Source organism: Sphaerodactylus townsendi, linkage group LG01, assembly GCF_021028975.2.
Source record: "Sphaerodactylus townsendi isolate TG3544 linkage group LG01, MPM_Stown_v2.3, whole genome shotgun sequence".
Classification (NCBI taxonomy): domain Eukaryota; kingdom Metazoa; phylum Chordata; class Lepidosauria; order Squamata; family Sphaerodactylidae; genus Sphaerodactylus; species Sphaerodactylus townsendi.
Window position 1 is genome coordinate 139,187,568 of NC_059425.1, and position 133,376 is coordinate 139,320,943.

General features: G+C 41.6%; 1 long non-coding RNA gene across 1 annotated transcript; it reads left to right on the plus strand.

The window, feature by feature from the left end:
- Positions 1 to 5,298: 5,298 nt before the first annotated feature.
- Positions 5,299 to 85,766, plus strand: LOC125439424. Its single transcript, XR_007245532.1, has 5 exons — positions 5,299 to 5,463; positions 44,105 to 44,182; positions 44,562 to 44,701; positions 49,937 to 50,037; positions 85,745 to 85,766. It is a non-coding gene; the product is annotated as an uncharacterized LOC125439424 (long non-coding RNA).
- The last annotated feature ends 47,610 nt before the right edge of the window (positions 85,767 to 133,376 follow it).

The window sequence follows — 133,376 nt, forward strand, 5'->3', positions numbered from 1 at the left end:
ATGACCCTGGACTTCTTTGATACTCTCCTATCAAAAAAGGCCAATCCTGCTTAGCTTCTGAGATCTGACAAGATCAGGAGAACCTAGACCATCCAGGTCAGGGCATAAATATAAAACAGTACATGATTCTTGTTCAGTACTCACTACCCCTTTCTTTACTTGTGGGAAGAGGAAGTACCTGCCTCTGTCTGGATGGCAATCACTACCACCAACAAAACTGTAAGGGTACATTACTGCTTCTGCCACAAAATTTCACTGTGAGACACATTTGTATAAATTCCCTCAGCTTGGTTTCCCTTCTTACTAACCCCCCCCCCCCACACACACATAACTTCTTTTTTCTCTTTAAATGTCCTGAGTGAAATGGGCATGTGACAAAAAAGCACAAAATCCACCCCCACCCCACCCCAGTCTATTGTATGGTTTAATTTTGAACAGGGGTAAATGGATGCCTTAAAGACACAAACACACTGACTTTGAAAATTTTGTCACATTATGACATTTCTCCATTTGCATGAGGTCAAGGAGTTACTTCCTTCTTCCCTTCCTGCAAAAGATGGATGGGCCTGGGAGAGCCGTCTTGTCTTAGTAGGGATTTTTGATTTGATTTGATTTGATATTTAATTTGTATACCACCCTCCCCCGGTGGGCTCAAGGCGGTGAACAACATTGTAAAAAACAATAACATAGGAATACAGAACCAGCAATTCAGTATAAACAATAATATCAGGTTAACAACTAATCACAACTAATCAACTAAAATAACAGCATCACCAACAATTAATACAACAGCTCATAACAACAACATAGTAATTACAAGTTAACAATATAACATTTATGATAAGATAACAAAACAATAATAATTACAGTGATATAGCATAACAGTATCCCAATAACAGGGAGACACTTTCTTACAGTGGTTAAGTAAAAAAAAAAAAGAGAGAAGCCAGACTTTGCTGACAGCTTGCCACCCCCTGGACTGTCTGGTAAGGATAGTTAGGAGACAGGCAGGTGGGGTTGAGGGCAGCCTAGGTTGGTGGGGCAGTGCCCCATTTGCCCTAATGGATTAGAACCCACTCAACGATCATCAAGCTACTTGCTTTTATGCACTTACCAGGATTTTGTAAATTATATTACAATTAAGTTAACAATAAAAAGAGCAATCAACATATTCCATTCATCCCTGATGAAATCAGGGATTCAAGTACTTTACAGAAGCAAATATGTTTGGGTAATAAAAGTAAGAAGGCTGCAATTATATACAAAACACAGGGTTTTTAAGCTATACAATTTCTCAATGCATGAGCTATCAAAGCCGGTAATTTGCCTCTGGCCTTTATGCTTGGAGTGACTAGAAATTGCTGTTAAGTGGAAAACTACACAGTACCATGGTAACTTCATATGTAACACACACTCTCTCTCTTTTATACAATTTCAAATGGTGACTAGCCTTTTCAGGTTCAGGAAGAAGAAGTCAGGAAGCACATGGCAGTGGGTGGCATGTCAGAGCCACAAAGACCCACAGGTGGTTTCCATCCCATTCTCTCAAGTATGGTGGCAGTAACAAAGGATGAGCAGTAGAGTCTCCACTACCACACTGTTAGGTCCTTACGGGTTAACCAAAGCAGTTGCCAGGACTGGAGCACAGTAATTATTTGCAACTAAATATTGGCAAGATAAACTAAAAGCCAGAGACTGCAGATCTGAAACTTCAAATCATAAATATAGCAGACAAAAATATAATTCTACTCGACTCATTTCCAGCCTTGGAAAAAAATCTCTCACCTATAAGAATCTAGTATTACTGAACAGCATGCAATTTTTTTATTTAATAACAGAAGAGGCCTTAAAGCTGATAGTGGCATGGAGAGGATAAACAGAAACAAAAGCTGGTTCTGGTGGGTTTTCCGGGCTGTGTGGCCGTGGTCTGGTGGATTTTGTTCCTAACGTCTTGCCTGCATCTTTGGCTGGCATCTTCAGAGGTGTATCACAGAGAAAAGTCTGTTTCACACTGTGTCTAAGTGAGAAGGGAGAGTTTAGTGTGGTATATTGTCCATATCCCAGGTTGGGGAACCAATCATTAAGTTTTTGGGTAGGAAAAAAAGCATCCTCCCGAACACCAGTTTCATTACCATCAGAAGTAGCTCTATTAAAAAAAATTATCTTGAGACTTTAAAAAATCTTTAAATTATTAACATGAGTTTTTTTTCCAATAAGCAACTCCCCCTTTCTTTTTTCACATCAGATAATGCCTAAACATATGAATCACTATCTCTCTATTAGCTTTTTACAAAGTATGACACAGAGGGCTGTATAAGAAATATCTGGCAATATTCTATAGAATTAGGTTTCATCATCACTCATAATATTTACCAATTCCCAGCTGTACAGTATGTCCCCACTGTATAGTATAAGGTAAACACATACTAAATTGGCCTGCCTACACTGTATAGTATAAGGTAAACACATACTCCTTTGGCCTGCCTATGCTGCATGGTGAGGCTTTACAGCTGGCCTCATCCGCCAAAAGCCTGGGGGTGATTCTGGACCCAGTACTATCAATGGAGGTCCAGGTCACCCGAACGGCTCAGTTGGCTTTTTTCCACCTGCGGCAGGCACGGCTATTGGCCCCGTACCTCTCCTGTCCTGATCTAGCCACTGTGATTCATGCAACAGTCACCTCTAGGTTAGACTACTGTAACTCGCTCTATGCAGGCTTGCCTTTAGCCTTGATCCGGAAATTGAAACTCGTACAGAACACGGCAGCCAGGCTTCTTATTGGAGCATCAAGCAGGGACTGGATTACTCTGGTCCTATGCCAGCTGGACTGGCTGCCGATCGAGTTCTGGGTCATGTTTAAAGTGTTGGTCTTGACCTTCAAAGCCATTCACGGCCTTGGACCCTGCATACCTACGAGACCGTCTCTCCCCGCTAGGCCCCTCCGTTCATCGGAGGAGGACCTCCTGGTGATCCCTGGCCCTAAAGCTATCAGGCTGGCCTCTACAAGGGCCAGGGCTTTTACAGCCCTGGCCCCTACCTGGTGGAACGGCTTCCAAGGGAGATCAGGGCCCTGCGGGACCTGCAGAGTTTCCGCAGGGCCTGTAAGATGGGCCTATTCTGCCAGGCATTTGGTCAGCCTGGTAAAAACATCGCTGCCATTTCATCTGGCCTCCCGTGGGCATAAAGGTAGGGAGGGGGGGAGGATGACGCCATCTGATGAGATATGGTTCCGGTTTTTATTCTTATTATTGCAAATCAGTTTTTATGGTATGTTTTTAAGTTGTTTTATCATTGTTGTTCACTGCCCTGAGCCCCTAGGCAGTGGTGGCGAACCTTTTGGACTCCAGATATTATGGACTACAATTCCCATCAGCCCCTGCCAGCATGGCCAATTGGCCATGATGGAAGGGGCTGATGGGAATTGTAGTCCATAACACCTGGTTCGCCACCACGGCCCTAGGGGGAGGGCAGTTTAGAAATCATTCAAGGTTCGCCACCACGGCCCTAGGGGGAGGGCAGTTTAGAAATCAATCAGTCAGTCAGTCAGTCAGTCAGTCAGTCAGTCAGTCAAATAAATAAATAAATAAATAAATAAATAAATAAATAAATAAAAGCAAAATTTTGGCTATGTAGAGTCACCAAGGCACAGAAGCAGGAGTGGAGGTAGCAGGGAAATAAGATGGAACAAAATCAAAGGCGGCAGAGAGGTGGCAGAAACAATTAAGGGTAGCTGAGAAGAAGTTATGGGAGAGTATGGGAGAGTATGGGAGAGAAAACTATACTTGTCCATATTTGGGCCATTGGGGCAACAAGGCTGATATGACTGACATATACAAATACATCACGTGCTCATTGATTATTGTGATGGGCATGCCACTCCGTTTTCTTTACACAAGCCAACAAAGAAGACAAAAGGAATTGTAATCCAAAGAAATACTGGAGCATCACTTGTCCCCGATTAAAAACCCATAAATACCAAATAAATAAAACAGTTAAGTCTATAACCTGCAAAACGTTATGGTGCCTGATTTTTGTTATGGTATTTTTGGCACTGCAGTAACAGCTGAAACACTATTCCATGCTGAAAGGTATCCCACAAAATGATTGCTGCTTTGGCATTAGTTTAGCAACTTTACAGAGCAACACAAAGAACACTTTCCTGAGAGCAAGGCCCATTGAATAGATCCAAGCAGACATGCTTAGGATTGATCTCTTATGCTGCCAAGTTCCAACAAGTATCTTCCTAATAGCTGGTAGTGAACATTTCTGTGTAACTCAGAAGCTTGCATCCTCCTCAATAAAACAAAAATGATATCCCATTTTTGAGAAAAGTGTTTTCCACATATAATTCCTCCAACAGCAGCTATTTAACAGACAGAATACTAATTTCCTTATTGTGTGTACGATTCATATATTGCAGTGTTTTTTTTAAATGTGACGATTCATGTTGTGGTGTTTTTAAAAAATGATAGTACTCCAGCAACTGATGTGCAGACACCCCCCAGAAGAAAACTAATCAGAAATGGCATTCCCCAGAAGTACAGCTATCCCACAGAAAGTGGAATGTTTCTTTGGTTGTATTCTAATTTGAGGAACAAATCTTTTGCAGATATCTAATTTCATAGGAAATATACCAGAAACTTGACACCTTCAGATTCTTTCCCAAATGCCCTGACATGAAGTCCCAGCTAATCAGAATTTTCTGAGCAATTTGGTTCCTCAACCTACAATCTTACCTACAACCTGACTAGAGCACAATTGAACACCCTCCATGCCATTCTCCAAGCTCCGCCCACTGGAAATTATGAGGCGGCTTTAAAGCAGGGCAATTTAGGAAGGAAACTCTGCCCTCTGCAGGGCCCCAGGCGAGACGCAGCTGAGACAAATCACCGGGGTGAGGCGGGAGGGAATGCATTCAGGCCAGCTAAGACTAAATATCCGCAAGAAGACCAGTATTCTTTAAAGGAAACGCACGTAAATGTAAATATATATGGCTGTCATCAGTGAAGTCTTTGCAGAGGCTGCAGCAAAAACTTTCTCGACAAATGACCACTCAGCTCTTCTTTGCATCACACGGGCAAATCCTAATCGTCAGTGTACTGCCTTAGCCAGTAGTTTAGTTGATAGCAACCGCTGTGGTCACTGACCAGTTCCAGCACTGATATCTCGGGAAACCCTTGCATGCAAAACCTAAGACCGGGGTTAATAATAATAAAAAAACCTGTCATGTATTACAGCTACTTCGTGGTACTGATCAAAGCAGTAAATTTAAAATGAGGACGACGGCAAGTGCACAAGAAGGGGTGAAACCCCCCCCCCCCCGGGTGGTGGAATCTGTGAGGTATTCATCAGCCCCCTTAGGGTTCACGTAGCCAAGACGAAGGAAAGCATCCATGATATAGTAAAGTGGACTATACCATTCCTGACCGCTTCTGGAAAATCGGTTTGTTTGTTTTTTACAATGTAAGTAGTAGAAAACTAGAAAAAATGACGGAAAGCTTTTCTCACAGATGTGTTTGATATCTGCTATGTTAAGGGACGATCTGGAAAAAAAAAACTTAAGGCATTACATTCCAACGCAGTCAGACCCCGTTTCAGTCTGCTGCCATTCATTCCAGATTGTCTCTTCTAAAAGTTGGGCGGGGGGGGGAGGGAGGGGGGGAGTTTCCCTACTATCCTTTCCTTCTGGAAGTTGTAATAGAAACGGAGAAATCCTAATAAGAGCCAGGATACGATTTGTCTCTGCAAAAAGAGGGGCAAACGCGCAGGTAATTCTGCAAAATGATCGCACACCCCTCTGTACTGAAGAAGTGGTGTAGACCGCTCCACCTTTTTCCATGGGTTGACGGAGAAATACTTTCTCGCTGACTCTTAATTATTAAATTAGGCGGCTAATGAGGCATGAATGCCTCAGAGGGGAGGTTTTTCCCTCTAGACTCTAGAGAAAGAGCAGAAAAGGCTGTTAAGTTATATGAAGCTGTTGCCTCCGGGGACTTTGTGATCTCACCAAGTGAAACAATAGTTACAAGGTTGAGTTAAAGGAATACAAGCAGTTAGGCTTGTAAAGACTGCCTGCTTTAAGATTTAATGAAAAACTAAATGGCGTCTTACTACTCCCATCCCCACGATAATTCAGTAGAACTCTGAAGTGTTGAGTTTTGATACATACTTTTCAAATTCTATTTGTATTTAAAATACTTTTTTTCCTGCGTACTTCTCTTTTTTATGGACGTGCCTGTTCTAGGCTGCCAAGGCCCTGGGAAAGCTATATTTTTGCATCTTGGAGTAAGCATCCATTCATTTTAGTAGAGGCCACATCTGCTCACTTCTTTGGTTGATAAATCCACTCCCTTAATCGGTTAATTTGGACCGGATAGGAGAGTGCTGGTAGAAAAAGGACTCCTTCACAATCACAGAACAGGTTCTTAATCATTAAATTGTCCAGCATGCTATTTAAAGGAGTTTGGAAAGGTTCCTTTTTAATTCTGATGTTTTCTCTATGTATTTTGTGTTAAAGTAAAGGCAAGGCACTGGTAAAGCCACCTGGCAATCACACAAGAGATGTATAATGATGTATAACGCAAGAGATGTACGAACACTCAATGCTTATAATGACAGAAGAACTCTGGTTTACATTATACCAAATAGGTAGTGCTTTAATTGACCCATTAATAGGTCTTTATTGACCAATGTGTCTCAAGTCTCCATAATGCGTATAAATTTTGTTACAGAAAATGCTGACAAGCCTATTTCTATGTTGTGTCACAATTTCACAGACCACTTTTATCATAGCCAGCAATGATCCAAGGGCATTAAAATAAATTGAAATTTTGTCATTAATATCTGAATATTTTTAAGGTCACAGATAAGACTTATCTTGGAGAGTTTGCAAGGAAGCGAAATGTTTTCTCTAGATTGGTAACAGATTTTTCTCTGAGCGATTTGCCAGAGGATAAAAGGACAAAGGATAACACATTCTTATGCCAGCTCTTTGCGCTTTATTGTTCATGTGACAAAGAAAGCTTTTTAAGCTACAAAATGATAGATACTTTTGAGTTACGGGATGGAAAATTCACTATTCTGCTTTTCATTTCACTGTGAAACTGGTTCTTTGATGAATAAGCAAGCAGGAAGTAGGGGGAGATTGTTCCAGAACAAATCATTCAGTTGTACAAAATTATATGTTGTCACTCGTTTGGGGGAAATGATTTTTTTAAAAAATTCAAAATAATCTGCAAAAACTTTTTAAAAAGCTCTTCCACAGATTACATTTAAATAGGCTACCTATAGAGGGTTTTTTATAACAAGGAAAGTCAGCAAACAGTATTAAATGGAGCTCTAAAATGGTATTTTTATTTCTGAATCCGGAGTATTAATTCACTAATATGCAGGATTTACAATGAGGCACTGCATGAATAAGACAGGTGCTGTCCTAGTTAGACAGCAGGATTATATGCTCTGCTGAAGGCTATTTGTAGAGCATGGGGAAGAATGCATATTGAATTCTGCAGCAAGAAACTATATCTTGTCCTCTGGTGGTTGGAGGAAAAGTACACATCATGGGACAAGACTCAGGGATACTTTTGTTCAGGACAGATGATGGACAGTGTAGAGGACATTCATGCTAATAAAGCTCTATCTAGTTGATGGGAAGAGGCAGGGGTGGCATTTAGAGGATTTGGAGAAGCAAAAATGGAATAAGTGTACATTGCTGATTTTACACATTAATATCACTGTGGAATAATTCCAGAATTTTAGATTTAAAAAAAGTACTCATGAGACGGAATAGGACCATCTTTTATATATTATTTTGCTTGTTGAAATTACTGCTGTCTTTTTATGAATGATAAGCATTTTGATTAAGTGTTCTTCAGTAAATACAGCGCAACAGATTATAATAAATTTGTAATTGTCAGTGCTTTATTATTGCAGAAATACAGTTCAAATATACACAAGCCCTTTTGATCTCAATTTGCAATTGTAAATGAATGTGCTGATCCAGAATGCTTAGGGAATAATGAAATGTCTTTCTTTTCAGAATATTTAGGTAAGACTAGAGTTCTTCAGTCAGTTGTTCACCTGTTAAAATAGCTAAGAGTATGTGGGATTCAGTACTCAATGCACCTGTTGTTTGGCGGTGGGGCACAGTGCTATGGAACAGCCAACCATCCACTGTAGGCAGGAACACTTGTTAAAGGCACAGGTACACATAGTAACGCACACAAAGAACCAATGTAAAACACATCTACTCAGAAGGCCAATCATGACTATGTAAGGGATCCAACTCACAGGAAGGTGGCAAGGGAGGGAGAGTGCTCCCAAGAGCCAGTGACCACAATGACATTCTCCACCATATATATCTGAAGATGATAGCCGTGTCTCATTTAATAAATAAACTTTGTTAGTTTTTAAGATGCCACTGGATCTCTGCTCCGTTTAGACATACTCATAGCTGGGAAAATATCCAGCAGCCAAAGCACAGAGTACCCTAACCTGGGCATGGCACACATCCAGGACACTCCTTGCTAGACCTGCAATAGGATCCCTGCCCACCTTCACTGGCAAGGGCTTTGCCCTCTGGCCACCACATGCTCCCAAAACACAGGATAGAAAAATCTAATCAGCTGAGCTGTGACTTTTAGAAATATGGGAGAGAGATGTTTTAATCAGCTTAAATACGTTTAACATACTTAACAATTTGGGACACACTCACATTTTTTAATATATAGTACTTCAAATTTTCCATTATCTAAGCACAAAAAATCTTTCAACTTTTGTTGTTGAGTGCCCAAAGAATGCCATTGTGGAAAACAGTTCCTGATAGAGAAATTAAACGCACCTTCCATTAGCAATTTTAACAAAAGCCCAAGCTTAAATAAGATAGTTGCTTTTCCTCATTAATATAGTGCATACCTTTGCATATTTGAACTTCCAGCTCCTTTCCTTGGTGCCTTCTGTTAAGGAGTCACTGGTGGAAACTGTGGAATATTGGAAACTGTGGCTAGATTTTATTTATTTACTTCATTTATACCGTTTCTTTCCAACTAGGACTCAAAGTGGCTTACATCATTCTCTCCACTAACTTATCCTCAACATCAGCCCTGTGAGGAAGGTTGAGCTAAGTGCGAGACTGGCCCAAGGTCACCTTGAGAGTTTTCATGGCAGAATGGGGATTTGAATGTGGATCTCCCACATCCTAGTCCAATGCTTTAACCACTACATAATACTACCTATGTAATACAACAAAGATATCAGGCCAAATCTAATACAATATTTACTACTGGAGTTAAAATCATCCAGGGGACATGGAATTCACAGCCTCTAAGGTTTTCAGATGTTGCTGTTATTATGCTGTAGTCTTGATAAAAAGTGACATCAGTTTAACCTAATGCCATAGTTATCTAAAGTTTAAACCCAAGTTTCATTTTGCTTAGTGCAAGAAAGGTTGGAAAGGACACATAGATGAATAAGGCCTAAGATCTGATTTGTGGAGAAATTCTGGGAAGTAATAACACTTCTGCGACTTAACAGGAACAAATATCTAAATGGCTACTGAGGTTTACCTGAAAATTTGCTTTAAAAATGAGAACTCATATATTTTCTCTTCATTATTAATGCTCATGCGCTTTCTTGCACTGTGATAATTGTATCCACAGTAATTCATTTGATGAGGTACTTCCTTGGAGGCTAAGAGGCTGTTCAATCTGGTTCTTTTAAAATTGCATACAATATGTCACGTTTCAAGGCTTCAGTTTTACATATATTCTGTCACTTAGAAGGATTCATGAGAAGTGAATTCAAAGAAGCTAAAAAAAATCTTTTGCATAATGAACAAGTTAGGAACTTGAAACAATAATCTCCATTATTTCTCACAATTAGATACAGTATTTCAGTTAAGCTTCTGATAAGCTACCTACACACATTTTCAGATCTTGTCAATTTCCTTCTAACAAAGTTTGACATTACATAGTTTATATTTTCCATAGTGCACAAAGGTTAGCTCAGTAGCACATGTGATAATTCTAGGCTGTTCTAGCCTATCTGATCCTTAAATGTATTTTCTTAATTATTACTAATATTTTTGTGTCTATAATAATAAAGAGGTATAAAAACAAAGTATTACTCCTGCCCCCGCCTTGCTCCCTTCCTGAGCTAGAAAGAGACATACTGCTGATCTCCCACATGTCCAATTAAAAAGTAAACGCCATTAATTTCAATGTGACTTAGAGTCTAGTTACTTATTCACCTTACCCAGTGGTGAGAGTCTTACATGCACCAAGCTCTTTCACGTGTGGGTTTAAATTGTTTTTCTTCTTTTCCCATACTTTCATTACTACTGTTAACCAGTTTAAAGAAGTCTGTACTACCACGGTGGTGGAGAGAACCAGGACTCAACACAATTTCTGCTAGGTAAAGAATATATCATTGAAAAAAACCAGGGCCTTTCCCCACACTCTTTAATCCCCCCTATGCTGCGCGCTGCTCTCAGCAGGTGGCATCCCAGGCGCGCCCCCAGGCGTCCCCACGACCCCGCGCGCCCATGCCTTGCCCCACTTACCTTAAGCCCCGTGCTACTTGAGGAGAGTAGCGCGGGGTCCCCTGGCACTTCTCACGACAGGGGCGGCGACAGTGCAGCCGCCCCGACGCTGCCGCTGTTGCGCCCCCTCAGTGCGCTGCATCCCAGGCACTCTTCTTAACGGCGCCTTTTCATGACCCCTGTCTGCCCTGGGGAGGGCAGACAGGCCTGCACACAGAACTGGGTGCTGACATCAGCGCGGGGGGGCGGGGTCACAGAGGGAGCCCAGGAACTTCCTGGAGTGGAATTATCTGGACTATCTAACTGATGTAGTCCTTCGCCTTTGGGGGTTGGGTCTGTTGCATTGTCACCACAGGCCTAGACCCCTGTGGCCTCCATATTGGAATGGTTACCCTCCTGCACTGGTCACCCTCCAGCTTTTTTTGGTGCTTCAGCTAATTTTGATGGCTGAATCAGCCACCGCAGCAGCCACTGCAGTCTCTGAAGTCTCATAGCATCTGATGCACCTAAATCCCATTAAGAGTTCTGACCACCATAACCAGGTGTGGCACATTTGAGAACTAGTAGCTTACTCCTGGAAGGGCATCACTTGCATCTCCACATCCAGTAAAAGAATATAAGGCCGCAGTCTACCTTCAGCCTTTACTGGAACAATACTTGTGATATAGGGCTGTTGGTGGCAGCTTCTCCACGTTGAGAAGAACTTAGTAGTGTACACTGTCTCTTCATCTTAAGTTTTGCATGACATATTTGTCTCGTTCTTCCAGACAATAAATCCCCCCTGCCCCCCACCATCAATACTTTGCCACAACTCAATTAGGCTAGGTTCTTAGGTAATTACTCAGGATCACCCATAAGTGTTGTGTTACGCTTTTGTAATTGTCTGCTTCATTCAGATAAACAAGAGTTAACTGTTGAAGTCGCATGACTAGAATCACATGAGCTTCTGGAAAGATCTCTGTTTCTTCTTCCAGCAACGGAAGAAAGAGAAACACATCATCACATATAGACTGCAGATACCCAAACTGAGCACTTGCAGAGAGTTTGCTGTTTCTATATTTAGTGTTACTTAATTTTGTTATCGAGTAAAGTTCTACAGAACAATTCCCTCGTGTCTCTGTCCTATTATTTAGTCTGCTAATTTATTGCAATACAACATTTTGTCACTGAGCAGAGGTTTGAATCTGAGTGTGACCAAAACTGTAAAGTTTCTTCAGTACACTCTGTTTCCTCATTTTCCAGTTTCATCCCTCTTTCTCAAACTCCCTTCCATCAGGTTCTTGTTTCTTAATCCCCAGTCTGCTATCTCCTTTCAACTTCCTTGTTATTCTTGTTCTTGTTTTTTAAGCTTTCTGAAGATTATATGTAATGTCTTAATTACTGATACACTGATTACTTCGTCCTTCCTCAGTGAAATTGGATTGTAAAACTCTTTGTCCTGTCAGCAACTGAATATTCCAAGTCACCACTCCATGACCAATTGTGCAGGGAATGCTTACCTTGGAACTCTTCTCTGCTTAGTGTGCTTGCAGAGGGTTCTGCTCATGTTTCTCTGTTTATGCTTGAGGAGGAAGCCCAGTGCTTGCCATGCAGCTGCTTCCAGAAGTGTCAACCCTCTCCTTTTGCTGCTTCTCTCAACACCACCCCTCAACAGTCTTAAGGGAACAGATCTTGCTGATATTTTCTTCCTCTCCCTTCCCCTACACGCACACAGTCACTCACTCCCTCTCCCTCTCTCACTGCCGCCGCTGCTGCTGCAAGAGAGAGGCTTGTTTTTAAAGGAGACTCTTGTGTGAAAGAAAGTTTTGAAAAGGTCCTCCCAAGTATTGAGGAGGGCAGAAGTAGAGCAGGGGAGGTGGGGTGGAAAGAGACACTGCTTAATATCAATGTATCAATACAAGCATTTACAAAAACAGGAAGGAGGGTGAGGAGAAAGCATGCAAAGCAGCACAAGGGAGTGGGGGGGGGGAGACTAGGCATGCTGGCAGTGGATGGAGGGCAGAGGTCTAAGGCAAAGCTGTGCACAGTGGCAACTCTGCCCCTGCGAAGCAAAATTAAATTTGAGCTAGAAGTGGCCTCACATGCTGTGGGGAGAATAGAAAGTGAAAATGGGGCTTGAGGAAATACGTCCATCCAATTAATCTTGTGGCAATGTACATTCGCCGCCATCACACTGCATATGCCTTGTGTGTAATTGGCCCATCTCAACCAGTCAGTGCCAGACATTTCACTGCCACAAATGTGATATGATATAGATACTAAAACAATTGAAAGTTAAATTATGCTGTCTCCACTGCAGAGAGATTATTTAATTAACAACAGTTTGAACAAGGCTCTTTGAGCCATTATCCATTTGTGTAACATTCCCTGCAGTCTTCATTAAAATTTTGATGAGCTAATGATTTGATAATACACTTTCCAGTTTGTGTCTGTATTGCATGAATTTATTGGACTTGATTGAAACATGTTTCGGTTTAAGTTTGTTTAATACAGTACGACTTGTATGGTTTGAAAATCTTGCATGTATTATTTTCGACAGGTGTTGAGATGGATTCAGACAGACTTTTCACTCCATGTCTCTCAATTGCTATGCTTCTTCCAGCCTTCATCCTGTGTGGCTTTTGTATTAGCAGGTTCCATGACCTCCAGCAAAACATTTGGGTTGGTTGCTCCAAATAGACCATTCCTTCCTTTTTACCTGCAAAACATTTGATTGGATCCAACTCATTGCGTTACTAAGTAATATTTTTAAAACTTACATGTATTCCACACTTGTTTTGACACATGTATTCCACACTTGTTTTGTCACAGATTTTGAAAGATTTGCAGTGCAATTTTGAAAGATTTACAGTGCAATTTTAAAAAGAGTTCTTCCAGTCAAAGCCCATTCCTTTCAGTGGGTGTAGGCAGGAGTAACTCTGCACAGGATTGTATCATTCGTTCTTTATTGAGCTGTCTGACCTTTATGTGTTATTGCTTTTTAAATATATGGATAACGTAGTCCAGCAACAAGAATACACCCTGATATGCACAAAGAACTCTTTTACTCTGGGGAAGAAAACTATACTGCTTCAACTTATATTCCCCCTTCCCCTGAAAATGCAGAACAGATTTCCAGTTATTTTGTTCACTTTCCTATTGTTGTATGTCCATTCATTGCAGGAACTATACTATTTTCCACGTCTTCCAATTAGAGTTTTTACAGAGATAAGCAGTATGCATGATAATTCATAAATTTTAAATATTCAGATAACATAATAATTGGATTCCCTATCAGAATTTACTGTATCTTAATTGCTTGAACAGCTTTCCTAAAAAGTTATGACAGGCAACACTCCACACAAACATGTTGTACCATGCTGTTCCCCCTTCATTCAGTGATTATCTATTTGATATCTATAGAGGTTTATTTTACAGATATTACTAGCACCTAGATAAAGGTGATATATAACTATGAAGGGGGGGATTCATGGGGGTGAGAATATTTCCCCACCCCCATTGCTGAGCTGGTGTGTGTCCAGGTTCAATTGGTCACCTTGGAGCCCAGCAGCCATTGTGTTACTGTCTGAGAGCTGCTGCAGGCCCGGAGTAGCTTCTGATGCCTGTAGTTGCTTCAGTCAGACCCAGAGTGGCCACTGCTGTGGCTAAATCTGGAGTGACTAAGCATGCGCCACTGCTGCAGCTGGGCCTGAACCAGAGTAGATTCTGCTACGGCAGGCCCTAGAGTGACTCCTGGCATCTCCTGCTGCCAGGCTCCTGGGCTCCACTGCAGCTGCCTCTAGGCTTTGCCACAGTTCCCAATTGTCCATGCTTTTTATTTTTTGTAATTAGGGGGAAATTGAAACATCTCAGTTTTTTCTGTAAGTCTGAGCAGTCCGCTAAGTTTGTAGAAAAGTTTGTTTTGTTTCTGTGTGGCCCCAATCCATTGATTTAGATATCTACAGATGGAGAGGGAGCACAAGTCTCTATTACGTATATAGATGTCTAGTTTATGTTGTCATCTTCAATTTGTTAATAAATTAAGAAAGTTAAGGAACAAGGAAGCCAGAGTGTAGAAAGGCTGGCTAAGGATAGTAGTAGAGAACATAGGAGACCACCCAAGACTATCTAAGAGACTAGCATGGTAGTAAGTGACATTGACTCTAGGTTTACCTGGCTCACATCCCTTAGAACAGTGGTTCTCAACCTGGGGGTCGGGACCCCTTTGGAGGTCAAACGACCCTTTCACAGGGGTCACCTAAGACTCTCTGCATCAGTGTTACAGTGTTCTCTGTAAAATGGATAAATGTTAGGGTTGGGGGTCACCACAACATGAGGAACTGATTTAAAGGGTCACGGCATTAGGAAGGTTGAGAACCACTGCCTTAGAAGCAGAAGCAACCTACTTTTCAGGAAGACATTATTTCTGCCACCATGCATTAGCTGAGATGAAGAAGATTGATCTAAGTCTTATCACATTTTTGTTCCCTGTCTCAAGGCTATAGCCTTCAAAAGTGCTACAACAGCAGCCTTATTACCTGAGCAATTTTTAAAATTTACTTTATTAATATATTTTTCTGGGAGCATATGCTAATGCATAGCTTATTACTTCCACTGGTACTGTGGCATAGCCTGGAATTGCCTTAAAATGACTGAGAAATTATGGACTTCTAAGCCACAGTAATTTATGTGATTATGTGCTATTAATTCTTGACGAGCTAGAGAACCTGTGAAATTGTATTTTAGGAATCTCTTCCCGGCCTTGCAAGCGTGACTTCAAATGTCACTGGGGACATTTCAAGGTATTTTGTCACACCAAGCAAGTTACGCACACCAAGTTAATTCCTAAAGTTCCCAAGTTATTATTCCCATAATGCATGTGGAAGGGTGAGAGGCAACAGGTTGCCTTTTTCCCCGGGGGCTGGGAGTTCTGAATTAGGGTCTTCCCAAATCCCAAAGTCAACATAGCAGATGAGCTTGCTTGATCTCCACTGCTCACGTTTTCTTCTGCAAGAGAACATAGGATATAAACTAGCTACATTAGGACCATATCAGCGTTGACAATATGCTGACACCCAGGGTTTAGGGCAGAGATGCTCATCTAGGAGATTAACAATAACATAGCAATATTCAAGTAAAAGGCAATAGAGTAGAACTAACCTAAGTATGTTACCTATGCTGCAGATGGTTCCTCAGATCATGTGGTAACGAGAATTCAAAAGAGTTCTGAAGCCTTCCCAAGACACAATTTCCACTGAAAACAAAACAAAATCCCAAATGTACATATATTTCTAATAAATAGATTTGGACCTAAATCAACTTCTTATCTAAGAATAAGTAGATTTCTCCAATCCCATGCAAATCTCTATATCAGATGTCTATTTTTTTTATCAATCAGAGCCATATATAGTATAATCCCACCTCCATCAAACACCTGGTAATTTCTCTGGACTTCCATGACAAATAAATGGCCTGGTCTGAACTGGATTGTCCTTGTTTCAGGATGGATTAAGAACCGAATCAACTTCCCTGGGGTAACCAGGGTGGTGCTGTTCCTGCGCTGCTGCACAACCTCCAGAAGGCTTCTAGTCAGTATGGGGAGGAAGCTAGAAGGAAAAAAAACAGGTCCGCCACCCAGAAACCCTCCATAGGGCTTAATAGAGCTACATACTCAAAAGGGTGGCATAACTCAAAGCCCCAGACCGTGAAGGTCATTCCCTAAATCCCAGGTGGAAGCTGACTCCCCCCCAACACCAGTGTCTGAGTGGACTCCAACATTGCTCTGCAGACTTCCAGATTTCACTGCTGTGGAGCTGAGGGGCAGCTGGGTGCTGGCAGCTCTGCCCAGTCCACCAGCAAGAGTGCCCCTTGACCCAGCAAAGGAAGCAAACACATTGGTGCAGCCCTCTGCCAATTCCTGTGAGTGTACAGTGCCTACATCATCTGTGTTGGACTCTAAGTCTGTCAGGAGGACAGAAGTGAACATAATGGAATACAGGGCTCCAGACTCTCCAGGTGACATTCTTGAGCTTTGGCAAGTTTAGGATTTGTCACAGCTTGTTGCATGCATATATCAGAGAGGACCTTTTCCATGGAAGTGCCACAATTATGGAATGATCTCCCTAGGGAGGTGTGTCTGGTGCCTTCATTGTTGATCTTCAGGAGACGTCTGAAAACAGTTTCTTTTAGAACTACATTTTGATTGATTAATCTTTTATTATTGGCAGTCCTAATAGGAGTTTTTGAACTGTGACTTTTATGAGTTGTGTCAAAGTTGATTTTATTGTTTTTTAATTGTTTTATTTATATTGTAAACTGCCTTGAGTTCCGCAAGAGAGAAAGGTGGAAATTTTTAAAAATAAACAAATTATTAATACTGAAACAGATCTAGCACACAACCATTTTCTAATGTTTATTTCATCTGTCCAATCATAGGCTATGTTGTTGGTGTAATTAAAGAACCTTGTACTAACTGCACACTTGTACAATGTTTATCTTGCAAAAGAATAAGATTGCTCTTGTTATATTCAGTAATTGCTTTACTTTTTGCTTGGCGTTGCAACCATGAGGCATCAGTTTTGGCAAACTGTTTTAGTTTATATTAAGTCATATAAACTTTATAAAAAGTGTAAATACCACATATTTCATGCAGAATGTCTTGCAGGCATATCAGTTCGCAATGAAGTTAATTAGCTGTCCATGCTATATAACTTTTTAATATGCTGACCTATTAATATTTAATAGTCCTTTTTATTTTTGTTTTTACTCTAGGCTGCCAGCTGTATGCTTGGAAATAAATGTAATGAATATATTCTTAATTTCCCATATGCTAACAATGTAATCCTACGCAGAGTTACTTCAGTTTAAACCCATTGAAATCAAAGGACTTAGCCTGTAGTCTTTGTGCATGGAATTGCACCACTAAACACTGAAATTTGGTTAGTCTCTTTTGGGAAACCACAATTTTCTGCATTTTAAAACATTTGCCATTTTGATGTTACCAGAAGGTACAGATTCATGGAGGATAGGTCTATAACTGACTGTTAGCTATGATAATGAAAGAGATCTTCCATATTCAGAGGTAGTGAACCTCTGAATACTACCATTAGGTGGAAACATGTGGAGAAGGCTTTAGCACATAGCCCCTATGCATTGGCTGTCTGGCGGCTGGTTAGCTACTGTGTGAAATGGGATAATGGATGAGGGAGACCACTGGTCTGATCAAGTGGAGCATTTCTGGAAGCAATCTAGCCAAAATCCAGCATTTCATAACTCTGATTGATTCTCCCATTGACATAAACTTAGTCAATTAGATCCTCCCATGCTAAGTAGCATACTGGGCAACAAGTGCTCTCCAGCATTTCCGGTCTTGGGTGAATGTTCCAGCCCATGCAATATCCAGTGCCTTCAGGTCTTGCTCGAATGTTCTCCCCCAGGTGTTTCAGGGTCATCCTTGTTGTCTTTTGGCATCAGGAGGTATCCACCTCATTGCCATCTTTGGGAGCCAACCATTCTCCATGTGAAGGATATGGCCAGCCAGTCGAAGTCTTCTGTGTGCAATGATGGAGTTTGCACATGCTGCTCCTTCAGAGCACCTCTTCATTAGTGATGTGGTTGTAATATGAGATCTTCAGGATTCAGTGTAGGCACTTCTGTTGGAAGATGTCAAGCCTGTTATTGATACTTGTTGATGCCTTTCAGGTCTCGTTAGCATAAATGGCTGTCGGGATCGCAGTGGAGGTGAATAGACAGAGCTTGGTCTTCAGGGCAATGGTTGGTGAGCACCAGATCTTGTTCATTCTCTGAGAAACAGCTGCAGCCTTCCCAATGCGGCACCTGACACCTGCCATAGTGTATTTTGCCAGGATTATGCCCACAGTTTGTGTTTTCAGCAGACCCAAGCCACTGTAAGTCATAACTGTATGAATATCAATTGATTCACATTTACTTTTTAATCTAAAGGATTCAAAACTTGAATCATTGCTTTTATTATTTAAAAAATTGTATGCCTTATTTCAGGGTTTTTTTTAATCACTGTGACTGTTCTTGGTGCAGAACAAATTAATTGCAAAGATAATCATGAAAAAAACAGATTTCTTTAGAAGTACAAATAAGCTCCTCCACAGGAGGCCTGAAGGTCTTCTGGAATTACGGCTGATCTCCAGACTACAGAAATCAGCTGCCCTGGAAAAAAAATGCCTGCTTTGAATAGTGGACCTTCTGCTAAGGTCCCTTTCCTCCCCAAATCTTGCTCTTTTCAGGCTCCACCCCCCAATTTCCAGTGATTTTCCAACCAGGAATTGGCAACCCTAAGATTCTGGTTAAAAAGAACTGGAAATTTTAGGGAGTACTGAAAAAAACCTCCTCCAAAATATTTTCAAATGATCTCACAGACAAGATAGGCATTCTGTGTATTTAGCTCTTAATTCTAAAATCCACCTAGAAGGATATTGAATATTCATAAGGGAAACCTGCAGAACTTTCGTTGTTACTCAGCTGTTGCAAGCTTTCTGTTGTCCTTTAGACCTCATAACAAAAATTCCCGTGTGGTTTACCTTTTCATCTCTCCCTCAAACCACTGTGACATGTATACCAACAAACTAGTTAACAAGGAACTTATTACCATACCTCGCTGGACTGAAAAAAGATCAGAAGTAGATGGGGCAGAAATGGCACCAAAGCCTCAGAGGAAAACTCCAAAAGTTTAATTAGCTCCCTCTAATTGGTAGCCATAGAAGGAAGATCACAGCCTATAGCTGGAACTGCATTGAGCTTTGCACAAATTATCATTGAAAACTACAAATTAGAATTCATTGTGAATTCAATATTAAAATATACTTATAGTTTAATCACTGTAGTTTAATAATATGTTATTTTATATTATTTCCCACAAACCTTGTGTTTTCTGCCTAACCCCCCCCCCCCCCCCCCCCCCCACACACACTTTTCTCATAACAAAAATTAAAGGAACTGTACTAAGGAAGCATAAAGTAGATCAGTTTGCAGGTTTCAAATATTGGGTATATTTGCAATTTTGCTTGTAGAAAATTAACAGCGCAATCCAGAGGGGAGGAGGCTGTGGGGTGACTGGAAATGGTGCAGCAATGGTGCAGCTGAGTCACCTCCTAAGCTGCATCGTGGCCAGACCTGGAATGGGAAAATGGAGAAGGGGGGGCAACAGAGAAGAAAAGGGACTGCAGCACAGTAATGCTGGCATGGAGGGGCAGGACAAGTCCTGTGACCAATAGATCAGTTGACAGCCAACAGGGGGTCAAATAAATAGGGGAGGAGTGAGATACAGAAGCTGGAATGGGGAAGTAGGGTTGGGCCCTGGCAAAGGAGGGGCAAGGGAGGGAGAAAGGGTGGTGGGGCTCTATGGGCTGTGCCATTGTTAGGGGGACTAAGTGTCACCAGTGCTGGCCTTTGTGCCAAGACTGCACCTCCACAGCTACACCAGCACTCCCCAGTACTGGCATAAGTACCCCAGCACTGGTATGAATGCCCCTTATCCGGAGAAAGTGGCATTTGCACCAGTGCCAAGGTTGTACCACTTCCATCCCACTTTGGCCCTCTACCCTTTGTGGATTGTGCTGTTTGGCATTAATAACTTTTAAATTTAGTAAATGTCAAATATTGCAATTTTATATGCTTAGTAAGTCATAAATGATGGTTTTGAATGTGGTTAAGGCAGTAAAATTAGTTTAGATTTGACAGGAAACTTGTTCTTTTCCGGAAAAAAAAACAAGCAAACCCTTTTTTTTACTTTCAAAATTTTCAGAAATTTTAATCTCTATGCTTTAGACCACATCGGTGTCTTTGTTAACTCTGTGATTTCAAACTTGTACATTGGGTCAGACCCTTTGTAAAGAGTAGGTGTTTTAACTCGGTTTACTGTAGCAGCAGAATCAAGTTCAGGAGCAGCCCAAGCTGCACTCGTGTGTCTTCAGTGGAAGTATTATCAGTCCAAAACAGGCTCTATACCCAATTGAACTCTTCTCCCCAACATCATTTCTCTCTTGTCTGGCTCAATCACTGTTTGTTTGGGTGTTATAATGCTGTTTAACATGAAAAGGCTATAAAATGCCATAAACGAAACAAGCAGAACAGGAAAACTAGTGACATAAATCAATAGGATGAAAATGGTTATAATAAATACATCTGAAAATAAACGGGGAAAAATGGCATTATCTACACATTCCAAAATGAACCAGCAAGCCTTTTGCTAGAACCCAAGCATGCAAACAGGAACCACTTTGAAATGGTGCCTGTACCTCTTTATATGTGGAGATATAATTGTGTTCCTGATGTCTGCAACCATGCCAAGACATTTGCAATTCTATATAGATGTATTTGCAAAAGTTTTTATTTAGCACTGCTGTTGTTGGTCACACCACTATATTAATGTATATAAAAGTGACAGTGTGTAACTGAGACTTTGGCTATGAACCAACCATCTACCCATACCTGTGTATTTGCATTTAACACTCTGATTCTGTTAAAGCAGACATGACACACAGAGATTGGTTACAGTGAAACAGCTGAAACAGCCATTTATGTGTGCGCTACTTAACCCGCTGTTTTCTTTGCAGTGGCGGTTTCCCACAGTTTTTTGTTTGCACAGGAATTCTCCTCCTGTGTTGTGTCCCTAGCTGAACAGAACCACCATCCCCCCCCCCCACACACACACACTTCCTTGTTGCTTCTGTGCAACCTCCATTTGGAGAGGTTATCTACTGTCTTTTTCCTACTGCCTTTGGTCTAGCATTAGTTTGCTAGACCATGTCAATTTCTTGTAAATTTCACCAGAATAGATCTTCAGTGTAAACATTAAAAAGAAAAGAAAGCCCTTCTGGTCCTTCTGAAATGGTGGTCCAAAGAATGGGAGGAGCTGCTGTGGTGTGGGTGGGAGAAGGCACAGAGTTCTTTCCCTGCAAAGAGAATGGAAAACTAACCCTGTCGAAGATTTTGGAAACCATGGCGATTCTCTAATCTGAAAGTAATGTATGCTCAATGCAAAGTAAACCACAAGTGCATGAATGGCCAATGGCAGAATTTTCAGGAAAATAACATCTGCCATATAAGATGCACATAAATGCTAGAGAGTTTAAAAGAGAATCAAAGGCTTAGTAAGTTTATGTATTTTGCTCCAAGGTAAGGCCATGGTGTTCAGTCAGGGTACCCAAGAGCTTTGTTGTGATTCTAGCATTTCAGAATCAATGGTTTTTCTATTGTTTGGAAATGTGTTGTCCCTAAATTAAAAAAACAGGGAGGATATAGTTGTGAATTTTGAATTATGAAAGTAGTACAAAGATTTGTTGTCGTTGTATCCCAGCATCATATGGCATGCAGGGTATTTGCATTCCATAAATCTGTTGACATCTTGATTTACATCTTGATACTATGTTTAATGGAATAGTCTTAGCAGATGAATTCACAATGACAAGATACTGGATTTTTACAGGTTGTATAACTTTGGAGTGTGATGGAAAGAAATGAAAGGAAGCTTGCTGATGACTTGTTCAAGTACCATATTTACTCAAAAGGAAGATGACCCTGAATGTAAGAATACCCCCTTAAAAAGACAGAAAGTTATTGTTATGAATGGCCTGTAGTTCTGTCATCTAGGCAACACAGCAAATTCCTGTCTACGGGAAGAATGAATAGATATTAAGCAGCACAGTCAATAAGAGGCTGTTGAATCTTTTGGAGGGGGAGAAAAGTTACCGTATATACTCACATATAAGTCGAATTTTTCAGCACATTTTTTGTGCTGAAAAAGCCCCCCTCGACTTATACGCGAGTGAGGTGTATTTTTAAAAATATTTTAGGGTTTTTATTTTGTCAGCCGCTAGGGTGCACAGTTTTTAGGCTAGCAGCACCAAAATTTCAGGGTATCATCAAGTGACACTCCTGATGATACCAGCCAAGGTTGGTGAAGTTTGGTTCAGGGGGTCCAAAGTTATGGGCCCCCAAAGGGGGTGCCCCATCCCCCATTGTTTCCAATGGGAGCTAATAGTAGATGGGGCTACATTTGTGAGGAGTCCATAACTTTTGGACCCCTTGAACCAAACTTCCACTAAACTTTCAGGTGGTATCATCAGGGATAATCTCCTTGGCTGATACCAGCCAGAACTTCTGTGAACTTTGGTTCCAGGGGCATCCAAAGTTATGGACCCCAAAGAGTGCAGGTGCTCCCATCCCTCCATTGTTTTCCCTAAATGGAAGCTAACTAGTAGATAGTAGAAAGTAGAGCCCTTTTGAGGGTCCATATAATCTTTAGACCCCCCCTAGAACCAAATTCTCATCAAACCTGGATTTGGATGGTATCATCAGGAGGGGTCTTTCCCTAAAGATACTCTGGAGAATGTTGGTAAACTGCCCTAACATAAAACATTCCTCCCCTGACAGGCACCTCCTCAAATTTTCCCCAAGATTCTCCTCTTTAAATCACCCCTTCTGAGTGGGATTTAAAGGGGAGAATCAGGAAACTTACTGAAGCTAGGTTTACTGTTTTTCTTTGAAATAAATATTCAAAAACATTTAACCTACTGATGCCTCAATTAATGTAATTTTATTGGTATCTATTTTTATTTTTGAAATTTACCAGTAGCTGCTGCATTTCCTACCCTCGACGTATACACAAGTCAATAAGTTTTCCCAGTTTTTTGTGGTAAAATTAGGTGCCTCGACTTATATGCGGGTCGACTTATACACAAGTATATGTGGTAAGTGGAGGAAAAGTCTGTTATCACTTTATACAGGGCTTGGAGGAGCAACAGCAAAACAGGGGAAACTACTAGAACATTAGGTAGGTAGGTTTTGCCCAGTGAAGAAAAACAACAATAACACAGACATCTATGGTATAGGTATTGAGGGGCCGATAAAGAGGCAAGAAGTAAGCTGGTATCCTATGTTACCTTGGAGAAATAGTGGTTAGGGACTTGTGAGGCAATTGAAATATCCCATGAGACAAGCTAACTGTATTTCAATAGGCTGAAATTCTTGGACTTGAGGAGTTCCAAATGAAATCATTCTTTGTCTCTGGCAGAAATAGCCAGTCAGTTAAGTAAAACTATGGGTGTGTAAATTTGTATCTGTGTTCAAGGGGAGTTCTGCTGTCCCTTGTTGTACTGAAAATAACTTGTTACATTCCTTGTCTTTTGCACCAAATCACCAAGCACTGAACCTACTGAAGAGGAGGCAGTAAAGGTGTCAATGTGAATTACTGCAGGAGACAGGGAGAATGGGAGTAGTAAATATTACCTCAGATCCCCTGTTGTACCCCCAGCACAGTTATTTGTTAAGACTGCCTTATTGACCACTTGCAACCAACGCCATAAGTAAAATAAACTTGGTCACTTCTGCTGGAAGGACTGATATAATATATGGGGAAGAGGAGAGGATGAGAACACACCTGTTGTCACAGTTACAGATTTAAAGTAGATGACCTGGAATTTAAAATAACCTCTCTTTTAAAAGGTAGCAATACAAAATTTTATTGGATAGTAATCAATATATAATAAACAAGATACACTACGAACGACACTGATTGTCTCTCTTTGCATTGTAATTGTTAACAAATAGTATTTGATAATAATGTTTCAAATTTTAAAAGGCAAGAGACTGACTTAAAATCTCCCTTCCCCAAGAGTTGAACAGCTGGTGGTCCCTGGTCCAAAAGACATGCAGCTGCCTATTATGAGGGCCAGGGCCTTCATGGCCCTGGCCCCCACCTGGTAGAATAGGCTTCCCAGTGAGATCAGGGCCCTGCGGGATTTAAATTGTTTCAACAGGGCCTGCAAGATGGAGCTATTCCGCCAGGCTTTTACACCTGGGCAGCCAGGTTTGAACTGAATAATCTCATCACTATTGGCCCCCTATGGACACAGAAGGGGTGATGGGATGTTGCCATCTATTGCTATTTTTGGTTTTATGATGATTGATGATTTATAACTGTTGATGTTTTATTCTGTTTTTATATTGTTGTTGTTTGCTGCCCTGAGCCTTGTGGGGAAGGGTGAGATACAAAGAAAGAAAGAAAGAAAGAAAGAAAGAAAGAAAGAAAGAAAGAAAGAAAGAAAGAAAGAAAGAAAGAAAGAAAGAAAGAAAGAAAGAAAGAAAGAAAGAAAGAAAGAAAGAAAGAAAGAAAGAAAGCTCACAACTGGCAGTGCTATCTTGGGCAGAATTACATCCTTCTAAATCCATTGAAATCAATGAATATCTGGACATCCAAACAGCTCCACCTTATGTTCTGCTGGCCCATTCCTTATCCTTCACACCAGTCTATCCCCATTCGGATGGGCAGAGAAGTGAATGAGGCAGGGGGAAGAGAAAAGCAGGTGGTACCCCCTGAAACAGAGGTAAATAATAGTGAAAGAAGCCTGCATTGCCGAGATGCAGAAACACTAAAGCCCACCAGTATTGATAGCTTTTGGTTCCTGAAAGGGGGGAAATTTGGACATGGACTTAAAATATGGATGATTTTTGAGTGACTGTTCTCAAACAAACACTCAAGACACAGACCTCCATGGGAATGCTTGGGCTGGGAGTGGGGAATGGACAATGCAAACACTGCAATTGTGTAGAAGCTGTAGCTGTCTGTTTTTAGAATTACACCCAGTTTTTAAACAGGATCTCCTCCATTTTTCACCAAGTCTAGCAGAGAGGAGTGGGTGGCCAGGCTACTTCTCCCAGGGAAATTGAATGGTCATTCTCTCCCCACATCCATTTTTGCACTAGTTTCATTTTCATGACTCATGTCCTCTTTTGGATGCTGTTCTGGCTGATTTTCCCATTCTGTTTGACTACTGGCATACCAGAACCCCTTGCAGAACGCACAGAAATAAACTAGAGACCCTAACTCCTGAAAGAGCTCCTTCTTGAACTCCTCCCCATCTGTCAGTCCCAGCCTCAGGGAACTTAGGAATGCAGAGGCAGGAGAAATAAGATTAGCAACTCAAGGGAGCTTTTAAATGTCAGCTCCAAACGCTGCCTAATAAACCACAAAATTATTAATTGTCTCCGGTGGCCAAATTAGCACCCTCCATAGAACTGCCAGATATCTTTGGGTGTGCAGCAATTACATAGATAACAGGCAGAGCTGAATCTACATTTTTTGAAGGGGGCCTATGGAGAAATTGTTTGTACCACTTTAATTTTCTCCAACCTGTAGCTGCTTCAGCTAAAAGTTATACCCAGCTGTAGACTGTGTTCTTTGTAATTAGGACTTTAACAATTTTGTTAAGCATTTACACCTGTAAGCAACTACTATGACTTTTTGCCAAGCTGACTCTTAAAATTACTATCAGAGCATTATTTATCTGTTTGTACCACTTGACCAGTAGTTTGTATATAATTGCCTTTCAACACTCTCATTATTATCTATCTCTCTTTATCTTCGTCTTTACTTAACGGCTGTTACTCTGTTTTGATGTCCTGCTTGTTATCTTGAGTATTTTCAAATTGTTAAACTCTGCCACTTAGTTTTATCAGTTATATTTCTTGTTTTCCTTTGCTTGTATTTGTTGCAAGGAAAGCTATGCTACCGAATGTTTTCAACTGTTATTTTTGCCTTGCTTATGCATTTTCAGTTGTTTTGTTTATTGAGTAGGTGCGGCTCTCAATAAACATTAAATAATATTTTACTTAAAGTTTTGGTTTCTGAATTCTTGTGTGCATCAACAAAATCCCAACCCATGTTTATTAAGAAGGGGCAGTTAGCCTCTCTTTCGTTACAGGGCCAAAAGTAAAAAGTGATGCCTCCCATATATTATATCCATATTTTTGTTATTCATATGTATATAATCAGTGTACATAATCTGAGTCGTGTGTCCCTGATAAAGAACCAGAAAAAGTGAAGGACTCTGTGAGATGTAGTCCAGAGGGTGCCTAAGGAGAACTCTCCCCATCTTCACAGGCATTCTTTTTCTCCCCCTACTCTAGCCGCGTGGTGTAGTAGTTAAGTGCTTGCACTGCCACTCACACGGTCAGGAGTTTGAGCTCCCTGTGAGTCAGATATCCTGGCAGCTGGCTCATGGTCAACTCAGCCATCCATCCATTTCTTGGTCAGTAAATGAGTACCTAGCTCATCGCTAGGGGGTAAAGAATAGCTGGGGAAAGCAATGGCAAACTACCCCACAAAAGAGGCTTGCCTATAAAATCACTGCTCGCAGTGGTACCCCAGGATTGGAAACGACTGAAGGGGAAACTTTACCTTTACCCTAGTTTGCAATGCCGGATCCCTACAATAGAGACTTGGTGAAAAGGAAATCTTTGCCTAGATACTGCCCCCATATCTCCAGGAATTTCCCAAGCAATAGTTGGCAACCTTTCTTTGGAAGCCTGGTTCTGGGAGAAGGGTTCTTGCAGAGCATCCCCCCACTCTGCATGTGAAAATGCAGGCAAGTTTTTTTTTTTTTTTTTAAGAATTAGAGGAGCATGGGAAGGAATCCATTTCTGCAATGATCCAGGCTAGATCCAGGGCTACCTCTTTATCTGTTTTTATGAAAAGTTGGTTTGTGTGAGCAGTTTAGTGATAGGGCCAATTTCCAAAGGAGGCTAACGTGAATAAAGATTGGGAGACCCGGGTGTGGTTGCCACTTGTGATCTTTAGAAACATGAATGTTCTATGCATGCTGCTATGATGCTGTACATTAATTTGGGGCCATGGCTCAGTGGCAGAGCATCTGCTTGACATGCAGATGCTCCTGGGTTCAATTGCTGGAATCTTCAGATAAGGGATTTAGCAGCAGGTGATGGGAAAGATCTATGCCAGAGGCCCGGGATCCCGAGTAGACTGTACAGCCTTGGATAGACCAAATGTCTGAATCTTCATAAGGCTGCGTCATGTGTTCATATGTACTTTGTGCAGTGGTGATGTATGGGGGAAGTGAAGAAACCTATTTGTTCAGAAGGTTCTCTCTCTCTTTTTACACGCAGTAAATTTCCCTAATCTACTTTATTTCCTTTTATCTCCTCAAAAGCTTTGTTTTTGTTGTGGAGGCTTAATTAAATTTTAGTAACTTTATTAAATTTTGGGGTATGTGAGCAACTTACAAATACCCCATACTATAACTTGAGAGTTGCTAAGAGCCCAATCCAGATTGGGGGAGGATGTCCACAGGGAGTGGCAGAGAAGGCTCATGCCTTTTCCCCCTCTGCCAGCACAAGAGGCACCCATGCCGGCAGAGGGGCAAAGGCACTGGTGGGCAGCCACCCCTCAGCTCTGTGGCAGCAAAAGCTGGACACTGTGGAGCTATGCTGCCATCCCAATAAGATGCCACCATGCACGTTCCTAGGGATGGAGCTAATATTAGTTGGCTTCCACCTTGAGGTTAGGGCTAGTTGCTCCACAGACTTAACATCATCCTTTTGGGTGTCATAAATCTATCCAGTTCTATGGAGAGCTTTCCAGCAGCAGGGTGGGGTGGTGGTGGCTCTTTCTGCCTCCTCATGCTGCTGGAAAGCCTTCTCAAGGCAGAGGAGTAGTACTGCAGCAACACTATCTTTGGCTGCCTGGGGATCTGGATCTGGATTACCTAACTGCCAATCTAAGGTCGATCCCGCGCAATATAATAATACCGGGTTACATTCAGTATTTAAAAATCTCGGTCTATTTTATCCTGGTTTCTCCCTTTGCATGGGTGCCCATTTCTATGAAGGAATCAAGTTAAGACTGGGAGGAAATACTCCAATTTCTTTTGCACAAGCATGGCTTTTTTTGATTTACAACCCAGATGCAGCACACATGCTCAAACATCCCTGGTGTTCTGCATTCTGATTGACTCTTCCCCCCAATTGGTGTATCCACAGCAACCGCAGGAAAAACAAGCAGGCCACTCCACCCCCTTTTCTCTAGCTCTGGAAAGGAGACAGTGCAGTGAGCCACACAGCAAGCACATTGTGCTATACAAAGTAAAAACTTTAGACCAATACTGGCCAGAACACTATGTCCCATCCATATTTAAATGTGCACAAGAAACCACAGCACAAGACACTCACCTCCCCCGCCCCCCTATACCAAATAACATTTGAGTGGTCTTTGGGGCTATCACGGGATAACAGCATCCTCTCAGGCAGGCACTTCCCTGTCCCTCCCCCCCCCACCTGGGCTCGCTTGCCTGGCTCATGGAAGAGCTTGCCAGCCTCTCCCAGGATCCCACTGGGAACGTGAGCCTGGAGCTGCAGGACTGAGGTGGCTGGGCTGCGACTCGAGCAGCGCTTTGCGGGAGCAAGCGAGAACGGGGCGAGTGATTGTGGTTTCCCGCATGGCTCCTGGAACAGCATGAAAGGGCAGAAAACTTGCTTGAGGAATGTTTCGGAAAGGGCTGGCTGCCACTCAGCAGAAATGAAACTGACATGATGTAAGGTGAGGAGATCAGGTGGCGGGGTGAGAAAAATAAATTGGTTTTGCTCCCGTAGCATTCCCACGGAAGCAGATTCAACGCGGTATTTTGGAAAAAGATTGCGATTTTAGTGGGTTTTGAAAAGCCTGAGACGAGGGAAGTATTGCAGGACAAACCTTTTTTAGGACTGGGAACCGTGCAAACTTCTTGCTCAACCCTGTATATTTGGACCATGCGGAATTGACCCAATGCATGTTTACTGACAAGTTCACATTATTTAATAGCGTTTTCACCCTAGCATGTGTGCATACATATACCACTGCTTCAATTCACCTCTTGCCTTTGCCATAAAATGTGGTAGCAGCAAGACAGAAAACTTGAGAAAAAGCTAAATGAGACAATGTATACAAAATCAACATTTTACAATATCCAGGTGGCAGAGATATGGGATGGGGAAAATATCTCAGTTACTTATTCACCACACACAATTTCTTATATGTGTCAACATGTTGAATGCAACAGCAATGAAAACGCTCTTACTGGATTTTATGATTAGCAAAGTAAACTCCCATCTCCACAGTGTCCCTGACACCTTCCTTACTTTCTTGGATACAAATGGATATGTCTCATTCAGTGCTCACTGAGAGACATACATGTTTATGCTAACTTGCCCAAGCACCATGTGGGCCTATTCTCTCTGGTCTATTTTTGATCCCTCAGTAGGAATGATAGCTATCATGTCATTATCTATTCACCAAAATAGTTGGAGCCAATTGGAATTTACTGCCAAACCCACAAATTTCTGAGCATCCACACTACTACTTGCCATGGTAATGTAACTATAGCCAAAGCATTATTTATTTACAAATTTTATATTCCACCTTTCTGCCCCTACAAGAGCTGCCAAGTCATCTAACAATTTATAGGCACATGATAAAATACATTATAAAACCATTAAAACAACCCCTCTTCCCAAACATACCTCATTTTAAAAACTGTCTAAAAATTAAAAACAAAGTTAAATTACATACAAAACAGTTAAAATACATACAAAGCATTAAAACATTGGTCAGGAAGGAGGGATCATTCAGGCTCATTCCGCATAGCACATTTATAATGAGTTACAATTGGTATAAATGAACTTGTTTTCCCTTTTTATTAATGGATTGCAACTATTATGATTGCAACTTGTTATAAATCTGCTGTGCGGAATCCACTTCAGGGAAGGTCAAATGAAACCAAAAAGTTTTCACCTACTGGTAAAGATGACAACAAAAAGGGACAGATAAATTCCCTGGGGGAAAGGTTCCAGTGGTGCCATGATTTTGATAAGGCCCTCTCCATTTTTAAAACACTAAAAATCCAGGACAGCAAGGGATTGCTAAGAAAGCTCTGGGAAAGAATGGGGAAAAATGGCAACAAAGGCAAATGAAACTTGAATATTGAGGTTATCTGGAAAACTCCTTTGTTCATGTAGAAAGACTCTGAGGGGAAAGGCAATCTTTCTTGCCTATTAGAAAATGAAGAGGGATATTTTTCTAGGAACAAAAAGATTGAGAGAAAAGAAAAAATATGTTTTTAAATATATAACTTTTTATTGCACAGTGACAAATAATTGAAATTAAAAACAAGTCATGTTAAAACATTAATTTAGGTTTTAATGTGACTTGTGTTAAATGTTAGTTATTGGGCACTGTTCAATAAAAAGTATAATTGTTTTTAATCTTTTCTCTCAACCATTGGTTCCTAGAGAGAATTTTTGTAGCAGTTCTTGTTTCAATTCAGGTTTAAGTGTTCTAAGTAGTAAATGATTTTCAATGGAATAAAAAATAATCCCTTCATAGTAATTAAAATGATCATTACAGATGTCTTTTGTCTCTCATGAACAATTTTTGAAAAGGTTTAGTGATTTTGCTCCCTGTAAGAAAAAATTGCTTTTTTTCTGAATGCAGCCTATACATACCTAAGTTGCTGTAATATGCAGCAATGACAGCTAATTTTTCCCAACAGTGGTTATTTAGGAGCTAATTAAAAGTACAGAATATAAAATACAGACAGGTACAATTAGAATACATTAAAGTTTTCAATGAAATCCTGCTGTGTGACTCAGGTGGAAGCCAAAATGCCTTTATGTTTATTGAACAAACAGAGGAGGCCCAAGATTTAATCACACTCCTGTCTTTGAAAATGTCTTTTAAGCCAACTTTGTTTTGACTAGGTTTTCCATGCTAGTCAGAGGCACTTTTCTTTGTCCTCTCAGGAATTTCTTTCCTTTTTGATTCTGCTTTTCATTTTTTTCTCATTAAAAAGGACCTTTCCCCCCCATCAATACCATGTTTGTGTCCCTTCAAATATCAAGAACATTTTTCTTTTGCCCTTTAGTCTGCTACTTTATTTACTGTCTGTACATATATCTTGCCCTGTTTAGTTATGTCATTGCTTAAGGCAAGGGCATACATGCACACCTTGGTTGCTGAAGTCTCACTGGTGGAACCAATGCCTAAAGGCAAGGGCATATACATCTTAAAGGTTTGCTGAAGTCTGATTGGTGTGACCACTTTAGTGTAGGGAATTGGTGGGTTACTGCCTGGGCAAAGAGGCCACCAAGCCACTAGCAAAGCTGCTGTCACATTGCATAAGTGTGTGTCCATGTCATGAACTGGCACACCATGAGAAAACTTCAGTGGCATTTCCAGATCTCTGTTTTCATTTTCAGATTCTTCACCAATATTGCCCTGTGAGTATGTGTTGACTCCAAGAGTTGTTGAATATATAGATGATATTAAATACATATTGCTCTTTCAGTGTGCTTAGTTGTATGCTTCTTTTAAAAAGTTTTCATTTTGATGGAAATGGAAGAGAGCATAAGGCTTTGACTTCTGACTTCTGCCCCTCAAAGAAAAGTTTAAAAACAAATTTAAGAGGCCTCTTAGGCATTTCCAAGTAGAGGAAAAAGTTAAAAATGTAAAATTTGAGTTGTGTCAAACATAACTTAGTTCTTGCCTTAAGCAATGTATTCAGAATCAATTCTCTCTTCTCAACTGAGGCATTAATGTGGGTAATTATAATTTAAAATACTGTAAAGGTGAATAGTTCATATTAACAAGGGACTAATTTAAAAAATCCTTAATGGCATACTCAATTATGTCATTTCCTAGAAAACACAACTTTCAGGAAACATGGATACCATATTTTTGAAACACTGCAGAGATAAGCTGGTTGGTGGCCAAAGAACGGGCTTTTTCAGTGGTACTGTATTTTTTCAGTGATACCTTACTTTTGGAATGTCCTTTTCCTTTAGCCTTAGCTAGCGTCTATTTTCCTTTTTTTCAGGTACCTAGATGAATAGTGTTCCCTGTTTTGTTTTTGTTTTTCTGTTCCATTCAAAACCCTTTAAATTTTATCCTGAAGAAGCAAGCAATTGCCAACACATTGTCAGGTAGCATGGTGCCTCAAGGCACCAACTTGGGGATCGCTGGCCTGAAAAATTAGTTTGGACTGTAAAGCTAGCAATGTTTATATAAATTTAAGGAAACTATATAGCATGAATAGATACAGATTTGGTTATAGTTTGGTAACCATAACCTTTGTTTTTAATGGTTATATTTTGATAAATAGATTTTGAGCCATTCCCTAAATCCTGAACATTTACATCTGAAGGATATTGCTATATCAAAGAAGTTAAGGAGCACTGAGATGACAGTATTCCATTCACAAAGCTAAATGAAAAGTAAACATGATTGCTGATATGCAGAATTCTAAAACTGTCTGTTCTAGAGAAAGATTGTGGCTTGTGGCTGCTTTTGAAATCCCGGGCTTCTATCAGCAATGGACTGCTGTGGAACGTTTGAAAATTCATGTTCGTGTCATCCCCCTAATCTATCTGACTGCAATCACTTCCATGGCCTACTCTCTTATCAGCTCCCCTCACACCTGTCCCTATCATTCATTCATTCCCTGCAAAATAATTTTCTGGTCCATTGTTATCCTCATGCCATTCTTCTTTTCTCTTGGCTGATCCCACATCTCTTTCAGCATTTCTGTCAAGACCCTGTCAAGATTTCAGCTCTTTCCTGGCTCTTGCCATGAGAGTGTGGGGTGGGCCAGCAGGAGGTGGTACTGTGAGAGTCCTCCGCTTGTTATGCTGTTAACCTTATGCTTGCGTATTTTCGCTTTAGACTTGGAGTACCTTTTCTCTTCCTTCAAGGCAGCCAGCACCTGGCTCTTTCCTTTGTTTTCAACCTGGAGGTTTTGCACAGCCCCACAATGTTTCTAGTGATTTCACCATGCTGGGGTGCCAAGGGAGGAGGCTGGAGGGGTTTTGGAGAAGGGATATTAACCAGTGGTTGTGTAGTGGAACTCAGTTCCAGCAAGTCTTGCTTGAATTCTGTTCGTAGTGTTCCTGTCAATAAACCGATTTTTGAACTCAAGAGTCTGGCTACTGAGGAAGGCTAGCAGATCCTGACAATTCCTTTCACTTAGCTATCATTTGCATGTAATATCCATTGGCAATAGTTAGGTCACAGGCTTTCTCTGCAGTAGGTTTATTTCACTACAATGGCTTACAAGAGGACATGTGGAGGCAGCTTTCACATTCTTAATCCAGGAGGGCGTTGAGAGTATTTTATTCCAGAAGGCTTTTAGCCAAAGATAAACTGTTTTGGCAGATATTTTAGCTGTCTCTGTGAGCATGGTTTTTAAAAATTATTGTCAGCCCAATCCTAAATAGAGTTTTACCCTTCTAGGTTCTAAGCTTTTGCTGTTTTGCTAGCTGCTTGGAGTCTGCAGTGGAATATAAGTTTTAAAAATACATAAACTAAGTAAATTCTCATAACTCTGATTCTGGCTACCTGCCATTTCATACCATATGGTTCTCATATGGAGGCTGCAGGAAAATAATGTTTTCTGTGATGGAGAATCTATATGACAAGGTATAATCTTTCATAGAATCATAGGCCGTTTCTGCACAGCCACGATTGGGGTTGGGTTGGTGTATACAATGCCGACCCAACCCGCCTGGGACCGTTTGCACGAACGGTCCCAAAAACAGCCTGGAAGACGGCGCCGCAGAGCGCCGTCGCCCAGCCGACCTGCCGTGTCTGTGGCCGTCCGGCACGTCGCCAAGACCTGGGGACACCCCCCCCCTGCCCTGTGCGAGTGCTCCGGCATTGCAGGACAGGGGGGCGTATCCCCAGGCCTCGGCAATGCGCTGGACGCCCACAGACATGGTAGGTGGAGGGCAAAAGTGGGGGAGGGCACCCTCGAGCCGTTTTCCAAAAACCTCGCTGGGGAAGCGAGGTCGGAAAATGGTGGCTTCGCGCCGCTCAGGCGGCGCGGCTGTGAAGCAGCTGCGCCCCCTGTGCAAAAAGCTCCCTGGGGACAGCATTTTTGCTGTCCCCAGGGCGCCGTATATGGCCCGTGCGGAAAGGGCCATAGAGTTGGAAGAGACCGCAAGGGCCATCAAGTCTAACTCCCTCCCATGCAGGAATATATACTCAAAGTACTCTTGACAGATGGCAATCCAGCCTCTGTTTAAAAACCTTCAAAAAAGGAGTCTCCACCACACTCTGAGGCATTATTATATTCCACTGTCGAACAGTCCTTACCAACAGAAAGTTCTTTCTAATGTTTAGATGGAATCTCTTTTCCTGTACCTTGAATCAATTACTCCTTGTCCTAGTTTCTGGAGCAGCAGAAACAAGCTTGCTCCCTCTTCAACATGACATCCCTTCAAATATTTAAACATGGCTATCATGTCAACTCTTAATGTTCTCTTCTCCAGACTAAACATACCCAGCTCCCTACATCTCTCCACATAGGGCATGAATTCTAGACCTTTTAGCATTTCGGTCACCCTTTTCTGGACCTGTTCCAGCTTGTCAACATCCTTCTTGAATTGGGGTGCCCAGAACTGAATTCAGCAGTCCAGGTGAGATCTGACTAATGGAGAATAGAGAGATACTATTATGTCCCTCGATCTAGACATTGTATTCCTACTGATGTAGCCCAGAATTGCATTGGCTTTCTTGGCTGTCGTATCATACTGCTACTCATGTTCAGTTTCTGGTCTACTAAGACTCCCAGATCCCTTTCACATGAATGTTGTCCAGCCAGGTCCTTATATCTGTGCACTTCATTTTTTCTGCCTAAGTGTAGCATCTTACATATATCAATGATGAAACTCATTTTGTTAGTTTTAGCCCAGCTCTCTAATCTGTCCAGGTCATTTTGAATTCTGACCCTGTCCTCTGGGTATTAGCTACCCATCCAATTTGGTGTCATCTGCAAATTTGATCAGTATGCCTTCTATTCCATCATCCAAGTCATTGATAAAAATATTAAATAGCACCTGGTCCAGGAAAAAACCCTGTGACACCCCAATAATCACTTCTGTCCAGGATAAAGATGAGCCATTGGTGAGCACCTTGTGGGTTCGGTCAGTCAACCAATTACAAATCCATCTAACAGTAGCTTTGTTTAGCCCACATTTTACAGCTTGTTTGCAAGAATATAATTGAGCACCTTACTAAAGGTCTTACTAAAATCAAAACATGCTACATCCACAGCATTCCCTTCATCTACCAAGCTTGTCATTCTATAAAAAAGAGAGATAAGATTTGTCTGGCATAATTTGTTTTAGAGAAATGCATGTTGACTTTTAGTGATCACAGTATTCCCTTCTAAGTACTTACAGGCTATCTAATGATCTGCTCTAGAATCTAGAATTGATATCATGCTGACTGGTTGGTAACTGTTGGGTCCTCTTTTTTCCCTTTTTGAAGGTGGGGACAACATTAGCTGTCCTTCAGTCTACTGGAACTTCTCCTGTTCTCCAGGAGTTTTCAAGGATTACAGCAAGTGGTTATGAGTTTACCAGTTCTTTTAATGCCCTATGATGTAGTTCATCAGGCTCTGGAGATTTGAATTCATTAAAAGTAGTCAAGTATCCCTTGCCAGTAGTCCATCTTCATGAAACCACAGACCATGGTCCAAGAAGCCAAAACGTTCCGGGTGGCACTACCTGCAAAGCCAATTGTTCACCTCCACTGTTCCTCTTTCCCTCTCTGGGCCAACTAGGTGTAGAGATGAAATGACAACCTGAGCCTCAAAATTCCTTGATTCCCCAAAGTTACATCTTGCAATGTCCTTTGCTCCCTGATGGATCAAAAAGAAGGGATAATGGTCAGTAGGCTTGACAAGTCTTGTCAGCCTTTCTGTGACATTACAATGTTTGCCCCAGGAAGACAGCACACTTCTCAAGATATCTTGTCAGGCCTGCCAGAAGCCTTTTTCAGTACCTTTGATGGAAGGTAGAATGTAAGGCATCTCATATTGCAAACAGGAAACAATTCTGACCTAATGACCCAAAGTTTAGGGTTAAGGTATTTGAAATAGAATATGAATCGTGGCTGGTTCAAATCTCTTCTTAATTACAAACTGAGTAAATTGTCTTTGTTATGTCACTGTTCTCATGAGTGCACCTATCTGCAGTCTGATGATGATAGTACTGGCTTAAATTGCATGACTTTAGTAAAAGATGCAAAGATAATGCATGTCAGGTCCTTTATTTTGGATTCTTAAAATGCATTGTAATTATACATTTCTACATATTTTACAGAGTCTACAAAAATTTTGGTGACTATATTTTAACCGATGTCACCCAAATCAGTTCCTGTTCTAGGTCTACCACATGGAAAGCATGCCCTAAACATGAAGAATTCAAACATCAGTAGTGCAGTAAAACAAACTCTTTTGATCTGTGGCATACAAGGGCCCCAGTTGGCACAATAAATCTTTGAGAAGAGAAAGATGGGAGGCAAACCTTAACTTTGAAAGTTGAAAGGTGGGAGACAAACCTTCACACAACTATCTGAACTATTATACCACCTTCCTCAGGCATATATGCAAAGGATTTAAAATGCTTTAAATGGCAGAGGTGGTTTTTTGTTTGTTGAAATACCTGTTTAAATTCATCTTGCATTGGCCATAGGCTGTAACAAAAATGGTTCGTTAAGGTGACTTACAAGTGTAGAAGACAATTTTGCTCATGAATGTAAACTGATAATGGAATGTTTGAAAGTTTCAGGCCTTGATTTCTACCCAGCAATGCATATAACTGACACATTTCACTGGTGCTGTCATTTTATTTCAACTTCAAAAAAGTATTTTAGACAGCATGGAAACTCTTGCAGAAGGGGATGTGTGTATCAGTATTTTATATGACTCAGCCAGACTTTCTTATTTTTTTCTTCCTCTTATTTAAATTGCCTTTTAGATCAACATAATATTATTAGTAATAATTATGTGGTTATGTAAGATGTTTAATTCAAGGATATTGCAAGCTTTGTAAAAGAATAGCCTAATTAAGGCAGTCACAACACCCCTCTAATGTATATTTAAAAGGATTTTTTTCACCCAGCACTGAAATGGAGTCACATATAGGGTCAAATAAGGTAGCTGGTGTACAACAATTCTTAGTGCAAGGAATGCAGTATCATTGGCTGATGAATATTTGGTGAATCTTTGTGCCTAGGTTTATCTGGTGGACTTTTATCTGGTGAAGTGTTTTCCCAGTGTTGTCCACATGAAACCTTGGCTTAGTCACAGTTCTTCAAACTTTCTGAGCCTCACCTACCTCATAGGGTGTCTGTTGTGGGGAAAGAAAGGGAGGAGGAGTTTGTAAGCCCCTTTCAGTCTCCTTACAGGAGAAAAAGAGGAGGTACAAATCCAAACACTTCTTCTTCTTCATAGGTAGTTCAGGACTTTATTCACATAAAAGAACAAACATGAATCACAGCTAAAGGCCAAATCAATATCAAATTTGGGTGTCACTGAAGGAACTATCAAACCAATCTAAATAACAGATGCAATGAAAGCAGCAAAATAATCTCCTTTCACCACTTTCACTGCCCCCTCATATGCCTTCAATTGGACTCTATAGTGTGTTCTCACAGCTTCATCCTGGGTTCATCACCAATTTCTCCCTAGCTGTCCGTGCAAATTCTTAAGGTCCCTTAGGCTTTCATTATACCAAGGAGCCACAGAAACCTGAGGGAGCACAGGGTGCCAGGCAGCAATCCAGTTGATAGCTTCCTGAAGGCATCTATTCCAAATCTCAATCAACACAGTGACACAACTGCTGGCAGGTCCATATGAATCCTGCAGAGTATTCGGGGAGCCACTAGGATCCATAATTCTCTGTAAGTATGCGTAAGTTCACATGTCTGTGATGTTCAGATCAGCTCCTGTGCAAAAGATCAAACCTAGGCCCCTTCCGCACATGCAAAATAATGCATTTTCAAACCACTTTCACAACTGTTTGCAAGTGGATTTTGCCATTCCGCACAGCTTCAAAGAGCACTGAAAGCAGTTTGAAAGTGCATTATTCTGCATGTGCAGAATGAGCCCTAGTGTGTGGCCTTCCATGGGGTTCAATACAAACAAGGAGAATCCCAGTGTTGTCATAGTAGCCATGAAGTCTAAGACTGCACCAAATAAGGACTCTCCACATTAACAATAAACTCTCCTAAGACCAGCAGTCTAGGGAAACATTACATCCACTCAGCTACTGCCTCTCATAGCCTAATCAAGATGTCTACTGGTGAGCTGGGTGAATGGTACATTGGTAGGTACACCAGTAAGTTCACCCTTTCACTGATGCACCAAGTCAGGCCCACACATTCAAGACCCATGATATTGGGAACAGGAATCCTCAGAAAGAGAAATAAATTTCAGATTAAAATCGCCACCGTACCCTGCCCCTTCCCCCCCAGCCTATGTTTGCTGTTAATGGAAGATTGACGATCATAGGGAAGTAAACTTGATGAGGGAAATTACCTCATCTTCACCAAGGTGGATTCTTCATGGGCCAAAAACAGTGGTTTGAAAACGGTGTAAACCCCTTTACACCGTTTTAAACCATTTTACACCATTTTCACACTGCTGTTTTTGGCCCATGCGGAATCCGCCCTACTCAGATCTCAGTTTAGTATGCCAGGTCAAAGCATCCCTCCAAAATAGCCTCCTGGATGCTTGTGATCTTATTTATTACTGCCTTGGCATCAAACAGCATCAATATTGGAGAAGATGGAGTTAACTGGGCCTGCTCACTATCATTCCTCAAAATAGGATGGAGATTAGAAGGGGCCTGAGCACTTCCATATTTTGTCACCATTCATGAAAAATAGCTCCTCCCATCATCACACCTCAAGAGTGAAACACAGAATTTCTGTACATGTATACTTGATGTTCTGACTGGTAAGCCATCCTTCAGTGTGGGGTAATGGTTAAGAGTAGGTGGATTCTAATCTGGAGAACCGGGTTTGATTCTCCACTCTTCCATCTGAGTGGCAGAGGCTTATCTGGTGAACCAGATGTGTTTCCGCACTCCTACATTCCTGCTGGGTGAACTTGGGTTAGTCACAGTTCTTTTGAACTCTCTCAGCCCCACCTACCTCACAAGGTGTCTGTTGTGGGGAGAGGAAGGGAAAGGAGCTTGTAAGCTACCTTGAGTCTCCTTACAGGAGAGAAAGGAGGGGTGTAAATCCAAACTCTTCTTCTTATTCTCTCCCGGGCTTTAAGGTCTTTAGATCTGACATCTTAGCAAACTGTATAGTCTAATAAAAATGCTCCTTAATGTCCTGTAACAAAAATTCTGTTTTTTATCACCCAGGAAGTACTTTGAAATGCCTTCATGCTACAGATTCTGGTAGCTGAGGAGCCAGAGATTCCTAATCTCTGATGTGGCAGTTCTGTGTCACCATAGCCTACCTCATGAGCAGATGGACTCATATGCCAATCAGAAGATTACAAAAGAGATTAATGGTTTCCATTTATAACATAAGTTTGCACGATCAGTTAAGCTTCTGTACCCCTCTGGTGCTCTAGACAGATCAAGAAACACATTGACACCTGAACATGTGCTTTTTATTGCATATTCATACCTGTTTATTATTTTTTAAATATTGGATGCTAATTAATGATCAGATCAATTTCTCAGACATTAAGGTATTGTGATATAGGTAGATTCTGCACAATAGAAATATAATGTGTTGACAAAGGGAAATGTCCCAGTTTGGGGAACAACTTTGCATGAGTCCCTTACCCAAAGCAGGATTGACCCGTTATATTTCCCTTAACTTGTTTTTTTTTCCAAAAAATGCCAAAATCATGATCTTTTTGAAAAATCCCATGTTGAAACTTCTACCGAGGGAACGGCATGGGCGCCCAGCCACTTTATTTTTCCTGCCCTGCTGCCTGTTCTCCTGCCTTGTGTCATCTCAATTTAGTTTCTGCTGAGCTGCCAACTGGTGCGATAGCTCGCCATGTTAGAAACATCTCCCAAGCACATTTTCTCCCCTTGGCAGCGACTGTGAGCACCATTTCACTCAAATGGGTACAGCAACAGATTCACAACAAACCTTAAGCTTTTTATTTGTGGGTGCTCAGAGAACGTAGCTAGGCAGATGCACACTTTTGGATGTGAATGGGACATGTTGCTTTGCTCCCTTTTTGGACAGATTTTATTATTTTGTATATCACAACATTAAGAGGGGGGTTGCTCCATGTTTACATGTGTCGTGGTTTCAAAGTCCTAAACTTTTTTTTCACACTATAGAAATGGGAAGGAGAGGTCCTGCTTGGGTTTGCAGGGTTGCTGTAAATATTCCACCAATCGGAAGCAGTTGTCTTAGCAGAGAGCGGGAGTGGGTGGAAGGGGGACTGTGGTGATGAAACAGCCAATCAGAATGCAGGAAAAATTGAATGTTTGTGCCTGCATGTTTGCATTGTAAAAAAAAACTTAGCTGGTTCATGACAAAGTGCAAAAAGAAAACAGATTGTTTTCTTCAACGAAAATGGACACCTATGTGAAGGATTATAATGGAATAAGTAGATCCAGATTCAAAAATAATGGATGTAAGCCATTATTATTATGCTGTGTGGAATCCACCATATTTCTCCTCTTTCTCTCTTTTAACAGAAATTGAACTGAGTATGTGCTTTACATGATGACCTGAAAATAATATATTGTACAGTTTCCATGATCTCAGTATTTTTGGTGTCAAATATAATCAAAGTTGTTAAAGGATTAAACTACAGGCTGCATTTCCCATTCATTCCAATGAAACAGAATACAATTAAAAAAAATTCATGTTCTCCCTAGTTCCTTTACCTGCTATAGGAAATTACTCCTTCGTATGGGTGGAGAAGTGGAGAACATTCACTATGGAACTATCATGTTCTTTTTCTCTTCAGAGCCAGACAAATGCTCTTCTCTGCAAAATCAGCAACGATTTCTCCTTTAATTCCTTTTGCTCTTTCCGTTTGTCACTGCATTGTCACTGCATTATTTCCCAATCCTCCTTTTCTCACATTTACCAAAACAGATGATGTACAGAAACCACATTATCTCAGCTAGATATACCTTAGTGACCCAACAGGCAAAAACACCCCCATCTCTATACCAAAGTTACTGTCTGGGTATCAAAATGAAGGGGAAGGTGGGGGAAAACCAGAGAAGTTCTTTCCCAGCCAGATTATCATCGTACTTCCTGCTCACACTGCTGCACTCTGCCAGGAGCCATAATTAAAATCGCCCAGCTTCACATACACAGAGGTGCATGTGGTTCTGATTTCATCAATATGCAGGGACAGAATATGGGTAGTCATTTTGGGGAACTTCTGAAAGGTAAGCTCAATAAGTCCCATTAAGATCATATGAGAAAATTGGGCCCACATAGCTAGAGGAAAGGTCTTCCAGTTCCTTGTGTAAGGAGGCAGGGAAGCTGACAAATTTCCACTAGCTTAATTAATATTTAGTGTCCAAGTCCATGCCAGTTGCCCTTGCATGCAACCAATAGGATTTTCTGGAGAAGTGTGTGTATATGTCTAAAGGGTTTCTGTATGCACCTGGGGACTTTAATGCTTTAAATGTCCCTTGAGCTATAGTAGACACTGTGCCAAAGTGTCCTCTGATGTTCAGAAGCAGCTTTCAAGAGGAAAAATAATGGGCAACAATGGGAGGGCAATGAAAAGTCACCAGTCTATGAGCAAAAACCCATGCATGGCTTGTTCATCTCCTGTCTTAAGCAAATAACCTTCACTAGATAACCAATCAATCAAAAATGTGCACCTAGCAAACAAAAAATTTTTTTGGGGGGGAGAATAAAAAATTCTTGTCCTTTATCTGCAAAACAAAAATGAAAGTAGACATTCCACAGTGACTCAAATGGCTGCAGATTCTCTAACATAGCTGAAAATGATTTGAATTTCTGTATTTCCCCTGTGCCTGGCAGAGATGTTATATGATCTGTGTGGAGAAAAATCATTCCAGTAGTTTCAAAGAGTAAATGTTGAGATGATTACTTATGAAGAAGACATTTAACAAGCATCGAGTCTTGCTGGGTTATTGTTAATATAGACTTTAACATTTAGCCTACATATCAAAGCAACATTTCAACCTTCGAATTCCCATTAAAGTCAATGAGTGTCATGCTGTTAAAATGCACTCACTTCAATGGCAGTGTACCAGTTACCATGCTGGGTGCCTGGCAGTCATAGAAATGTCACAAAGGGGCAAAAATAAGCTTGAAAAATATAATTAAGATGACAGTCTACAAAGTCACTAGCATGGCACTATAGCTAGTAGCTATGGCAACCAACACAACACAAAGGAGAATGAACAGCATACGTTAGGATAAAAAGATAAAAAATTGGTGAGGTTGTTGAAGAATTGCATCATGCTAACAAGATTTTATCAGTTGTTATGACTATTAACATATGCAGTATTTATAATGCACAATGTTTCTTTTTCTTAACCAATCCTATGAGCTATACATTCATTTTAAACATTTATATCTTTCCAGCAGGTGACATTAAAAACAGAATAATAAACTCACCACAATTTTTAAATAATCAAAAAACGTTCTATCTAATACAAACTCACTGTCCCGCCTAACTAAATCCATATAATCCAACTGATAAGCTGACCCCCTTACCTTGCGCATCTCCCACCACACACCTCCTTCCCCTTCACCCCCATTTAGTAGAGAACTTGTGCCAGGAGGGGGTGGATTGAATGTTTATGCAAGGATTATAGTAAGTATTGCATTATTCTAGAGATTTGGTTTTAATGTTAAATTATTTTGTACTATTGATAACTGTGTTTTTAATTCTATTGTAAGCCACCCTGAGCCCGACCTTGGTCAGGAAAAAGCAGGGTATAAATGTAAGAGGCAGGCAGGCAGGCAGGCAGAGAGAGAGAGAGAGAGAGAGAGAGAGAGAGAGAGATCTGGGAAAACCAGGTTTGAATGCTGCCGCCCGCCTCCACTGTGGAAGTTTGCTGGACGACCTTGAACCCTGCAATCAAATCCTGCAATACAAGTATATAAAAATGTACCGGGGTACCTCCCTCTCCCATTGTTTTAGATTATTTTAAAATATTTTGACAGGTGAACTTGCTTTTAAAATGAAAGACAGAGACAAATTAACTCCCTCAGCAACAGTTTGGATATACATCTCTTTAAAAATGTAAGGGAAATGAAGCTCAATGCAGACAACTTTGGGAAGATTAGAAGTAATGAAATTCATAATGACAATTAAGTAACAAAAGGCAGCACATGACATTGCTTGAGAGAATAAATATGTCTAAATGGCACATGCTATAATAACATCAGAACCATGTTATAAAGCAAGTTAACTAGCAGGCTTAACAAAGGAAGCAATCCTAAACAAGTCTACTCAGAAATAAGATCCATGTCATTTAGCGTGGCTTACTCCCAGGAAATAGTCATTAGGATTGACACCTAAATGATCTGCAGTAGGAAAAAACAGTCCTGACCGGGATAGCCCAGGCTATCCTAATCTCCTCAGATATGGGAAACTAAGTACAGGGTCAGCCCTGGTTAGAATTTGGATGGGAGACCACCAAGGAAGCTCAGGGCTGCAACATGGAGTCAGCCAATGGCAAACCCCCTCTGAACATTTCTTGCCTTAAAAACCCTATGGGGTCACCATAAGTTAGCTGCAACTTGACAGCAAACAAATTAAAAAGAAGAAATGGTCTGACATAAAATGTAACAAGTGCCTCTCTTGCCAATAATACAGTAAGAAGGAAGCGTCTGTTGAAAAAAAGCAATAAAGTATAATTTCTTCAGAGGTTCATGGGTATGCTCTTTAATTGATGTTTTTCCTACCAAGTACTCATGTTTAAGCTTTATCTTTGCTCCCCCATTTGCTCCCGAAGCACTTAGATGTTCAGTGGTGAGGAGTGGCTGACAGCTGAGTGAACCAGTGGATGGTGAACATCTTGCCATTCTGGCAGGTAATAAAACTGTGGACAATTGTAAGACAAGATGTCAATTGATTTTGTAATTTCTGCCACTTTTCCATGTTCCCTTTGTACATTATGGGAGGACTTACATTCAAGCTAACACTCCAGTGGATTTGTTTAAGCTGCAGGCAGCTCTTGAAGTAGCAACTTGTACTGCCAATACAATTGCAGTCTTAGGACAGGAAGGGGGAAAGTTAGCGATATACATTTAATGGAACCTGTTATTTTTTAAAAAAAAATAGAGCACGCTTTGAGTTGAGCTTAAATGGACTGCAATATTATCCAAGATTATTTTCTTCAAAGTATATATTCTATGTTCTTGCCTGGTTGACATGGTGACTTGTTCTGCATTTGTCTCTGTGTCCTTCAGACCACTACAAGGCTACTTGGGACTGATGCTGTAGGAGCCTGAGAAAACAAAGAGAGGGAATATGTTGGAACAAGGTTTATTCACAGCATATCTGCCAGAGCAAGCCAATTTCTGGATCAGCGTGGAACCACCTGTTGGAAGTGCGGTTTTTTTTTTTACACTTGCTAGTGATTTCTTCCCATTAAAGTTTCCTAACTAAGCAAATTGCATGTGCCTTTTTTACATTCTCTATTTGTTAGCTGTTTTGTTACATGGGTTCCATTTGCATTAGCCTTTGAACAGTTGTGATGTTTGTTTTTTTTGAAGAGAAAGGACTTGAGCTTGGTTTACTGGGGATTTTTTAAAAACCACATCCTTGATATTATTCTATGTGTGCAGAGTGCTATCAATTAATGTATGGTGTGTTGGAAGTAGTCTAGCGTGAGGTGAGAATCCAGCAGGAGGTGGTCTAGTGAACAGTTAGACAAGGCTGTATGGTTAGAGATTCTTCTATCTTTTTGTATGTCACTTCTTGTCGGTACTTATAATCTTAGGTCTAATTTTCTCTTTTTTCTCAGAAGTCTCTTCCTTCTTCTTAACCAATAATACAGCTAGAGGTTCTCTGTCTCTCAGCTTTCCTATCTGAAATGTAGTCCCTAATCAAAATTTAGCTTTATCTTTAATCTCCCTTCCCCTTCAGTCTTCTCCAAACTTTAGGATCACTTCACAGTGTTTGAAACAATTCCTCCTTAGAGCTATGGATGGGAATGCTTCTCCCACATGCAGTGTAGAATTCCCTTCCTGACTTGAGAGTGGTCCCCATCTGACACAAACTCTCACATAGTGAGTTCCCTCAGTTCTAACCACTCTGTCTAGAAGATGAGCTATAGTCTTTTCCATCAAAATATATAAGTAGAATTGTGAATTCATCTGCCACCACTTCCTCCCCCTTCAACCCTACCTCCTCCCTGGAAACCAAGCTGGGCTGAGCACCAGCCATCCCACCCCTCTCCAACCTACCCACTCCATTCCATTCACCATCAGGCTCAGCACCAGCCCTCCCAAGCTCTCTCCAACCCTCTTTCCACCCCAAACACCAAGCTAGACTTGGTGGGGCAGTGGTGTCAAGCTACTACTGCCCTGCTAGGCCTGACACCAGCCCTCTCAAGCCCTCTCCAATCCTCCTCTCATCCCAAACACCAAGTTGTGCCCAGCACCAGCCATCCCAAGCCCCTTCCAACCCTCCCTCCAGCCCAAACACTAAACCAGACTTGGCAGGGCAGAGGCGGCAAGTCATTGCTGCCCTGTTGGGTCCAGCACCTGGCCTCCCCAACGGGTGGAGCAAGGGGAAATTGTGCCCGGGGCACGCATGTGCCCTCCGCCCCTGCCCCAGAATGCCCCCGGAACACCTCCGCCACGCCAGGCCATGGTCCAGCCACGCCCCCACCACAGCTCCACCCAGGGCATCATGCCCCCACCCCTTTGGCACTATGCCACAACTCTCCAAGCCCCCTTCAGTCCTCCTCCCACCACAAATTCCACAGGACTATTTTCTACAGCAGAAGCAAGGTACTCTCTCTTCCACTGAAGTACTACTGACCGCACTAAGATCTTTTGGGTGGAAAAGGGTATAGCTTTATTATTAGAACATGGGCTTGGAATTCTTCTGTCCCTAGAAGATAATTCCTTTCTATGGCTAAAGTATGGTCCTTCCTCTCCTCTCCTCTCCTCTCCTCTCCTCTCCTCTCCTCTCCTCTCCCCTCCCCACACCCATACTCTCTCTCTAACAACACCACTATACATGTATGATCGTTCTACATTTCAGAGTTTAACTCCCTATATTTCTGTCAGAAGCTCTGACTGCCTTCCTAATTCCACCCGCTCCCAGCCTGTCACAAACACACTCAAACTCTGTGGGGAATTAAATTTTTGCAGTTAGACATTTCTGATTCTGTATGCTGCTTAGATCCATCACACCTACCTCTTTGGAATGACCCCAAACTTCCTTGGTTTTCTCCTATCCAAATACTAATCAGGGTCACCCGGCTTAGCTTCTGAGGTCAGTCAAGATTGGGCAGACCTGGGCCAACCTAGTGAGGGTATATTATTTTATAGGCATGATATATCTAGAGATTACACAATATAACAGAAATAAGTAAAAGAAAACAACAGTATTAATATAGAATAAATACAAATTAAAATTAAAAATGCAAGATCAGATATCAGCTTTTTTATCATCTAGGTTTTCAATAAAAACAGATTGTTAATGCTATTGAGTGGAGGAGCTTTGGTTTAAAATGGCAGTTGGCTTCATAGCAAATAACAACAGGTATGGTGATGTGAGCCAGATAAGATTATGTTGTTTGATCTGGATGACTAATGCATGGAAAATAATTTATCACTTGGCAGATGAATGATGAAAGTTGTTAAAAGCGTTGGTTTCTTAAATTGATTTTTCTGCTTCAGCTTCCTGCTTTTGCACTCTGCCTCTTCTTTCAGTAGTCTGACATTAAATCTTTAGCCACAGACACAGAAAAAAGAAAAATTAGAAATCAGATTTGAAAATGTGATTTGTTTGTACAAACTTTGCATATTAAGTCTGGCAAAATGGAAAGAATGCACAAATTATATGTATACAGACTGTAGGATATATATTTTAGAAGAATTCTATAATAAAAACAAGCCCCCTTTTTCCCACACTATGTTTCTGGACTGTAAGATACCAGTGATCTCAAATTTAGGACTCTGGGAAGCAGTGGTAGGTTTGGCAACATCCAGGTAAGGACTAGAAATCTCCCAGGATTACAATTGATATCCAGGCAGTGACATCGCTATAGATTTTTATGGAGGGTAGGGGGCGGTGCCACAGGGCAGGCAGACTCCACTGCCCCACCTCATGCCCCACCGATTTGGCTCCCAGCCGGCAGCTGGAAGTCCCTTCTGCCCTCCCCTCCGGGCAGAGGGGCAGCTAGGGAAAATGGAGCCTGGTGCAAAATCTGAGTTTTGTGGCCCCCCCCCCATGGGCAGCCAGTGTGATGCTGGAATCCACCCCCCAAATAGCATCACTTTCAATGGTGTTTAAACTAGGGAGCCCAGATTCTCCTTTTAAATCCACCTTAAGGGGAGAATCTGGGGCCCCCAGTTAAAACAACATTGAAAGTGATGCAGTTTTGGGGTGGATTCTCCCCCAACCTGCAACAGCATCAATTTCAGTGTTTAAACTGGGGATCTCAGATTCTCCCTTTAAATCCATGCCGAAGGGGGTGCCTGCTGTCAGGGGTGCAATTGTTAAGCTAGCAGCACCAAACTTTCAGGGTAACTTTAGTAGACTCTCCTGATGATACCACCCAGGTTTGATGAAGTTTGGTTCAGGGGGTTCAAAGTTATGGACCCTCAAAGATGTAGCCCCCATCTCCTATTAGCTCCCATTGGAAACAATGGGGGATGGGGCACCCCCTTTGGGAGTCCATAACTTTGGGCTCCCTGAACTAAACCTCACAAAACCTGGGTGATATCATCAGGAGAGTCTCCCAAAAAATTCCTGAAATTTTGGTGCTGCTAGCCTAAAAATGCACCCCCTGCAGGCCAAAAACCAAAAAATACAAAAAAAACACAAATGGGGGGCGGGGGATGGAGCTTCGGACATGTAATGGGTGGTTGAACCTGGGAACCCCCCCCCCTTACCTCCATCCTTGTCTCCAGGCAGCAGATATCAGTTTCCTTGGAGAAAATGGCTGCTTTGGAGAGTGGACTCTATGACTACATGACCCACTGAGGTCCCTTCCCTTCCCAAAGCCTGCCCTCTCCAGGCTTTACCCCTAAATCTCCAGGAAATACCAACCCAAAGCTAGCAACCCTGAACAGGGTCCTGCTCTCTTACCCTTGCAACCACAGGAAAGCCATTCAATTTGAGCTGGAGTTGAGCCACACTACTATTGTAGCAATGGTCACTTTATGAACTGTGGTTTGGGCTATCTCAGCTGATGCATGTGACTTCTCAAGCCTCACAGAGCAGGGCTGGGGCTATATACATCCTTCTTTTATTTTGCTCATCAGTCTTACTACATTGTTCAGTGTGAAAGGATCCAGCTCTACGCAGCCTGCTGACCTCCTGTTGCCCTGTACCTTCTATCTTGAGTCCCACTGCCTATTTATCACACTTGACCTTCCACTTATCTATGATCACACTTCTTACCATATGCTCAGGAGAACTGGTCTAGATGGAATCAGTTTGAGCTGACCCTCACACAGTCTACTATACAATCCATTAAGCTCAATAGCTTATATTTACATCATTGTGTGTATGTAAAGTGCTGTCAAGTTGCAGCCAACTTATGTTAACTCTGTAGGGTTTTCAAGACAGGAGACTAAAAGAGGTGATTTGCCTTAGCTTTCCTCTGCATAGTGACCCTGGACTTCTTTGGTGGTCTTCTAACCAAATACTAACCAGGACTGACTCTGAGATCTGATGAGATTGGGCTGGCCTGGAACATCCAGGTAAAGACTTACATCATTATGTTTCTATTAAGAAAAATATGATAGGCAACTTTATTCTAAGAAGGTCACTAGCCACAATAATGTAAAGGGTACACTTTTACTATTCCAGCTGAAATTTGAAACTCTGTGCTTGACAAATAGATCAGAGTTTTCTCACTTGCTTACAAGAGTACTGAAAGAGAAATGCAGAAGACAATGGCCAACAAACACAGGTATAGGATGCTATAAAATACTTGGGGAGGGGAAGAGATTTTTCACAGGTCCCGGTTCCAAAATGCATCTGTCCCATTTTATTTCCCCCAACCCAGGTTTTTTGAAAATTATTAAACTAGCAATTCTTTTGAAAAATCTTGGGTGGGAGCTGCTCCTGAGCGAACAGCCAGGCAGGAGATGCTTTATTTGTCTCCCTTCCACCGTGCCTCCACAGTGAGGGAGATGCTGCCTGCCATTGCCCAGCCATTCTAGGGAGGCCCCTTTTCCTGTTTAAATTTTTTTTGGCATGGCTGTGTGGGTTCATCTCCGCGTGCCTGCGAAGCTGCGCATATTTTGCTGGAAATTTAACAAAAGAGAAGTGTCTTCGTGCAAAAGTGCAATCCTGGGTTATTTACAAGGGCTCCAATAGCTGCCTGCATGGGACAGATTCCTTTATCTTGACTGCAACTCATTACACATTTGCTGTGCAGAACCAGCCAGTTGAAGGATTTTCTATGATAATGTTGGATGTATCACCACTATCCTAAATCTGGAGATGCATTTTGAAACCTGCTAGCCACAACCTGTGCCCACTGAATTCAGCTAAGCACTTCAGACACATGCTACAAGATGTAATGAGGGTTTAATACTATGACATGAAATATGTGTTTTTCTCTCCTGTGCCCTTTTGTTTTTTAATCATCCAGGCTCATCAAAAGCTCTGGAGAACGTGAGCGCTTACATGCAGTTTGTGTCATTTTGGTTGATCCCTGGTTTTTGTTTTTTGTGATGGTGCACATTTGGGAAGGTGAGTAGAAGTAAAATCAGAACGTCATCAGATTCACTCTTATCTCTGCTTTGAACTAACAGTCTTAGGTCAGGCAAGCTATAATTTCTCGATCTTGGGCTGCCGTTTATACCCTAGATTTATTTTACAGGGTTGTTGTAAAGATTACTGGATGATGATCTGTATCCAACCGTACAATTAAAACAAATTGTCAATTAAGAGGGGAATCTGCCACAGATTACTAGGCTCTCCAAACTGTTAATCCTGCAGTTCAGTGAATTTTCAGGAACAGCCTTGTGGGGATTTGTAGGAGAGTGAAATGGTGAAAAATTGGTGCAACTTCGTGTATTAGTAGTGACAGTTTTTAAGAAAAAGGGGAGGGCTTGTTGATCCTAATACAAAAATGCTATATGGCTTTTGCTTGGGATTGATCTTCAGTTTCTTGTTTGAGGACTGTTGAGCGATCAATGAAAGTTTTTAAAAGCTTGTATTCTGAAAACCTCTCCTGAGAGTAAGCCCCACAGCATAAAAGTGTCTTACTTTGGAATAACCTGTTTAGGATGGGTCCCTAAATTTGCCTATGAGAAGAAAGAGAACAAGAAACAAGTGTGGCAGTGAGCACTTCACATTCACCACCAATCTAAAAAAAAACACCAAACCTACTGTACATTTCTTTTCATTTAGGCAACTTTTAAAATATTTGCATTTTATATATGCTGTCTTGAGCACTGAGCTTTGTCAAATATGTGCTTCAGGCCAATTATACTCTACTGATTTCAATCTATTCAATTTTTCACAGTTCACAGCTCAATCTATCAAGTGCCATCTATTTGTTCTTTGTCATCTATGCTCCTTTTTCCATATTGTTTAGCATGGAAAAACTTTTAATGTTAGTTTTTAATTAAAATAGAGAGGATGGTTCTCTTTTCATTTCTAGCTGCTGAACGAATACACTTCCCCTGAGTAATCTGACTCTTTTAATTATCTTTTGAAATTTTATCTAGACTTTTCTTTGGGAATAATGTTTAATGTGTAATGTATTTGTAAGTGCAACTCAGTTTTGTTTAGAAGGTGGAGGGGTAGTATGCCTGCAGGTGAAGGATCATGTCCCCCAGTGACACACCTTACCCTTAACCAACTTCACCAGCTACTACCTCTTCTTGGAAAGCAAGATCTAGTTACAGTTATTCATGCTATGATCATCAGGTTACATTACTGTCACATGCTCTAAATAGGGAAAACTATAGGAAACATCAGAGGGTTCTCACTTGAGACTTTGAAGATGAAAGACTGTTAATTAACAGAGAATATCCTGCCAGTCTTAAAATAACTTCTCTGGCTGTTTGTTCATTTATAGGCACAATTCAAAGTGCTGAGTTTTACATTCAAAGCATTAAACATACTGGGACCAAGTGATTTTAAGGACCAACTATTCCTTAGTGAGTCTACATGTCAGTCAAGTTCAGTGTAAGAAGCTCTGCTGTTTGTGCTCTTATTTTTAGAAAAAAAAAGATGAGGGCCTTTTTTGTGGTGGTGCCTCACTTGTTATTAAATTTTAATCACCAATTGAAAACCTTGTGTATTTTTGCCCAGTCACTGAAATGAGTCCTCTCTGCTGTGTTCTCATTACTATCTGCTGTTTTTACTGATGTTTAATTTCTTTATTGATGTTTTAACTGTTTGAGCCACCAAGAGAATTTTATGGAGAGAACAGCAAACAAATATTTCAAATAAATGTTCCAGATTGAATGAGGAATGCAGAATGTTCAAAGCAGAGCTAAATCAGCACTGGAAGATATGGGTTCTTTGTGCACAACACAAATAAAACATCTTGCAGACATTTTCAAAAGAATCATTTTGACTTTTTTTTGTCTGCATAGTGCGGACAAAAAAGTGTTGGCAGGGAAAGCAGTTCTTTTTCTTGCCTCTACCCCACTAGCTCTCACTCATGCCCTCCACCTTCTCCTGCTTGTGACAATCTGTCCCACCTGCTATTTGCTGAAGGTTTATGATGGAGGTTTCCATTGCTTGCAACTCATCTGCGTGCGATTTCATTGTATAAAGTACATGAATAAAGTTGGTTTGAACTGATGATCCTGTTCACATCTTGTTTTCCTTTTTTGTTTTGAGGGAGGTGCCTTCGAAGCTACAATGACACAATATGAGGGGAAAATATCACTAATTTAGCGTTTTCCAAAAAAAACCCGTGGGCAGAAATAAAACATCTTGAAGATGTTTTTGAGACAAACCTGTGCAAAGTTCTTCTCCAAAACACTTATTTGAATGACCTCAAGATGTTTTATTTGTGATGTCAGAAAGGATCATGAAGTTACTGAAAAGGTTTTGTCTCCAGACCTGACTTATCTGTTTTGTTTCCAATATAGTGAAAGGGAGACATGCTTACTCAAGTGCAGAAAGCATAGTATGCAGCCTTTAATTGAGATGCATTGCCCCAAGGACATAATCTTTCTTTAAGGTAGCATTCTACCTTTGCTTTCCAACAGCTAAGATAATGGAACACACCACACATGATAAAGAGGTGATGTCTCTTCATGATTCTTGTCAACACGGTCTGGATTTTCTCAAGTTCCTAGACACCTGAAAGAGCTTTAAAAGCTCACACTATCACCCAGGTGTTTCCACATGTGGATAGCCTTGTGTGGTTTCCCTGCTGCTGTTCTGTCCATCTCAGGGGACTGAGACAAGGGAAATTGCATGGAACACCAGTATGTGAAAACCCATTTGCTGCTGAGCTGTACACACACAGTTAGGATTTATATTGAAGCACCACACTACTGTGTAGTTGTGGGAAAAAATATGCTTCCTACAGCATTCAAACCAGAACAAACAAACTGTGTGAAAGTGATCCCAAAGTGGATCAGCACTTGCTAAAATAAGGATGCAACCAGCTGTACATAATTTGTGCAAGGAACTCACTCTGGGATTGCACTCATCTTTTTTGGGGGGGGGGTCTAGTGTACAAAATTTTCTTTAGCATCAAGCTCAGGGAAAACATTCATGCTCACAGCACAGAACTGATTAGCTGAAACTTGTCATAAACTAGGAAGTCCACCTGCAATACTTGGAGCACTTTTTCAAGTGCAATAGTGACTAGAAAGTTTGAAAACAAAGTTTCAAAAGCAAGCATTTCTTCAGATAATCCTGGGTTGCATCAAGCAATCTACTTCCCAGCTTTCCCTTCACAACCCCAAGAAGGTTATGATGAGAAAGGGTCTGATTAGATGGTACAATAAATGTGAATTGGTTTGGCAGAAATCCCAACCCAAGTAAAGGTTTAACCCAACTTATGACCTGGGACTCACCTTAAAAACAGTGTGTGACAGCAGGGCAAATTGGCTTCCAAGTGCAATGTGGTAGCAGGAGGGGTTTTTAACATCATTCCTGGTGTTCTACCCCACACACTTTGGCTAGCAGAAAAAGCCCATAAGGCATGGGATATTTATCTTACTGCCAGTTCCACATCTTCTTGGCAGACACTTGGAACTGGCAGAAAGACTAACAGCCCACCTGTCATGGCCCTTTTTGCTAGCAAAAGTGTGCGGGATGGAAGGGAGGGAGTTATGAAGTCGGTGGTGGGATTCAAATAATTTAACGACCGGTTCCAGTGGTGGGATTCAAATAATTTAACAACTGGTTGTTTACAAGCACCATTTTAACAACCGATTCTGCTGAAGTGGTGCGAACCTGCTGAATCCCACCACTGGATGAAGTTCCTCCTGCCACTGCATGGACTCAGGAGTCACAATTTCAGAGTCCACTCAGGGACATAGGTAAGGAGGGGGGGTTCTCGGGTTTGGATCCTTTTATTGTATGTACGGTGGGCCCCAGGCCTCGGGGGCAGCTGGCACACTCCCCACACACCCCAAAGTGTGTGGGGTAGAACATTACACACAGGCACAGCAGACCCGCATTGCCCGCTTGCAAGTGGCAAGAGCCGTAGCCAGCTGGGGACAGTGAGTCTCACCTCTCACGAGAGCTCTGAGCCTCACAACCAACTTTGGGAGAGCCGAGGCGAGACTTTCAACGTTGAAAGTCTCACCTTGGCTCTTGCAAAGCTGGTTGTGTCCACGGAACTCTCACGAGAGGCGAGACTCATTGTCCCTGGTTGGCTACGGCTTGCAGCTCGCCTCAGCTCTCTCAAAGCTGCTTTTGAGCCCTGGAGGTCAGAGCTCTCGCAACTCGAGAGGTGAGACTCACTGTCCCTGGGATCCAGACATTTTCTCTGCCTCCTGCAGCAGATACTGTAGGTTTCTGCCTTTTTCAGTTTGTTTACCTCTGCTGAGAAATCATGGAAAGGGGGAGGGGAGGGGACACACATGTGACTCTGACCCATTGTGACTTGTGAAATGTAGTTTGCTGCTCCAGCTACCTTCCCGGCAGAACGCGTGCACAGACGATGCTGCCACAGATGCATTGTGGGGAGTTCTGTTTCTAGTGTGGGGCAGTTTAGCTGGCTGGACAGAAAAATTGGCAGTGTGTTGTTTTCAGTGACTTTGCCGACCTTGTTTGTCTGCACCTCTGGCACTTGCGGATATGAGATGGAAGGGGGCGGGGAATGCCTGTTTTGTTTGTTGCAAAACTAGCCGGAGCCCGGGAAAGAAAGTCTCGTCTCTCGTGAAGCAATCTTGCAAGAGGTGAGACTTTCTTTCCCGGGCTCTGGCTGGCTGGCTGGCAGGCTGGAGGCGGGATTTGGGGAGGCGGGGCCACACCCCAGGGGTCCTGCCCTGAACTCCTTCATAAAAATTCTATGCCTACGTCCCTGAGTCCACTCTCCAAAGCAGCCATTTTATCCAGTGAACTGATCCTAATTGTCTGGAGATTAATGGTAATAGTGGGAGATGTCTGGTGTCATCTGAAGGTTGGCAACCCTATCACAGGATGACCAGCTGGCTGCGGAGAAAAAGGAGTGAAACCACCACCACTGTAGCCAGCTTACCCAAAATAGTCAACTCAAGTATATAATGATGTTTGGCTTCACTCACTAATAGGAGGTACTTGAAGTTGTTTGTTATAGTGATTCTAAAACAAAAAGCTGAAATAATAAACTTATACAGATCTTGACAGACATGAATATAGGATATTGTTACTCTTCCCACGTGAAGCACAAACATTATTATTGCTGTTGTTATGTCTTACAGTGAGGTTACTCAGATAGGTTTGTGATAATGCTGCAGAATTCCATTTTAATACTACTAGGCCATAAATTATATACACACACTCTCCACACAAAAGTAGGTAAATATTCTAAGGCTAAGTTCCTCAGGAAGAAAGGTGAATGTGTCTTCTCTCAGTGCACATGCCTTGGATTCTGTTCCTCCAGCATAGTTTTCTGGCACTGAAAAGCCTCACAAACATGCTGGATTTTTTTTACACACAATGATATCTTCCACAGATAATGCTGACTTTGGGCTGTCCATTTTGCAACATTCACTTTCAGTTTGTACAGGAATCTTCCTCTGTACACACACGTCTGCCGTGGGCCCGTAGGTCTTTCATGCAGTGTTTTAACCAAAGCAGCAACTCAGACGTGTCAATTTCCAGTTTTTCTTCTTTTACATAAATGTTTCAGGACTTTCTATCTTACATAATTAGGCAACCTACACTCCACAGGGATTATATTAATATGGTAATCCATAAAAAATAATTCACATTTTGCTAATTAAGGCATATATTTAATTAAAGCTCCTGCTGATTGGAATAATACTAATTCAAGTGAATGAAGGGCAATAACCACCTTCTTTTCTCATAATGGCGTCATTAGCTAAAAGCAAAGTGAAAAACCATTATGCTTCACAAGTTAAGGGAAGTGTGTTTTACAAAGATAATTTTAAAATAAATCAAAATTAATCCCTTGAACAATACAGAATATCTCCATAGCAACATTTTAAACAACCTTATTTTGGGAAACTAGACGACTGGGCAGCCATGTTGGTCTGCAGTAGAACAGTTAATGTGCTACTGGACTTGAATCTAACCATCATATTGAAAGTTATTCACATACTATTGAATAGAAGAATGAAGAAAACAATCCTAAGGAGGTACACTTGGGGCCAGTCTAGACATTATGGTATCTGTAGGTCCAATTCATGGATGCTGTTAGCATTTTAGAGCTAAACTCAATCCTTTAAAAATGCCACAAAGCCTGATCCTGGATGAGGCTACACCATGGTCAGACCATGCAATCTCCATCCCCACCCCCACCCTTCCAAGCATCAAAACAATATGGATGGCCTTTTTGGCATTTGAAAAGTCATTGGAGGGGGGTGGGCAATAATACCTGACCTGACACCTGCTATGTTGTGGGTCCAATCAGACTCTGACACTTGAAACATTTTTAAATAGCTGAGTTCAGCTCTAAAATTGCATTGGTGTCCACAGTTCAGACCTGTAGCACCTTAATGTCTAGTTTGGCCCTCAGAATACTTCTTGTCTACATAACGAGGCTTGCTCTCATTGTGTGCAGTCTAATTGTCATAAATTGCAGGTGAACTGATAGACCCATGTTTCAGCTATTCATCTTCAGACTGCCAGTGGGTTCATAAAATAGGACATTATTTTAGTTCTCTATAGGTTTGGCTGGATTTTGTAATGCATTTTTGTATATGCAAGAATTTTTTTTAATATGGGGAAACATTCAATCATATGAATTCTCACCAACCCTCCAAAATCTTACTATCCAGACACAGGTTTACCACCTCACCCATTATTTGTGAAACCTGGTCAGCTACCCAGGCAACCAGCATTAAGACATAATGGCTTTTAAAAGGAACAGGACAACTTTGACAATGGCTGTCATCATTTTATCTATAAAATGGGGCAGCATTATGTTTCTAGGAAGAAGAATTCTCTTTCTTAAGCATGCATTAAAAAGTCAACAAAATGGCATTCTCTGCAAATATGTACATTAACTCAACAAAAGGAACAGAATTGGTTTGAGTTATAGCATTAGTGCCCATTAAAATCACTGCTTCTAGCAAAGAAAACTCATTTTCAAGTCATTTTTTTCAACTCATTTTTTACTGTTGGCATACAAGAACTGGAAAGATGTATGTTATATATATTGAAGATAAAATACAAATTAGAAACCAAGTGCTCAGCTAAGAAACTGGATGAAAATGAAACCAAACTGCTCTAGTTACCATTCTGAGGTCATGATTAATAGGTTTTTGTGCAGCTATTAAAATCAGAAAATAAGCAAAGGAATTCTTAAGAAGTTCTTTCAGATGTATTGGCTAATAAAAAATTGTCAATCTGAAGCTTAAAAAAACCAAACCATGATGAGAATATTAAGCAGAAAGGTCCAATACTTTAGAAAGTATGGTTCAACAAGGCCTTTATTGGTAGAAGTAAAACAGATTTAGCTATACAAGTTTTCTGTGAGCAGGAAGAAAATTGGCATTGAAGAAAGAAATATCAGGTGGCTACACTAAATCAAGTGGCATCTGCCACTGCTACACCTCGTTTTTGAGAAGCACTGAAGACCATTTGGAAAAGTATGTGAGATAGAGCCGACTACAGATCAAGAATAAAAAGAGTTTTTTTGCACTCATCATCTATCATTCTGACAGTACCAACAACCCCCAATTTGTTTGCAATGAATACACAAAGGAATAGATGATTCTGACAGACTGATATTTAACTTGCAGTGAACATGGACACTTCTATAAATATATGCAATTCTTAATATGGCCCCATCTGTGAATAATTAAATCCAAAGACTGGAGTCATGGACAGACAAGACAGATTTTTCTAAAAACCTGAGAAACACCCCAGGTTTTCAGAAAAATCTGAAAAAGGAAGATTCGCATACCCAAATAATAGGAACAGCTCCTGTAGTTTGAGAAGTGAATGACTTTATTGGCCATTGCTAAGAAACTTGTATTGCTACCCTCCTAGCCGTGGTTTTCTGTCAGTAAAAGGCAAGAGAAGGGAGGAAGGACCTTTCCAGGAATGCTTTGGCTTTTGAGGCAGAACTCATTGTAGCCAGGCCTGGCACTAACCATTGGGCAACCTAACTTGATTTACACATCCAGGCTTGGCTGCTTGCTACTACTTTACAGCATCTACCCTGTGAAAGCCAGTGTATGGTAGTGGTTAGATTTTTGTGTTGCATAGGGAGACCTAGGTTTGAAGACAGGAAGGCAGTTAGATAGGCTGAATGACTAGTGGGGGAAAAAGAAGGAAGACAGAAAAAGGGAAAGACTAAAGGGGCTTTTAGGGAATGGAAAGAGAGGGAAAAGAGAAGTGATGTCATTCTGCAGGTTTTTGTGGGTCTTGTGCATGTAAAAAAATCTATTAAAAATTACACATCTTGTTATGAAAGGCATACCTAATTTTGGATGTGGAATGAAAGCTGACATTTTAGGGAAAAAAGAAAGTAGGAGACCTATTTGGCTAACCAAAAACTTATTATGTTTACATTCATTGGCTTAAATAAAAGAGGTAAAAGCTTGTTCAATAGTGTTCCTTTGAAAATGACTTTGATTTTTGAATGAACTTTAGTAGACCTGTTTCAGTACCATACTTCTAGAACAACATGGTGCCAATATAGGAATAGAACATCTTAACTGTTTCTTTGGATGAACTTTTGAGAATAAAATCCAAAGAGAACATTCATTCCTGATTTCATTTTGTTAGCCGCAGGGGTCAGATCTTTACAGAAAATCCAGTGCCAAATCAAATCGAGGGTCTGTTCCTATTCCCATTTCTATTTGCACAGATTTTTTGGCCTCTTATCACACCATAGCCTTTATAGAATTATAGTATTAAAGCCCTGACCTGGATGGCCAGAGCTAACCTGATCTCATCAGAACATGGAAGTGAAGCACGGTTGACCATGATTAGTACTTGGATGGAAGACCACAAAGGAAGTCCAGGATTGCTATTCAAAGGCAGACATTAGCAAACCAACTCTGTTGGTGTCTTGAAAATCCATTAGGATCACCATAAGTAGGCTACAACTTGATAGCGCTTTCTACCACCTGTTAGAGCTGCACATGCTTTTAACAGTTCTTATAAGAGATAGATTATTGCCACTTAACCTCTCAGTCATTAGACTTGTGCATGGGAATTTGTTTCATTTTTGTTATTAATTCCCAAAGAGAGGGTTTGTTATTGGGTTATTTCCTATAGTTTTGTTTCATTATTTCTCTCATTATTGTCATTTTGTTTTCGTAAGTCTATTTTGTTACTATTTCTGACTCATTTCAAGGGAAGACCTAGATGTCATTATGAAAGGAATTTTTTAATATATGGAGGAACATTCAATCAGATTAGTCCTCAGCTATTAGCAGTAAAATCCCTCCTTCCATTAAAGGGCTTCAGGAAGGCAAGGGGGCCTCTAAGATTGGAATCAGAGCAAGGCATTGCTCTTCTAAAATGGATGCCCTTCAAAGAGTTTTGTGATTTAGCTTATTTCCAAGCCTGAGCAGAAAGTAGTTGGCAACTGGCATTTTCCCACAGTCTAAAGTCTGCCTGGGTTAAAAATTGAGCTAGCTAAACCCTATTCTGCCACCGTAAGCTGATTTAATCAGCACTCCAAGAAGATCTTTACTCATCATATCTTCCCATATCCCTCCAATCAATCAGTATTCAGGGCAACAACCAAGCATTCTGTCAGGACCTACGCCCATCAAGTCTTTCCAACCCTGTTGTCCAAACCTTGAAAAAGGCTAAGAACCAAGATGGCTAGAGTGAATGTGGCAGAAATTTTATGACAAAGCAGTAAGAACATCTGGGGCATTTGCAGGGATGCATACAACTCACTGGCATTTTTTCATCTTTGCCAGATGAAAAGCTAGCCCCCTATTTTTACAATTCTGATCTAGCCACTGTGATCCATGCAATGGTCACCTCTAGACTGCTTCAATTTGCTCTATGCAGGGCTACCCTTGGATCTGCTCCAGGGGCCCAACTGGTCAAAAAGCAACAACACTGAGAGTCCTCATGGGGACCTCATAGTGACAGCATATTCAACCAGTGCTCCACCAGCTTTATTGGCTGCTGGTGGAGTACCATATCAGGTTTAAGGTTTGGATATTAACCGATAAAGACCTAGGAGAACTGGGTTTGATTCCCCACTCCTCCACCTGAGTGGCAGAGGCATAGGCATAGCTATAAAGGGGCAGGGTGGGGACAAACGCCCCAGGCAGACCGCCATTGGGTCATGTGGGGGTGGAAAATCGCTCCCACACTCCTCCTCCTTCCCCCCTTGGCCCGCCACCACCCCGCCAGACTGCTCCTGAAGGAGCAGCCTGGTGGGGCCACTGTCTAGAGCCACTCGGCCCCACCAGGCTGCCCAAGGCACCACCACCATGCCCCCTAAGGTAAGTGGGGTGCAGGGGGTGGGATGCAGCCTTAGACCTGCGGGGGCCTGGCAGAGGCCTTCCCTCTCCCCACACAACCTCCAAAGGCCTCTGCATCACCTAAGGTAAGTGGGGCGAAGCGGGTGCCCACTTCCATATAATCTTTCTCCTGCTTCTGAAAATGCTGGCTGTTTTCATTCTCAGTGTTACTTTCCTGGACATCCCTTCAAGACCAGTAACTATCACCCATCCCTAAAACTGTTTAACCACCTTAATTTTATTATTATTAAAACTCATTTCAATTAAACAATCACCAGCTCATTTGAGAGTATACAATCCTGGTATATATATGCTGTTGATCTCAGTTATTCCCTCTCACTCTCTCTCCACTTAATTCCTCCAATTTCAGTGGAGACTGTCTACCTACGGTAACACACCTATTTGTTTACTGAATTTTGTGGTTTACCATCCAAATTCAAGAAAACTCACTAGTATTTTCAATTGAGCCAGCCAAATATCTACAACTACATCCTGGGCACAACCTGTTTGTTTGCTCATTCACAGATTTATTTATATGGCACTGTAAGTTGCTTTGTGTACTTAATAGATCAATATTAGGTTTATGCACTTAAAGTACACCAGATCGGGCACACTTGCCTTGTCTTTGATCTTCCAATAGTGGAGAACCTTGCTAGTCTGGCATCAGAAGATCAGCGAAGTGGTAATTTTGTCAAGATAGCCTCGTTGCAGTCCTTCACTCACCTTAAACCTCCCATGAGCCCCATGCCATAAGCTTAATCCTTACCATTGCTCCACGAGATAGGCTGGTATTATTGTAATCTGGGAGCTGAGACTGAAAGAGAGGAGTTTTCCTGAGGCTAATTTGTGAATTTCTAGTAGATGTGAGATTTGAACCAGGGACTCCCCAAATCACAGGACATTATTCTAACTACTTAATAGACAAGCCATGCTACCTAAGCAGAATTAAATTGTTTCAAGCCTATTGACTTCAATGGATATATATAATAGCACAATGCTGAACCATTACACTCATGAAAACATGACAGTACCTATTCCTTATCTAGACATATTAAATGCACTGCAGTTTTGAGAAACTGCTACGTTCTAATTGGGTGACAAGAAGAAACTGCCAAGGTCTAATTGGGGATGGAAGATCACTGTCAGTAATGACATTTCCAGATGATTACAAAGCTCAGGGACTTAATCCTAGGTGTAGCTGTGACAGTGTGTGAGTCATGTAATCATATTAACCAGTCAAGAGTCTCTCCCTCTCTCTTATTATTTAATTTTCCAGTCAAACTCTCAGTGGTAATAAATTCCAAGAACAGTGTCAATACTGTACAAGATGATATAAGGCCATGCTGATAAATAGCTGGTCACATAATATTGCTGTCAGTTATAAAAATAGTTAAGACCACACCATGCTTTCTTTGTTAGAAAAGGAACCACACTTCCAGGGACACTTTAATGCCAGTTATGCTTCTTCAAATTAAAGTTATTGCTTTACCAGGTCAAACATTGTAGAGTAGCAGCAGAATTTAATTTATCTGTATATCTAATAATCATGGGTGCCTCCTGCATGAGGCTCAAAAAACACCACTCAGGGCTATAAGAAAGTTTACCACAAATCTGAGAGAAAACTTTATCTTTTTTAAAAAAAATTGGATGAGTATGGTAATACTTGAAACGTAACAGTGGTGTCTGTACATGTATAGCCATCAGAGAGAGAGAGAGAAAAATAACTTCAGGTGCCATTTTGGGTGGCTGGCATGGTGCCAGACAACTGAAAAGTTCAAGATAGAGGTGGTCACGGAGAAGGAGAAGAGAGAGCCTGGTGGGTGCCAGGGAAGAATACATCCTTAAGGTTGTATGCAAATGTTCTTTTTTTAGCAGAATGCTAACCCAGCAGGATCCTTTTATGGCTGAAGTCATGGTGATTAATCAATGGCATCTTGATGAATGGTCTGATGGCCTGGCACTAGACAAGGCTCTGCTCCAATCTGCAGAGACTACTGAGGTGGCTTCCTGTATTCTGTGCTAGTTCATCTCTCTTTGTTGTGGTAGTAAGCTAAAAGCTGTTTGCAGATCCATGCAAACAAGGAGAAGAGAAGCAGCTCCCATGTTGAGGGTCAGGGGGAATGACAAACCAAAATGGAAGCTTAGTGGCAACTCCATAAGTGAGTTGCTCTCTTTTTACTACAAATAAGAGCTATTCATGTAGCAAATTAATTACATCAGGAGGAACACAAAGGTGGATTCCACACAGCATATATACAACAAGTTACAATCATTATAAATGAATTCATTTTCCATTTTTAAAAAGGGAAACGACAGTATTTATAACGACAGCAACTTGTTATAAATCTGTTGTGTGGAATCCACTGAAGTCTTGCTGAATCTTGATCTTCAGTCTCATCCATTCCTTTGTACTGAAAGTGTGTGTGTGTGTGTGAGTGTGTGTGTAAGAGAGAGAGAGAGAGAGAGAGAGAGAGATTTACTTCTGATAATATAAATAATTTGTTTTAGTTGCACTTTTACCAAGGTCAAAAGTCAGATGATCCAAAACTTTTAATTAAGAAAATGGAATGAAAATTTGTTCTACTTAATGTGTTATTGATATAGAATAAACTGTTACACAAAAGAAAGCTATATATGGAACTAGTGGTAAAACAGTAATGTCCAGGAAAATATCTGAATTAGTAGATTATATTAATATATCATTTATTATATTACATCCTATATTGTGTTAGATTTCTGCATTATAAGGATCTATAAAACATAGTTTGCCTTGACAAATGATAGTATTTATATGATGTTGCATTAAAAGTTGGATATGATCAAGACTAGAAGTGACATGCACTTTTATTTTGATCATAAGTCGGATCCCAGTAAGTATGCAAAGGATTGCAGCTTCTGTGAAATCCAAAAACAAAAGCAATGCAATACCTTTTATCTGGACCAATGGAATACAGTTTGTAAGTTTGATTGATGCTCTACTTTCACTTTTATAAATTAGAAATAAAACTTAAAATGGTTTTTATTTATTTTCTTTGAAGGGAATGCAAAGATCAGATTAATAAAATATCATAGTATGAATGTTGCTTCTAACAAGACATCAGAAATTAGGAGAGATATATTTTATCATTCTAGATGTTAGATCATCCTCTCAATGCTAGAACTATTTTCCTTTATGGGTCTTTTCTGATCCCCTTGGGGATGGGGCGGTCTATACATTTAAATAATAAATAAAATAAAATAAATAAATCCTCAACCAAAGTGTGTTCCTCTCACTCCAGAGGAGAATCCTCTACAGACAGCTTGCAGTTCGCTTTGCTATCTTAAACTCTGTCAGTTAACAGCTCTCTTTCAACTGTCTGTTCCCAACTGTCTGTTTCCTTACTGCCATCCTTAGAATTCCATTTGAACTCTCTGTCAATCAGTGGGTTCTATGACTGGAACAACTTCTCAGAATGATATCCATCACAGTAAGCTTTTAAATTCTCCCATTCAAGGGAAGGGCTCTTTCCTGCTTTCCCCTCCTCCCTGGCAGCCATCTCCTAAGCAGAAAAAAAATTATTTCTGGGGATTTGGGATCCCTGTGTATCCCTGTGTATCCTGTGGGATAGAGTTACCAATGAGGGTTGCTAGCTAATGGCTGGTAACCAGCAGGTGACTATAAAGTGGGAACATGCGATGGGGGCATCATTACAGAAAAGTTGTTGCATCGGTTTACATAGATATAGACTTACATAGACTTTCTACTGAGTCCTAGACTGGTGTAATGTCACTTCAAGTTTTGTCCCAGAAATGATATCACAATGTTGCTGTCACAGCAACTTTTAAATAATTTGTATTCCTGCCAGCCTACCTAGCTGTGGCAGGAGATCTGGCAAACCTCTAATGCCAGATTACAGAGATCAGTTGATCTGGAGGAAGCAGTTTTAGAGGGTAGTTTCTATGGTCTTACATCCCTGCTAAGCCCCCTCCTATGAGAAGAAAAGTGATTTTTTAAAAGTGTAGGTCTGTCTAAAACAGCATTGTTTACATTTAGATTGAGGCATAAAGGCTCAGGAACAGAAAAAGCCACCTGAATGTTTGTGGCAGCCTGCACTCAGATTGGCCAACTGGATAAATGAGTCAATTCCCTAGCCGAACAATTTGAGAGGCTTTTGGACTTTAATGTTCCTGGTGTTAAGAGCTATCATGTTTTAACTGAGTTTTAAAGCATATCATCTCTACGGGAAGTAGTTCAGTCAAATGTCTGACTGTCTACTAATATCAGCCTGTGAGCTGTGGTAAAAGCAATAACATACACAGACTAATAGAAGTAATGGGGTCCAGCTGAAGGGCCATATAAACCAGTGAGGAATATCTTTTAGCCAGGGAAGAATTCCAGTGTACCAGTTAGTTTGGGTATTGGGTTTTGCTTTGCATTACCTCAGTAGAGAGTTTTATGTTTTAGTTTGAGGATTTTTCTAACAGTGAGGGTACCAAGTATATGTACCAAGCTTGTTAGAACTCTCTTTGTGTGAACAAGCCATTAGCCAGAAGATCTTAAGTTTAAGGACCTGTTCCATCTAAGAAACAACTACATAACATCTAAGCTGAAGTGTAATTGAGAACTGAAACTGAATAAGCATTATTAAGTCTGAGAAAAACGAAATACTTACTCTCTGAGCCAAGCTCTAGTGTATATAAATTTCTCCAGCCTTATTTGCCTCATCCATTCCTCATCGCCACATTATTAATCTTCTCCCTCTCTCATCTCCTCTCTGTTAATAAACCTTTTATTCTGTTTAAGTTTTAAATCTTCCTCAGTACTTACTTTGTGTGCCTTATTGAGGGTTTTACCTAGAACAGGTTTAAATCAATGGGCATTCTCAACCTTCAGAATCAGTCCCATTGTTACCACAGAGTAACGTGTTTACTAATAGTTAGCTAATAAGCTTGAGCCGACAAGGGCTAATTAAATAAATAATTTTTATTCCAAACCCTCAGAGGGTCTGTTATAGAATCAGAGGAGTCGCCCTGAGTATACAAAAGTCACAGTTCTTATAGGATAAAGACAGCTGATGCATCATAAATGTTGCAAAGCCAAACCCTGTCAATTCATGACGTTTCAATATTTGTTATTCCCATCATGTATACATTGTTAAATAGCATTCTCCCAAGAATATAGTTTCTCACATGGCTTGACTCTCTTTCAAGCAATTCTGCTTTGTCAGTTATTTTTTCTACACACACACTTTCTCAGCTCATTGCTAAGTAAAAGTATCTTTTCTTTGGAATGTGGGAAGAGACAATAGGGGCTGTTTTGGAAAGCAAGTACCTTTTACTATTTCTGGGTATAATTCTTAACACTAAAATGTCTTCAAGAAAACTTGCTTAAGTTACATATAAGTATACTTCAGTTGAAATAATCATTTAAATGCTTTATTTCTATTTTCTATGTACAATGCTTTAGTTGAAGATATTATTTTCATGAGCCACACTTGCACACAAGCATTAAAGTATCTTTTTTTCTGGAATGCAGGAACATTGAATGCTTTTCTTAACAAAGACACTTTTCATGATTCTGTGAAATGACTTTCAAAGCTGTATTTCTGCCAGAATCTTTTCTCTCCATTATTTTCCTAAATAATGGGGAGAAGGAAAGAAAATAACCTTCTAGTGAAATCTAAAATCATTCCTTTTCTCTTTCTCTCTCTCTTTCTCTCACTTTCTCACTTTCTACCACTTTCTATTTCCTTCTTACTTTCCTCTTTTCCTTCTGTGCCTACAGATCCCCCTTACTCCAAATGCACCTGAAAACTTGAAGAGTGCGTTTAAGCAAACAGTGAGAACTTGGAGGCAGAAGGACTTGAGCCTGAGGTGACTACACATAGGGGAATATGAGCCCTAGGTAGTTGACCTCCCAAATTTAAACCCTGATTGCCTTGCAACTCTGGTACCACAGTACCAAAGAACATAACCCTATCCACTCTACATGTATAACTTAACATTCAGCATTTCCACAAATAAAATACAATCCTTTTTTTCAGACAATAGTATAGGGCGTTCAGAAGCAGATACAGCATTTCCTAATATTCTACAAGAATTACAAGCACATACATAAAGCCATCCAGGTCAGAATACAGAATTCTTTGTTCCTTCCCAAGTTACATTAGCATTAGCACTTGTTTTCTCTTATATATCTTATAAAGGTGGCAATACATCAGGGGTTTTGTGGACAAATATAGAGTAGGTTGTGTGTCTGTAGGTTGCATGAAACCCTGTGAAACACCATCAGGTCTGGTCATATAAACCACCTCTCCTTTTCTGGGGACCATTAAAATTGTTCAAAAGAAACTATGGAACCACAGTTATTAGGATCAATGGAACCATAGTACCTTGAGCCCTTAGTCTTACGTATGCATAAGGGAAAATATCAAGCATGTTCTGTATGGACTGAGGTGGTATGAATTCCCTCCCTGGCAATCCAACTTCCACTTACAGAACCACGAATTTACTCAATTTTAGGAGACAGTAAAGGCCATTTTAGAGTAATCATGACCAGGTACCAATTATAGGCTACTTGTGTTGTATAACTTACAACCAGCAATCAGACAAGTTTCCTAGACTCTCAACATATTGCAAAGGCAGTAGTGGATGGTCAGGAATGGCTATTACTGTACAATAGAGAACTGTAGGTTATTATGAATGAATATGGGGACATCTTGGTCCCAAGGAATAAACCTGACAATCACAAACTGTAAGCTTAGGAGGAGTTGTCTTAAAGTAATCTTGGAAATTGAAACTGGGTGACAAACAAAATTTTCACATGAAGTCATACATGTATATACCAAGTAATCAATAGTCAAATGTTTTGCTTTGTTAGTCCTGACAAGAAGTGAAGCTCGTGAGGGATCTCTAATATGGGTGTGCAGTTATTATTTTTTGAAAAATCAAAAGAAAAACAACTGTCACTCCCTCAGGATCTCTTAACTAGTAGATAGAAGAAAAAATAATGGGGCACAATACAAATGAGGGAACGGTGGTTAGTGATCCAAGCTCCTAGCCACTGCACAGGAGGATGCAATGTATAGTATGGACCAGGAATATACAAGGTCTCCTTCTAATAAAACCTGGCTAGTCATGTGATTTGACATGTGATAATACAAGATTTTCAACACTGTTCTATTTTTGAGTCCCAAAACCACACTCAGCCTCGCAAGTCTTCAGAGGATGTCTTGATTGTAGTTCTCAACTGCAGAATGTCTATAAGTCTATGATGTAAAACGGGGCCCAGGTTCTTTAAAGGAAAAAAACACCTGGAAGTCTCTTACCGCCAACAAAGTCAATCAGAGTCCAAGTCCATGGTAGAACGTCAGCCCAGTCCCCTGGCTTGCAAGAAAACAACAACAATTTGCAGAATCAGAGGAACAACAGAACTAACAGGAACAACGGTTCGGGCAACTGGATTGGTGGCGTTGAAAAGGTAGACGCAAATTAGGGGCCAAGCTCTGAACTCCATACTTCACAGATGCTTTCCACTGCGTTTTCTCGAGCTTGTATTTGGGAGGCGGGTTGGCACGCCTTCAGTGTAGTGCACCCCAGGCTTTCACTCACTGCACTTTGGCGAGGAATAGGTGGTCAGCAAGATCTGGTATGAACCCTTTCAGACTGGAGTCAGAGGTTCCTTTTCCAGGATTTCAGGAACCAATCGCCCGGTTCAAAGGATATAGCCCAGGCTGTAAGTCCAGCAGCCGCATCTCGGCCCGAGATCCCGATGGATTCGCGAGACTGAGGTGGCTAAATGACACAAAATATTGAACAGTTAGCATCCCCTTTTAGCCGTGCTGGGTTTAGTTTACAGTTAGCAAGCCACACCAGCTTAGAGCTACACTGGTGCTAGAGCTCTGCATATGGCTCGGAACAAAGCGACCAGCCCAGCAGCCTGTGCTGGCATGCAAACTGGGAGGATTGTGCCTTTATTAGTGTGCCTTGGCAATGTCCAGAATGGCAGCCCTAGAGAGTTCCACAGGAGCTGTATCTCTGCTGCTATCTCCTTCCAGGCCAGGGCTTTCAGGGAGCTATATATCTCTCTGCTGCTATATATCTGCTTCTTAGCCAGGACTTTCTCCCCTCCCCCCCCCTCAAACACTTGTGAGATACAGGCAATGTGTGAACTGTAGGAGGAGAAACTGAAACTTTATTTAAGAAGAAAAGGTAAAAGATGCAGCCGAGAGAAGGGAAATTATGAACATGTGTAACATATTACAACTTACCCATTGCTGCCTTTTAGGGGTACTAAGAAGCAGGATGGACACATCAAAAAATAATACTTAGCATAGAGGCAGTATAGGGTTGTGTCTAGAGCAAGGAATAAAGATAGAAAAGTAAACTTAATGAAACAATAAAGTTGAGGGGCAAAGACAAGGGGTGAAAGTGGGCTAGGGAGCAGAATGGCAATGGGCAGGAAGGAGCCTTATGGGAAGTAAAGACAAGCTATATCCAATGGCAGCAAAAGATACAAACCAAAATGGAGATTTCAGCATTTCATCCTTTGGCGTTATGTGAGGCAAAAACCCTGTTTCTCTTTATCAGTAATGTTTTATTGTTTCTGAGATCCTGTTCTATAAACAATAAGCCTGAACACTCTTATGGGTGGTCTCATTGTTTTTTGGAAAGAGACAAGTGTTAAGGTATCTTTTGGGTACAACAGGATCTCAGAAACAGTGCAGTGTGCATAGTAGTTTATTTACAATTGTGGAATTGTGAACAAAGGGCATCCTGTGGAGTTCTTTAAGCTAGGCTAGCAACAGAGGAAGAATAGGTGTAAGACCTGCACTGTTTAACTGGAGTGGGTAAAGAAAAAACAAACTTTTGGATCAGCAGAGGAGGGGGGGGGGTATGCGGGTGCTATGAAAAAAAAGCCCAAAGGATTCCCTAATTTGCTGAATCAGAACCAAAGAAAATTAGGGCAAGAAAGAAAAACACAGGGTGTTGCAACCTATTATTTTCATGGTCCATGTAGTACTAAGGATGTATACAATAGGAAAAATCAACAAGGTGGATACTCATCAGCTTCACTGAAAATGGATGATTCAGTACAATCTATTTTAGTAGACCAAGACAGAAACAGAGCAGAAACAAAAAGCAAATTGGTGAAAAGCGGCATTTGCTTTTGTTTAGTAGTCTGTTATGTTATTAAAAAAATTTATTATCATTAGAATGCTGAAAATAAAAAGAACTAAATAGAGTGAAGGGATGCAAGACAATACACAAGAAATTTTTCTTCAAGGAGGAAACTTAGTTAAAACTGCAGTCTCACAGGGACTGTATACTCATTATTAAGTCTTTGTTAACATTTAAAGAAATAATTCAGATCTGAAAAGCTACTTTGTGAGATCCTATTTGAGGTCTGATATAGTTCTGGTTTGAAAATGTGTCAGCTTCAAACAATCATACTCAATTTCAGCTTCACCTCTTACTCTGTTTAAGATGCTCAGCACCATAGCCTGGTCTTTAGCATCTAGCATCTGTGTTCAATTCTTTTCTTTGCAGAATGTATCAATAGTATTTTTACTTAATGTGCGGTAGTAGCATGTAAAAGCTAGTTTCAAATTTAATCTTTGTGCCTCTCAGATCATGTGAGCCATAGCTGCACAAACTTGTACACAGCGAGGCCAGCCCATAACCACAGAGGTGAAGGTGTTTCCCCTCCTTTTGCATTTTTTCTTCTGAAGGTTTAGGCAGAGGGTATTGTGCAAGGGCGCCCCGTTGTTTTCTTCGTTCTTGGGAGGAGGACTCACCCAAGGTTGTCGTTGTTAGAAGACCCTGCTGGTATCAGAGCCCCGCATATGCATGAACAATTCCAAAAGCATAAAGAGCCAGTAAAAATGATGTTTAGCATAGGGCAAAAGCAATGTCACAGAGACCTCCAGTTGGGGAAATTTTAAAGTATCTCAAAAAATCAGCCCAGGCAGCGATATCCATAGTTGTAATACAGTCACAGATAAGCCACTGGGCATTGTGTATCTGCAAATTCCTGAGCTAAATCCCTTTCTGCAATGCTATCCTGCTCATATACAAACAGGAAAAAGTCCTTATGAGCACTTTGCAACTCACGTATAGGAGCACTCACAAGGGCACATTTGACAGCCTGAAAAGTTGCTGTAGCCGGCTGTTCTTATTTCAGAACAGCCAGCTCTAGCATGATTAGCATTTCATATGGGGGGGTATAGCCATGGCTGCATAATTAGGAATCTAATTCCTAATATACCCAGCCATTTTCAGGAATTTAAAAGAGTTTTCAAGTCTCAGGTAACATTGAGTTCTCCCCACTTTCTAGTTGGTTCTTGAAGAGGTGGGGGGCTGATAAAACAAGGACCCCTTCTTGCTTGCTATAGTAGGGAAAGGGGAAACCATTATATTTGTCTAGGTGTCTGTGCTTGGGAGACAGTTTGAAAACAAAATCTGTACAACTAAAGAATGGCTGCTTTTGTTGCTGGGGGCCATTACTACTTTGAGACAAAGTCTGAGAGTTTAAAGATTAATGAGTTTGAAACATGGTCTGCAATGTTTCTTTCCTTCAGCTGCAACAAGGGTGATCAGAATGCTGTCTGACATGCTTTGCTGCTCAGAAATATTGAGTTCAGGGAGAATCTTCCCCCTCTGCACTGAGGGAGAAACATTCTTTTTTTGTTGGTGAGCTCTCCTTGGCTGAAGGGAAAAACTGAGGAAACCAATCCAGAACGAAGCTTGTAGGCATCTGTGGCTCTGAGGTCTTACTAGAGGTACTGCCCGTTCCCTTTGGGGAGAGAGAGAACAACTTTTAAATCCCCTGGTCTTACACTGCCACTGGTAAAAAAAAACACAGCAGCCTGTGTAGTGAGTTGGATCACCATAGAGCTTTGGCAGGAACTCTCACTGTCAGATGAGCTGACTGATGGAAGAAATTCCTCGTGCCCGTCCGCTCTGGTTCTGTGCCACAGCGGGAGGAGAGCCTATGATGGAATCTAGAGGGGGGTGTTTAGAACAGCTACTGGATTTAAAAGGGCGGTTGTAAAAGCTCCTCAGGTGGTGGTGGTAACTTCACCACCAGTCCAGGAATCACTTCTTAGTTTGAAATTGAAAATAATCTTTCACCTTAGGACAGTGGGTTTTCTGTGTCCTACAGTACTTCTGGGCTCGGTCACAGCAGATTGAAGGGAAGTCTGGGTTTCTTTTAACAACCTCCAATATATATACATATATTCTCTTCATCTGCTGAATCGGACCCATGAGCAGCAGAGGCGTCGTTTTCCATCTGCCTCTCCCCAGCCAAATCAGAGAAATTTGCTGGAAGGGAGAGGAAGGAGAACATCCTCTTAGCCGGCATCACCCCCTGTTCCCTTCCCGTTTCTCCCTTTTCCTAATGATGGATGAGGGGAGAGCGGAGACGGTCCCTACATTGTCTGAAAAGCCCGGACAGGCATGAGAGTCCCCTCCCTGCGCCCCGGCTGAACTGATGGCAGAGCCAGTTCTAGAGGACTGAAAGAAGTACAGGAAGAGTCACCGCAGGATTAGCAAAGTCCTTTGGTGGTGGTGGGAAAAGCCCATCTTTGTCATACTCTGGGGAGCCAACCCAGAGCCTGAATTCAGGAGAGGTGTTCACAGCACCACCATCAATGAGAATCAGGAGGAGTCATGTAAGAAGTTGGACTCAGACTGACCTCCATAAATGTTCCTTAAGCAAATATGCTACTTTTTCTTTGTACATTATTTAAAAGGATCTGATACAGGAGGACTGCGTTGTATACAGATTAAAGGTGCCCTCTGGGGCCAAATGTTTCTACGTCTAAGCGATAAAGGTCAATCTTTCTGCAAAGACATCTCAACTTTTCTTTGCCTTATGTTTCAATTTGGGGCTAATGCCCTCCAATTGTAAAGAATACACAAGGACAAGCTAAGTCCCAGTCGACTGAGTTCGACGCCCTCTTTCCCCTGGTGCTTGGAGAAAACCAAACCATAGTTTAGGATGAACTCTCACAGCTCTTGCAGTCCTTTTTTACTTGTAAGTTTGACAAAGAAAAATCCTCCCCAAATGTCTTAAACTGATAGTTACGTTTAGGTGATTTTTCTTTTAACTTCTAGGATCCACGTTTACACTTCTTTTGAGCCTGAAGGGGGGTCACTTTCTAACGATCTTTCAGTTACCAAAGGAATCAAGAGGGACCCGCCGGATATCCGGGGCTTTGGATTTATTACTGACAAGACAAAACAAAACCTATTTTATTTCAGACATAAGACTACAGAGCATTTAGACAGACACACACACAAACACAGATAGCCGCAACACCTGTCTCTGACGGGAAGATGCTGGTTTAGAAGAGGCAGGGGTGGGCTAACCGACGCCTTGAATGGCTCCTCTGATTCTAATCATACTTTCTTTCCTGGAACTGTGAGCCAATGTGGTATTCAAGCCTTCCTACACCACCCAGCGGGCTCCGGACAAAAGAAGTCGAGCTGGGCCCGTTAAGGGGAGGAAGGCATAAAGAAAGAGACCACAGAGGACCCCAACTCCCGGGAAATTTCGGCACCATCTGTTACCACAGAGTAACGTGTTTACTAATAGTTAGCTAATAAGCTTGAGCCAACAAGAAATAATTAAATAAATAATTTTTATTCCAAAACCCCTCCAGAGGGTCTTGTTATAGGAATCAGAGGAATTAAGCCCTGAGTATACAGTAAAAGTCACATGTTCTTATAGGATAAAGAGACAGCTGATGCATCATAAATGTTGCAAAGCCAAACCCTGTCAATCTCATGACGTTTCAATATTCCCATCGTAGTGATACATTGTTAAATAGCATCTCTTAGAGAATATAGTTTTCTCAAGCATGGCTTGACTCTCTTTCTTTGCTTTAATTCTGCTTTGTCAGTTATTTTTCTACACAATAATACACACTTCTCTCAGCTCATTGCTAAAGTAAAAGTATCTTTTCTTTTGGAATGTGGGAAGAGACAATAGGGGAGGCTGTTTTTGGAAAGCAAAGTACCTTTTGCTATTTCTGGAGCCTATAATCTTCTTAACACTAAAATGTCTTCCAAGAAAAACTTCTGCTTTAAGTTACATATAAGTATACTTCTAGTTGAAATAATCATTTAAATAAGCTTTATTTCTATTTTCTAGTGTCTGTGCTTTAGTTGAAGATATTATTTTCATGCAGGCCTTTACTTGCAACACAAGCATTAAAAAAGTATCTTTTTCTGGAATGCAGGAACATTGAATGCTTTTTCTTAACAAAGACACTTTTTCATGATTCTGTGAAATGACTTTAAGCTGTATTTCTGCCAGAATCTTTTTCTCTCCATTATTTTCCTAAATAATGGGGAGAAGGAAGAAATAACCTTCTGGTAAATCTAAAATCATTTCCTTTTTCTCTTTCTCTCTCTTTCTCTCACTTTCTCTCACTTTCTACCACTTTCTATTTCCTTCTTACTTTCACTCTTTTCCTTCTGTGCCTACACCATGGCTGAGTGAATGTGCTTTTATCATACCATATTTCTGAAGCACCTCGGTCCCTGAAGGAAAAAGACAGCAAATTCTGACAAGTCAGGTCAGTTAATGGTTTCCCTGCCTGAGGAATTTGAGAAGGTGTGGAGGTCCATCACAACAACCCTATTAACAGAACAATTTTTTTTGTTTTTGCACTATGTCATCCTCCATTCATGCACCAATTGTGAACAGCATGTTTTTTCCACTAAAAACTCAGCCCTTTTTAACCTGGGGGAAAAGATCTTTCCTGGCATGGCATTGTTGGGACAATTTTTCCCCTGTGTTCAGAAGGAAAGGTATGCTTAGTGTCTCAATGAATGAAAACACTTCCTTAGATTTTCACTCCCTTACATTTTCACAGCTTTAGTGTCTCTGCTGATATCACCAAAATTATTATTTTTTAAATCGTTAAGAAGAATTAATAGGGTCACACTCCCCTTGTCCATCTCTTGGTACAGGTCATCCACCAGAGTTGCCAAGGCTTTTTTAAATCTGTTAATCAGGTCAGAGACCACACTGGAATTGATGCAAACTATCTGATTCATTCAGGAATTCCTGAAGTTGCCCAGCCACCACACATTCAGTTGCCTTGTTCAAGAATAGTATATTTAGGTGATAGTGAATGCAGGCAACCTAGTAGTTTAACCATGACTTGCTCCCATATACTATATTCTCTGTAATGCAGACTGGGATACTCTGTGAAGGTGACAAATCCAGCGTCTGTCTGAGGAAGCCAGAATTTGTATGATCATACACAGGCCAAACTAACCAAAGTTAAATAATTAATGTTTTCATGTCTGATATAAGTCGCTCTCTACTTTGCTCTGTTTCTCTTTCATCTGCCTCCTCTCCCATCTCCTTAAGTCATGCTTCCCCCTCCCTGCCCTTCCCCATCACATGCAGTCTGTGAACAGCATTCTAATTGGGCCATGCACAGCTTATGAACTGCCAAGCCAAATGCAACGTACACACCTAAGTATCTTGGCCCACAAAGGACAAATTAAAACTCTGTTTTGCTGTCTGCCTATCACTGTGTAAATGGAGAAGGTACTGAAGCCTTTTGCAGACCATACTAAACTCCTAGGATGCTTTTGACTTGGTGGATCACAGGTTGTATAACCTGATATTTATTTATTTAGAATATTTCCCTCAGTAGGAACTGGCGTGCAAAAAAATTCCTTGAACAATTTTAAGAACACAATATACAAATGAGCAACCCCTCCCCCCAAAGTAGACATGTCAATCTTATAGGTCACAGGTTGTAATTCATTTGCTAAGAGCCACAGGCAAAGAGCTAATAGACACTAGCCCTTCAGCTTATACCTGTTAAAAAAAACCACCTGCATCAGGAAGGAAAAAAAAAAACACTCACCAAAGTTGTTCCAAACCAGCAGCCATCTCTCTTCCATTTTTCCTCCAGAAAAAGAGTCCCAAAACAAGTTGATAAAGCAGGTTCAGGAAGACACTCCATGAGGTAAAGTCAAATAGCTTCCTGAAACTCAGACTACTAGCAGTATTTGCCCATCTTCTGTAACTTGAAAGGGCTGCTAGGACCAAGAATGTCATGGTAGCAATATTAATCTCCAGTATACTTTCATCCATGTCAGCAAGACTATAACCTTTCACACCAAAAGGAGATTTTTTTAAATTAATCCGCCACCACTTCCTGGACCTCATTCCAGGTAGAATGCTCCTGTTGGATCCTAGTGCCCAGTGCCCTGCAACCCAAACATCAAGCTGGACCTGGGAAGACAGCGGTGGCAAGCCACCACTCTCCACTGGGCTTAGCAACAGCCTCCCCATTTCCCCCTCCCTCTGTCCCAAACACCAAGCTGGGCCAGTGGAACAGCAGCAGTTTGCAGGGCTTGGCAACAGCCTCCCCATCTCCCCCCCTTCCCCATCCCCCTTGTCCAAACACCAAGTCAGGGTGGAAGGACAGTGGTGGCAAGTTGTCCCTGGACCTGGCAACAGCCTCCCCATTCCCACCCACCCCCCACCCCATTCACCAAGCTTGGCCTGCCTGCCTCCCCCTCAATTCACCGCTCACTCGTCCACCTGTTCATAGTTGTTTTTGGAATATTTTCTACGGCAAAAGCATGCACTTCTGCCACACCACTACTGACAGCACTTTTATCTTTCTGTGGGCAAGTGTATAGTTTGGAGAATGGATCCAAAAGTTATGTGGCTCATTCTTACATACCTAATTCTCTCATATAGTGAAAGGGGAACTAGCCAGTGCCTAGTCAACATTGCAGGTAGCCAGCATATCTTGAAAAGTATATGGATACTGTGTTCCTGATGGCCTCATTTGTCTTCCTAGCGCTATTTTAACTGCCTGCTCCTAGTTTCATCTCTGCGCATGACCTTATGAATTTGCAAGAGGTCAAGACAACATAGCATTATCTGGAATGAGGTGTGACCCATTTTTTCCTATATCCCCACCCATGTCTTCAACAGGTTTTGAACAAATGAAAATTTCCTGTAGAGCATTATTCATCTGGTAAATGCACAACAATCCTGTCACATGTCCACAAATGATGATCAACTGGGAAAACAAACTCTAGAGAATGGGGTATAATGTGGTGCTGTAGTTGTCTAGGTTCAATATTCCTATTCACAGCTATAATATTTTGAGCAGCAGAGACTGTATCCAAAGTGTCCTGTTCTGTTGGGAATTTGGTGTGTAGCATGCCATACCATAGATAATAGATCACTGGCAACAACAGAACAAACCAGAAACTGGCTGCCCCAGTTAGTTTTCAGAGCTTTGCTTTCCATTTTCTAGTGGCCATCAGTGTCAAGTTCCGCTCTGCTGCTCCTCTCCTTTGCCGGGGAGATGAGGGAAGATTAGATAAAAATTGGAGGTCTACAACATATATTAAATTACTCTCACTGTATGAGCTCTGCCTCCAGGACCCTGACCAATAATAATTTGTAATCATAAAGTCCAAGCCCATTCTCTCTGGTAGTGTAAATTGCAGGCCCAAGACTTTAGATCAACAGTTTGTTTGTGCGATCTTTTTGTTACACTGGACAGGCAAAATTGTTCCTTCTCTAATATAGATAATAAACTGTGCCATAGAGATATGCATCAAAGGTATCACACAGTACTATACCTCAATATGGGAGATGAGCATCTCAAAATGTTGTGATCCAATGTGGTCCTATTTTCTCCCTTTTCGTTTACGCTGTCAACATTATTTGCAAACAGATTATAATTTGTGATCTCTGGAAAGGCTGGTTTTTTTCTTGACATAACGGGGCTAATAAGTAGAAAAACTGGGATCTATTGCTGCTTTATTTACAAACACATAATGTACTCCCAGGTGAGAAAATATCAAATTAATCTAGAGGGAAAATCAATGAAATGAAATGACTGTATAGTAAAGGAATGGAACAAAACTAAACAAGGAAATGAGGCCAAAGATACCAGAGCTAAGTGAGGGCGAACAGGGTGAGTTTAAGTATTGTAAGATAAGAAAGTCCTTCTATTAGTTGATCAAAGAATGAGAAAGGGGATATCAAAAGTAGAATGAATCATATTCATTCCATACGGGAGAGCAAATTTCATAAATAGAAGAAATAGCAAACAAATATTTGAAGTCATAATGCTAAACTTGCATAGGCATACAAACGTAAATGCATATTCAGTGGTCTTGATTTCACTATCAAGCTTCAAATCCCATGCTACAGTGCAACTTTGGTTAAATATACATACTCAACAAATATGCATAAATAATCACAACATAGTATTTCCATATGTTTTGTGTTATGTTCCATGAATTAGCTTCTGACTTATGATAATCCTATGAATTAAGCACCTAAAAAACACCCTGCCATTAACAGCCTTGCAAACTGAAGGCCCTGACTTCTTTATCAAGTCAATATACCTCATGTTGGATCTTCCTCTTTTCCTGCTGCTATCAACTTTTCCTGGGATTATTATCTTGCTCAGTGAGTCTGGTGTTCTCATGAAGCAACTGAAGTACAATAGCCACAATTTAGCCAGTTCAGCTTCTAAGGAGAATTCAAGTTTGATTTGATCTAGAACCCTCTTATTTGTCTTTTTGGTGGTTCACAGTATCTGTAAAACTCTCTTCCAGCACCAGATTTCAAATGAGTTTCTTTCTGGCAGTTTTCTTCATTGTCCAACTTATGCATCCATGCAAAGTAATGGAAAATACCATTGAACTAATTATCTTAATTTCCAGTGAGATGTTTCAAACATGCTACAAGATAAGTGTGTTTGGCATGTAGTCCACCTTTAGTCCACTGGGCAGAGGATGGTGGGACCAAAATTTTTTATCACAACAAATTTTGTCATGAACCTGAATATTCTGAAGGATCTCCATTCATTGCTTCCAAAGGAACAGACAAAAATGACTTTGGTGAATCTGAAGCAGCATTAAACATAGGAACGGATGTGGCTTAGAGGTTAAAGTATCAGACTAAAACTGGAGAGTCCAAAGTTCAAATCATCATACAATGATGATAACTTTACATACACACACACGTATACATATGTGTGTTTATGTACACGCATGTGTAAATTATTATGAATGTATTGTACTACAATAGATAAGCAAAATGATCATAATATAAACATCTCCTATTGTCAGTTGCAAGGTAGAAAACCAAATGTTTTGACAAGATGGCTTCATCAGTGGTCAACAACATAAAATTATTTCAAAGCAATATGGCTTTGTATGTTGTGACCACTTTATTTTACTAACATATTTATTAAGGAGTATTTATTTTTAGAATGTATCAGATTTACAATAATTTACTTTTTTATATTCATAGCCGAACTGTCCTTTTTTTTTTTTGTGGAGAGGCTTTGCAGGTTAGTTACAAACCTCGCCCCCACTTTGGTCCCTGGATGATTTTGGACCAGTCAGTTTCTCTTGCCTAACTCGTTGCTCTAAGGATAAAAGTGTTGGAGGATATTACCATGTACATTGCCTTGAGTTCTTGGAAGAAGCCCAGGACAAGCATGTGATATAGACAGACAGGTCTCCTTGGTGGTAGAGCTGGCTCTTTTAGCTTTCCTTATGTGTTATGTCTGCCCAATCTTTTAACATATTTGCTTCTCTTTTCTATTCTATGATACAGTGAATCTGTATTCCTAAAATGTAGCCACTCAGCCTGGACACAATCATATGGGCTTAGTATAGCTTGCCATTATAACCTCCTGTGTCCTACATACACTGCTTCTCATAATATAGCCTCAAATGGCATATCATCTGCAACTTCCAGTACATTTTTATGAAATATACATGAGCCTGAAATCTCCCAGCCTTTCCTAATGCCTTAGGGCAGAATCTTCTGACTTCTGACTTCCAAAATACTGCTGGATGAATTGATAGTGATTCAGAGTGATTGTATGCAAATGGTAAGAGAAGAGGTCCAAAAACAGATGACTGATAAGTGCTCAGGAGAGTTCTTTATTGCTAGTATGCTTTACAACAGAAAGGGATCCATAATTTCCCATCACAAAGTATTTCCAAAGTTTCCAAAGTGATTTCTCCCTTTCAAAGTTTGTCGCAACTCGAGGGTGTTTTGCACTTTTTCGTACCTGCATTCTTGCATATTATACTTCTTTTGATGGTTGGTCCACTTGTAGGCCACTTGTCGAAGCATCCCCAGGGACCTCAGCATATGATGTGGCCTTGTAAACCTGTGTAATGACCGATATGGTATGAAATTATTTTTTATTTGTTTTACCATATTGTATGGGTTGGTGGACACTCTTAGGCTGTTTCTGCAAAACAGTGCCCTAGGGACGGTAAAAACACTGTTCCTGGGGCACTATTCGCACAGCTGGTGCTGCTGCATTGCAGCAGTGCCGTGCTTGGCCCCACCCCCAACTGGTGTGAAAACGTTGCTTTTGAAACTCTCTCCCTGGGCGAATTTTTTCAAAAGTAGCATTTTCGCACCGGTGTGGTTGTCCAGAGCTGCACAGAAAGGAGAGGTAGCTGCACAGAAAACCAGAGGGGCCAAAAGCGGCCAGTGTGGGCCAAAAGCAGCCTTCACGCCAATATGCTTCGGCACATTGGCGTGAAGGCTGCTTTTGGCCCACACTGGCCGTTTTTGGCCCCTCTGGTTTTCTGTGCACCTACCTCTCCTTTCTGTGCAGCTCTGGACAACTGGAGGGACATGCTCACGCTGCTCTCCGACCCCCGGAGGTCAGAGGGCAGCATGGGCATGTCAGTCCAGCCATCCAGAGCTGCGCAGGGAGGAGAGGTAGGTGAATGGAATGACCTGTGGGCGGCTCCATGGGGAGCTGCCTCTGAGGGTTCCAGCAGCCTTGGCGCTGCCTGCACGAGACCGTGCAAACAGTCTTGTGCATCCACCAGCATGAATTATGCCGGTGGAGAGCCATTTCCTGTTGCTGTGCAGAAATGGCCTTAGTCTAGTTTCTCAGTTGAGGCCTGTCTGGCTTGGGAGACCCTTCTGGTAGTATACCTCCAGCATAGCTCTCAACATCATTGAAGCACTCAAGCCCCTTTCCCATGACAAGGGGATGTCCATAAAAGGTTATTATTTTGTTTGATATCATATCTATCAGTTCTTTAGCTGGTTGTTGGCCTTTCATTACAATTCGAGCCTCACCCAGAGGCCTAGGAAGTTGTAATGTATCAGCATAGCATCCATGTGGATCCTAGTAGGACTGCCTTCTGAATATGACAGGTGTTGATTTTGTCAATTTGAAGATGTTTCAAGTGCTGCTCCAGTGTTTTTAGAATGGTGACCAGGGTGCCAATTACCACTGGATGACCTCAGCAGTTTGTGCCATAGTTGCTGAAGCTCAATTTTCAAATTGTGGTATTTGGTGACCTTTTCATGTTCTTTTTCATTGACCCTGCTGTCACCAGGTACCACTATGATGACAATGGTCACTTTCTTGTCCTCGATCCCTGTGATGTCTGGTGTATTCTGCCAATACTTTCTTCATTTGGATTCGAAAGTCCCACAGGATCTTGACTGTCTTATTTTCCATGATTTTCTCTGTTACTGCTATTATTAAACTTGTGCCAGCAATGTAGGAAACATTGGGTTTATCTTAGCTTCCAGGAGCTAAGATAACAGGACTGAACCTTGTTTAGCCAGATGACAAAATACTTCAAAAGGAAAACTAAAACTTGTAAACACTGTAACAGTTTTCTAAGTCCATTTACTGCAATGTTTTAGAAAGATGTAATTTTGCTTAGAATTGCACTATAGTTGTCATTAATTTTGCTAGAACAAGAACATTTCTGAAAGAAATAGGAAGTACTGATATTATAAAATACATCAGATGCATGTTATACCCCAAAGCCTCTCAAAATAGCTGGAGTAGAAATGCAGAGAAATAAATGAACACACAGTAGACTATAATCATATAGGCATATGTACCATCCTCTCCTTTTAAAGTATACATACGTCAAAAGATTATTTAAAGCCAGTGAATGTTCTGATTAATTTACATCCTGCTGAAATTAATTGGAGCAACAGTACCTCACTCCTATGGACACCATCTGTGACACTGCTATTTCAGTTCACATTTAAAGGCCTTTTTCACTTTACTTAATGTCATGGTGGGGATTGCAGATTGGCTACTTCTTTTCCTATCTGGTAATTTCACAAGATCATAGTTGTGTACAGGATGAGCATACTGTCACTCTTTCCCAGGCCGGTATAGTTCCAGTTTACAGAGCAGGTGATGCTGGCATGGGAAGGAGTTGTGGCCGTGGTGGCGAACCTTTGGCACTCCAGATGTTATGGACTACAATTCCCATCAGCCCCTGCCAGCACGACCAATTGGCCATGCTGGCAGGGGCTGATGGGAATTGTAGTCCATAACATCTGGAGTGCCAAAGGTTTGCCACTACTGAGTTGTGGTATGGACTCCTACCATGCCTCCGGTGTCCAATCCTACCAATTAGGGCAGCTCTCACAGTATTGGAGGGAATGTGAGAAGGGAGCGACATCTTTTTTCTAGCATGTGAAATTCTGAACATTAAAATTTTAACATGTCAGAGATTCAAGGTTTTATCTTTCTGTGTTTGGAAAGAAGGCATAGGTTGTTACATTTCAGAAACATAATTTCTCTCTAAAATTAAAAGATCAATGCTTCATATTATTTAATGTTTATGAGAACCAGGTATTGATTAAAGTCTGTAAAACATAATTTAAAAAAAAGAAGTAGAGAACTTTCTTTCAATTAAAACAAAGTTTAGATAACATTTGTGCTAATTTATATTCCTACAGAAGCCAGGGCAAGAGTATTTAAAGTGTGCAGACAGCTGCAAATATGTCTGCTCACAGATTAATATGAAATTTGTAGGACATGAAAAACTGCCCTTTTAGACTTTTAGAGAAGATGGTAATCAATGAAATTGATCCTGGTTTTGAGCCACTGTTCCATCCAGGAAAATACTTTGAATACCAGTGCAAGAAGTTCAGATCAAAAAACCCTATGGCTTCCTGTCTAGGCTGACACTTGTTCACCTGGAAAGGTAAACATAAAAGATCCAAGATCACTTTCTCTATTCAAACACGATTTGGGTGAGCCAAGGCAGATGAGCCAGCTTTAGATGTAATTTTAGCTTCCAGATTTGTGCCACATTATTTTTAAAAATCTATGTTTGTAGACATGACATCACTTTATTTATTTATTAATATATTTGGGGCGGTGTTTTTAAATAAAATATCTTCCAATAAAATATAATTCCAATAAAGTATAACTTGGATTGCAAAATAAATTTGTAATTTTTTTTGTTGTATTTCTGATTCTGTGCAACTGTGGCCGTTTCCGCACGGAGGTGGAAGCATTTCGCGCCGACCTGACGACGCTGGGACAATCCGCATGGACAGTCCCAGAAAGAGCCGGGATGACTCTTCCAATGGTTTAGCGTCGAGCTCCAGCGTCGCAGGGCAAGGGGGCGTGTCCCCAGGCCTCGGCGACACGCCAGAGGACTGGGGACAAGGTAAGTGCAGGGAGGGAGTGGGGGGGGAGGTGCCTTGAAGCCGCTGCCATTCACACGGCAGCGGCTTCAAGCCGGCATTCCCGGGAAAGTGCGCTTCCCAGCGCACTCCGGAAACGCCGGCTTTGCGCCGGTCGGGCAGCGCGAGGGCGGCGTGGCTGCGATGCAGCTGAGCCCCCTGTGTGAATGGCGGCCTGGGGATGGCGTTTTTGCCGTCCCCGGGCCGCCATATTCCGCCCGTGCGGAAACGGCCTGTGTTAATAAACTCTAGTTTAATGAAGAATACAAATTTGGTGCACTGGCAAATGGTTTAATTCTGGCTTCCAGTAACTAGTAGATCTTTGCAAAGGGTGCATTTTAAATAAAGCAATATGTTAGTCCATTAGTCCAGTTTGACTGATGAAGAATATGAGAGGGAACACAAATGGTGGCAAAAGAGAAGCAAGTTAGCTGTAAGGGAGGCAAAAAAGGATTATGAGGAACGCATGGCCTTGAACATCAAGACCAGCAACAACCAGTTCTTCAAGTACATCAAAAGCAGGAAGCCAGCAAGGGAAGCGGTAGGCCCGTTAGATGACAAAGGAACAAAGGGTGTGCTAAAGATGGCAGGAAGGAGATTGCAGAGAAGCTGAATGAATTCTTTGCATCTGTCTTCCTACCCAAAGAGGAGGTGAGGAACATTCCTGAACCAAGCTTCTTAGGAGGCGAATCCGAGGAACTAGCGAAGATAGTGATAGACAAGGAACAGAGTTCTGGCAAGCCATTGATAAAACTAAATGTCACTTGCCAAATCCCTGGCCCAGATTGGTATCATTCACCCAAGAAAGTTCTTTTAAAGAGCTCCAAGCATGAAATTGCTGATCTTCTCACTTTAATAATGCAACTTATCCCTGAAATCAGGCTCCATCCCTCGAAGACTGGAAGATGGCCAATGTCACGCACAATCTTTAAGAAAGGATCTAGGGGACCGAAATTACGAGGCCAGTCAGTTTGACATCTGTTCCTGGTAAGAATTAGTAGAATCTATCATTAAAAGATAAAATTATAAAACATGTAGAAAAGCAAGACCTGCTGAGAAAGAGTCAGCATGGCTTTTTGCGAGAGCAAATCCTGTCTTTACAAACTTACTAGAGTTTGCTTTGAGGGTGTAAACAGGCATGTGGACAGGGTGAACCGGTGGACATTGTCTACTTGGATTTCCAAAAGGCTTTTGGACAAAGTTCCTTCACCAGAGACTGTTGAGAAAACTCAGCAATGAAGGAATAAGAGGGGAAGTCCTCCTGATGGGATTAAAAACTGGTTGAGAAACAGGAAACAAAGAGTGGAGTGTAAATGGGGAAGTTCTCACAATGAGAGATGATGTAGGGAGTGAATTGTCCCCCAAGGATCCGGCTTTGGGACCAGTGCTCTTTAACCTATTCATAAATGATGATCTGAAGAAAGTAGGGGTGCCAGGTAGCGTTAATGTGAGCCAAAGTTTGCAGATGATACCAAATTATATATATAGGGTGGTAGGGAGAACCACAAAGGATTGCTTGAAGAGGTCTCCGGCCCGGACCTTGATAAATTAGGTGAGTGGGCTTCCAGGAAATGGGCAAATGCAGTTCAATGTAAGCAAAATGTAAGAGTGATGCACATAGAGGGGCAAAAAAATCCAAACTTCACATTAACAAGCCATACAAGGGTCAAGTGCTATCTAGTCACAGACCAGGAAAGGGATTTAGGCATCTTAGTTGATAGTTCCATGGGAATGTCAACTAAATGCATGGCAGCTGTGAAAAAGGCAAACTCTATGCTGAGGGATCATTAGGAAAGAATTGAGAATAAAACTGCAAAGATTGTCATGCCCTTATATAAAGCAGTGGATGCGCGACCACACTTTGGGAAGTAATACTGTGTCCAGTTCTGAGTCGCCGCATCTCAAAAGCGATATTATGTGAGGGGAGATAGAAAAAAAAAGTGCAGAGAGAGAAAGGCTAACAAGTGATGAAGTTGAGGGACTGGAGCACCTTCCCTATGAGGAGAGGCTGCAGCGTTTGGGACTCTTTAGTTTGGAGAGGAGGCTGACTGGGGAGGGATATGATTTCCAAGCTCTACAAAATTATGCCATGGGGTAGAAAATGTTGACAGAGATGACATTTTCTCTCTTTCTCACAATACTAGAACCAGGGGCATTCATTGTTGAAAATGCTGGGGGAAGAATTAGGACTAATAAAAGGAAAATAACTTCTTCCATCAACGTGTGATTGGTGTTTTTTTCTGAATATGCTGCCACAGGAGTGGTGGCGTGATGGCCACTAACCTGGATAGCTTTAAAAGGGGCTTGGACAGATTTATGGAGGAGAAGTTGATTTATGGCTACCAATCTTGATCCTCTTTGATCTGAGATTGCAAATGCCTTAACAGACCAGGTGATCGGGAGCAACAGCCGCAGAAGGCCACTGCGTTCACATCCTACATGTGAGCTCCCAAAGGCACCTGGTGGGCCACTGCGAGTAGCAGAGAGCTGGACTAGATGGACTTTGGTCTGATCCAGCTGGCTTGTTCTTATGTTCTTATGTTTCTTTTCTTTTTTATTGAAAATGTATGAAATAGGGACTTTCTTTTATACATGGTGGGGCTGTAAAAAAAATAAAAAAATACTGGTTAAACATACATAGACAAATTCAAAGAATATTAGGAGTACAAATTAATTTTGAACCGGAGTTCTTTTGGGGGGATTATATAAAGACAAAAAATTAATACCACACACAAAATTAATTACTTACCTTATTGCAGCTGTGAGAATAATTATAGCACAAACATGGAAATCCAGTGAAATACTGAATCTAGAGGACTGGTTGGAGAAAATATATATGTTTATGGATATGGATTGTATATCATTGTCATTTCAGATGGAAGATACAAAGAAGGAAGAAATATGGAAACCATTAGAAGAGTTTTTTCACAAATACTACAATATAATTAAATGAGATATTAATGTGATTAGACAACAAAGATGCAATAGATATTATTTAGAAAGTCTCTACTGTTAAAAAAAAAAATCCCAGTTGTACTTATTGGTATACAAATTAATGTTATAAAAGGGAAGTCTTTAGTTTAACAATGCTGAATCACAAAACTTCCGAGCTGGGAAGAATTTTTTTAACTTTAATTGTATAATGCATATTGTATGGACTATAAAACTTTGTATAATACTTCTGTTTTAAAAAAAGAAAAAGAAAATGTATGACATGTATTAAGCCTTAGGATCCTGTGAAGCTCTGCATAGACAGGGATCCCTATGCTTTGAGACTGATAGAATGTTTGTCATCAATGCAAGATAAATTGATAAAATAAATGGAGTAAAGGTGAAGTGAATCTAAACTGTCATTATGTTCTGATGTGTGTATGTGCATGTCCAAACGAGAAGACAATTTGTCAGCCTGCTGGTAACTGATCAGTGTGTTTGGAGAGTTGACATGATTTAAAACAAATAGACCTTTTTTAAACCCAGCAATTTGTTTAAGATTCTATAGATGGCAATGTGTTGTGCTCTGAAACATCTTTTTCTCCCACTCACTGGCTGATTTGTTCTTGTTTTTATCTGTTTCTGTATCATACATGCTGAAGAATTACTGGGACTCTGGAAGCTTGTTCAATGTTTCATGATAATTTGGTTTCTTCTAATGAAAAGGTGTTATGCTACTGATGTTTATGGAACTGATCTATGTTGGAGAAATATGGTTAAAAAGATGAAAATAAAGAACAGATTCACAGAGGCTGGAATTTGCATTTGAAATTGCAGACAGTAAGATATCTGACAAAATTCAGACCAAGAGGCCATTTCAATTACAGATGATCTAACCCTGGAGAAAGAAGGTAAAGTTGGCTTTGGAAAGAAGTTTAAAGAGTTAATGATTATGCAAATATATTTAATTAAAATGAATATTCTGCAAAGTCCTGTGATTTTCTTTCAATAGTTGACATTTACATACTGTAAGTCAATTGAAAGTGGAGAAAGATTTGGTGATAGCCTTTATCTGGACACACGAGGACTTGATAATTGCAACGCTCATCACTCAAAGATGTGTCATAAGAGAGGGTTAGCTGTTCCTTGTGGCTTAATATGTTATAAGTCTTATCAGTTATATTTATTGTCAGGAAGTGCCTCAGGAGGAATGATCAATAAGGGCATCATGAACAAACACATTTTAAAATTCCATTACAATATGAATTATGGACTTCAGGAATTGATAGAATAGAGAGGTCCAGCTTGTTCAGACAGTTCAGCTGAAGAGCAGTTTTTTCCCAGGTTCTCTTAAGCAGGTAAGAATCTTTCACGCTACATTTAGCAAGAGATGTCAGGCATTATACCTGGAACATTCGGCAAACAAGGCACCTATGTACTCCATCAATGAGTCACAGTCCTTCATAAAAGACAGTATATCATTTCAAAAACAAGCCCTAGGACTAAAAGAGAAAATTCACAGTGCAGTTCTGAACAGAGCTGCATCCTTAGGTCCACTGACTTCACAAGACTAGTGTCTTAAAATGAAATATTTACAACCGGACATAATTTCCCAGAACAGGTGACCAACCACAGATTTTAAGAAAAGTTGGAACAGAACTGATACATTTAGGTCTAACTGGATACAATTTTTACATATTAGTGTACTCAGAAACATGCAGATATCTTTACAGATTCAGAAATGGATCTGGGTAAAGTTTTTCATTGGTATATATGGTATACTGTAATGGGCTTGAAACTGGCTTGAATCTAATGGAGTGGAGTGTTTCCAAGGATGGAAGGCTATTCATCTGCAGAACAAAATGTTCTTAACACTCCCCCCACCCCCCAGCCAAAAAGACCTCTTCAGCTCCTGGGAGCAGGGGAACACAGCAGCATTTTGAGATACAATGCTGTAGTAGGCAGGGGTGGTGTTGGTGAGACAGTAACATTCCATGGATAAAAATGCATTAACCCATTACACCATACAGTGCATTCAGAAGCAAAAACTCTGTCCAGTTCTGAGTCTGTTGGCCCCCTTGTTTTGATATTTGTAAATGTTGAGAATTTTGTTCATCATCATCCAGGTGATATTTTTGCCTAATACAAGTAGTATATTTATATTAATACAATGTTTGTTTTTTAATTGCCTTTGTTTAATAAAAATTTTAAATAAATATTTTCCCAATGGTTAAGTACCTAACAGTGGCCATTTTTAATCTGTAAGGAAATATTTATGTAGAAAATGTATGAGGCTGTTTGATACACAAAAGGACATATCTTTGGCAGAAGGAATCCTGCTGTGAGAGGAAGATTACTACTGTCAGAGCAAGACTCTACCCTTAGGAAAAGATAATTTAAGATCCAATCTTTAAGGTAAAAGAGTAACTGTCTCATCCAAGAGCCAGGTGCCTGACCTCAGTGGCACAGCCGTACCTCGCCATTGCTCCCAGAAAGTCTTCCTAGTCGCTTGGGGAGGCCTGCAAAGAGTCCTGCTGCTGAGCAGCCTCAATGGACTATTCAGTCTGAATTGTCTACAGCTGGGAGGGAGCCAACTAAAGTCAGCCCCTCCCCCAGCCATGTCCCTGAACTGCCCCTGCTGTGCAGGTGGAGGAGGAGCAGGTACACTGCTGCAGCATCCTGCATCTTGTTCCTGCTCCACAGGGAGGCAGTGGCAGCTGAATGCCAGCAAAATCACCCCTCACTATGGTAGGTACCCCAGACAGGGCGAATCTGCCAGCATGGGGACCCCACCACTCCCAAGAGGAGATTCACCCCCTCATCCCCAGGATGGGGCTCTAAATTTGTTACACTGCAGTAACACTATACACAGTCATACCCTTAAGGGACTTCTGATACGATATTGTTAGTCAAACTCTATTTCATTAATTCAATTAACCCATCCTCATTACCCATAATACATATCAAGAAGTCCATGTCACAGGGATTAAAACACAAGCCGTTTATTGCATGAGTCCTCCATAACAAATAGAATAGAATAAGACCTGCAGCTGCACTAATTAAGTTCAGACGCTGACTGCCAATTACCACTCAACAGCTGCAGTTACTTTAGATCAATACATTACACACATATTGACTCATGAAGAGTCTCCTGTGGGAGCAGAATATACCACTGCTCGCACATGAGGAGGTCTGTGGATCACCTCTCTACTTGTTGCTCCCTGTGATCATATACTCCCAGGAAGTAACTTTTTGGAGACTGCAGACATTAGGAAGAAGTTGGCAGGAATCACCTAGCATCCAAGGAACTCTGCTCCCATATTTTTGGATGAAACATGTTGGTGACCATTTGATTTCTAAAATAAATAGTAACTGGTCACATTGTTTTCTCCTTGTGCCATTAGTTGGAAATCATGCTAATGCAGGAAACACAGTATTGTCCGATTATGCACAAAGTCTTTGCTGCATAGTGAGTCCAGTGTTTGCCACAGCAAAATTTCTTGTATGTATGTATTTTCTGGAGCCCCACTTTAACTTTCCACTTTCTTTGTGGCAAGCAAAACCACTTATAACACTATTCAAATCTTGCTTAGCTGCCGGAGTGGGATAGGTTTGTCAATGCACAGCCTCATCTTCTGGACATCTTCTCTCTGCTCATGGTCAGCCTTCCCACTTCCTCACAGTGTTTTGCATGTCTTTCTCTCCCCCACCCACATGCTGTGAGCCCCTTCCTGCTTTCCTAAGAGCATTGAACAAGAGAGCAAGAGATTGATCTTTTATATGTATAGTGTCGGTGGGTGGGTAGAACCTCCCCCATCTGTCCAACGTCTGTGTTCAGTCTCTCCTCGACCAGCACAGCCTCAGCACAGCACAGCCTCAATTTCCAGGTGCCATGTAGCCTTCCCTCTCACTGCCCTTCCATGCTGCCGTCTCCTTCCTGCTTCTCTAAAGTGCACATATTGAGAGATCAAGAGATCGATGTCTTGATATAAAGTAAGAACAAAGTGGGCTTTTGCAAGGAACAAAATGAGCAGGCAGAGGCGTAGCTAGGGAAAATGGAGCCTGTGGCAGAATCTGAGTTTTCTGCCCCCTCCCCCATACGGGCAGCCGCCCTTTCCCACCAGGACCAAACAAAGGTTTTTTTGCACCAGGTCATCTCAAAGTCACCATTACATTATAGAACATGCCCCCAACTCACAAATATGGGTAACAGCCAAATCCAGATGATTTTAAACAGATCCACATGAATTCATATGAGTTTTGCATTGGAATGAAATGAAACCATCACGAAACTATAAAACATGTCTTAATCTACATGCAGCAGCAAAACAATCACACATCCCACGCTTTGTGGTGCCGCAGTGGCACAAAAATCTGCTTGAAAAACATGAATTCTCAAGATTTTTGCACTGTCATCTCAAAATCACCAGCACATCACTATTCCAACCATTAGCCACATGTCTGAACACAATGATCACACATCCCATGCTCTGTGGAACTGCAGTGGCACAAAAACCTGTTTGAAAAACACAGATCCTCATGGATCCTCATGATTTTTGCACTAAATCACCCCCAAATCACCAGCACAACACAGCTGAAGCCCCTGGCCACATGTCTGAACACAACAATCACACATCCCACACTCCATGGCAAAAGGCAGTGAATTAGCAAAGAGTCAGAAAGGGCCACATCTATGGGAAATCATGCCTGGGGCAAGCTCTCAAACGTTGCCCCCCCCCAGCCATGCCACCCACCCTGTGTGCCCACGATAGAAGACCAGACAAATATGAACTAAATCAAAATATATTAGACCTGTCAAATAATCACAGCAACCCCAACTGTTTCAGCTTGAGCATGCTCTCCCCAAAACACAAGGAGTCACAAGGATGCTTATTTAATGAGAGTTCAGCAGTTACTAAAGAAATGAAAATAAAAAACAGAACTTGCCATTGCTCCAGTGTGCCACAGACAGTTTCCCAGCCCCCAACAATGCAAAAACAAACACCAGCCACATGTAAATTTACTCTGCACATGCTCGGTGACTCTCATTCCTTGCTTTTTCAGCCCTTCCTTGCCTGTTAATCATGCTTCCCTGGGAGCAGACGATGGATGAATGAGGAGAAGGCTCATTTGCATGCAGGCTCTGAGGATGCTGGAGGAAAGTTTGGAGGGAATATCTTTTGGGAGGGGTAAAGAGGGATGAAGGGAGGGGCAAATTACAAAATGGTGATTTGCATAGATGCCCTGAGGATGCTGGGAAACTGTGTAGAATAAAATTGAGACTCACCATAACTTAAAAGGTTCGCTGATTGTGGAGACATAAATACCAAGTTGATTCTATTAGTAAAGTCCTGGCAATGCTGAGTCTGTCAGCGAAGCCACCTTAATAGGCAGGACTCTCCCAGCCCGGCCTCGTACGGATGGACCCCTGGCAGGATCTGCTGACCAGTCAGGCCCAGTCAAGCAAGAAGTGTGGGGGGCAATTTTCTGCCCCCACATAACTCAATGGGGTCCCGCCCAGGACATTTGTCCCCAGATGTCCCTATGGGCCCTACGCCTCTACGAGCAGGCATATTTTTGGCTCCACCCTACCTCTCCTGCTCTGTGTCTGCCCTGCCCGATGTCTAAGAGGGCTTTTAAAACTTTATTTCAGGTAAGACTCTGTTTTAAAACAAGTCTCTCTCTTCTCTTCTTCTCTTGCAATGGTGACACAGATACATAGACAGAGAGAGTGTGCATTTGTTCATGTGTGTTTGGAGGGGAAAAGAGTGGAGGAGAGAATCTGCTGTTGCCTTTAAAGCTGTTGATGGACTGAGTCAAGAGAACTGGGAGAAGCAGAGGCCCTGCAGAGTTAAGCAGACAAACTACGCTACAGGCTGTGGGCTACCTCCTCATGTATAAACAGAAAAATGAAAGAAGAGTCCACTGAGTGCCCACTGCACAGATAACAGGTTTGAGGTAAGTACTCCATGCATAATGGGCTACTGAGTAAGCTTCTAGCAAAGGAGAACCACTGCAAAGTGAATCTAACAATGTTCAGTTAAAGTTACTATTTCAACACATCTGCTAAATATGGACCTTTCAGGTCATTGGAGGGATTTAAATTGTTCAACTTCTGCCTTCTACCAATGCATGTGTGTTTAAGTGCCACGAAGTCATTTACAACTCATGGCAACCCTATGACTTAATGTCCTCCAAAATGTCCTATCATTAATAGCCTTGTTCAGGTTTTGTGTAATGAGGGCCATGGCTTTCTTTACGCAATCAATCCATCTCATACTGGCACTTCCTTTTTTCCTGCTGCCTTCAACTTTTCCTAACATGACTGTCTTTCCCAGTCACTCTTGTCTTCTCATTATGTAATCAAAGTATGATATCCTCAGTTCAGTCATTTTATCTTATAGACTGATTTGATCTAGAAAGCACTATTTTTTTCGTGGTCCACTGTATGTGTAAAACTTTTCTCCAACACCACATTCAAAGGAATGTACTTTCTTCCTGTCAGCTTTCTTCACTGTCCAGCTTTCATACCCATACGTAGTAATAGGGTATGGCATGAATTAACTTGAATTTGACTGCAAGTGACTCATCCTTAATAATCTTTTCTAGCTCCTTCATGGCTGCCTTCCCAGTCCCAACCTCCTTTAGATTTCTTAGTTACAGTCTCCCTTTTGCTTAATGATGGAGCCATGGAATGGAAAGCTTTGAACAATTTTCTTATTGTCAATCTTAAAAGTGAGTAAGTCCCCATAGTCATTAGTTTTGTCTTCTACCAATATTGAGAATCAAACTATACATGATAGAGGACTTCCAGGATCATCAGCTGCATTTTTTTAAAAAAGACATTCACCTGTGTCTGCAGCTCAGAAGACAGAGACATTTAGCCATACTGGGCCATTTTCCAAATTTCTCCTTTCTCCCAAAGCTGCTGTTTGCCTCTGGTGGATGGAACTACATAGGGAATTTCGCATAAAGAAAAGGGCTTGAGGGAAAGCATTAAACAAAGTTTTATGTCACACACTTGATTCCCTCCCCTCCCCTCCCCTCCCCTCAGTGATTATTATTAGCTTAAAGAAAACAAAGAAAAAGCAGCCTGGGAACCCTGTTCCTTGATCTCTCATGGCCATGCAATTGAAAGGCTATTACAATCAAATGGTCAATACCTGTTTTGCAGCTTTAATGGTACAATCCTAAACAGAGGTACAGCCTTCTGAGTACAGGCGCTTAAAAAGTGTAACTCTGTTTAGGACTGAATTTTTACAGGTGCATGGGAAACGAATTTGGATTGGGGCCACAGAGGGATGACAACTGATGTTCAGAGTACAGAACCTGCCTTGCTGCTGTGTCCGCCACCAACAGCGTCTAGAGCCTGCTGCATTGTTTACCACAGTGGACTTTACCATCTTTTTTCTTTACAGAGCAAAGAACAGAACAAGGTGCTTCCATTTCAAGTAGCAAAACCATGCAAGGGTGGAAATAGTAAACAAACCTCTTTTCATTTCCCTGCATAGTCCCAAGGTGGACTTCCATAAGATGCTAGGAGATCAGAGATTTGCATCATTTCTCATTTAACTTTCAGTTAATCTCTTGTCAGATTATTGCAACAAAGTTAAAGTGTGATTCCCATTACCTATGAAGGTATGGGTATATTGATGGCAAATTGGACACAAATGCAGCATCCTACATTGCACTATGTAGTTTATTGCTAGTACATGATACTTTACAAGCCTTATATCTTTTGAGAGTAATTAACAATGAAATTACATGCTGTCTAAACCCACTGAGTCAAATTCTACCGATGACTGCAACTGTTAGCCATTTTGTGTGTTTTTTCCTAATAAAGTGCCCCAGTTTTATAATTCTAGACTGTTAGTTCTTTAGTTGTTGACAAGTTCTTCCCACACTAAATTTTTCCAGTTCTGCATAACTAGATTGAATAGCAATCTGTGACAAACACTGCCAGTGCCTTCAAAAGACCTCCCCAATTTTCGAAAGGATTTGTCGGCATAAAATATCATTAGCTGCTGGATATTTTATTTTCAGGTTTTTCCCCCCTACCCAGGGGATCTTATGCTTGCTATTTTGAGAATGGTAAACTGCTGAGAAGAATATTAGTTTTCACAGATTACTCTTTTTAGATTGGATTTACACATTTTAGCCATTCATAACTTGCCAAGACTAATGGAGCAAGGCCAATAGTTTTTAAAGTGATTTTTACAAAGGTTTGTTTCAGCTTCACCTTTGTGGGGCACCGAATATCTTATTCTGAAAATGAGTTTGGTTTCCTGTCAAGATTAAGAGTTCAACTTTCAGACAGCTCCATGGCTAATTGGTCTAAGTTAAATCACAGAGGCTGCAATCCTGAGAACAGTTACATGAGAATAAGTCCTATTGAAAAAAAACATGAGGTCTATTTCTAAGCAGGAACTGCTTAGGATTGCACTCTGAATCCAAAAGCTCTCAGTGTTCATTATGACTTGAATGTACATTTGCTCAGTCAAGGACAGGCAAATTGAAGTAACTTGTTCTTACATTTTTTCTATTGGGAGCTTCCCTTGTTTCTTTCTCTTGTTGAAGATCACTGTCAGAGTTTTCCTCATGGGGATGATAGTATGTCCACAGTACCAGATTAGATTTTGAGCCTGATATTTCCATTCAAGTGATTCTTTGGAGATGTTGATTCCTTTTAGGGTTTTCTAGTGTGTTGGACTCTGTGTCATCATTGACAAATGCATTAAAACTCATCAATACTTACTTCCAGTTCTCTCTTTCAATTTTATTTAAAAATTCATGGGTAACCATATCTCATAGATTTTCACAATTCTATCAGCATTATCTATGTCCATTTTACCCAGGGTCAGTGTTAGTAACAAGCATTCTAATATCCCCAATTTGACTTAGATGTGTTTGGAATTTCCATATAAATATCTGTACAATATATCTCTTTCCAGATTTTCTTTTAAATGGATATGAGAGTTATATGTTTTGGGATCAGAGGGTGGCAGTAACTGTCTGAGAATCACAATGGATCTCCAACTACAGAGATCAGTTCCCCTTAGAAATGCCAACTCCATCTTGGGGAATTCCTAAAGATTTGAGGGTGGAGCCTTGGGAGGGTAAGTTTTGGGAAAGAAACTAACCTCTGTAGGATTTAATATCATAGACACCATTCTCCAAAGCAGTAATTTTCTCCAGAAGTACTGATTTCTGTCATTTGGAGATTCTGGGTGATATCCATCCCTCACCTAGAGGTTGGCAATACTTGTTCCCCAGGAGGAAAAGGATGGTGTAGTCTATGGCTAAGGGCCCTCCCCTCCTCAGACCCCATTCCCCAGACCGTACCCATCAAATCTTCAGGAATTTCCCAACCTGGAGTTGAAAATCCTCTCTCTTTCCCATCCAACAGCCAACCTACATTGATCTGTTCCTCTTTCTTAAGCTTTCTGCGAACACACACACACACACACACACACACACACACACACACACACACACACACACACACAGGCAGTGTCTACATTGGAAAACTGGTTTTTCTCCACAATGGAGACTTAAGCAGCTTACACTAGTCTCCTGTTCTCCTTTTTATCCACACAACACACCTGTGAGGTAGGTTAGGCTGAAAGTATGTGACTGGTCCAAAATCACTCAGTGAGCTTCCACAACAAGATGAGGATTTGAACATGGGTCCTGCAGACCCAGCTACGAAGCTCTAACCACTGCACCACACAGGCTTTCATAGGATGGCTACTGTTGAACAATGGCAAGCAGCCAAGCCTAGTTGAGTCAGGCAAGTCAGGTGGTATGAAGTCACCCAGAAGCTGCTGCCAGGCCGATGGCTGCCAACCTCCAGTGGAAACTGTAGATCCCCTAAAATACAACTGAACTCCAGAAAATAGCTGTTTTGGAGGGTGGATTCTATGCCATTATATACTGCTAAGGCCTCTTTCCTCGCCAAACCCTGCTGTCTTCAGATTTTACCACAAAATCTCCAGGAATTTCCCAACTGGAACTTGCAACCTAAGTCTAGCCCCCATGAGTCCTCCATCAGAGGGCAACATAGGCCTGGAAAAGGCCAGCTACAGTCATTCCTTTTATCATTTTTGGACTTTTTAAGCCTCTCACTGTGTTTTTCTAAAGATTTCACATTTTTCTGCAAACCAGGGGCCCTTTTCAGTTTGTACAAAAATCTGGCCTGCCCATTCACACCTCCAGTGACTATATTTAGGTAACCAAAAATTTGGTGAATATTTGGAAGGTAATGAATTTTAAAAATTATAGAATGTACTCTCTGTATGATATTAGTGTTATAATTTTTAGATCCATTGTACTATAATGTATATAACTTATGGGTAGCTGTATTTCCTTTTTTTTTCTTTTCCCTGTTCTATATTTCCTTTTTATGTTGAGAAAATTAATAAAAATATTATATGTATCAGAACCCTGCAACTCCAAGATAGCACCTACCTGGATTAATAATACCTGGATGACATCTCCATCCAAGTTCATTGTGAGGTGTTTTGTCCAGTACTGCAGGACCAGGCGTCCATCCCCTGGGCCATTCCTGTACTGAAGAAAATTCTGCTGTCTGTGATTCCTTCTCATGGGGTCATGACTGAGGTTCTGGAGGTATCCCAGTTGTTGGTGAACTGCTGCCTCTATAGCTTCCTGGATGTGATGCTGGGGCACATGCAGGAGCATAAACACTTCCCCATAGAGAAGGCAAAGCAGTGTCCCATTCATGTTGGGTTTACTGTGTTCATCGGGTTCTCGAATCTCAAGAAGGCTGTGGATTGAATCCACATTACACTCACTACTATAAGTGAAAAGTCACAAGTCTACCACTACTGACACTGTTTTTACAGCCTGAATATGCTGGTCACTTGTGATCACCAGTGCATCTTCACATGCATTGTGGCCAGGTTCCTGGATTACATTCACTATGCATAGATTTTAGCCTTGTCAGGTTGCTATTAGTATATAAAGTAGCTATGCCAGAAATGTCTGTAACTAATGAAGAGACATGCACCCTCTATCTGTTCAGTCACTTGTACTAGTGATCTACACTGTCCAAAGATATCTATGTTGTATTTGTTTCAGAAATCACACCATTTAGTAACTAGAACATAACAGGTAGCTCCAAAGCTGACTATACTTTCTTCCATATGGTCCATGTACTTTGATCATCTTCACAGGTCCAGCTGTCTGAAACTAGGTGCGTGGCAACCCAAGAAAGGCCACTTTTAGTCATGGTGCTGAAACTTTGAACTCCCTTCAATGAGATCTGTCTGCCTCCATCAGTCATTTTCTTCTGCCAGCAGGTGAAGGCTTTTCTGTCTGATTTGGCATTCCTCAGGTAAACATTTGTTGTTCCTCCTCTCTGATTGTTTTGTATTTGTAAGTGTATATGATTTTATTGGTAAATATTTCATTATCTATCAATCCGAATCAGGTTCAAAGTTTTGGTTTTTGACCTTTAAGGCCCCTGAGGGACTGTGAAACTACATCACCCCATATTGCCTACAGAGGACACTTTGGTCTGCTGATAAAAATTTACTGGTGGTTCCCAGTCTCAAGGATGTATGGTTGGCCTCAACCAGAACAAGGGCTTTTTCTGCCCTGGCTCCAGCCTGGTGGAACCCTCTGTCAGCAAACACCAGGACCTTGCAGGACCTTAAACAGTTCTGCAAGGCCTGCAAGGCAGAGATTTTTCCACTGGGCCTTTGCTTGAGGCCACATCTTTATTCTGATTGGATCTGCTGGCCTCCCAACAACTAATCACTAACACTCTATTATCATCTGGTGTTCTCCCCTCTGTTAAATTTTTCCCATGCTCAGACAATGGGGATCTGAACTGAAATGAGCCAAATGCTTTTTTCATAGGTTTACATAGCTGTTTTGCCATCTGAATTTTGTTTTGACATTGATGAATGGATTTTATAAATTACTTCTATAGAATGTTTTAAAGTATGTATGTACACTACCTTAAGCCTGGCCTCGGCCGTGAAGGGAAGGCTATAAATTTAATAAATAAATAAACCCGTCTATCTTTATATTTATTAAATACTTTTGATATTTAAATGTTTTAATCAGTGGTGGGATTCAGCAGGTTCACACCACTTCGACAGAACCGGTTGTTAAAATGGTGCTTGTAAACAACCAGTTGTTAAATTATTTTAATCTCACCACCAGAACCAGTTGTTAAATTATTTGAATCCTACCACTGGTTTTAATGCCTTGCTGTTAATCACTTTGGGGACTCTATTTGGGTAGAAAGGCTACATATAAATGCTTTAAACCATAGGTGTCAAACTCGCTCCCCTCCAGATATTATGGACTACAGTTCCCATCATCCACAAGTTTGACACCTGTGCTTTAAACAAACAAATAGGTTTTCAAATTTAAAAAAACATTTATATATTATATGTGTTTTGATGCTAAAATCTTCAGTAGGTATGATTACCAGGTATCTCATTCATTCCACTTTAACTCCTATGAACACACTCATCAACTGACCGTGAGTGGACTGAACCATAAGACGTAGTCTCGTGAAAGCACTTCTTTGTCTTATGCTTGTCGTGGACAAGCTTGATAGACATTATAATAACCTTACACTGATTCCACCCAGCTGTCATCATTACTATTGTCTCCTTTTGACAATTTATTTTTGACATTAGCTCTTCACTTTTGCTCAGAAGCACTTCTGACACTTTGGTAAATGTGAATAATAAAATCCCAGTTAACAGAGCTGTCTGCAAAGAGCGTCCTAAGAAAATGGATAGCAGTTTTATTGTTGCATTCATTTAAATCACTGCAAAAAGAGTGATTGAGTATTCTGTTGCAGTTCTTTGTAAATTTGCTGTGAGAATTTAGAATGGCAAAAATTGTTTCAAAGCTGCCACCAACTGTTATAGTTGCAAACTGCAATCCAAAGAATTTATTCTACATTGAATTCCTTATTGCCACACTCTTTAATCCACTGTACAGGTATTATGTTATCTTACATAGCATCTCCCTTTATTTACAAGTTACACAGAAAAGCAAGAAAAATGTTCTGCTTTTGAGTAATTATAAGTGGCTTTAAATATGACTATGACTATTAAATAAATGAAGATCCACCGTATGTTTCTATTTTAACCCTAAAGTTTTTTGCAAAGATTACTTCTAGATTTGTAAAACTGATTCAGTGGACTTTACGGAATCAAATTCCAAACTTTTACACTGTGTTTTATTAGCTAGGTTTTTCGTATGATCTGTTTTGTCTTACAACTCAAGCCACAATACTAAATGTCTTGGCACCCGTAATACGATCTAATTGTAGCATCTGATTTGAAGATAACTAAAGCCAAGTTCAAGCAAACATCAGACAGCACAGTAACTGCTCCAGTTACTACTTAATATTGGATTATTACTGCCCAATATATTTTTAAATGTCCGGCTGCACATACAGATTCAGCATGTTAAGGAGAAATCAAAGATAAAATTCATATTCCAACACCTGATTTTGTATATGAATGAGATAAATATTCAGTCACCTACGGCAGTACAGACTGTTATAGCTCAGGAAGTGTTATCATCACATATGTAATCTGTGTGAACCAGTGTAATTCTGCTATATAATTCTACACTTGGAAGTAGGGAGTCTCTAATTTCAATCCCTTCATCCTGCAACCAAGGTAGATGATTTGTCAAGACATGACAAAAGGAGGTACAGGCTATCTGAAGTAACTGACTTCTATATTTTAACAACTTGACCTGCACCACTTGTATTCCACCCAGTAAAATGCAACCCACAGCTATGTAAGGTTACCACCTAATCAAGAGTCAAAGAAACCAACTGTTATTGCTTCTAAGGGTTGCAAAAACATGACTTGTCAAGACTCCCAATATGTGGTTTGTGGGATTAATCACAACAGGTTACAGAGCCCTGTTTTAGATTATTTTCTCCTTTCCTTGTTCAAGCATTATTATTTGAAGCCAGGAACTATTACTTCATTTCACAAGTTGTAATTCTACTTGAGGAAGTCTGTTTAGAAAGCCTTGAAATGACTGTTCATGTACTAGAAACACTAGTATGAACTAATTTTGTTGATCAAACAGAAGCCTTTATTCTTGGGTTGTAAGTCCAAGTATTCTAGTTTCTGTCTAAGTATAAAAGCTTGTAAGGAATAAGCACAGGACTTTACATCAAGTTGAAGCACAGCAGGGTACAGCTATGTGAATGTAAGAAAACTATGCATACATGGGTTATTGAACAATTTTGCTAACAGTGCTAGAGGAACAGGGAATTGTGATGATTGTGTTAGTTTCTGCTCCTGCATATCTTCATGTTTAACTTCATCCATGATTAGCTAACTTAAGACGGAAACAAATAAACAAGGTGGGCCAGACTGGCTTGTAGACAACATGTACCAATGTATTATCTTGCATCCTAAAGATTTCCATCATGGCATTGATGTCTTCCTCTGTTCATTTCCCCCTTTGATCTACTAGACTAGTGTTCTCACTGCGCAGGAAATATCTATTGACCAGGAGGAAGGAATGAAGAGAATTTTTATCGACAGAAGCAGAAACAACTATTAAGATCAGGATTACCAGACAGCTTTCAATAAATACTTTACAGCCTTCTCTGTAAAAAAAAAATCAGATTACCTATTTTATTGCTCTTATAAACAGGGAAAGTGATCATAACCGAAGTTTGTTATTCTGCCACATGCCTCAGTACCTTTGACAAGAACCTCCAGGAGACTGCAGTTGTTTATAGCTACTTGTGAACAATGCCTTGTAAATAATAGCTGAATCAATTAATGCTCCACAGCTTCCATAATATAAAGTATTAAACCTTTTGGAATAGAGAATGGAAGGTCAACATTGCTTGTTTAACTGTTCATTCCCGTGCTTTTTGTTTACCCATTAAGCTAGGGATCAGTAATCAAATGTCCCTGGGACCAATCCAGACCTTTGAGGAGAGAGAGAGAACTTTGTTTTCATCCCCCAAACTGCCAATAGAAGAAAGAGATGCACAAGAGAAATACTGATGGCTTGTTTGGCTTTGAGTATGAAAAGAAGCCTCCCCACCTTTCATTTCTTCTTCTAAATCCAATTGATGACCAGACATTTGAAGAGTTGGCTGTGGAAGAGTCTAGAAAAGCATTATGTCTTAGTATAACCATGCTAGTAAGGCACCCCCCTAGCAGTACAATGGCAAAGAAAGAGGGAGCCCTGCCTTGAGGTTAGTCAGTCAAAGAGAGTGGGATCCTTCCTTTACAGAGACCTGTAGCTTGAATGTGATCTGGTTCCAATCAGTCAGCTTGAAGCTGGAGGGCATTCACAGCTGAGATTGGAGGAGGTTCCCCAAGGACTTTGGTGTAGCCATGAAAAGAGGGTGGGGGCCTGAGATCTGGAGATGGGTCCAGGCACTGGGTCACTCATTAAAGGAGTGCCACTGACCTAAGGAATCTGAGGTGGGTGGTAGACAGTGGAAATAAAGAGATGAAGTGAAAACACAAGACTAGCCCCTTTTCCTTTCCTTATTGGGTGTACTTGGCCCAAAGTTGGAGCTGCACCTTTGAGTCCAAGCTTCCTTGTAGTCAGAAGGTTGTGAGTATGGATAAGAGACCACTCCAGCATCCTGCACACTCACACCCTCACATTTAGCTTTAGTGTGGTTTAAACATTATAGCTGTGTAATCCTTAGTGGAGTGACATGCATCTAATTCCATTTAAGTACATGGGTTTCGATGGATGTATCTCTTAGATCAGAACTATAAAAAGTATTGTATCAAAGCTGTACAGAATTATTTATATTACTTTATGAGTGCAAGATTTGTTTAAACAACCCAAAATTGTTTATTATAATTTTTTGCATTCAGACTTTTAAGAATTGCACTGGAAGTTATTGGTGGTGTAATTTATTTCTGAGATCACCATTAGTGTCAAATTAATACATTGTAATGATTCCTTCTTGTGGCCTGAATTTCAGAACTGTTTTTGCTTTAGTCTAGTTGCCCGAAAATGTACTGGGCAATCTTTGCCAGTGCTGCTTAAAGAGTGATTTCTGAGGAAAATAAGAGGCAAGGCAGTAAGACAGTTGCTCAAAAGACAGCACAGGTCAAGAGCAGAATGGACTGTAATAAAAGAGAAGTCTCTTAAGGGGACTTACATTAAAGTAAACTGAAAGAAGAACAGCAGACACAGCAAAGAAGAAGTTGAATAGGAAGCAAGGCATTCACAAGTCTAGAGAGAATTTTCATTTGTAAAGCAGCTAATAGATTAAAATGTGTAGGTGAGAATATATGCAGTAGCCCTCAATCCAAATAAAGCATACCATTTAGTGTTTTTAAAATAATGAATATCAAGGAACTTCATTTTAACTAGAAGGTATAAAAAGTTTTACTCTGCTTGTATGCATTACTGTATAACACAGTACATTACTGTACAACATAAGCAGATATTTAGAATTTTTCTGCTTTTTCTTCCCTAAGCAAATGAAAGTTCAAGGCATGTAGATTTTGTTTTTGAGAAATGCCCACTGTAGACTCATAATCTATTATGGCAAAATAATAAGGAATAAAGCAGGTTTTTTAAAAATACATGATTGGATTTTGCACTGCACTACAGAACAGCCCTATGGAGAGTTACTCCAGTTTAAGCCTATTAAAATTCATTTATGTAAATTAAAGGCTGATTATGTCCATGGTGTATGGTGTACAATGGGGGCAAATGTCAGTCATGGCAAGATTTCTTGGACGTATTTCTTGGAGTCCCGCTTTCACTTTCTGTTCTCTCTGCAGCAAGCGAGACAACTTCTAGCATGACTTTTAATTTTCTTCACTGCCAGAGTGAGCAGATTTGCCAGTGAGTGCAGCTTTGCCTTGGACATCTTCCCTGTACCCGTGGCCAACCTTCCCACTTCCTCACAGTACTATTCATGCCTCCCTTCTCACCTCCTCACCCCTTGCCCACACACTTCCATGCTGCCAGGTCTTTCCTGCTTCCCTAAATGCTCATATCGAGATATCAATATATGGATATAATAATAACAAAGAACTGTCTTCTGCAAAGAACAATAAAATCGGGGCTCTTTTTGGCTCCACCCCAAATCCCCTGGTCTACTTCACCTTACCCGATGATCAGGAGGGCTTTTTAAAACTTTATTTCCAACAAGGCTCTATTTTAAAACAAGCATCTCTCTTCTCTTCTCTTGCAGCAGCAGCAAGAGAGAAAGAAAATGTGTGTGTGTGGAGAGGAAGAAAGGGGGAGAAAATATCAGATCTGGTCTTGGGATTAGATCTGTGCCTTTAAGGCTGTTGATGGGCAGAGTTAAGAGAACCAGGAGAAGCAGAGGCCCAGCAGTGTTCAGCAGACAAACTGTGCTGCAGGCTGTGGGCTGCCTTCTTGTGTGTAAACAGAAAAATGTGAGGAGACCCCACTACAAGCCCACTGTGCAGTGAAGAGCCCTGAGGTAAGCATTCCATGTTTAATGGGCCATAGCATGCTTTTTTCACTGAAACTCCAGGCAGATTACACAATGTGAATCAACGCAGTCAACAGGATGAGACATCCTACAAACAAATGTAATAGGGTTAGGATTGCAGAAATCTGAAAAAAGGAGAAATTTGAGACAAAGTTAAAGCAAAGCATAAGTATTAACATGTATGTATGTATGTATGTATGTATGTATGTATGTATGTATGTATGTATGTATGTATGTATGTATGTATGTATGTATGTATGTATGTATGTATGTAATTAATTGCTGTCCCACCCTATTCCCGCAAGGCTCATGACATGTTAAAGGATGAAGAAACTACATAGTAGGTTAATACACGCAACAATAAATATTATACACAGCAATACAGTCAAAAGCTCTTTCCCTTCTTTAAAGCATCTTTCTACCTAGAGAAGAATGCCCTTCTGAATAATTCAGTTTTGCTTAGTTTGTGAAATGCCAGTGGAGTGGGAGCCTTCCTGACCTTCACAGGAAGCACAGCATAGGGAATAGAGAAATCATTAATATGACTAGTTGTTCATCTTGCCCATGGCAATGTGGCACCAGCAGAAGGCTTGCTCAGGTGAGTGAAGCTGTCAAGGTGGAGCACAAGGGAGAGGCAGTTCAGCAGATATGAGGGTCCTTCCTATGAAGGGCTTTGTATATGCTAGCCAATACTTGTTAGATTTAGTTTAGAGTCATGGATCTGCCCAGTAGTGTGTGTGAGTGCAGTTTATAGAAACTTCCCAAGAGGTAAATGTAAAAGGTAAAACTTACATGTATTCAAGCATCTCCTGTTCACAGCTTTGTTCCAGGAAAAAGGTAGATAGAAGAAACCCTAGTCTAAGAGATTACTTTCCCCATGAACAAGTGGGCACTCTACCGCGCCATCACGTGTGTGCAGGTGAGAGAATGCTACAGTGGGAAAGCCCCACTGAGCAGGCTGCCATTGACCATGCACTCAGGTCAAAGGCTAGGACAGAAGTGAAACCAGCATGGGGAAGAAAGGAAGTTAGTGGGCGGTCTCCTGGTCCAGATAAGGAGGGCAAACAAGAGAGGCAATATCACAGTGAGAGTGAGATACACAGCACACCCCCCCGCCCCGTCCAGGCATGCAGAAGTCGCTTATTCCAACAATACTTTGAATAGAACCCAGACAAGTAGGCAGTTTTGTATTTCACAAACCTGGTACTGCACAATAGCAGGGAAGAAGTGGAGGAAATAAGAACTCTTGCATCACTGGGGTGCTAGAGAGATTAGTTAGCCACCAAGCATCCTTGCCTAATACTGGTTAAAACAACCCTACCTGCATATCTATCAGCTTTCCATTTGCACTGAAATTAATGCTAATCAACTCACTAATGCTGCATAAGATCACACCATTGCAACTGAAATTTTTTAATTTGCCTCTTTGTACACCCTTTCATGCAATATCTTTTCTTGACTAGTGTGCATAAATCCATACTGGTTCATTCATGTTCTTATGTGTACTAGTGTTCAATTATTCAGCCACCTCAATATCACACAGAGCATTTATTCTTGCACAGTTAATGTATCTCCTTCTTAAGATAAAGATGATAAACAGAAAGTTGCTAGCAAAAATGACTAGCTCCACCTAGTCTGCCTCACATACACAGCTGCTGTTGCTATTACGTACCCAGGTTATTTGATTAACCAAGCTTTGTGATTAGGCTTTAAGTCCAAATTCAGCTGAAAATATATACAAGAAATGAATTCAAGAGTTAAATTAAAACATCAAACAAATATTGATGAGGAGGATGATAATAAGAACAAAGAAACAAAGAAATTAAAAGAACTGAGGCTGTAATAGTATGTTGGTGAAAGTAAAGCCTACTGAACACACTAGGTCTTACTTCTGTGTAAATGTGTATTGGATTACTCTGTGAATACTGTAAAATGTTCCTGTTCCTAAAAGAAATCCAGCCTTTAAAAAATTATATATATAATAATTATATATATAATAATAATAATAATTCACTCTATATATATATATATATATATATATATATATATATATATATATATATATATATATATATATATATATATATATATATATATATATATATATATATATAATAAAAATTCTATATATATATATATATATATATATATATATATATAGCCTGTATTGTTTCTCAGAATATAGTTGGTGTACTGGAAACAGTTTTAGAATGGACGCAAGACGAAAAATAATGAAGGTTAATCCCAACAAGTCATCACTCAAGTCCATGCAGGAGAGGGTCTTTCCAGTTGCAGCACCAAAACTATGGAACTTTGTCTCCACCTAACACCTTCTTCTATCCTTATACCGGGCCCCCTACCCTTCCCTCTCCTCCCTTGCATGCCACTCCTCACTCCCCCTCACTCCACTAGGGAAGGTGGGCCAGGTCCAGATGCCAGGCCCCCTTCCCTCCCCTCCCCTCCCTTGCATGCCACCCCTCCCTCCTCTCCCCTCCCTCCGCTAGGGTGGGTGGACCAGGTCCAGATGCCAGGGCCCCTCCCCTCCCTTGCATGCCACCCCTCCCTCCCTCCACTAGGGTGGATGGGCCAGGTCCAGATGCCGGGTCCCCTCCCCTGCCTTGCATGCCACCCCTCCTTCCCTCCCCTCCCCTTTTTTTGTTTCATCTGACTCCCTCAGTGATCCCTCCTTTTCCCCCTTCTTTCCCCCTATCCAGCCACAGCTATCTTATGGTGACAGCCGTGACAAATTGCACAGATAAATAAAGTTTGTAATTTCAGTCAAAAACGAAGTGTAGTCACAGAGTGCAAGGGGGGGGGGAACTTCCTAGGAAGTAGACAGCATTCTGGTGTTCTGACTGGGGGGAGTAACCTGCTGGCTAACAGAGGGAGGAGGTATCTGTCTGAAAGGTAAAAGATCGAACAGTTTTGGATTTGGATTTGTGCATGGTAATATCAAGTCCCTTAGTTATGTGTGAAAATCTACCCTGTGAGGATTTCAGTCAGAGAGTGAATCTGATCTGAAATGTGGTTTGTGGCAGCATTTACTAACAGCAGAAATACATAGACATAGGAACTGGAAGATTATTTATTGGTCAAGGTTGAGATGGAATAGTAGAGAGAGATTTTCCACAGTGACCATAAATAAAGGGTGAGGGGAATAGATCTTCTGACAGATAGAAGAAGAATTTCTAAGCTGGTTAGAAAGGGAATTATACTCCAAGGAGGACTACAATAGAAATATGATTTTTAGAGCAGTTCTATCAAAGAAAAATATTGTTTACTGTCAGAGAGGCACAGACAGGCCTAGGAATAGGGGAGTTACCTGATTGGCTGTGGCCTCCTGTACTCTAATTGGGCAAGTAGCTTCATGATGCAGAAAGGGAGGACAGTAAACACCTTGTCACAACATTCTGAGAGGTTTTTGGTCTGAAACATCTAGACGTTAAGTCAGTGGCAAAGCTGCAACAGGGCAGGGCACCTGCTGCCCTGGAAACGTCGCTGTGAGGTGACACATGGGAGGCAGGACAATCACTGAGCCCAGGCCCCCCACTCAGAGAGGTGGGAGCAGGGGGCAGTGGGCAATGCCACTTGAGCAAGTCATGCCCCAGGTGCTGTTTTCTCTCCCTCCATCCCTGCTTTAAGTGCTTCCTGCCTTAATTGTGTAAAAGAGTAAACTTTGAGGGGAGTAGATCAGCCAAAGACAGTGACTAATTCTACTGGTTATCATCCTGAGTGCTGCATGGAAGCAATCATACATAGAAAGTGTATACTGGTGGGGTTAGGTTTATTGAAGAGCCAAGTTGAAGGCCGCATAAATCAGGATAAGAACTGCTTCTAAAGAGAGGAGAGTTCTAATGTACCAGTGGGTCTCGGGTATAGGGATTTGCTTTGAGTAAAGGGCTTATGTTTTATTTTTGAGAGTTTTACATAACTGCGAGGGCTGTGTGAGGGTACAGTGAAAAAGTATCAAGTCAGTAGGATCCTGTATCTGAATAGACATAAGCCACAACATCTAAGCAAAGGAACTGTACAAACTGTGAACATTTTATGAAACTAACATTTAAGTTAAACTGAACTAAGTAATCTTAAGTGCTGCACTGAAGAAAACCAAAAACTATAAGTCTGGGTGCCAAGCTCTCTTGTGAATAGTATATTTATATTTATCTTGTCTCCTGTGAAGTTTAACTCATACATTTCCATCTCCAAGTTGTTTTTCTCTCTTTATCATCTCCTGTATGTTTTATTAAACTGTTATTTTGGTTATGTTAAAATCTGCCTCAAGTATTTATTTTATTGGTTCCTTTGTGAGGGGGCTGCCTGTGGAAAAGAGAAATAAAAGTCAACTGGCATCCTTCGTCATCTGTATGTGAACAGGGCTGAGGGGAATTGCTTTCTACCTTATGCTACCATTATTAGAGGCACCTCAGCACCTGAAGGGAAAAAAAGCCGGAAAAACCGGAGTGGTTTCCCTGCCTAAAAAAGCATAGAAAGTGAACAAGATGCATGTTGCACCTGTCTGGTGTATTAGTGATCTGCTTAAGTTACCTCATGAGGGAATTGTAGAATGGGTGTCTAACAGTGGAGAGGTTGTGTGTACTGAGAGAGCAGTTACCAGCCTGTGAGAACCCAGAGTCTTTTTGAATTCATGTCAGTAACAGTTAAGAGTAACTCAAGAGTAACTGCACTATAACCTAAGAGTAACTGCACCTTTATAAGACACATAACAATCTAAAAAACCGAGAAACCAAGAAAGATTGGTAAAATCCTGTGCCTGTGACAGAAACCTAAGATTGTATATGGCTCCCTCCTGCCTGATTTCCATCTGCTAATTCTCTTCATAATTCCATCTTTGTTTGTCCAATGATTTCTTTCTTTTAATCTGTATGAATCTGCCTCATTTCTCCTGTGCCATTTTTAAGAAGATTTGTTGTTGTTTTTTAAAAAAACATTTTACACCTTAGGGTGGAACAATAGTAGGGCTATAGCCTGAAACTATCACACACTACCAGAAAAGCTACTAAGTCCCAAGGGACCACAGAAAATAAAAGAGCAGTAAAATTTGACTTACTGAAGTAAAAAAGTGCAGAGTAGCAGTGGGTTTGCCACAACCCCATAGGATTTTCAAGGAAATAAATGTTCTGTGGTGGTTTGCCATTGCCTCTACATCATGACCCCTCCTTGGAAGTCTCCTGTTCAAATACTAGCCAGGGCCAACCCTACTTAGCTTTTGAAATCTGATGAGATCAGGCTAGCCTGGGGCTATCCAGGTCAGGGTGATCCCTCCTTCCTTTATATTAATGTTGTTTTTATTTGTTTGTATGTATATTTTAGCTTTGTTCCAACTGTTTTAATGAGGTGCTTTTGTTTGGTATCAATGGTTAAAGTGTGTTTTATTATATAGGTTTTTAATCTGTTAGCTACCTTGGGGCCCCTGATGAGCGCAGAAAGGCAGGGTGTAATTTTTTAAAATTAATAAATTAATAATAATTAATTAATAAGTTCAGCCAAGATTTTCAACTCTGTGACACAAACCCTCCATTAAATGGTATAAAAGGGAATGTGAACACACCCTATAGATTTATGAGTCACCACTTCTGGAAAATGACCAGTGAATGCTACATACTTAAACTATCTTCCACAAGAAACTCTGCTCAGCATGTGCAGCTCAAGCTGTGGATTTTCAGTGGGCAGACATATGTCCTTGTTTATATTCATTCAGACACTAATTTCCTATGATCTTCAATATTAAGGCAGCTACTTGCCAAGTTGGCTGCTCTGGATAAAAAAGACATCTGAAGGAATAGGGACATACCTTTCTTCAGCCATATGGGCACCTAGTTTCTGGCACGTTTGTCCTAATGAAGTCCACCTGAGGAATGTCATTTTTCAAGTCATCCTTGGAGTCTTTCTTGAAAGTTTAATTTCAGAAAATAATCTCAAAATATTAAGTGCTGGCATCCCATTAAACACTGAGCCCTTCTACTCTTTCTATTTGTTTAAAATTACCAGATCAAATAAAAGACAGTGAAGAGTTCTGGCATTCAAAACAGAGAACAGGTGTTCCATCTCCAGAAGCTGCCTTAGTAAGAGATCCTTCAAAACTAAGGATGTCTGACAATTTTAATCTTATTGATCTTTTCATACCATCATATTCTTAATTTACATTCCAGGCGAGTTTGCATTCTAATTTAAGAAAATAAGGTATTCTGATGCTCTGTTCAAATATATATTTTAACTCTACAATCTTAGGTTTGCCTAGGACTTTGATTCTGAATACGTACCCTTGCTAGAACACCCCTTTAAAATTGTTTGTATGTCTTATACAGCACAGTCTTTCTTTTTTAAAGGATCAAGATTATAAATTACTTCCAAGTGGGCTGCCCAATCCTGAGGGCTGCAAAGGTGGAGGCAGCTGTCTACCAATGCAAAAGCATCACAGCTGGTCCTTCTCTGGACATTCTACTGGGGAGGGGTAAAAACACCGTGTATCCCTCTGCTTGACAAAGATGGCATATGAAGAATGCCACAGTCCACAGCAACCTTGGTAATATAACCCCTACTTGGGAATGGATGATTTAGAAAGGAGTAGTGCCTGTAGAGGGAGAAAGGTGCAGAAGGAATTGAAAGAAGAAAACAAGGCTGTCCAGCTGGAAGCTTAAAATTTAATTATAGGTTCTTGACACCTTGTTTAAGTTAACCATGATAACTGTATGGGAACTAGTGACAGATGGAGACTTTTGTTCTGAATTATAAATTTTAGAATTCATTGTTTCAGGGCAGTGTTTATTTGGTGGGAGCTCTTTTGGGACCTTTATCTTTCAAGGCCAGGGCACCAAGGGTACATCTGGAAACATTCTGGACCACCTACAGGAGAAAAGAAATGATCTTGGGGTTGGCAAGCTGTGAATAGGGGGAAAGTTAATTGTTAGACTTGAATAAGATCATGGTTTGTTGTATTTCTAAGTTCTATAATAATAAATGTTACGGTAAATGATAAGTAAAAGAAATTTTATTTTACATTATTTAGCAAGTTTCATTCCAGGTTCTGCCCCACAGAACCTACAAGCTGAGGTTTTAATAACACCCACCAATCAGACAATGGCAACCAATGACACCATTGTGAGTGGCACATACAGGTATAGCCAATCACCATCCACAGATCCCTTAAATACCACTCACCCGCAGGGAGCCAGAGGAGATGGAGGAAACACTCAGCAACAGCACAGCCCAACAGAGTCTGACGGCTTGTGCAGCCCCCACCCCCAGTCCATAAGGTAAGGACACCACTTTTCCAGCAAGGGCCTGATGGGCAGGAAAAGTTTTGACTACATCATTCCTGCTCTAAGTCCAAACAATCTTTTCCTGAAAAAGTAAAAGTAGAAAAGCAGGGCAAGAAAAAAAACCTTAACCCTCACACCCATCACCAGTATCCTAATCACTGGAGCAAGATCATAAGTTCAAAGGAGGCATGCCAGCATCCAAATTAGGCACTCCACTACAGCCCTGGCATCACCAGCAGTCACATGGGACCAAACAGAGACTGTTGAACAGACAGGCATAGCTCAGTGGACAGGTGTAATGGACTTGCCCCACCCTGAAGGGCTGGTGTGAAGCAGGCCTGTTTAAGAGGTCTGGTGACAATAACAGTAAGGCAGCAGGCCCTAATTTAAATAAAAGCAAGGTGATTGGTCGATGGAAGGCACTGTTGCTCCTGGCCAATGTAAGGGGGCACTAAAACGCTGCTAGATAAACAGAAAGACAGAGAGAGCCTGTCAGACAGTTCTTGGTTGGGAGTTCTGAAGAGAACAGCTTGTGTTCAGTTGAGAGCAGTCTGTGGAGTGAAGTCTCTCCGCTCTGTCTCTGGTGAAAAGGAATTCTGGTCCAGCTCAGATAGATGGCAGGAGTCTAGTGACTCTCCTCAAGCGAAGGAAGCTTGTGAGAGGAAGGAAGGCACTGGCTTTTTGGTGCAGAGCGAAGCGCCGGCCAGAGGCTTGTCAGTAGACACTGACCAGACCTAGGAGTCTGTCCTGCCCCTGTACCCATACCAGTCTGGGAAGCCCCCAAACCTCTAGGTAGAGAGGTTTGGGTGTGGGTGAGGGAGGGAGGGAGGCTGTGTAATGCCTGACACTCACAGGGCCAGGACTGAAGGTGTGTGAAACTGTGGGTAGTGGAAGAAATAAGGTCAAGGGTGTGTCTGTGAGGAAAAGTAAAGTATATTAAAGCCAAGTCGTTTCTGAGAGACATCTGTGTGTCTGAGTGTGTGTTAGGTCTGGGAAACCTAAGTTATATCTGAAGCTCTGTAACTTTTAAGTGAAAAGAACCTCTCTGAAACCATCAAGCATTAGTACCTGTCTGAGCCAGTTTAAGAAGCCTTTCTTTTGTTTTTAAAATAAATTTAATTCGTTGTGTTCAAGTTACCCTCGTGCCAGCCTGCGTTTATGTGTGAGAGGTGGAAGAGTGCCTGTCTGAGAGACTAGAATCCCAGCCAATTTTGAGTTCCCTCCATTTTTTTGTATATGGGAGTCTGAAGGACATTCCTCTCAGACCAAGAGTGAATGTGAGGTGAGATCCTTTATATATTTGGCAGCCAGCAGCAGTTTTTGGGATTCCTAGTTCCTACTCTTTTATGGTGGCAGCAGAGTAAAAAGAAGATCCCTGAACACTAGCCTGGGATATTTTGAATGGCAAAGGAAACCCCACTGGTCAGTTTAGTGGGAACCTTGATTGCAGGCCACCCGTCCTGTTACAATTGGTGGCTAGTGGTGGGTTAATATCCCTCACCCTTGAATATAAGGCACCCCGTTACAACAGGCATGGCCAGGGTCTCCTCATTCAGTCCTCACATGGGGAGATGACAAAAGTAGGCAAAGACCTTGGTAGTCACATTTTGCCCCTGAAAGCCATAAAGGAGGAAATGGGATGGCCCAGCAGAAGTCCACCCCAGGGCTCCATCATTATGGCAGGGCTGCCACTACACAACCCTTCTGTTCTATACCAATGGCAGCTGCTACTTTGCATCCACCCTGGGACCTCTGCTCCTGCACTCCCAAGCTGTATGGCTAATCAGATGCCAGCACTTCTGTGGGAGAGTGTGGGTCCCAGAGACCATCAATTCCCATGCCAGAGCAGCCATGCACTCCCTTGGACCACCCACCATCCTATTTCCCATGCAAATGGCACAAGATAGCCAGCAGTATGTGCCTGGGGAGAAGGGGGGAGAAATACATACTTCAAGGGGCCATTAGACCCCTGTTATGTTTTGCAGCTGAATAAAACAGAAGTCAAAAGCAACTTCAAGTCAGTGTGCTGGCAGCATGAAAAAGGCTGGGCCTAGAAGATGTGGCAGGAATTAGTCAGCTCCCTAATCAAGGCCAGCCCAAGAATCAGAAGAAAAGTATACTAGCAAAAATATGATGTGACCCATAGGTACCCAAGCAATAGAAACCCCCACCACCACAACCACTGATGCAGCTCCAGTCAAAAACCCTGGTACAGCACAGGTTGCTGATCAAACTGCAACCAAACACTCCCTCCCCATTGGTAGCCAGCTGCCCTCCCCAGCACACAATCACTACATCCCAACCACTTCCAGGATGCCTATAAATCATTAGGCCGGGAGCACAGGATGGGATTCCCTGCCATGTGGACTTAAGAACATGTGGTGATGCACTTCAGTGGCAGGTGAAAGAACAAAGTGAGAACTTAGCATCAAGTTCATGCTGCATGTTTAATGTGTGCCTAATAGGTACCCCATCTCCAGAGGCTCAACCTGAAGGTGCGCTGTCAGTGTGCATTGACAAGTATGCAGGAGCGGGAATCCAGCTGGCCTGGCTAAGGAATCTGCAACCGCCTCTTCCATTCCCCAAGAATACTGGGTTCCATAATCAAGACTGGCAGAGTGTCCTTTGGGGGTAAGCCTTGCCAGGCCTATTCATCACCATGGCCATGTCATGCAATGGAGCAATGCTACCAGGGAAGTATACCTGGGAGCACTGCCTATGATGTGTGTGTGGGGGGGAAGGTTGCTTGCAGTCCCATACAGGGCTGTTAGTACACTTCTTTGTCAGGGTACCCCTCCCTTCAGGTGAGGGACAAGGGTGAACCTATGTGTTGAGGTGGCTGGCAACTGCCCCACTGTACCCTGTGCATCAGTTGGCCAAGCAATGATGGGACTCATTGCCTTTCAAATGGAGTCCTTGGCAGTAGAAGTGGACAGAGCATTTGCAGTTGCAGAGTGCTTCTTCACAGGATCTGTAAGTGTCTGCGGCATGTGCCTCAGAGGGGCTCCCTGCTGAACTGAAGATCCATTTGAGACCGCACAGGCTTGGCTGGGGTTGGCTCAGAATCATACTGTTTGCCATGGCAGCACACGTTTCTGTTCAGCATCTGTCCAGGTGGTGAGTCAACACAGAAATCTGTGAACATCTTGCCTTTTCCAGCTTTCCAATCAGCAATTCTGCTTCATTCACTTGCACACAGTGCTAAGGGCAGCTCAGCCTATCTCTGTGTAGCCCCAGGAAGCAGCTCACAATAGCATAGATGCCATGCTTGACAGAGGGAGTGGGCAGTCTTGTTCATCAGATCACTACATGAGCTACAGTTCAGTAAAGCCTAAGGCACTGCACAACTCTTTTATTATTATTATTATTATTATTATTATTATTATTATTATTATTATCCCATCCTCCCCAGACAAGGTCGGACTCTGCACATATCTGTTTCCAAATGTTAGCTCCATGCCTTATTCATATCTCACTCTCTACCCCCATGTTGCTCCATGGCATTGCCATGCTGATACTCAATTGGAGTGCTGTTTTGGCTGTCTGCTGGTACATCTCAGGATATATGCCAGCATATCTCAGAGGTACACTGTCATAGGGACTAGTTGGCTCCCTGTGCATATTTAGGCCTCCCACAAGTGTCTTTGCACTTTTAATTTAAGTAATTTTGGTGACTTAGGCAGATAGTAGATGATCTGTAACAAAAAATCACCAAAGCAGCAAAGTCAGCATCATAGCCTGAAAGTTGGGACACTAAATAAGGATGGAGGTAAAGTCAGCACCAGAGGTGTAGTGGGGGGAAATGGCACATGGGGCAAAATGGCATCCCCCACTCCCTGCACCCTCCCCGTGCCCCACTTATCTTAGCTCACATATTTTAACCCTCCCCCTCCCTCCCCTCCCTTGCATGCAACCCCTCACTCACTCCCATCCACTCCCCTCCCTCCTTCCCTTGCATGCCACCCCTCCACTCTCCGCTAGAGTGGGTGGGCCATGTCCAGATGCCAGGTCCCCTCCCCCTCCCTTGCATGCCACCCCTCCCTCCCTCCTCCCCTTCCCTTGCATGGCACCCCTCCCCCTCCTTCTCCCCCTCCCTCCGCTAGGTCTCTGCCCATGCAGCCCCAAGTCCTACAGACTGTGTACTCCCAGATCAGTTGCACTCAGGCACTCAGCTGCAGCCTCTGCCAGGTCTGGCAGGGCTGGGTCCAGCTGAGGGGGGAAGCCCCCCATGTGACTGAACGGGGGCCAGCCCGGGGCATTTGTCCTCACCCCTCCCCATGGTAGCTACACCACTGGTTAGCACCTACTGACAAAGCCCTATAATCAAGCAGAATGAAAGTCAGCCAGCTGAGAACAAGTAGGAAAAGAAGAGGACAAGAAAATAGAATGTCAGAAAGGCAGCAGGCAAGGGAGGCAGAACACTTCGTACTGCTTGTCAAGACTGATAGGGAAGTGGTGTCAAGGAACACTTTTTTTACAAGGGCACAGACTGCCAAGAAATATCTCTGAAAAACTTTTGAAGATCCTGCAGCACTTACCAGAATTCTCATATGCAATCAAAGTTGCTAGTGGATTAAACAAAAACAATGCAAACTTTTTTTCCTTATGTGAAAGAAGTAGTTTTCCTACATGACAGGATCACACCACTAATTAACCTCTTCTAGTGATAGCCTGATACAAGGGAATATTTGCTATATGAAGGCAAAAGGATTAAAAATAAAATCCACCGTTTCGTTTCACCTGCCTTGCTCAGCACAAAACCTTAAGCTCAAAATCTAAAATCATTTACTTCTTAACAGAGATGGAGATAACTAGAGCTTGGGAGGACAACAGAAAGCAAATAGAATGATTCTGCTGTTGTTATTTTAAATAGCACACTGTAATCCTGTTCCTTTGAGAAAATTATCTCCTAATCCTGAAGCAAGAATTATACTATTTTTAGTTGGGCATCTATTTTGTAAATGTACAGCTTCAGCTTGAGTAAATAGTCATACTGTAAACAGTGTGGGAAGGATGATAATGCCGGGCGATAACCTTAATGAACAAGCTGAGTATCTAGAAAAAATGTCCTTATTCACTCCTGTAATTAAAATACTGAGAAGGTAACATATTTTTATACTTGAAGTATATCATCTTTAGAGATCTCCATTGTCAGGGCAAATATGTGGTCCTTTCCACCAACTGCTGGCTCCAACAATGTTTCATTCAGTTCAATTTCCATTTTAACCAATTGTATACAGAAGTAACTCTGCAATGTTTGCTGCTTATTGCAGCCAAAATAAACACACTGAAGTGTAACGAAACTTATAATGTAATTCCATAGTATGGCAGAGTCAGGCTTTTTTTTTTAATGTTCTCCCCAATATATATATTCAACAACTCTTTTAAATGATAGAATAAATTATGTTGACCTCTATGAACTGCTAATGAATAATTACACTTTGACATTGTTTTGTCTATTTATTGTTTGAATATTCCCTCAACTCCCCTGCACACATACAAACCCAACCCAAAGAGAAAGCGTTTAAGTCTAGCCTTTCCCCATACATTTTTTTAAAAATACAACACACAATAACTTTGATATGGGAAAAAAACCAAATACACTTCATGGTCCTTTGCAGCCTGATAAAGTACAGCCCAATAAAAGTACAGCCCATAATTATCTGGCAATTATGCTGCTAGAAGCTAAAACGACCAAACTGAAGCTACTGTACTTATTCTCTGGAAAAGACTTACTGGAAAAGACAATAATGCTAGGAAATGTTGAAGACAGTAGGAAAAGAGAAAGACTCGCCATGAGATGGCTGGACTCAATAAAGGAGTCCATGGACCTTGGTTGGTTTGACTTGAGCAAGGCTGTTAACAAGAGAACATTTTGGAGGTCATTGATTAATAAGTCAGAAGTGACTTGATGGCACTTCTGCTCCCCTGTGTTTAGAATGTATCCTAAGCCCCACCTCCTCTGAAATCTCATTTGCCCAAAGCCTGCCATTGCTTTGAAGGAAGGACCAGAAGACAAGGAGTTGTAAGGAAGAGCAGAGGTGCCTCGGTCAGGGAAGAAGGGAGATTAGTGAGGCCAAGGAAGATTACCTGGGGCTCTGTGTCTCCCAATGCATGGAACTTAATATTTTTAACATCTTCTCAAGAATCTTTAGCTCTCCCTCCTTTTTACTTGTCATAGCTGTGCCTGACTAATAGCTGCAGCTTTTGCCTTATCAAGACCTGTAATTCTTCTCTAAGGCCTGTGGCCTCCCTATCCCTTCTCTCCCACCTCTTAGCAGCAGCCAAATCAAGGGAATGGGGTGTGTGCACTGCAGATCAAGCCATCTCTTCCATGAAATTTAGCTACCCCCATCTCTTAGTAGCAACCTAATCAGGGGAATAGTCTTGCGTGATGTAGAATGAGCCATCTTTGCTGGGCAGCTACACTTTCCCCAACTTCTAGCAGCAGCAGCCCAATTGGGGGAACAAGGCATGCGTGTGCTGCAGGATGTACCATCTCTTCCAGGCAATTGAGCGTCCCCCACGTCCTGCTGCAGCTCCCTCTCTGCTGACTGCCTGGAGCATCCGCCCCCCCCCCCACACCTTCCTAGATCTAGACCTGTGGTATGGGCCCCTTGTTTCCTTTAATCAGCTGTTACGATGCACAATACCACCACAGATATGCTTAGGAACAGATGTACCAACAGCTATACCAATGAAATATCATCAAATATGACTGTATATGTAACTAACAGAAAAACACAGCCTTGGATTAAGCCAGGGCTGCCACTGTGGCCGAAAGCAATGCCGGCTAGCTCCACGCCATGAGCAGCACCTATGTGCGTGCTCAGATTTGAATCATGTGATGGGGCACCGTCACGTGACACGGGGAGGGGTGGGTAAGCCTATTTAAGGTGTCGCCCGCCATGCTCTGGTTTCTTTCGAGGCCCTGACAGTGAGCAGGGAGCTGCTCACTCATTGCTGGTGTAGGCCGCATGCTCCGCATCAGCTGTTAGGCCCGAGCCGCAGCTATACTCGGAAGAACTTTGGGATTGTTGAAGGTGCTCCAGAGTGAGCCGGAGCACCGGAGAACTCACCAACTGGGGAGGTTACTGGGAGGGTCGGACCTTTCCCCCCTTAATATTTTTAAAGGGCTAGGGGTCAGTGCTGGTGTGGTGCTGCCACCCAGGCAAGCAGCAGGGGCGTTGGGACGTCGGTCCTCACCCCACCCCTCCCTCTTCCACCCACATTATTATTTCTGCCCCACAACAGAGCTTGGAGCAAACGTGGAGGAGGCAGGCAGCCAGGCATTGGGTAGCAGGCCTGGCTGGGGGATATTAGTAATAAGTTGAAGGGGTGGGCTTGCCCCACCATATAGCTGTTTGTTTTTTCTCCCCGCACCCCTCAAAATACCCTTAGGTGTGTGGGCAGCTGGGTTAGCTGGCACCAGTTACAGGCTGGCAAGGGGGGATGCTTAAGTGATTGTTAGGGGTAATCACCCCCACACACACCGTACCCCCAAAAATATTATTTATTGAGGTTGCTGAGTAGGTTAAGTGGTAGGAGTACTTAGAGCAAATTGATAGCCTGTTAGTTTATAGTTAGTAGTTAGTTCATAGTTAGTGGTTCGTTCACAGTTAACAGTTGGTTCATAGTTCATAAGGTTAATTAATTGACTATATTTTATTAATTATTAGGCCATTATCTGAGCATGGCACCCAAGAAAAAAACTGGTAACTGCTCTGAGCAGAGGGTCAGATCGGCCAGGGCCGGGACCGGATCAGGTCCAGTTAACACACCAGCACAGAAGGGGAGGGCAGCGCGTCCTCAGACCCGCTGATCTGCGGTGGGCCCAGGAGGTCAACCCTCTCACAGCCAACCAGTGGGTTCAACTGCCTCAGCTCGCCAGCTGGTTCCGAGCCAAGTAGGGGGGCCAGCAGAGACAAGCCACCCGCCGCAGATGGTTGGCTCACCCATGGCACTTCCTTTGATTTCATACGTGGGCTTGCCTGTGGCAGGTAGTTGGCTAGAGCCATATACACCTGAGCCAGCTAGTGAGCAGATATTTACGGAGCTGGCCACACAAGCCAACCAGTGTTGGGTGAAAGTTCCTTCTCATATTTTGTCCCTTTCAATAGCCAGGATGTAACTGTGGGGCCAGCTTCAGTTGGTTCAGTCCAGCAGGGTGTGCCAAATGGGGTTCCGGCGAACGGATGTTTTATGCAAGAACTTTCTAATACCTCATGCATCTGTCCCAGTGTGTTGGGGGCAGTGCTACCTCAGGTTTATTTTCCCCGCCAGCTGTTCCTCCTGCTATCGGGGTGGTGCGTCCACCTGCAAGTGAGCTGCCAGCACCGGCAGAAACACCCATGACATCTGGGGTTGTTGGGCACTCAGGTGATATGCCCAGAGGTTGGGGTAGGAGAGGACGGAGGTCCTCTCGGCGCTCCAGATCATCCAGCAATTTCTCCTCTGGTGACTCATCAGAGGAGGAATCAGCAGAGGCCATGGATGGATTTTGGGCACTGGGAGAGCAGGTTCCCCCTCTTCCACTGTGGTTGGCTAGGAGGCGGATGCCCAGTGATGGTACCCAAGGGACACCAGTCGTTGGCATGGGCTCCGAGCTGGAAGCTTCATGGGATGCTGGGGATCCTCCTGGGTCTCACCCGTCTAGAAAACTCAGGGAAAGGGCCCTTAATGGTATTATATGAATATATTCCAACTTCTTGGGCCTGAGGTTGAGCAAGGGGTGTCTGGGTCTCAGGTCAGCAAGAGAAAAAAGGGGAAGGTGCGCGCAGAGTGCACCTTTGAAAATTGGTTGAGGGGATGCACAAAATATTTGGCCCTGATAGGGACTGCTTGCCCCCTCAGGGTTTGGCACTTGACAACCCATTTGTCACACGTGCTCAGGGCCCACTTGATAGCAGGGGTGCCACTGCCATGGAATATGATGAGGCATTCCAAAAGAGTGCATCTCATTGGGTGGGCCAGTATTGGTTGATTCACAACCAAACTTGAGTACGCACGGTCTGCCCTCTGGTGAAGGCACAAGGAGAGGGGAGTTGCAAGGGGACAGGCACCTTGTGGAATCTGCCTGACTTGTGTGCTGGGATTTCAACCAGAAGGGCTGCTGGCGGGTAAAATGTACATCTGTTCTACTTGACATAACCCTCGTGCACGAGCACACTGCACCAAGGGTTCCTCTTGGCAGCCCTTTTGGCCCAACCAAAACCCAGGCTCTGGCGGCCCAAGAAGAGACAATGGCAGCCAGGGAGGAATACCCGCGATGCAGAAGGCATAAAGTCCCTGCAGTACTGTGTTCCCTTGCCCCCATCTCGGTGCGTTTAGCTTTTTTGTGCCACCTGCTTGATAAATACCCATGTCAGGGGGAGGCCGCAAACTTTAGGGAGGGTTTTAGTTTTGGCTTCAGGATCCCTTTTTCTGGAGTCAAGTTGGCTATGAGTGCACCCAACCGGAGGTCAGCCAGGGATCTCCCTATTATTGTAGCTGAGAAGGTCAGGAAAGAATATATTGCAGGCCATGCCACTGACCCCTTTAGGGAGCCTCCCAAGCCCAATTTGCAGGAATTTAAGATGGTCCAGCATCTTTCCTACACAAGAGGGGGATCCATCAATGACTTCATTGATCTAGTGACTTGCTTGGTCCGTTATGCCACTTTGGACGAGGCAGTTGAGCTGATTGAGGGCTCGGAGTCAAAGTTTTTAATGGCAAAATGTGACGTACAGTTGACATTCCAGATGCTGCCCATCCACCCTGGGGATTGTGAGCCTATGGGATGCTCAATAGCATGTGCAGCATTTGAGACGTTCACTTATCTTGACTTTGCCTCACTGCGAGGCCTGGCCATGGACTAGGGCAGGGGTAGGGAACCTATGGCTCGAGAGCCGCATGCGGCTCTTCTGCCCTTGCACTGTGGCTCCTCGAGCTGAGCTGCTGGCCCCATCCTTGCCCGCCCTGCAGATAGCAGGGCGGGCACACCAACTGCCCACGGTTGGCTGGGCCACGCTGTGGGCTTCCCCTCTCGCCCGCCCCGTTGGAGCGGGGCGGGCGCTTTCCCGGCAGCCGGCGAGGCCGAGCCACCGGCTTCATCCTTGCCCGCCCTGCAGGCAGCAGGGCGGGTGCATCCATGCGCTTCTCAGAATGAGCGGAGTAAAAGGTAAAAATATATATAGTGTTATCTATATATATAGTGTTATATATAGTGTTATCTTTATTTTAAATGTCAAAAATTATTTGCGGCTCCAAGTGTTTTCTTTTCCCATGGAAAACGGGTCCAAATGGCTCTTTGAGTGTTAAAGGTTCTCTACCCCTGGACTAGGGGATCCCTGAAGGTTTACTTTTGCAATATTTGGCCCATTTGAGGGCACAGTGTTTTGCTCCAAGGACCATGCATGCTCATTTGGCAGCTCTATCTTTCTTTTGCAGGGCAGTTGGGATCACTGACCCCACTACATTACTTTTAGCTAGTAGGGGTATAGCGGGATGGCACCATTCGGCTTCACTCCCCCAAGATAGCCATCGGCCAATCACCAAGGAACTGTTACAGTCTTTGCTGATGGTATCAACTTTTTGTTCGTCCCAGTTTGAAGGGAACAAAAAGTTGTGTTGTATTATTGGGGCAAGGGAAGCTGCGCAAATCAGCACGCAACATTATGCCAGTACTAAGAGAAAAATCCCCACTATAAATGTTTAGGATATTTCAGCAAGAAAGATGCATACACTTAAGCAGTCTTCCATTATCTTCAATATGCAGATAAAAATAATTGCATCATAATGTCACCATAGCCTTTGGAATGGGCTAGATATGTCATTTGATGTGAACGGAGAACAAATGTACATTAAAACTCACCACTTTGTCCATGACTAGTTCCCTAAAATTTAGGCTGCATTTTGGTAATTACATCTGATACTGATGCCTGGCTCTTCCAGGGGTTCCTATGTTCAGTTTTTAAGCATTGGCACTTCATTCCATGAAGTGAAGGATGTGGAAACATTCAGATACATAAATGTGATTATACATGTATAGAAACTTGGAAAGTTCCATTCCTCTGCTCTTCTTGCAAAAATCAGTATTCTCTTTTTAACCACGTGAAAAAAGGCATTTTTACAAGGGTGGCTCAGATTTCATGGAGTGGAAAGGACTAGTACCCTGTTTCCCCGAATATAAGACATCCCCTGAAAATAAGACGTAGTAGAGGTTTTGCTGAAGTGCGAAATATAAGGCATCCCCCAAAAGTAAGACGTAGCAAAGTTTTTGCTTGGAAGCATGCCCAACGAACAGAACACAGAAAAATAAGACATCCCCTGAAAATAAGACATAGCGCATCTTTGGGAGCAAAAATTAATATAAGACACTGTCTTATTTTCGGGGAAACATGGTATATTCCTCAGAACACTTTCCTGGGAGTAGATCCTACGGAACAGACCTGAATTGGATTCTGTATAAACCTATTAAGGATTGCTCTCTAAATACATCTTCATTTCCCCAAGTAGAAAGTCCGAGCAAGTGTCAGCGCAATCCTAATGAAGACTACCCAGAATCCTACTCCAGTCTACTCTAAGGGTCTTACTCTCAGGAAAGTGTTCTTAGGATTGCATTGTTAATGTGTGCATGTTAGTGTGTGACCAGGAGAAGGAATTTCCTTTTAAAAATCTTCAGAGTCAAAATCAAAACCAACCACAGCTGTCCCTAATAATTAAGTTTCAGTTACTGAGACCTAGTGTTTTCATGTTGACTGGTTACTTAAAATGCTGACATTTAAACAGCTTCGGCTATATTTCAAAGGGAGCACTAGGGAACTTCATACTTTCACTGGATTTCTTTGTTTTTGTTTTTTGCTGGCAAACCCAACAAAATACCAATGCACTGATTTACATAGTGAAGGTTATCTATAAGGACTCGGAATTTCATTATTAAGAAAGTAATAGTGAAAGTCACCCCAATAAAAGAATGCATATAACTTTTAAAACTTAGCTGGAAGTTAATAACTTGCATATAATGGTGCATTCTAGTTGTATAGCCATGTGGTGTAAACCATATGCAACTGATTTACTGTCTATAACTTGTTCTCGGTGAAGTAAAATGCAACACTGCAAAATTTTCTAAACCGCATGTTTTAGACTGGCTAAACTAGAACATTGTATTATTCCAAGGTGGGCACACTCAGTTATTTTAGGACATTAATACCTCATCCCACTTCAAAGACTTTGGTGTTTTTCTTCCTTTTTTAATTAATTGCTGTACTTTGAGTTTTATCCCATTTGTGTTATTTTTTCTGTTATTTGCTAAATAAATAAATAATAAAGACTTTTAGTACTTGATAGAATAAGTTAAAAATCACAAAATAATAAAAATACCAAAAAAATTGACACAAAGGTTTATATAAAAAAAATAGTGAAGCCACCTTCAGAAATAAACCTGGGGAAAAATTTAATTACTTTAGTGTACAAACAAACTCAAAACTGGATTTAGAACAGATTAGGTCTTTACATCCTATCACACAATGACATCATCACCAATGGGTGTGTTATGGACTACAAGCAAAGTGTATTTGTGGATGGATCTTTCCCATCTCCCCATTCCCCTAGTAGCTTTAAGACCTCAGAAAAACTGAGGATATGGGGTCATGTAAACCTTGTGCAGAAACAAGGGGCATGTGAACTTTGTGCAGAAACACTTGAAAGTGCTCAAGTGAAGATGTGGAGGAGAGTAAATTACCTCCACTTTGGCCAAAGGAGCTTCTTGTGTCAGTGGAAATACAGCTGGAATAATAGCAACAGGGACAATTTTGCTTGACTCCCCGTTCTCACTGAATCCCTCTGCACTCTATGGCAACCCCCAGCATTAGATGTGGAACTGGACACAGTGTCAGTGTCCTCACACCCCTGCCACTGCCAGCATAGTGAGGACAGGCTGGGTGTGTGGTTGGGGAGGAGGTGACTTTAATTGGGTCCATCCAGACCATTCTCAGCATTACCGTGGCAGCCACTTTAGATTTGTGGCACCTAAAAAGTGCTGTAAGCTCAATGGAGACTTCTCAGTGGCAGGGAGGCATTTTCACTTTTCAAGCTTCCCCATGCCACTGGGAAGCCTCAATCAGTTGAAAATCCTAACTATTTATCACTGGCTTTCTTCACAAAAGCAAAATTTCCCAAACTGATGAATGATGGTTGGAAAACCTCTTGATCTTCGATGAATTTAGAAAGTTGTGTTTTAGTTTAATACTAAAAGGAGCTATATTTCTAGTTTGGCAGTATTTTCAATTAGTGCTTGAGGGAATAACTAAGATCCAAATAAATTCATCATGTTGTCCCTGTAGTCAGTGAAGATGTATCAGATGCCTTGCTTCATCATTTACCGTCCCGACTGTTAGATTCAGTATGTTATAATCCAACAAGCAAGTAAGGAAGATAAAGGTATTCTCTACAGGCTCAAGAAGAAGACAGGTGAAGAATAATTATTGATGGGCAAGCACATCATGTAAAGCATAAAGATGGATGTAGGAGATAAAGAACTTCCTAGAATTTGAAGGATAGGATTGCATTGGCAAATTTCATGTACAAAATAATGTCAAACAGAAGTGAGTCCTCATGTTGCTGTTCTGTAAAAATCCCAAGCTGTAAAACTCAGCCCCAAGAAATGTTATGTCTCTTTAAATATGAACTAAAACAGGGGTAGGGAACCTTTAATACTCAAAGAGCCATTTGGACCCGTTTTCCACGGGAAAAGAAAACACTTAGAGCCGCAAATAATTTTTGACATTTAAAATAAAGATAACACTATATATATATGGGGTTTTTTTTACCTTTTACTCCGCTCATTCTGAAAGAGGTTACGCATGGATCGTCCCACCCCTCCCTGTCTGCAGGGCAGGCAAGGATGAAGCCGGTGGCTAGGCCTCACCGGCTGCTGGGAAAGCGCCCGCCCCACTCCAACGGGGCGGGTGAGAGGGGAAGCCCGTAGCGCAGCCCAGCCGACCGTGGGCAGTTGGTGCACCCGCCCTGCTGCCTGCAGGGCAGGCAAGGATGGGGCTGGCGGCTCGGCTCATGGAGCCACAGTGCAAGGGCAGAAGAGCCGCAGGTTCCCTACCCCTGAACTAAAACAATAATCCAATCAGAGGCTTTTCAATATGGTAAAGTGAATTTGTTTACTTATTACTTTTTATATGCTCCACTCATTCTACAAGAAACTTGGATTTGGGTATTTAGGAAAGGAGAGCAGAGCAAAAAAAGCTGCTTTGGGTCCCAGTTGGGAGAGAAAAGTGGTAAAACTCAATAAAATCAATTAAATAAATAAAATCTTTTCCTCAGACTAACTGGGTGAGGTAGGTTAGGCATAACAATGAGGCAAGGTCACTCATCACTCATGATGTCGCCAGTACTTGTCAATAAGTTCACTGATGTTCATGCAACCATACCCTCATTTTGTGCTCACCACTGCAACTAATTTGCTAACTGGGAAGGGAAGTTACATTTTTCCAGTGACAAAAAATCACTCTTCAAGTAGTGGGAAAATGCAACTCTTTCCACAGAAAAAAAAGGATATCTAGGAAAAGACATCTGGATCCTTTGCAACAATAGAGTAGCAATGGGGAATTGACTGCACACTAAACAAATCAATCAGAAAGCCCCTGAGATGATAATAATAATAAAAAAATCCTACTATGCTAAATATAAACTAACGCCACTATTTAGTTAATTATTTTATTTTATTAAATTTGTTAACCCACTCCTTCCAGCCAGACCAGGTTCAGAGCAGCTAGCCCACATTATTCAAATATAAAATAATACAATTCAACATGAAGTTAACCACTAACATTAATTCAATTAATTACGATTGAATTAATCATATATCCAATGATGGCAACTGACAATTTAAAATGTCTATAGGTTTCAATATGGTATAAACGCAATATCCCCTGCCCCCAATTTAAATTGGTTTTAAATTTTACCACACTGGGGGGGGGGGAGGAAAAGCGGGGACAGATTTTACGAGGCCAGCAAGTTGGATAGCACCATAGCTGCTTCAACCAAAGGCCCAGTGGCGCATCTGTGTCCTGAAGGCCTTGCAAAGCTGAAGTAAATCCCACAGAACCTGGGTCTCAGCTGATAGACAGTTCCACCAGGCCAGAGCTTGGCCGGAAAAAAAAAGAGTTTTTGCCCGCTCTGCCAGCATTAGCACAGCCCAGCACTAGCCCAGTCTTTAAATAATGTGGCATTTTGTCCAGTCAGGTATATTGCCAGATATTTAATTGGATTTGATGTTACAATACATCCTGTAGTTTTTCCAATATCTTCTTTGTCCTGCTTTGTTAAAACATTTAAAATTATTTTAGTTTTTTCCTATTGATCTTATATCTCAAAAAGAGTCCAGATTTTTGGTTTGATTTATTATATTTTGCATCTAAAAGTAAGGGCTTGAAATTGTCAGCATGATGTCATCAGTATAGCTTTTCATTTTAAACTCTTCTCTGTCGACTCTCAATCCTTTAATTCTAGGATCTTGTCTGATCTTATCGGCCAACACTTCAAAAACAAATGATGATAACAGACATCCTTGACATGTTCCTTTTTTGATTTGAAATCCATCAGTTAAACCTCCATTGATTAAGATATTTGCATGCTGTTTTGAATAAATACTCTGCATCTGGTTAATAAATCTTGCGGTGTACTTTAGACTTCCAAGTGTTTTCAGTAAGAAAGACCAGACTATATTATTAAATGCCTTCTTAGCACCTAAGCACACAGACACTGCTTTCTTCTTCTTTTTCATAAATTCTATCAGTTTAATCACAAAATAGACATTGGGGTGTTGTGTGGTTTCAAATACTTAAAACAGACATTGTTTTTCATGGATCTCTTTGGTACAAAGCCATTCTGGTATATATGGATTCCTTTTGTTATACATCTCCTTCGTCTCTCCACTGTTACTGAAGCAAAAAGTTTATAACCCACATTCAACTGCGAGATGGGTCTGTAAGATTGTGGTAATATTGGATTATTAACCTTCTTTATGAATCAATGTTATATAAGCTTCTTGCTGGTATCCACCCATATGGCTTGGGAGAGGTGTACCTGAAGTACTGATTACCCCCATATGTATCTATCTGACCACTCCAGTCATCTTTAGAGGCTCTGTTTCAGGTGCCCTGCCTTCTGAAAATAGATGGGCAGTAAACCAAGAAAGGGCCCACTTAGCCATTGTGCTGAAACTCTTTGGGCAGATACATCTCCCTTTCACAAGTAGGTGAAGACTTTTGTTTTGTTTGGTGTTCCCTCACTAAAGTCTTCCTCCTTTGTGTGTGTGTGTTTTATGTGTTTATTTATTATTTGTTTTGTGTTAGTATTTTTGTGTTTGTTTTATTTTAAATTGTATTGTTTTGTTGCAAATACTGTAAAAATAAAGTTGTAAACATATTTTAAATGTTTTAAGTGACTGAAATGTTTACATGTTTAAAGCCTAAAATGTTTTAATGTTCACTGCCTTGGGGACCTAGAATTGGGTGGAAGGATAGAATAGAAATAGTCTAAATAAATCAATAAAAGGCGTCAGAGATGTCTAATAGTATAATCTTAAGGAAAGTTACACATTTCTAAATCTGCAAAAGTCCTTGGGTTTAGAAGGTATAGCTCTTTTTAGGACTGCACAGTAACTTAGCTTCACTTGCACCAAATAGTCCCAAACTCCATTTAAACCCTCTGCTAATCCTCTTGGTTATGCTATGAAATGAGAGGCTCCAGGGCTGTGACCCTTACAATATCAATTTAGGACCTACAGATAAATCTGAACTCCAGGTAGGCTACATCATTCACACCTTGCCTTGCCTTATCCAGAATCATAGAATCAATGCATTAAAAAGGGCCATATAGGCCATGTAGTCCAAACCCCTGCTCATTCAGGATCATCCTAAAGCATTCCTGACAGGTGTTCATCCAGATGGTACCTTTGCACCTGTAATTTAAAACCATTATTGTGAATCCTATCCTCTGCAGCCAACAAGAACAGTTCCTTGCCCTCCTCTAAGTGACAACCTTTCAAATATTTAAAGAAAGTAATCACGACTCCAATCAACCTCCTCTTCTACCTAAACCCTTTTTGTGGTATTTCTGAATCACCTGAGGAAGTTTCAGCACTGGCAACAAAATATCCTGCAGCAAGAGTCCAGTGCTTGAACCTATGTTTTCACCATTTAAACTAAACAGTTCTCCTCTTTTGACTTGTGTTTTCATGCATTTACAATCCTCCTCCTCTATTTCCTCATTATTAACCCATTACATTATGATTACTTTAGATACTCTGTCCTAATAGTTACTGAATTATTATTCATTTAGGCATGCTGCTAATAAGCTGATATTACCACTATATGTAATGACAATGATGCTAGGTGATTATGCTTTTGCAGTGTAGTATCTTGAGCTATGGCCTAAATTGTTTGTTCATGACCAACAGGATTGAAATTCAAGCACTAGTATGTACCTCCAAGAAAATGCAAAATAGCAGTTTCTCTTTAAATTGAATTATTTGCTTAACATTTAATATTGATCAGTTTCTCTGGCTCATGAATGTGCAAGTCTGTGTTGTGCTTGATTTTTCACTGTGCAAACAGCAGCTGACAGCTGCAATATCTAGTCAAATAAACAACTGTTCCTCTAACTGAGAAAAAGCACAGTAACACAGAGAGTTTCTTTTTTCCTCAAGCGAACATTTTTACCTGTAACTTCTATCTTGTTAATGTTGTACTGAGATATTTATTATAGATTACTAAATCTCTGCCTCTGAAATCTTTCCTCCTGTGAAAGATTTAGAAACAAATTAACACAATGGTAGAACGTCCTACTACCCAAAAAATATAGCCCGAAGCAACAACAGATTAAATTTCTATATGTATACTGATAGAAACAGCATGTTTTTCAAAGTTTATTCATCTGATAAAATGCAAGTTTTGAGTGACAGGACAACTTTCTATTCTAATTAAAATATTATTTGGGCTTTGCTTTTACAGTATCTTTGTAATAAATAGCTAGGGATTTAACAACTTTTATCTGAATTCTTTTTTAAAAGCTATCTTTTTGAAGACTATTTCAGTAGAGCTTGAAGATTTTTCCAATTTGTTTATATTTATTTAATATTTATGTAGTAGGATCAAGAGGACTGGCTCAGAACAAGATTTTCCTAGGTAGTTGACAAACTATTGCCCTAAAATTGAAGCATAGTTTGCCTTCCACAGAATTAGCACCACAGCACACAATTCTGATATCAGTTTGAAGAGAGATTATTGATCTTAGAACATGTGAAGTAATACTGAATGCTCATGAGCAAGGGCAGAGTGTCTTCTCTTTATCGTTAACTATAACCAACAGCCCACCACATATTTGGGATTGCGTGAGTGTTAAGTGCCATCAAATTGCTTCTGACTCATGCTATGACTTCCTCTGAAGAGACCATCTACCTCATGTGGGATTAGATGGTGAGTTTTCAATTAAAAGTGTGTAGCTTATCTTGCAAACATAATACATACATTTAGTGCAACAGTACAACTTGCAGTGCAATCCAAACTGCTACACCATTCTAGGAAAGCAATCCTAAGTGGAGTTACTCAGAAGTAAGTCCCATTATATTCAATAGGACTTATTCCCATGAAAATGTCTTTAGGATTGCACTGTAAGGCGATGGAAGTCAGTGGCTTCAGAAAGTATAACTCTACTTAGGATTGCACTGTTACTGTAGTAACTCCACTTTCCCTCACTCAACATAAAATGCAGGAATTTCACGTAAGGTTAAGATTGATATTTTATTTTTCATGTTTATTTTCATAACTATATAGCATTACTGAATAACAGTCTGTATTTTGCATATTAGGCAAATCTGAATAGGTCACTGAGTCCTTGGAATCTCTTCTTCTATTTTCTCTTGTTCCTTTTTCCTCTCTCCTGGTCTCATCATCCACTGGCAAGAGAACTGTCACCCACTTTTTAATCCCAACACACAGCTCAAGAACCACTGCACTGATGTTTTAATGCATGAATTGTTTTTACCGGTGGCCCAGATCAACCCAACTCAAAACAAAAAGAAACAAACTGGCTATCTTCCTATCTGATCCACAACTTACAAGCCCAGTTGCTCAGTACTTCTCACAGATTTTAAAAATGAAAAATGTAATGATTAAATCTTAATTTTTTTAAAAAATGAAGACCTGTATAAATTATAGAATAATCACTCATTTTAACTTTTTAAAACATCAATTTTAATCATAACTATTACCATCTTATCCTACAAATCTTTCTGTCTACATGTATATTTTAATTTTATGCCCACAAAGGTATATGAACTTATGCTTGTGCTTGTTTTTATTGAAAGCAGAGCTTTAATGGAGAAATAATTTGCCTTTCTAGTTTCGTGCATATTCATCCGCAAAAGGAAGTCAGCTTGCTTAATACTGTTCTCTTGCTTACCATTGTTACTTTGTTACAGGTAGATGTTTGGCTACAATTCAACAGCACAGCCATATCTAGATAACCTTTAAAAGATGTTCTCCGTTATCAATCCCAATACTGGCAGTAGTCAAATTTTGTATATTAAAAAAAGACACTGATGGCAGCATAGTCAATGTGAGAAAGACACTGTGACACACACACAAGGCATTACCCATTATGGGAAGTTAAAATGCTGTGAGATAGAGGTCACTGATGGAATGCTAACAATTATTCCAGCTCCATTTAAGAATAACATTTATCACCTAGCATCAGTACTGGAAAAGTACAAATTATGATTCAGGTTTGCAAGGACACTAGACAACCCTGCATAGTCCTGGACATGTCTATTATCTCTGTCCTGGGAAACTATTACACGGTAGATGTTGATTCACAAGGGGCATGAAAGGCAAGCTGCCCTCAGGCCTAAACAGAACCCCAGCTAACCCAAATCACTAGTGATCCAGGAGAGATTATTGCTGCTGGAGTCCCACAGGCTTTCTAGGACTGGACCATTTGCAAACACAGACTCACAGCTCCAGTAGGAAAACCCTGAAAGTCACACAACTCTCCGTCCCTGAATCTCTCAAGCTGTAGACAAAAACTATGCGGCCATTTCAGGAGCTGTATTTGCTGGACAGTTCCATTCCAGTCACAATACAGATCTAGGGGGAGAGCTTCTTTATTGTTTTGGGGTTATTTAAATAAGGAACTGGAGGGGATTGGGGGAGAGAATGCACGTGGGAATACCGGAGCAGTCGAGACCTTCAAATATGATCGGGATCCCAAGGATGCATTCACAAAACAAACAAACAAACAAAACCCCTGTCCTGGGAGGAAGCCCTACTCAAGAAAACAGGACTAACTTTCAAATTTGTGTTACACAGAAGCGAATTCCGCTGGAATTAGTGGGACATGTGTTTGAGAATGAAGGGCGTTAGCTGCCATCTGGCACCACCGGATAAGTTCCATTGAACCCAGGGAGGCGCACTTCTAAGTACCCACGTTTAGAAAGGTGGTGGAAAGATATGATCCTTTACAACCTTTTACAACGAAATAGTGCTTCTGACTGTCGAAGTGAGGGCAGGACATTTGTAAAAAAGAGGAAGCAGGACTCTCTGCAGCGGGAGCGAGCGCATGCCTTCACAATGCAGTCTGGGCCACACAAAGGGCAGAGATGTGTGTGCGTGTGTGCGTGACTTAAGGACTCAGCGCCCCGAGGCAAAAACAAAAAGCACAGGCAGCGAGAAGGGACGGGACGGACGATCCCCAGGGTCCGATGCCAAAAGATTTCCTGCCACCACGAAAAGACGTTCCGGGAGTGCTATCGATTTTCCGTGACAAGCCAGGGGCGACTTCGTCACCTGAAGAAGCACTTACCCCTGCCTGTGCCTATACATTGTCATTCCGTCCATCCTCCAAGGCGCTTCGGGGGGGAGGATGGAGGGGGGTGCGCTCTCCTTCCCATTTGGTCCTGACAGTGTTGCGAGGCGCATCAGATCGACAGGGCGCTTAGTGGGCATTTGAACGCAGGTCTACAAGGGTCTGGTCAAGCCCTCTCCCGCTCCCTTTTTTTTAAGCCCCCCACACGAGCCGTCGGGCTACCTTCGCAAATTTTCCACATCTTTATGGTCTGTTAGGCATCTCAGGACGACCAAAAGAGAAGCTTTTCCAATGCAAAGGGGGGCTAACTCAGGCATTACATTGTTAGGTACCGACCGCAGATGTCAGTCTAGGAAGCGTGGGGCGAGCACGTGTTTACAAAACTTGCCTCGTCCCGAACAGGTCGAAGTGAATGGCGGCAGCTCCCTCCGGAGTGGCACTCCAGAGCAAGTCTGAACGCAGGGATTTGGTCGGGGGTGGGGTGCGGGGACGGGCAGCATTTCACTTTTGCACATTCAGTCAATGGATCGCTGTAAGTCAGGTGGCCACTCAGGAGTCTTGGGGCTGTAACGGCCGGGCAAAGGTACTCACTCCTCTGGGATTTCAAAGTTAGGCCAGTGCGCTTTACATGTCTCACAAGGCCATCTGGAAGAGGACGCTCCATTTTTTTTTAAAAGTCCTCGATCAGTCAAAGGGCGATCGCACTGAAAAGGATCGCCTCCTCCCCCAAGCCACCCTCGAAGCAATATCGGTCCAGTAGCAGGATCCTCGCAGCCAGCCCCCTGTGAAAGAACAGCTCCTGGAGTATAAATGGATGAGCTCCTGCGGGTCTGACCCGGACCTCAAAAGGGTAAACTCGCCATTGCATCGTTCTCACTGTCTAAAGGAAAGAGAGGAAGACCCGGGCACGCTTATCTGGGAGCGAATCCCTTCGAACTCAGTGAAGTTACGTCGGAGTAAACGTGCTTACGGTTGAGCCTTGAGAGAAACTACACGGGAGCTGGCAAAAGGATCCATCTTTCACGATCCCACGGAGGGCTTTCAGCCTCCACAACAAAGCGGCGGCCGTAGCAGAGCTTTGCTTCCTCCAGGCTCCCAGGCTCCTGGCCAGCCCACCTGATCAGCATGAGCTGTTTTCCGTCTAGCCTGTCTGGCCGGCGTCGGCAGCCCTGCTCAGCCCGAAATCCCTCGGATCCTTTCGGGGTCGCAACAGCTGGTCTGCTGCGGCGTCTTTCGAGTTTGGCCGTCTCTGCATTAAACGGCATATAAATCTTCCATTCCCGTGTGTAATGGGAATGCTCGCGAGAACAGGGCTCCGGGGACGGTTCAGCCGCTAGGGGCCGTGGGGCGCGCGGAACCCGTCATAGGGGCCACGCTTATTGGGATGGAAGGCCCCGGGGGACTCAATGGGGCACCCCGCCGCGACTCAATGGGGCACCCCGCCGCGTACTTTATTTGCTCGGCTGCAAGTCAGGTTGATCATGTTCACACCATGGTTTTAACTCTGAGTTGCTTTTGGTCTTGGGATCCATTGGGGCATACGGAGCCCAAGTCCCTGTGAATCCTCTCCAGCCCAATATTACTCCGAAGTAAGGCTTCATATGGCGAGATGGGCTAGGGGTTCACAGTCAAGCCTGAACCCTTCCGCCCCTGTTCCTAGGTACAAGGCACCGGCTTCTGCTAACCGGTCATAGCCCCCGAGTCCATGCATTGACGGAAAAGCAAGGACTCCTGTGCTCAGGGCAGCGTGTTTGCAAGCAAGGGCGCGCAGGATTGCGGCACTACTGAGTTTCCGCCTCCCGGGGCAAGCAAGCAAATCAATAAATAAATGTCACTAAAAGGCTATCGAGGGTCAGACCCCGTTCGTCAATTAATTGTCGTTGGATCTGATGGCCTTCGCCAATGAGGTAGAGTTGGTTTTTTATCACAGCACGTCGGCAGCACTGGAGTGGAGGGTGGCGCAA